Here is a 144,179-nt window from a genome sequence, read left to right as displayed (position 1 = left end):
CTATTGCTTAACCCTTTCTTTACTGAACCACACAGCAGCAAAGAAAAACAAGAATATAACCACCAATGGGCTGATAGCGCCGCCTCCCAAGTCCCCTATAAAGGACGCTCCAACCCAGCATATCTTCCTCTTTCTTTGCTGCTGCCACCCAGCTAAGTATTCCACACTTATCTGGTTCCGATTTTTGTGGCATTTTGTCTATATTTAGTCAGTTTAATATATATATATATTTTTTCCTTATATTGGGGGTTCCACCTGTCTTTTTTGTCTACTCTTATTGTTTGGTATTCAGTTTAATAGGGTTTTCAGGGTGTTTTTCACGTTACCCTTGTTTTAGGTTGGTTCATTTACCCTCCTGGTACTCTGAGGGGATTCGTTACCTTCCCTTCCCCCCTTGCGTCTCCCCCTTGCGGTTCCGGTGGTACCCCCCCCCCCTTTTTCTCTCACCTTCTCGTTTTTTCTCCCCTCTCTGGAGAGGGGGTTCTTCTCTTCAGCGTTCGTTCGGCGCGCCCGAGATCTCGCGACGCCGAGCGGGATCTCGGGCCCCATCTTAGTTTTCCTTCAGCGCCGTCTTCCCGACTGTTTCAGCGTCCGAGATTTCGGACGCCATCTTCTCTGGGCTCACCGCTCCGCTCGGTGTATTCGGCGGATGGCTCCCCTCTGCTACAGGTCGGCGGCGGCGTTTCTCTGAGGTGTGGGTGATTAACCCCACCTTCTCAGTTATAAGTAGTTAGGTAGTGAGGCAGCTCCCTCCCCAGGGCCAGAGTTAGTGTTCACTACCCTGCAGAGACTATTTAGAGAAATAAGAGAAATACAATATTCTGCAATTAGATTGTGGGTGTCACCTTCAACAGCTTTTAGCATTTCAATAAAATGTCTGCTCACAGGGCCCCTACACGAGCCCGAGGTAGCTCTGGCCAGGAGGATAACCCTCCCCCTCCTACCTTACAGGGATCCATGCCTGCAGCAGTTGGATTGGTTCCTATTTCCTCTGAGGCGCAGGCTCTGGCCCTGCAACAGTCTATTTACAATGCCATTATGACTGCTATGGGGTCCATATCGTCTGTACTGACCCATTCCATTTCCCAGGTCCTTATTGCTAATCCGTCCACTAGTCTGGCCCTTGATCCTCCTCCCGTTACAACACCAAGTGCCTCCAGAATCATTAGTAATGATGGCCCGGTACCATCCCATGACGGCGCGCCTAGGTCGCGCAAACGAGCCTGTCCGCGCCAGGCAGAACGTGCACGGCAATGGAAATCGGCCCGGTCCCATCCTGAGTCTGATACTGACTCCTGCAGATAGTCTGAGGAGGAGGCTTTACTGGAATCCCCACACGATTCCGAGGAGGAGGGTATAGACATGGCAGATGATCAAGGTGCATCAGTGGCTTTCTCGCCCCGGCCACTTCAGCCCACCTTACGGACCCTGCGGGCGATCTGTTATTTGATCCGGACTCCCTCCACCACCCTAGGTCCTCGGAGTGGCTTCCAGCCCCTCATGTAACCAGTTACTTAGAGTCTATGATCCGCAGACCTCTTAGTAAAGAGACGCAGAATAAACTTCGGGCCGAGTGCCCGCGTCCGACCATCCCTAATAAGGTTTGTGAGATGCCAGTAGTGGACTCGAAGATGGTCTCGAAGATGGTCCAATTTTTATCTAAATCAGGGTTTAACCCCGTAAAGGCTTGGATTCGGCTCTGCGAGCCTGCCAGGACAGATTGTTGGATATAATGAGGCCACTGGCTAAAATATTTGATCTGGCAGAAGCTGCCAAAGCTGAGGGACGACAAGTCCAGGACAGGACCCGAGACACCAACCCACCTTTTTCCCATCTCGCGGAGTACCAGGAAGAGGGAGAGTGTATAGAGGAAACCCTAACCTGAGGCGGCCCTTTGGTAAGTCTTCCACCATCTCCTTTTTTCGGACAGTTTTTCGCATGTATGGGCTTCCATTACCAGTGACCCTTGGGTGTTATCCACGATTCGGGGGTTTCACATAGACCTCGTGGGACCCCCTGTAGTTCCCCCTCCCCCACGGTCCATGACCCGGTCTATGGCGTTTCAGGCCCTCATAGACGCAGAACTACAAGCTCTGTTCCTAAAGGCGGCCGTAGAGCTAGCTCCTCACACTCACGGTGGAGTAATCAGCAGTATTTTCATGGTCGAAAAGAAAGGAGGCCAGCATCGCCCCGTCATCAACCTAAAGGCTCTGAATACCTTCGTCAGGTATCGACACTTCAAAATGGAGGGCATCCACCTCCTAAGGGACATGCTGTTGCCGGGCGATTGGATGGCAAAGCTGGACCTCAAGGATGCGTATTTAACGGTCCCGGTTGCTCCCTCCTCCAGGGATCTTCTCCAGTTTCGCTGGCAAGGGAACATTTGGCGCTTCACGTGCCTCCCGTTTGGTCTGTCTTCTGCCCCCTGGTGTTTCACCAAACTCATGCGACCAGTGGTGGCTTACCTCCGCAGCCGGGGGAGAGACTTATAATTTACCTGGACAACATCCTGATCATGGCCAGGGATTGTGCTACACTCCAGGTTCATCTTCGCATGGCTATGAACCTCCTCTCCAGCTTGGGGTTCATAATCAATCACGAGAGGTCATGTCTTTCTCCTTCCCAGACCATGGAGTTTCTCGGTTTTTGGGTGAGTTCTACTTCTTTGACACTCAGCCTCCCGTCAGAAAAGGTTCGGACGATTCGCAAGGAGTTGCTCCGCACTCTGGTTTTGTCTCAGATTTCTCTCAGGCATCTGGCTCGAGTCATCGGTCTCCTGTCGTCCTCGATTCAAGCCATCTTTCCTGCACCACTGCATTATCGTGCCCTCCAACGGCTCAAGATCGCACACCTACAGGCGGGTGCGGCATATGCGGATCTGATTTCCTTGGATCAAGAGACGCGAGACGAACTGAAATGGTGGATCGGCAACCTTTCCGCTTGGAACGGCAAGGCAATCTTCGGCCCTCAACCAGATATAGTGGTGGAGTCGGATGCCAGCCTCTACGGTTGGTGAGCCCACTGCGAGGGAGTATCTACCGGAGGTCCGTGGTCAGCGATCGAGTCTCACCTGCACATCAACGCGCTGGAACTCCTGGCGGGGTCCTTTGCGATCCGCAGCTTTACCAGTGGGAGAGCCGAGGCTTGCATCCGTCTCCGTATGGACAATATTTCCGCGGTTCGATACATCAACTCGATGGGAGGGACCCGCTCCTCCATCTCATCACGTTGGGGTCCTTTTTCTATCGACCTCTTTGCATCTCGATGGAATGCCCAACTGCCCAGATATTTCAGCTGGAGACCAGATCCTGCCGCGGAGGCGGTGGACGCCTTTCTTCAGCCTTGGTCGGCCGACCTGATGTACGCTTTCCCACTGTTTTCCCTGATTCCTCGGGTCTTGGCCACCGTGCATCGCCAAGCATCGGAGCTTGTTCTAGTACTTCCCCGTTGGGAGACCCAGTCTTGGTACCCAAAACTTCTGGAACTGCTTGTGGACAGTCCCCTCTTGCTTCCCAGCCAGCCGTCTCTGTTGGTAGGTCCGATAAACCAGCCACATCCTTTGCTTTTGGAAGGCTCCTTGCGTCTGCTGGCGTGCAGAGTATCGGGGAATCCTGGCGATCCCAAGAGGTTTCGGGGACAGCTAGATTCCATTTGGAAAGCGCATGGGCCCCTGGAACCAGGAAGGGAGTATCTACCGGAGGTCCGTGGTCAGCGATCGAGTCTCATCTGCACATCAACGCGCTGGAACTCCTGGCGGGGTCCTTTGCGATCCGCAGCTTTACCAGTGGGAGAGCCAAGGCTTGCATTAGTCTCCGTATGGACAATATTTCCGCGGTTCGTTACATCAACTCGATGGGAGGGACCCGCTCCGCCATCTCATCACGTTGGGGTCCTTTTTCTATCGACCTCTTTGCGTCTCAATGGAACGCCCAACTGCCCAGATATTTCAGCTGGAGACCAGATCCTGCCGCGGAGGCGGTGGACGCCGTTTTTCAGCCTTGGTCGGCCGACCTGATGTATGCTTTTCCACTGTTTTCCCTGATTCCTCGGGTCTTGGCCACCGTGCGTCGCCAAGCATCGGAGCTTGCTCTAGTACTTCCCCGTTGGGAGACCCAGTCTTGGTACCCACAACTTCTGGAACTGCTTGTGGACAGTCCCCTCTTGCTTCCCAGCCAGCCGTCTCTGTTGGTAGGTCCGATGAACCAGCCGCATCCTTTGCTTTTGGAAGGCTCCTTGCGTCTGCTGGCGTGCAGAGTATCGGGGAATCCTGACAATCCCAAGAGGTTTCGGGGACAGCTAGATTCCTTTTGGAAAGCGCATGGGCCCCTGGAACCAGGAAGGGAGTATCTACCGGAGGTCCGTGGTCAGCGATCGAGTCTCACCTGCACATCAACGCGCTGGAACTCCTGGCGGGGTCCTTTGCGATCCACAGCTTTACCAGTGGGAGAGCTGAGGCTTGCATCCGTCTCCGTATGGACAATATTTCCGCGGTTCGCTACATCAACTCGATGGGAGGGACCCGCTCCACCATGCTGACGCACTTGGCGAAGAACTTTTGGGATTATTGTCTGGCCAACAATGTATCGGTGGTGGCGGAATATCTTCCCGGTCTCCACAATACGTTGGCCGATTGGAACTCTCGCTACATTTCGGATGCCAGCGATTGGAGGTTAGATGTGGGGGTTTCGGGGACAGCTGGATTCCTTTTGGAAAGTGCATGGGCCCCTGGAACCAGGAAGGCCTATCGGGCAGCCTGGCAGTCCTGGGCTAATTGGTGCTTCCTTCGGAACCTGGATCCCACTGCTGCTTCTGTGAGGGAGATTATCCAGTTCCTCTCCTCCCTCTACGAGCAAGGCAAGGCTTAGCGCACCATTAATGTGTTCAGATCGGCTATTTCTTCCGGCCATATCGGTTTTGAGAGGTGCCCTGCGGGTCGCCATCCTTTAGTATGTCAGTTACTTAGGGGCTCCAGCCTTGCTCGGCCCCCTCGTCCTCGATTTACTAGTTTATGGGACGTGTCCACGGTGTTGGCATTCCTTTCGGGTTGGCCGGCTAATGAGGACTTATCACTTCGTCAGTTGTCTGCCAAGTTGGTCACCCTCTTTTGTCTGGTTTCATGTAAGAGGGTTTCAGATGTACGGGCTTTAGATTATGACGCCCGGTCTTTCACTCCGGTGGGGGTGACCTTTAACATCTCTAGACGTACTAAGACGGGTATCAGGTCAGTATCCTATCCTAGTTTTCCTTCGTCTTTGGCGCTTTGCCCTGTTGCATGTTTGAAGGAATACGAATCCAGAACTCTGTGACTTCGGTCCTCGTCCTCGTCAATTATTCATTTCCTTTTTCGGAGACCTTTCGCACCAGTTTCCACAGTCACTCTGGCTCGGTGGGTAAAATGGATTCTATTCCTGTCTGGGATAGACACTGCGATCTTTACAGCTCATTTGGTTCGGGGGGCCTCTGCCACATCCTTGGCCATGTCGGGTGCACGCCTGGAGGATGTCATGAGGCTGGCAGATTGGTCTCGGACATCCACATTTAGAGAATTTTATTTTAGGCCGGATCCACACGCCTCTATTGTCAACCGGCTTTAAACTAGCAATAGGAGCCTCCGTGTCTGAAATAAAATTGCATGATTTTCCTATTTTATGACGTAAAGTCATGATTTTATGAAAGACACGGAGGCGAGTATTGCCACACCCTCCTCCCTCCCTGCTATGTATTTATATTGCACTTGGTTATCTGTTCCAGTTTGTTGAAGACGCCTGATTGCGTTTGATTTTCCTACTGTTATCTATTTATTTTTTCTCCTTATAGGATGATCCTGGAGTACGTCGGATGAGAGGTTGATCATCTTAATTGACTGACAGCACTTCGCTGTCGTCTCAGCTTCGTTTGATTCAAGTTGGAGGACTGGTTCCAGTTCATTGGTTTTGTCTTCGGATGCAGTTTCGTTGTTTTCCTGGAGGGTGTCAAGTCGACAAAGAAAGAGGAAGATATGCTGGGTTGGAGCTTCCTTTATAGGGGACTTGGGAGGCGGGGCTATCTGCCCATTGGTGGTTATATTCTTGTTTTTCTTTGCTGCTGTGTGGTTCAGTAAAGAAAGGGTTAAGCAATACTCGCCTCCGTGTCTTTCATAAAATCATGACTTTACATCATAAAATAGGAAAATCATGCAATTGTAGTCTGTTTACATCTGTTGGGGCAAGAGGAGGGGGATGGTCTGAAGGGGGTATAACAGTATTGAGAAGCTCATCATCTTTATAAGATGAGCCCTACCGAGTAGGTTTATGGGCAGATGTCCCCAACGCTGGAGTTTGTGCACTATTTTAGTTATCAGAGGGGGAAAGCTTAATTTGTATATAGAGTCTGCTGATTTGCCAATTTTTGTCCTTAAATATTTGATGTGGGGATGGTTGAATTTTGATGCCGGTTGCCAATATGGCTGCCGAGGATTTGGAAACCAATTTACCCAGGCTCAATAGCTCACATTTTAGGGGGTTGACTCTGAAACCTGATAGTTTCCCAAACTCATTAATATGTTCGAGTATACCAGGCAAGTGAAGTGTGGTATGGAACATAAACAGTAATAGGTCGTCTGCAAATAGGGTCGTTTTAACTTTACAGTTTCCTATGCCTACCCCCTCAAACACACTGACGCTCTCCAGTCTTCTAGCTAATGGCTTAATCGCTAAGTTGAAGAGTAAAAGCGACAGCGGGCATCCCTATCTTGTCCCCTTTTGTAGGGGATATGGCTCTGAACAAAATCCCAGGAACTAAATGGCTGCTTGTGGGGAGGTGTATAAATTTGCTAGGAATCCTCAGAACGCTCCTGTAATGCCAAGGCATCCAGTGCGAGGTCTAGCCTTTTCCATCTTACGTCGTCAAACGCCTTTTCGGCATCAAGAGCTATCAGGGCAGCTTGGGTATTAGGGTGTGAACATCCAGCCGTGGCATCTAGCACAGTAAGAACTTTGCGTATGTTGGACACAGCCGCCCTTCCCCTAACAAAACCAACTTGGGCAGGGCCAATGAGACCAGGCAGATGAACCGCAAATCTGTCTGCCATGATTTTTGCTATTTCTTGAGGTCCTGGTTTATGAGGGAGATAGGGCGGTATGATTCAGGTTTGTGAGGATCTTTATCTGGTTTTGGGAGAACTATAATAAGTGCCAGATTTGCAGCAGTGGGTATTTGGTGGCCTTGGAGCAAGGAGTTATAGTAAGAAAGTAGTGAAGGAGCAATCAGATTTTTGAGGGAAAGTTGTATTTTTGAAGATTAAAGGGATATTCCCCCATTTGGGGAATATGCCCCCATTGTCTGATAGGTGCGGGTCCCATCTCTGGGACCCGCACCTACAACAAAAACGGAGCAGGGAGAGCTGTGGCTGGAGGACCCCGTCCACCACCAAGTGCTGCTCTTATAGAAGTGAATGGGAGTGCACCGCGCATGGGAGGCCTCTGCTCTCATTCATTTCTATGGGGCAGACGGAAATAGCCGAACCAGTGCGCCCTCTGTTCATTTCCCCACTCCGTTCTCATTGTAGGTGTGGGTCCCAGAGGTGGGACACGCACCTTTCAGACAATGGGCGCATATCCTAGCAATGGGAATACACCTTTTAATTGTATTGTTGAAAAACTACAGTGCTGTCGGTCAATCCAAAATGTTAATAAACCTCAACGTTGAATATGTAAGAAAGTAATCGTGAGGTTTTGGCTTTCTTAGGAGAATATCTATGTGTGCATAATTATTGGGCAACTAATAGTGTGCAGAATTATTTTCCCATCTCACTTGATTATTTTCATCTGTAAATTTACAAATAATAGACAAATAATTGCAAATTTACAAATAACATTTCTTACATTTAAAAAAGAGACCAATATAACCTTCCATCCATGGAGTCCATCAGTTTCTTGATCTGTTGACGATCAATTTCCTTCTAGACAGTGGACTGAGAAAGGTGTACTGTTCGCTGAAAATGTCCCACTTAAGAAGGGCCCACAAGTTCTGAAAAAGGTTTGGGTCAGGAGAGGAAGGGGACAATGTCATTATTCTTTCATCTTTAAGGCCTTTACTGGCTAGGCATGCAGTGGAGTACTTACTCATATATGCAATGGAGCATTGTCCTTCATAAAAATCATGGATTTCTTGAAAGATGCAGACTTTTTCCTGTACTCCAGCTTGAAGAAAGTGTATTTTAAAAACAGCTGATGTTGAGTCTATCTTTAACACAAAAAGGTCCAACTAGCTCATCTTTAATAATACACGCCATTGGGCCGATGGGACACATTTATCAAGCTCACCTGTTTTTAGCTGTAAAATTAGGTGTATTTTTTGTCTGTCTTTCTTTTGCATACTATTTATTAAAAGTCTCAGAGCACTTCATGAATTAGACTAGGTATATTGCTATTATGCCTTATTCACACGTCAGCTAACTGGCGCAACATTTTCAAATGCATAGTAATTCAACCAGTCTTAGTGAATATGAACCTGTTGTACTGAAAAAGAACCACCAAGACTAAAGCCTCATTCACACGTCAGTGTTTTGGTCAGTCATTTCAATCAGTAATTTTGAGCCAAAACCAGGTGCGGCTCTAAACACAGAACAGGTGCAGGTTTTTCCCTTATACCTTATGTCTGTGGAGGCTCCAATACTGGTTTTGGCTCACAATCATTGATGGAAATCACTGACCAAGAATAGGCACACGTCTCCATGAAGGTGTTTAGGCAAAATGTGGCACAACTTAACACTCAAAACAGACAAAGAAAAGTACTCCAGCCCTGGGGTGGAGTAGAAATTAGACTATTTTTTAAACTAAATCAGTTACTAAATAAGGCACACCTACATAAATAGGTTGGAAAATAGGGGGAAAAGTTAGAAAACTTCTGAATTAGTCTAAAAAAATCATAATAGGTGAACGAGGGACAAATGCCTCCAAAACAGGTACATTTTCAGTAGTAAATGCAACTAAAAAAGTAAATCTGTCTAAAACAGCATTTTTACTCCGAAAAGGCACAGACACTATAGTAAATGTCCCCAATGTTTTCCGGGTCTGTGTCTGAACATCAGGTCGTCAGGTGTCTTAATTTCCCTGCTTTTTAGATCTACAGTCTGGGCGCTGTGATTATTTGTACGTGCTTGCTGTACTCAAGAATAAAGGATCATCACAGCTTTTAAGAGCGGTGCTGGTTTTTACTTTGTGGATTACAAAAGGTCAGGAATTGGACTATACCGTGTACGTCTGGTACAAAAAAGGTACAGGTGAGCTTGAGCTTACTTTTGCAGTCTAAAACAGCATTTTTACTCCTAAGGCTGAGTGGAACACGGACGTGAGCGGTCCGTGGTATCCCGGCCTGGCATCCTGCTGACAGTTTTGAAGTGGTTTTTCACTGTAATAATCAATTACCGAAGTTATTCAACGAAGTCTCACGCAACTTCGTGAATAACGGACTTCATAGGCTCTCCGTACAGCATTTTAAGGAAGTTTGTAGCAAAGCAGCTTCAGATGTAGCATCCGAAGTTTGCTTCGCTCACCTCTAATCAGGTCGTCTGGAGTCTTAATTACCTTGCTTTTTAGATCTGTGGGCAGTGTGCCTGAGTGGTCAGTCTGTCTTCTGTCTCCAGGAAAGCCATGTGCAGGCTGCGTGCTGTCCTGACCAGAGTGTTTGTACTTCTGCCCTGACTCGTGTGGTCAGCCTGATTGTTCATCAATGTCGCAGTCATCTGCAATGTCTCATTAGTCTTTGTCATGTTTTTGGTTATGTCCTGGTCTGCCGGGAACGCCATTCTTCATGTGTGTTCTGATCTGCATGGCTTTCAGGTTATGCTTTGATCCTGATTTTGTGTCTTTGGTCTGGTCTTGTATTCCTGTTTCATGTCCGTTGAGTATGCTCAGGGTCCGGGTCTGTGAACAGATCTCTGCAGTTCCTACCGCAGGTGCTTGTACTTTGTCTTTGCACTTAGGGACTGATGACCATTGGGGGCTGCCATTTAGGACAGATCATCCAAGTAGGTAGGGGCGGTGGTTGGGTGGAGATTAGGTCTGCACTGTTCCCTGCCGGTATGTCCTGTTTGATTCTGAACATGTTTGTCTCGTAACTATTGTTGAATAAACTGGTCATTTTACACAGCTTGGAGTTGGAAAATAGGCATAAAAATAATGATATGGTCGAAATACTCACTTGCCTACTGATTGTGCACACAGTCTACTGCAGCTCAGCTCTCATTCACTTGAATGGAAGCTGGTCTACAGTACCCCAACACCGCCACTAGACAGTGTACAGAGCTTTCTGCTTTAAACTCTGTCGACTGTAAAGTTTCTGGAACTGGTGGCTGCCCGAAATATCTGATTGATGGGGGTGGCTGGTTTAAGTCCCCCACCAATGTGATATTGATGACCTGTCCTGAGGATAACCAAAATGGGTAGAAGCAGCACACAAAGGTCCCTTAGAGCAATCAAGGAATGCAACAGCTGTACCAAATACCACAGATCCAACGTGGTCATAGAACGGATGATAGAAAAAAGGTGTTACAGCAGCACCTCCAATAATCTTCTTTATTTTGGCTACTTCAAAGCATATGTACAAACAGACAATGTAACGTTTCGGCTGCCCTCAGCCTTTGTCAAGCATAATTACAAACCAAATGACCTCACATATAAATAGTAAAATACACATACCTCCCCCAAGTAGTTTACTCCAATCATCTGTGTAGGGGCAGGTACCTACTGTCCAAAAAACCAATCCAGTTGGACAGACATTTTAATGCTCACTTTGCATACCTAATGATTGCAATATGGAATACCTCAGCACACTGCATACTACCTGCTCGCGTCAATCCAGCGCTACTGCGCATGTCAACAAACAGGGCGCTCCTCTGTGTACAGGGCAACATTGCCTGTAAGTCTAGCATCGCGGGAATCAGCGAGATCTCTTTCGCGATCACATGTCCATGCTTGAAGCATCACCAAAATGCGTCATGATCACCTGACCTGTGAGCTGTGAGCCGCTCGTTCCTGCCACATGCCCGACGTCACACGGCATCTTGTTGCCCCGGATACGGCGTGAGATTCAAACTGCGTACCTCCCTCATAAAGAAAAAGAGCATAATCTAAATACATCAATATACTGTTATCGCAATTTAAATAACCCTTATAGCATTCCGTGGTGCAATCAATATATACGGTCTCAAATGTGAGCATGAAATATTAAATAGTACATATAAAACCCACAGTGTAAAATCTGAGGGACAAGTATATTGTGCAATAAAAACCCATTAAAATCAACAGGTACATGTATACAGAAAAACATGTTTGATGTATGGAGGAATAGTCTAATCGATCCCCGCAACATTGAACTCTAAATTGAGTCCATAAGGCTGCAGTGATCTTAGAGTATATATCCATTTAAGTTCTTTTTTCCTCAGGATCTTATCCTTATCACCCCCTCTTTTAAGCATGCCCACCGCATCAATTACCCAAAATCGGAGTTGGTTGATAGAGTGCCCACACTCGACAAAATGCTTCGCCACTGGTTTGTCCAGCATTCTCTTTCTAATTGTACTCTTATGTTTATTGATCCTTTCCCTGATCTCCATCATGGTCTCACCCACGTATACGAGACTACAGGGACATTGGATCATGTAGACTACATTCTTGGACCTACAAGTAAAGAAGCCATGTATCCGAAATATTTTACCACTATATGGGTGTGAAAACGTATCACCCTTCATGATGCTGCTGTAATTGCAACAAGATAAACATGGAAAGTTACCATTCTTCCTAGGGGCTAAATACCTTTGTCCACCTTCCCGTGACCCTCTAACGTCAGTTTTTCCTCAAAATTCTGGCAATATCCCCACTATCTTGCCCATATATGGACACAAACAGAATTCTTTCCCCTGTTTTGTTGCAAGAGGATCGGTCGAGTGTGGATTCCCTATCAACTAACATAACCTTCTCCCTGGTTCTCTTCAGAAGTTTATTTTGGTAACCTCTTTCTATAAATTTGTTACACATCTCATCTGTTCTCGTGGAAAAGTCTTTATCATCAGAGACAATTCTCCTCACGCGTAAAAATTGACTCCATGGTAAGGAGTCAATCATTCGCCAGGGATGATAGCTGTCATGTGTGAGAAGATTATTTCTGTCTGTGGGCTTCTGGTAGAGGTCAGTCCTGATCTCACCATTAACAACATAAACTAATACATCGAGAAACTGAAGTTCTCTCTCTGACCCTGTAATAGTGAACTGTAGACCTGGAAGGCCCATGTTCAAATGGGCATGAAAACTATCCAGTTCATCTACAGTACCATTCCAGATCATGAAAATACCGCCGATGTAGCGCCACCAGCACAGGACTCTCCCAAAAAAAACTATCTGTCCTCTACCTTGGCCATGAAGATGTTAGCGTAGGTTGGGGCCACATTGGACCCCATGGCCACACCATGCTTCTGTTGATAGAAGATGTCCCCAAAGAGGAAATAATTCCTCCTCAGGACCACCACCGGAAGGTGAAGGACTAATCGTCCCGTCCCCTTGGAAAGCCCCGTGCTTCAACGACATTTAAACCATAAGCATGATCAATAGATGTATAAAGAGAGACAACATCAAAACTCACAAGCAGAAACTGCGCAGTTAACCGTATCTGACGTAGCTTGACAAAAAAAAAGTCCCATGTCTTTGACATAAGGAGCCGCGGTCGCATGGGACTGAAGTAACCTATCAAGAAACACAGAAATGGGGTTGAACACCGATCCCTTGCCCGACACAATAGGATGGCCAGGTGGATCCTCCAACCGCTTGTGTATTTTCGGGAGTATGTACAGTTGCAAGAAAAAGTATGTGAACCCTTTGGAATGATATGGATTTCTGCACAAATTGGTCATAAAATGTGATCTGATCTTCATCTAAGTCACAACAATAGACAATCACAGTCTGCTTAAACTAATAACACACAAAGAATTAAATGTTAGCACGTTTTTATTGAACACACTATGTAAACATTCACAGTGCAGGTGGAAAAAGTATGTGAACACTTCGATTTAATAACTGGTTGAACCTCCTTTGGCAGCAATGACTTCAACCAAACGTTTCATGTAGTTGCAGATCAGACGTGCACAACGGTCAGGAGTAATTCTTGACCATTCCTCTTTACAGAACTGTTTCAGTTCAGCAATATTCTTGGGATGTCTGGTGTGAATTGCTTTCTTGAGGTCATGCCACTGCATCTCAATCGGGTTGAGGTCAGGACTCTGACTGGGCCACTCCAGAAGGTGTATTTTCTTCTGTTTAAGCCATTCTGCTGTTGATTTACTTCTATGCTTTGGATCGTTGTGCTGCTGCAACACCCATCTTCTGTTGAGCTTCAGCTGGTGGACAGATGGCCTTAAGTTCTCCTGCAAAATGTCTTGATAAACTTGGGAATTAATTTTTCCTTCGATGATAGCAATCCGTCCAGGCCCTGATGCAGCAAAGCAGCCCCAAACCATGATGCCCCCACCACCATACTTCACAGTTGGGATGAGGTTTTGATGTTGGTGTGCTGTGCCTCTGTCCTGAGGATAGTCCATCAATATCTAAGTACCGGAAAATAAATTTAACTCTGCTGTTATGTCATATGATATTCACTGTACTAGTTTTGTATGGGCTTTACAGTCTCTTGATTCAAGCAATAATGTTCTCATTTACTAACAGCAAGCCTATATCTTGAAAAGTGTGAGGAATTCTAAGTAAACTAGAAAGTTGCAGAACTTACTTGTTTACATAAAACCAGAGAACCTGTTGAAGAAGATCATGGATACAGTAGTTTTTACAGATTCAGTAGTCCTTGGAGTGATCCTTTTCTCCCCCATGGGTTATACAATACACTTGTCCCTTTGCATGTGATTATGGAACAGCATCAAAACTTTGTCCACAAGGTCTCACAGAGGAACTAGGGTTACTTCATGTGAATGTTGAGGTCACACAGATTACATCAGGCAGTGTGAAGTTACACAAGGTTGAAAAGTTCATTAGAATACAAGTCAAGTACATTCATATTAGCTTGAAATATCTTTAGAAATAAATAACATGCTAGAAATTGTAGTTCCTCATTACAGTTAAAGGGGGTTAATCACCACCTTTCTCCTAAAAAAAAACCAACATACCCCTTTAAACAACATTGGAGGGAGATTACATCTTCATAGTGGGGATTTAAGGAACCAAATTTGTGCTTCTGAAAATGAAAATTCTGCTTGAAGGAGCGCCAAGTGGAGAGGAATCTCAATCTGCTGGTCCTGTGCACAGGACCAGTAGTGAGCAGGCAGTAGCCTGGTGAAATGTGGCAGACCTAACAGCTGCTATGGGGCTGAAGAAAGAGGACTAAATCCTGGTTTGCCCCATCCCATTTGATATTGGGTGGCTTTGGCAAGAATTCCAGTCCCTAGAGGAGCTACATTGTTAGCAAGCATTGAGAAATTGGTCTAAAGGTCCCTTTACACTGGACGACAGAGCAGCAGATTGTCAGGAAGGAAACATTATTTTCCAACAATCTGCTGCACGCTGGTGGAGGACACCGGTGCATTTACATGCAGCGATCTCTTCGGGCTAGTCCAGAGTATGGGGAGGAGTGATCCCTAATCCCATCGCTCTTCCCCATACTGACTCGTTGTTTGCCGACAGCTGATCGTGTTTAAACAAAAGGATCTGCTGCTGGCAAACAATGATTTTTGTGTGCGCACAAACGTTCAGATTACCTGATGAACGCGCGTTTCACTCATTCATTGGGTAATCGGCGGTACATTTACACCGCATGATAATAATCACTAATGAGTGTTCCTATGAATGCTTATTAGCAATTATCTTTAAAATTCTCAGCCCATGTAAAGGCACTTTCATTTAACTGATGATCTATCCTCTGGATAGATCATCAGCTTCTGATCGGCGGTGGTCCGACACCTGGGACCCCCGCCGATCAGCTTTTTTAGAAGGCAGCGGCGCTCCAGCAGCGCCGCGGCCTTCTCACTGTTTACCGCCGATACTACGTCACGACTAGTATCAACTAGCGTGGGCGGGGCTAAGCTCTGTTCACTTGAATGGAGCTTAGCTCCGCCCACCAGGGCCGTCTTTACTAAGGGGCAAAAGGGGCACCTGCCCCGGGCCCAGTTGCTCCTGGGGGGCCCAAGGCAGCTGCCTCTTGAGCCCTGCTAGCTACTGCCCCGGGTGTTAGGCTGTCAGCTCTACCAGGATTCCAGTCATCATGATCGTACTGTGTTAAAGTTGTGATTTAGGACCTTAATGACATCACCATGTGACCAGTAACCTAGCAATTACTGGTCACATGGCTATGAGGTCATCACAGGTCCTGTGGAGTGTTGCAGAAGTTAACTGTGGAGCTTTTTTGTGTGAAGATTACATCAGAAAAAGGTGACAGGGGCTGTTATGTTGATATACTGTAAACTACTGTATAGTGGGGTCCGGTATACTGTGGGGGGCTGTATACTGTGTGGGCTGTATATTGTATGGGACTGTATACTGTGTGGGACTGTATACTGTGTGGGGACTGTATACTGTGGGGGCCTGTATACTGTGGGGGATGTATACTGTGTGGTGGGCTGTATACTGTGTGGTGGGCTGTATACTGTGTGGTGGGCTGTACACTGTGGGGGGCTGTATACTGTGTGGGGGGCTGTATACTGTGTGGGGGCCTGTATACTGTGGGGGCCTGTATACTGTGTGGTGGGCTGTATACTGTGGGGGGCTGTATACTGTGTGGGACGGTATACTGTGTGGGACTGTATACTGTGTGGTGGGCTGTATACTGTGGGGGGCTGTATACTGTGTGGGACTGTATACTGTGTGGGACTGTATACTGTGTGGTGGGCTGTATACTGTGGGGGGCTGTATACTGTGTGGGACTGTATACTGTGTGGGACTGTATACTGTGTGGTGGGCTGTATACTGTGTGGTGGGCTGTATACTGTGTGGAGGGCCTGTATACTGTGTGGGGGGCCTGTATACTCTGTGGGGGCCTGTATACTGTGTGGGGGCTGTATACTGTGTGGGACTGTATACTGTGGTGGGCTGTATACTGTGTGGGGGCCTGTATACTGTGTGGGACTGTATACTGTGGTGGGCTGTATACTGTGTGGTGGGCTGTATACTGTGTGGGGGGCCTGTATACTGTGTGGGGGGCCTGTATACTGTGTGGGGGCCTGTATACTGTGTGGGGGGCCTGTATACTGTGTGGGGGCCTGTATACTTTGTGGGGGCCTGTATACTATGGGGGGGGCTGTATACTGTGGGGGGGGGCTGTATACTGTGGGGGCCTGTATACTGTGGGGGGCTATACTGCTCTACTATATACTGTGGGGTACTGTATAGTGTGGGGTGCTAAACTGCATACTGTGTGGTGCTGTATACTATAGGGTGCTATACTGCATACTGTGGGGTGCTGGGGTGCACTGTAACGCTAGGGTGAGCCGAGCCCTGGTCTCCTTCCTGCAGAGCGGTGCCCACTTCCAGCCTGAGCCCAGCTGCCCAGAGCACTGATCCTGAGCCGCTGGAGTCTTCAGAACTGGAAGTATTTACAGTCATTCACTGTACTCTACCAGACGTGTGGATTTTTTGTGTGTGTGTTGTGGTGGAGGGCGTGATTGCCTGCTAAGCTGTAGGAAGACAGGATCCAGGGGGACCAAGTAAATTTTTGCCCAGGGTCCAATCAATATTAAAGACGGCCCTGCCGCCCACGCTAATTGATACTAGTCGTGACGTCAGTGGGCCGGCGGTAAACAGTGAGAAGGTTGCGGCGATGCTGGAGCGCCGCTGCCTTCTCAAACAGCTGATCGGCGGGGGTCCCGGGTGTCGGAGTCCCGCCGATCAGAAGCTGATGATCTATCCAGAGGATAGATCATCAGTTAAATGAAAGTGCAGAACCCCTTTAAGGATCATGGAGGGGGAAACAAAGACCAGGCCCTTCTGTTCTTAAAGGCATCATAATAGGGATGGGGATGCTAGTGATCTTCTTATAGCCTCGGACATCTTGATGTAAAGCAACAATTCTTTTTTCATATCCTCAGAGAGTTCTTTGCCATGAGATGCCATGGTGAACTTCCAGTGACCGGTATGATTGAGTTTGAGAGCGATGACACCAAATGTAACATACCTGCTCCCCATTCACACCTGAGACCTTGTAACACTAACGAGTCACATGACACCGGAGAGGGAAAATAACTAATTGGGCACAAGTTGGCCATTTTCACTTAGGGGTGTACTCACTTTTGTTGCCAGCGGTTTAGACATTAATGGCTGTGTGCTGAGCTATTTTGAAGGCACACGAAATATACTCTGTTATACAAGCTGTACACTGACTACTTTACATTGTCAGATCTTCAGTGTTGTCTTATGAAAAGATATACTAAAATATTTACAAAAATGTGGGGGGTGTACTCACTTTTGTGAGATACTGTAAATGTTTTTGGACTATATGCCATAGACACACACTGCACACCAGATAGATCTGTACAGCAGTGAATAAATATATATTATGCAATTATTCAGAGTTTTTCTTGCATTGCTAGTGATCATCTGATTTATGGCATTGCTGCAAACAGCTAAATGTGGCTTTTTCGAATCTGAGTCACTACTGTCCTCTACCGTCTGATCCCCCCTGAGATCTTTACCTACTTCAGCCATAAAATAAAGGGAAAATGATGCATCCTGAGCTGGGAGGTGGAGCAGGATGTGAAGAGGTCTTGTAAGTATAGTTTGTCCTTCATGTCATCGTGACGGTAAATCACAAAAAGGTATCAAAACACTGCAGATCTGAACAAAGTGACGAGTCCCCTGCCCTGAATAGACGGGTTACTACTGCAGCACGCCAGACCTGCAGGGTATAGCGAAGTGAGGTCACGGTTATGGGCAATCGAGGGTTGCTCACTGTTCATAGGAGAACCCTGGGCAGGCATGCGGCAGTGAAGGAGAGGTAGACACAGTTCCTCTGGGGCACACTCGGTATGTAGGGACCAGGCCTGATGGTGTGTGAGGTGCCCTGGATGTTACAGGTATTTTGTGTGCCTGAAGCAAGGTCCCTTTTGGATTCGTGACGCCAGTGCCTGTAACGGTGGTACACCGATTTATAGTTGGAATAAGTGAGGTACACAGGTGGTATAGTGAACCAAACGTTGCTTTACTTAACAGTCCAACTTTGTACATACAGATGGTAATGCAGTCCTTTAGATCAAGTACTTCACAAGCAGGCTTACTCCACAAGATGGCAGGTATTAATCATGCAAGATACTCAGAGGGTAAATCCACAACACACTCAGAATCAGGTTGTACCTTTCCTCAGAAATAGTGTACACTGTCCTTTTAGAACTCCTGTCTGGTTTCTTATCCCAAGGCCCGGATGCCTAAATGCTGGCTTAAATCCTTGGTAAATATATATCTTCCTCTCGTATTAATCCTTGCTTTGCTTTATAGTTCCTCTGCCTATTAGTGTACTTATGGAAATATCCTTACTTGGCTTGAGGATGACTGCAGGTTTTCTCCCAGGAGGTACTGTCCTTCTACTGGGGTGTCTCAACTGAGCTAATCCTAGCCTCAGGAGCTTCAGGTAGACGAAGTAACTCCTCTAGTCCCCTGGAATGAACTACCTTCCCCTGTCTGGGCCTACCTATATATAACCAGGGCTCTCTGGCTCCCTCTAACGCCCGGGAGGCTAAACTGCACCCTGACAGGCCTGACACTAGTTAACACAGGGAAAATGCATACATATGACATTAAATGCAATTAAGACACATTAACCCCTTTTGTGCAGTGCCCACCTTTACCTAGTGGGACACTACACTACCCCCTACAGCATCAGAACACTTCTTTTCTCAGATACTTTTCTCCTTATATGCTTTGTGCAGATGGGAGATTCTTCTTGTTCGAATGTTTAACAGTATAAGAGCCCCCCAATTGTATTGACCCCCTCCTCATGTCAAAGTTCCTTCCACCTGGCTACAGCCCTGCAAGCATCATCACATTACCGGTCACTGCTCTCCTGACATACTCTGTGTTGCTGCACCCATCATTCCCATGATCTTTTTAGGTACAGAAGGTTCTCTTCACTGTCTACTTCAAATCTGGCAACACCCAAACATGCGATGCAGGCTGTTTCCGTTCTAACTCCAGTCTCCTACATAAATGTTTAGGTTGTAAGCTCTTGGAACTATGTTTTTTTTATCCTTGCAAAACCTTTTTTTGTGTGTGTTTTTCCTAGCCACATTGGACAGCTGGGTAAGAAGTGAGCTGTATGGGAGGGATTACAGAGTAAAGTTGAATACAGTCAAATACTGACAGTTTTAGATTGCAGATTTGTCTGTGCAATGTTAATCACAATTAGAGGAACAGTGCCCCCAGTGGTAGGCGTTGGTTGTAGATTTTGGTCTCGGGTGCAGCTAAACATTTTGTAAATAATCATAACAGTCTCATCAACACTTTAAAAGTAATTATTATAGAAAAAAATTACAGAGAGGCTTTTTGGATATTTAACACCAGATATCCAGCAGGTCTTAATTACAAAAGTGATTTCAATTATCTTTACTAACTCCAACTTAACAAAAATAGTGCTCCCCACAGAACCTAAATGGTTAACATGGGTTTTGCTTGCTTCCATACAGGCAGGGGTGCACCACCAATGAGGCCAGGTGAGGCGATCGGCTCAGGCAGCACAAGGTAGGGGCAAGAGAGGGGCAGCTGAAGGACCATGGGCTGAAGGTGTACCCCTGCATACAAGTGCGCCCAGTTAGCTGCCTGTTTCTGAGATGTCCGCCTCCTGCACATTATGCTATGAGTAAGAACCAGTGCTACTAGGTTCGAAACTTGCCAGATGGCCAGGGTTCTGTGTCAAATACCTTATTTTAAAGGGTTTTTTACAATAAATGGTGATTTTATCTTAATCGTTTCCTCGAGTGCCGGAATTCTCCTTTCTATTAGACTAAGTTGTACCTGTTGCCAAAGCAGCGGTTCCTGGACACCAAGTGCCATTTTTTCTAGGCCTACTCTACTACATTACGATATCGTCAGCTGAATTTCTTTTGTTTTTTGTATCTAGACCAGGGGTAGGCAACCTTCGGCACTCTAGCTGTTGTGAAACTACAACTCCCAGTATGCATACATGATCTGCTCTTTTAAGAACTCTTATAGAAATGAATGGAGCATGCTGGGAATTGTAGTTTCACAACAGCTGGAGTGCCAAAGGTTGCTGATACCTGATCTAGACTTTGGTTGTGACAACCAAAACTTTGCGTAAATCTGTTTTAAAGGGAACCTGTCATCAACTTTAAATAGTGACCGAAATGCCGATTTCAGCGGTGTGTCACTCATGAGCTAAAAGTAAGTGGCTGTCGAGAATCAGCATCATAATCATTGAAAAGAGTCAAGTGTACCTGAGAAGAGTCCTGGTTATTATAATCTCCTGCTCTCCCGCCCATCTGCTGATGACTGGCAGTTCTCTCCTAGAGAGAAAGGGAGAAAACTAGGTAGAAGACTGTCAGTCATCAGCAGGTGGGCGAGGAGAGCAGGAATTCATGAATAGCCATGACTCTTCTCAGGTGGCCGGGACTCTTTTCCAGGCCCAGTCTGCAATGGTTGTGATGTTGGTTCTCGGCAACCACTTACTTTTAACTTTTAAATGACAGACCGCTGAAATCAACTCACCTGTCTACTTTATACTGCCGTTAGCATGGGCAGCATAAGGTTGGTATCCAAAAGTTAAAGGGGTCATCTAGCCTTTTTTAAGTAATGGCCTATCCCCTAGGATAAGCCATCACTGTCTGATCTGCAGGGGTCCGACACCCCGCACACCTGATGATCAGCTGTTCTGTGTAACTCCATCGCCAGAAGTCGGCAGCGGACCTACAGTGCATCATCAACATTGTAGTGGACGGTGCTTTAATGGGAGCAGTGCTGCAGTGACAAGCGCATTGACTGTGCAGGGTAGTTCCAGCACCGACTTCTGGCAACAGAGCTTCACAGAACAGCTGATCGATGGGGGTGCAGGGCTTCACACCCCAATAATCAGCTAATGAAGGTCTATCCTGAGGATAGGCCATCAGGTCTGAGCTCACGCCAATGGATGTGATTGGTAAATGCAACAATGTACACTCACCTATAGAATTATTAGGAACACCTGTTCTATTTCTCATTAATGCAATTATCTAGTCAACCAATCACATGGCAGTTGCTTCAATGCATTTAGGGGTGTGGTCCTGGTCAAGACAATCTCCTGAACTCCAAACTGAATGTCAGAATGGGAAAGCAAGGTGATTTAAGCAATTTTGAGCGTGGCATGGTTGTTGGTGCCAGACGGGCCGGTCTGAGTATTTCACAATCTGCTCAATTACTGGGATTTTCACGCACAACCATTTCTAGGGTTTACAAAGAATGGTGTGAAAAGGGAAAAACATCCAGTATGCGGCAGTCCTGTGGTCAAAAATGCCTTGTTGGATGCTAGAGGTCAGAGGAGAATGGGCCGACTGATTCAAGCTGATAGAAGAGCAACGTTGACTGAAATAACCACTCGTTACAACCGAGGTATGCAGCAAAGCATTTGTGAAGCCACAACACGCACAACCTTGAGGCGGATGGGCTACAACAGCAGAAGACCCCACCGGGTACCACTCATCTCCACTACAAATAGGAAAAAGAGGCTACAATTTGCACGAGCTCACTAAAATTGGACTGTTGAAGACTGGAAAAATGTTGCCTGGTCTGATGAGTCTCGATTTCTGTTGAGACATTCAAATGATAGAGTCCGAATTTGGCGTAAACAGAATGAGAACATATATCCATCCTCTGATGGCTACTTCCAGCAGGATAATGCACCATGTCACAAAGCTCGAATCATTTCAAATTGGTTTCTTGAACATGACAATGAGTTCACTGTACTAAAATAGCCCCCACAGTCACCAGATCTCAACCCAATAGAGCATCTTTGGGATGTGGTGGAACTGGAGCTTCGTGCCCTGGATGTGCATCCCTCAAATCTTCATCAACTGCAAGATGCTATCCTATCAATATGGGCCAACATTTCTAAAGAATGCTATCAGCACCTTGTTGAATCAATGCCACGTAGAATTAAGGCAGTTCTGAAGGCAAAAGGGGGTCCAACACCGTATTAGTATGGTGTTCCTAATAATTCTTTAGGTGAGTGTATATCGTTATGCAACATTAGCCATTCATTTCTATTGGAAAGCAACATAAACACATTGGCCCAGATTCAAGAAGCACTTGCGCGGGAACAAGTGTGATTTGCGCCGCGCAAGTACTGATTTGCTCCTATGCAAATTTGCGGCTGATTCTGTAAACCAGTTAAGCCTGAAATGCTGCCATTTTCCCGCGCACGCAGCCTAGCTGTTCCTGCGCAATTTTGCGCGGGGTGTAAGTTGCGCCTTCATGGAATTCCCTCAGCGAATATGCAAATTAGGTACTGCCGATGATTCAGAAACATGCGCGTGTGATGCGCATCTTGCGCTGGAAGCGTGCAAGCTTTTTTCCCTGGGCAAACTTGCTCCTGTTAAAAGCAGGGGCAAGTTAGCAAAAGATGGCCAAATGTCATCTGAAGGAGCGCGCAACTTCAGCAGCACCTAGACAGACGATCTGAACAAGCAGAGCACCCACATTTTCGGGGACTACAAATAAATATAAAAACTCATATCCTGAGCATATTAAAAAAATAGAAACTCATATCCTGAGCATATAAAAAAAAAATAATCTCATACCCTGAGCATATAGAAAAATAATAAAAAAATCATATTGTGTTGAGCAAAAAAATGTAGACATAAAATTTTTTTTTTTTTTTTTCTTTGGGCCAAGGGTGCCCCGGCTCTGGCTCCTCAATCTCCGTGGTGCGGAGGAGGCATGGGGTGGGGATGGAGGGGTGGGGGGGGGGGGGGGGGGGGGGAAAAAGCAGGATGAAATTCAGCAAAGAACCTGCGCAAGTCTGCTCCTATTTATTTGCTCTGTGCATGCAGCTGAGCAGGATTTGCCCTGAAATTATGCTAGCAAACCTCTGCTGAGCCGAAAATTCCTCATTTACATAGGGGCACACCCACTTTGACTTGCACGGCCTTGCGCCCTCAGCTTTGCCTTAAACAGGAGCAAATTAAATGAACAAACGATTCCTGAATCAGGTGGCAATTTGGCAAAATTGCTCCAGCGCAGAGAAATTCAGCTGAGCGGCTCAGGTGTAAGTAATGGGCAAATCTACCTGAATCTGGGCCATTGTTTAGTGCTCCAATGCATCTAATATTAAGAGGTTGAGCTACCTGCAAATAGTCTTGGTAAAAAAAACTCTTACCGTTTGGAGTATACAACTCCTATGCAGAGCTATCTGTCTCCCCATGTAGTCAAATCCTCTTCTCTGCTCCCTCATTTACTGGCTGTAAGGGAGAGCAGTGACAGCAGGACCTGACCACATACGTTTTATTTGCAGTCTGTAACCATGGAGAGACCTAGTTTTCTGAGATGACCAAAATTGTGGAGAAGGCCAGGAATGATATAGAATAAAAAAAAAGAAATCTTACTCACCTGCTCAATCCCATTCCAGCACTGCCACTGCAGTGATGACACGCACGATTGCATCATCTGACCGCTGCAGCCAATCACGGGTTCTTGTGATCACATGAAGTAATCAGGGACGTCATTGCGGCAGAGAGATCAACAATGCAGCAGTGACGTGACCACTACCCCAGGCAACTGTTGAGGCCAGTGACTAGTTGCAACATTTATGTGGAGTAGCTGGCATAACCAGAAGCATGGACACTGGGGACAAGTGAGTAAGGTTTATATTTTATAGCAGTCCCAGATACATAATCTTTGGGGGTCTCAGAAAACCCTAGTCTTTTTTTTATTTTGTTTTTAGATATATTAAAACAATAGAATTATTTTAAAGCCTACATACCCTTTAAGGGGAGAACTATGGATCAGGTGACCACCTCACCCATTTAAGTATGGGTGTAAACCTTGTTGAGATATTACGACAAATATAATAGACACACTGTATCAGGATGATATGGCTGACACCTTGGAGTGGGGGAAGGGGGGGAGGATCTCCCTCCGAGAGTCCACAATGCTTGGGTTGTGTTGGTAATCCAGAGTCAGGGGCTGTTATTACAGTGATTCATGTGACACAGACATGAGACCTACTTCTTAAGTGCCATAACGAGACAGAAAACCCACAGAGATAGAGCCCCACCACACACACATGTGATCTCAGGATGACCCTTGTTACATAACTGCAAAGAGAACAGTGTCGGAGAGGAACTCGAGATAAACAGAGAGGCGCCCCGGAGATGTGAAAGCTGATTGGCCAAGAACAGCCACATATATGTACATCTGTGCCCACAAATATATATTGCACGCTCAAAGACACGGCCACCAGCAGTATTGCACGATTACTGCGACAACAGTGCTACCTCATGTTTTCTCCCTGTGGGGACATGGTCTGATATTTGCTACAGTCATATAGGGAAATATTGAGTTTTAACTATGGTCACATGAGCACGGGAGCCAACAGCTACTGAATGTGTACGCCCTGCTTTAGAGTAGCACTAGTCCTATAGTTTCCCAACAGTTAGAGTCACAGAACAATCTAGGGAACCAGTTGAATGGTTATTAACGGTACACACTCAGATAGGGTGACTGTCACTAGTGGAGTACCTCAGGGGTCAGTATTGGGCCCTATTCTCTTGAATATATTTATTAATGATCTTGTAGAAGGCTTGCATAGTAAAATATAAATTTTTGCAGATGACACTAAACTGTGTAAAGTAATTTACACTGAAGAGGACAGTATACTACTACAGAGGGATCTGGATAGATTGGAGGCTTGGGCAGATAAGTGGCAGATGAGGTTTAACACTGACAAATGTAAAGTTATGCACATGGGAAGGAATAATGCAAGTCACCCGTACATACTAAATGGTAAAACACTCGGTAACACTGACATGGAAAAGGATCTAGGAATTGTAATAAACAGCAAACTAAGCTGCAAAAAACAGTGTCAGGCAGCTGCTGCCAAGGCCAATAAGATAATGGTCCAGCTACAGCATAACCCTTTTTCAAAAATTAAATAGTATAAATAATTTAATATATCAAAACAGCAACCATGTCCCTATATGTCCAGACCCATACCAGGCCACCCAGAGGATGCTGCCGGGGAGTGGGGTAGTTGACCCTAGTAATGTGTACTGAAGCTTGGCCCTAAGCCCAGGGGCGGCCCCTAATGGTGGAGCCCCCCTGTCCTCGAACCTGGCTAACAACTCCTATTGAGCCCTAGCGTGATGAAGGAGGTAGTTATAAAATAATGGTGGGCTGGTATGGGCATGGACAGAGAGGATCAGAAAGATGCTAATGAGGCACCGTATATACAACCCTGATGATAAGAACTACCATCCGGTACACGGTGCACCCGACTACAAAGTAACATAAATCACACGAATAAAATACAAAAGATGCCACAGAAAACCGTGGTGAACCCCAACGCGTTTCCCCCACGGTGTGGGATCATCAGGGGGTGATGGAAAAAATATATATACTAAATATAGATAGTCCGATCTAAGCGGAGTACATGGTTTGAGCGGAATACAAGATAAACGGACGAAAGACCAGATACAGTTGGTACATCCGTAACATAGCCGTTCAAAAAGTGTCAGTTGTGACATTCAGTAATCAACATACAAAATTATTATTTGGACCAGATAGTAATCCTGGGAGGAGCAAATAAACCTATACCAACAGTCCTGATGTATCACACACGCATGTCATATGCAAGAGAGGCAGATATCTGTAAAGAGAAAGGAGGATATCCATATATCAGTATGCGTGTGTCTATCCCGTACCACCAGATTAAGAGTGTGACGAACCACCACCGGCATAAATAGTATTGAGAGGAGTCACTCACAATGTATAGGGCCAACTCCACGCATTGATAAAGACGCGATCAGGTTCATGGATAATACAGAGACTCCTTTGTAGATAGTGGAGTCCACTGCTAACAATCGTGTTAGTGACGTTCACATGGCGTAACACACGTATCAATCAATTGAGTGAGCTAGAGACATAAAAGAATATTTATGCCAAGACACTACACTCACCCCTCATAAGATAATATAGATAAATAGGGGAATAAAGCATACCTTCAAGTATAGGCAGGATCGTATCGACCACTAAAACGAGGTCAAGCTGATAGACAGAGATCCACTATATAACAGAAAGGCAGGTGTTACAAAGACACTACTAAAGGTGGCTTATGTCTAGGGGTGAAGTTATCGGTTTACTTACTGTTGGTCAGGTGATCAAGGACATGCATCCCCTCCCAGGGTCCAACTATGAATCTCCCAGCGATGCCCCCTCTTATAGTGAACCATAAAGTTCACTGATTGTACACATCTGTGCCTGGGCGGAAGCCCACATCAGTGACCCTCATTGGTCAGATCCTGTAAACCGGGTTGGGGAGCATGTGTAAACCGTTGAAGTCAGCGTGCGTTCCACAGTGGAACGCACGCCGCGCGACTTCCGGTACACGCCCCCGGAAGTGACGCAGTTCCTATAACCAACAGCACAATCGCATGGAGACGCACAAAGATGACATCATCTCCCCAGGACCTTGCGTTCCAGCCTGGAGCGCAAACAGCCGGATCTGACACATCTATATAGATAATGTAAATCGGTGAGGGCTCAATGAATAATTGAATAGAGAAGTTGCAAAATAGACGCAACAATATCATCCAACCCCATAGAAAAAAGAGGTAGTCATATGAAGTGGATGATCAGGGGGACATATAAAAAGGACAGAGGATTATTGTCTGCATCGATAAAAAATATATACTTTTAAAGCAATATACAATGAGAACAGTGAGGCCATTAATCATCACTGTAAAAGATAATAACAATTTCGGTGCTTCACGCACCTGGTCCAGTAAGGGGACAAGAATAATCACCAAGTCCAACTGTAGCAAGGGGAAGGAGGGGGTAGGGAAAGGAGAGGGGAGGGGGGAAGGGGAGGGGGGAGGGGAAGGGGAGGGAAAAGGAAAAGGAAGGAATAGGAGATATCTAAAGCAGGCCAAAAGGCCAAAAAGTAAAACAGGTCACAAATAGCATGAAAAAGTCAATCTTTCATTTAACCCGCGGGGGGATTGGGACCGGAGTCTGTGGATCCATTCGCTTTCCTTTTGTAGGATCCTCCTATCCCAATCACCCCCACGTGGAGATGGATGTATCAATTCCAGTACAGTGAAACGGAGGCATCCTGGATCACCTCCGTGTACTTCATTAACGTGTGTAACAATCGGGGTGACTTCCTTGTTTTTAACGTCATTAACGTGTTCCAGGATTCGTCTTCTAAACTCCCTGATGGTTTTCCCGACATAGTCAAGGGGACAGGTGCATTGACAGAGGTAGACAAGACCCCTGGATTTGCAATTGATAAAATCCCGTATCTGGAAGGTCTGACCCGAGACTGATCCTGTAATTGTTCTAGCTGTATTCAGGAATGCACAAGCCTTACAATCACCACATCTATAGAGGCCTACTGGCCTACGGTCAAGCCAAGTCCCCGTCTTGGCGGGAGGCATATAGTGGCTGGCCACAAGACGATCCCTAAGACTTCTGCCCCGTCGGTACGAGACAGATGGACGATCACTCACGACCTCAGAGAGGTCGGGATCCATTCTTAAGATGGGCCAATATTTACTCAGGATTTTCTTAACATTTTGATTTGCTGTGTCAAAATTAGAGATGATTCTCGTGAGTTGGGGGCCGTCCAGACACCTTGTTTTAGGGATAAGAAGATCGTTCCGTTCTCTCCTCTGTGCATGCTTAAAGGCTTCCCTGAGTATTGGTTGGGGATACCCCCTGAATGCAAATCTGTCACGAAGGGCCCTCGCTTCTTGAAAGAAGGCCTCATCACTGGAGCAGTTCCTCCGCACCCGCAAGTATTGTCCTCTCGGGATCCCGCGTTTGAGAGGGGTAGGGTGGTGACTGCTCCAGTGAAGGAGGGAGTTCGTGGCCGTAGCTTTCCTATAGATATTCGTAGAAAGCCGATCCCCCACTATAGTAACCTTGACGTCAAGAAATGTAATGCTGGACTGATGTTGTTCAAAGGTGAAGTGGAGCCCGATCTCATTCATATTGAGCTCAGATATAAATCTTTTAAGCTCAACAGAGTCTCCTTTCCAGACGACGAACACGTCGTCTATGTAGCGAGTCCAGAACTGTATGTTTCCGGACCACCATACATCATAGTCAGGAAAGACGAGGGTATCCTCCCACCAGCCCAGGAAGAGGTTGGCGTAAGTGGGGGCACAGGGGCTCCCCATCGCCGTCCCCCTGAGCTGGTGGTAGAATTTGCCATTAAATAGAAAAAAATTATGAGTCAGGGTATACTCAAGGAGCCTGATGATAAACTTGTTATGTAGGTCATATTGAATGCCACTAGCACAAAGAAAATACTCAATGGCTTTGAGGCCATGCTGATGTCGAGGCGCTTTATAGCTCCATTCCACATCAGCATGGCCTCAAAGCCATTGAGTATTTTCTTTGTGCCAGGGGCACTCAATATAACCTACATAACGAATTTATCATCAGGCTCCTTGAGTACACCCTGACTCATAATTTTTTTCTATTTAATGGCAAATTCTACCACCAGCTCAGGGGGACGGCGATGGGGAGCCCCTGTGCCCCCACTTACGCCAACCTCTTCCTGGGCTGGTGGGAGGATACCCTCGTCTTTCCTGACTATGATGTATGGTGGTCCGGAAACATACAGTTCTGGACTCGCTACATAGACGACGTGTTCGTCGTCTGGAAAGGAGACTCTGTTGAGCTTAAAAGATTTATATCTGAGCTCAATATGAATGAGATCGGGCTCCACTTCACCTTTGAACAACATCAGTCCAGCATTACATTTCTTGACGTCAAGGTTACTATAGTGGGGGATCGGCTTTCTACGAATATCTATAGGAAAGCTACGGCCACGAACTCCCTCCTTCACTGGAGCAGTCACCACCCTACCCCTCTCAAACGCGGGATCCCGAGAGGACAATACTTGCGGGTGCGGAGGAACTGCTCCAGTGATGAGGCCTTCTTTCAAGAAGCGAGGGCCCTTCGTGACAGATTTGCATTCAGGGGGTATCCCCAACCAATACTCAGGGAAGCCTTTAAGCATGCACAGAGGAGAGAACGGAACGATCTTCTTATCCCTAAAACAAGGTGTCTGGACGGCCCCCAACTCACGAGAATCATCTCTAATTTTGACACAGCAAATCAAAATGTTAAGAAAATCCTGAGTAAATATTGGCCCATCTTAAGAATGGATCCCGACCTCTCTGAGGTCGTGAGTGATCGTCCATCTGTCTCGTACCGACGGGGCAGAAGTCTTAGGGATCGTCTTGTGGCCAGCCACTATATGCCTCCCGCCAAGACGGGGACTTGGCTTGACCGTAGGCCAGTAGGCCTCTATAGATGTGGTGATTGTAAGGCTTGTGCATTCCTGAATACAGCTAGAACAATTACAGGATCAGTCTCGGGTCAGACCTTCCAGATACAGGATTTTATCAATTGCAAATCCAGGGGTCTTGTCTACCTCTGTCAATGCACCTGTCCCCTTGACTATGTCGGGAAAACCATCAGGGAGTTTAGAAGACGAATCCTGGAACACGTTAATGACGTTAAAAACAAGGAAGTCACCCCGATTGCTACACACGTTAATGAAGTACACGGAGGTGATCCAGGATGCCTCCGTTTCACTGTACTGGAATTGATACATCCATCTCCACGTGGGGGTGATTGGGATAGGAGGATCCTACAAAAGGAAAGCGAATGGATCCACAGACTCCGGTCCCAATCCCCCCGCGGGTTAAATGAAAGATTGACTTTTTCATGCTATTTGTGACCTGTTTTACTTTTTGGCCTTTTGGCCTGCTTTAGATATCTCCTATTCCTTCCTTTTCCTTTTCCCTCCCCTTCCCCTCCCCCCTCCCCTTCCCCCCTCCCCTCTCCTTTCCCTACCCCCTCCTTCCCCTTGCTACAGTTGGACTTGGTGATTATTCTTGTCCCCTTACTGGACCAGGTGCGTGAAGCACCGAAATTGTTATTATCTTTTACAGTGATGATTAATGGCCTCACTGTTCTCATTGTATATTGCTTTAAAAGTATATATTTTTTATCGATGCAGACAATAATCCTCTGTCCTTTTTATATGTCCCCCTGATCATCCACTTCATATGACTACCTCTTTTTTCTATGGGGTTGGATGATATTGTTGCGTCTATTTTGCAACTTCTCTATTCAATTATTCATTGAGCCCTCACCGATTTACATTATCTATATAGATGTGTCAGATCCGGCTGTTTGCGCTCCAGGCTGGAACGCAAGGTCCTGGGGAGATGATGTCATCTTTGTGCGTCTCCATGCGATTGTGCTGTTGGTTATAGGAACTGCGTCACTTCCGGGGGCGTGTACCGGAAGTCGCGCGGCGTGCGTTCCACTGTGGAACGCACGCTGACTTCAACGGTTTACACATGCTCCCCAACCCGGTTTACAGGATCTGACCAATGAGGGTCACTGATGTGGGCTTCCGCCCAGGCACAGATGTGTACAATCAGTGAACTTTATGGTTCACTATAAGAGGGGGCATCGCTGGGAGATTCATAGTTGGACCCTGGGAGGGGATGCATGTCCTTGATCACCTGACCAACAGTAAGTAAACCGATAACTTCACCCCTAGACATAAGCCACCTTTAGTAGTGTCTTTGTAACACCTGCCTTTCTGTTATATAGTGGATCTCTGTCTATCAGCTTGACCTCGTTTTAGTGGTCGATACGATCCTGCCTATACTTGAAGGTATGCTTTATTCCCCTATTTATCTATATTATCTTATGAGGGGTGAGTGTAGTGTCTTGGCATAAATATTCTTTTATGTCTCTAGCTCACTCAATTGATTGATACGTGTGTTACGCCATGTGAACGTCACTAACACGATTGTTAGCAGTGGACTCCACTATCTACAAAGGAGTCTCTGTATTATCCATGAACCTGATCGCGTCTTTATCAATGCGTGGAGTTGGCCCTATACATTGTGAGTGACTCCTCTCAATACTATTTATGCCGGTGGTGGTTCGTCACACTCTTAATCTGGTGGTACGGGATAGACACACGCATACTGATATATGGATATCCTCCTTTCTCTTTACAGATATCTGCCTCTCTTGCATATGACATGCGTGTGTGATACATCAGGACTGTTGGTATAGGTTTATTTGCTCCTCCCAGGATTACTATCTGGTCCAAATAATAATTTTGTATGTTGATTACTGAATGTCACAACTGACACTTTTTGAACGGCTATGTTACGGATGTACCAACTGTATCTGGTCTTTCGTCCGTTTATCTTGTATTCCGCTCAAACCATGTACTCCGCTTAGATCGGACTATCTATATTTAGTATATATATTTTTTCCATCACCCCCTGATGATCCCACACCGTGGGGGAAACGCGTTGGGGTTCACCACGGTTTTCTGTGGCATCTTTTGTATTTTATTCGTGTGATTTATGTTACTTTGTAGTCGGGTGCACCGTGTACCGGATGGTAGTTCTTATCATCAGGGTTGTATATACGGTGCCTCATTAGCATCTTTCTGATCCTCTCTGTCCATGCCCATACCAGCCCACCATTATTTTATAACTACCTCCTTCATCACGCTAGGGCTCAATAGGAGTTGTTAGCCAGGTTCGAGGACAGGGGGGCTCCACCATTAGGGGCCGCCCCTGGGCTTAGGGCCAAGCTTCAGTACACATTACTAGGGTCAACTACCCCACTCCCCGGCAGCATCCTCTGGGTGGCCTGGTATGGGTCTGGACATATAGGGACATGGTTGCTGTTTTGATATATTAAATTATTTATACTATTTAATTTTTGAAAAAGGGTTATGCTGTAGCTGGACCTCAATTATTTGACCTCTGACCCAATAGATACCTATCTGTTTATGCTGGATGTCAATAAGATAATGGGTTTCATCAAAAGAGGCATAGATGCCCGTGATGAGAACATAGTCCTACCACTTTACAAATCGCTAGTCAGACCACACATGGAGTACTGTGTACAGTTCTGGGCTCCAGTGAACAAGGCAGACATTGCAGAGCTGGAGAGGGTCCAGAGGAGGGCAACTAAAGTAATAACTGGAATGGGGGGACTACAGTACCCTGAAAGAATATCAACATTAGGGTTATTCACTTTAGACAAATAACGACTGAGGGGAGATCTAATTACTATGTAAAAAATGTATCAGGGGTCAGTACAGAGATCTATCCCATCATCTATTTATCCCCAGGACTGTGACTGTGACGAGGGGACATCCTCTGCGTCTGGAGGAAAGAAGGTTTGTACACAAACATAGAAGAGGATTCTTTACGGTAAGAGCAGTGAGACTATGGAACTCTCTGCCTGAGGAGGTGGTGATGGTGAGTACAATAAAGGAATTCAAGAGGGGCCTGGATGTATTTCTGGAGCGTAATAATATTACAGGCTATAGCTACTAGAGAGGGGTCGTTGATCCAGGGAGTTAGTCTGATTGCCTGATTGGAGTCGGGAAGGAATGTTTTATTCCCCTAAAGTGGGGAAAATTGGCTTCTACCTCACAGTTTTTTTTTGCCTTCCTCTGGATCAACTTGCAGGATAACAGGCCGAACTGGATGAACAGATGTCTTTTTTCGGCCTTATATACTATGTTACTATGTAAGGGGTTGTGTGAGATTAAAAAAACAGAATATAGCCCGTTTGTTTTTTCCAGAAATAGTGCCACTCATGTCTGCTGGCTGTGTCTGGTATTGCAGCTAAGCCAAATTCACTACATTACATACTGCTGTCCATAGCCAACACATTGCATGGCAACCACCTGTAAGCAAAGCAGCTTGAATTCCGATAATGGCCAATGCAGTTCATATGTAATGCTTTGTGCTGAACCTGTCTGGGGGAGGCAAACAAGGTACATTTGTTGCAAATTGGATAACCGGATGCAAAATATGTGGTCGTTCATTCTAGGAAAACAGTAGAACTGACGAGGCTGAATGCATGGATGCCACTTCTAGCTAACCTGTTTACACCTTTTTACACCTTTATAGGACTCGTTAGTGACGAGTTAGTGGATGAAAACAGATAAAAACTCTGCACTGTTATCTAAAAGTGATATGATGAGCCTTAGGGTCCATTCACACGTCCGTTTTGGTGTTCCGCATCCGTTCCGATTAAAAACGGAACGTTATGCGGATCCATACATTTTCAATGGAATCCGCAAATAATCGGACAGCACTCATGGTGCTCTCCGATTTCGTGATTCCGTTCCGTTCCGTGGGTTCCGTTATTCGGATCCTGGAAAAAAAATATACCCTGTCCTACTATTTGTCCGATTTTGCATTCCGTCATCCCATTCTAGTCAATGGATCCGTCAAAAATGCGGATGACATGCTAAAAGCATCCTCATGTCATCCAGATTTTCGGATCCGCAAAAAACAGGAACGTTTATCTGGAATGGTAAAAATACTGACGTGTGAATGCACCCTAAAAGGGGGTGTCCAGTTTTTTAAAATGTTTTTTTTAAAATCTAACTCCCAGACATTGGGACCTGTGGAGAAATATATACTCACCTGTTCCCTGCAGCTCCATTCCAGCTCCTGGGTTGTCTTCACTGGACTTCCTGCCCCCGTTTGTCAACTTCCTGCACAGACGGGGTCACATGTGCGCTGCACATAATGACTGCACTCAGTGCTAATGTGTCCCCAAGTGCCATGTGACAGTTATAGCAGTTATATGCCGCTTGGGGACACGTCACCGTGCCATAGGCCAGGCATTGTCTGCAGCGGTGCATGTGACATCATATGTACAGGAAGTTGACAGACAGGGACTGAAGGTCCTGTGAAGACAGCATGGGAGCAGGAACTGACCGTCAGGGTCAGGGACCAGGTGAGTATGGACTTCGCCACAGGCTGGGGGCCAGATTTAAAAAGAAAAAACCTGGACAACCCCTTTAATGCATGATAAATGATAACTTGTAATTATGGCTGTATAGATTTATTAGGTTAAACTATGATCTCATATGTAGAGATGCAAAGAGCCATAGGCTACATGCACATGCAAACGGCGGATCTGCAAATTACGGACACCGGCCGCGTGTATCCGCATTAACCTAATAGAACTGCCTGTTCTTGTTTGCCAAACGGACAAGAATAGCAGATGAACGGCTGCATGGGTGCGGACAGCACATGGATGACATCTGTGTGCAGCCTCATAGAAAGGAACGGGTCCGCTATAGACGCTATAGTTATGCACGAACAGAGGTGAAAACTATTTTCCCAGGCACAATCTGAGGTAAAAGCACAAAGCTGGAAATGAGCATAATACCTGAGTGAATACACATACTGTATTCCCACAGGACTCTTTACACCTTGTTACAACTCATCAGTGTCGGTTATGGGAACGTGTTGTGGCTCCGCAAGGATTTTCTAAAGGTTTATTCACTGTCACTGTCTATAATTTGCCTATGGGGAGTAAATAATAAGCATTTACCATGTGAATTACATATACTGAATTATTAATGATATGTATGTTATTATATATTAGATTCACAGCGCTGTGTGTGATCCTCAGGAACAGATAGGTAGACACTCCTCAGCCGGACTGGAACTACAAGTCGCAGCAGCTACCACAGTGTGCACCGACTTTGTGTTGCTTGCCTTCTGGAGCACAAACATTGTGTTGCTGTGCCTTTAAAAACTTTTTCCAAACAGTGAAGCATTGATCATTGGTCACAGTAGCACAGAGAAGGCACAAACAAGGAAAGCCAGTTTGCGCCTCCTGTAGGATAATGACAGTGTGAGTTTCATTGTTAGCTGTCAGACTTTTAAAGACATATACCCAACTCTCTACTAGAAGGACTTGCTTGTCTTGCCCCCCAGGGGAATGAGCAGCGTGATTCCTGCATTCCTCCTCTGTCCAGCAGGTGGCCACAATGAGTCACTCTTATGACTTTTTGCAGCCATCTTTCCCTCTGCAAAGCAGAGCAAGCAGTGCAAGAGAAAGCAGGGGAGAGGGAGAGAGCTAGTGCTGGAGCTGCTTCGTCTGACTTGGAACTGTCTAAGTCTGGATGTCCCCCACTTTAAAGAGAACCCCACAAGACTCCAACCCTGCAGATTAGAAGCCCCAGCAGCTACCATGGATGAAGCTATCCACAGTTTGCAGGAGAGACAGTTACTGGAGCACAGAGATTTCCTGGGGTAAGGCTATTTTCTTAGACTTGGAGCTCTTGGTGCGGACTGAGAAGTGAAGTCTAACCCCAGCTCTTACTAACCTGACACTTCTTTGTAGAATGGACTACCCCTCCTTATACCTGTGCAAGCCCAAGAGGGGAATCAAGAGAGATGACAGCAAGGTAGGAAGTTTTTTTTATTTCTTATAACAGGGGAAGGGGGAGGGGGTCGTTGTGATCCCAGACAGTAGATCTGACTTGCACGGAATCCTAAGTGTCTGTCTCGATGGATACAGTGTGACACTGGAACCTTATTCTCTTGTACCTTTTTCTCCTTAGGAGACCTATAAACTGCCTCACCGACTCATTGAGAAAAAGAGGAGAGACCGAATAAATGAATGTATCGCGCAGCTGAAAGACCTTCTGCCTGAACATCTCAAACTCACGGTAAGATCCCCACTTGGCGTCTTGTAGTCATATATAATTAATAGCCATGAATATTTTACAAAGTCCATTGATCTGCTGAGGGGGTCAATTGTGCGTGTGCCACGTTGAGCGGTGGGGATCCTTACCCTGCACATGTCTGTTGTCTTATCAGTGGTGTGAGCTCCTGGTATTCCTGGTCTGCTGGCTTGACTGTGGAAAGCTGGCGTTGGTACTGACATTTTTTTTTTTCCTCTGATGTTTTTGTATTACAGACATTGGGGCACTTGGAGAAAGCAGTGGTGCTGGAGTTAACTTTGAAGCACTTGAAAGGTTTAACGTCCCTGACGGAGCAGCAGCATCAGAAGATCATCTCATTACAGAACGGTGAGTGCAGGTTACGCTTGCTCTGAGTCGTCGCTGGTTTGTTAGTCCTTTTTTGGAGGCATTACAGTTGCACTACTTCTTTAAGATATCCCAGACAATAAAGTCTGGCCAGTGCAGTGTTCATGTTTTATAGGTGGTGGGGGAAGGGGGTGTCTTATAAGGCATGTACGTAAATGTATTTAACAAATTGTGATAATTTTCAAAGGTTGTCCCAACAATCCTGAAAATAACTGGGATTGTCATAGGGAAAAAATAGTCACCTTGTCATCATGAGGGCTCACTGTAAAGTTATTGTGTCCACTGTAAAAGTTCTCAAGAAGTAGTTGACGGTGCTTTGATTCGAGTGGCGGGTCTGGAAAGAGAGAGCTAAGACAGTGGGTGACGTTGTCTGGAAATCTTTTGTAATTGCCATACCTGGACACTGAGTCACTGATTCGAGACGTTTGTACAAGAGGTGGTGTTACTGGGGAAGCTGAGAGCTGAGTCCTAAGGTGGAAGTTGGGTTTATTCTTAATCTTAGGTAAATTCTGGGTTGGAGATTTCATGCAGGATGCTGATAAGCAGATGTTGGTTGTTGAGTTTACTCTTTGTCTGTGTTTGCCATGAACAGGAGAACATTCAATGAAAAATCCCATCCAGTCAGATCTGGACGCTTTCCATTCCGGTTTTCAGACTTGTGCCAAAGAAGTTCTGCAGTACCTCTACCGGTTTGAGAGCTGGTCAGCCCGGGACCAGAGGTGTAACCAGCTCATCAACCATCTCCATACTGTGTCCAGCCAGATCCTGCCCAGCTCTCAGCTTCTGTTACAGCAGATTCCTGGTGGGAAAGCACCTTCGCCATCTCCGTCTCGAGGGGTTCAAAAAGTAGAGAACCAAGCAAACTGTGTTCCGGTCATTCAAAGGACACAAAACCTGGAATTGAGTGAAAATGACACTGATACCGACAGTGGGTATGGGGGTGAGGGGGAGAAGATGGAGACTAAAAATGAGGGACAAAGTGGTGGCAAGGGCCAAGAAGCCAACAGTGTGAATGTCAAACAGGAGCCACTGGATGAACCGTCACCTAAAAGGTTTAAGGCAGAATGCTCAGGATTGGGAGGGCCAGCCATTGGCTCTGACCCTATTCTCAGACCTGATGCCAATCTTCTCAACACTTTGATGGGATTTGGAAGTGGTTCTTTTGGTCAACAAGCACCTTTCTGTTTACCCTTTTACTTAATCTCGCCCTCGGCAGCAGCTGCAGCAGCGGCATATATGCCATTTTTAGACAAAGGTGGTTTGGAAAAATACTTGTACCCAGCGGCTGCCCCAATCCCTTTCATCTATCCAGGAATCTCAGCCCAGGCAGGAAGCACTTTCCCATGCCTCTCCTCTGTTTTGTCCCCCGAAAAGATGCCAGGCTGTTTCTCAGCCCTATTGTCAGAGCTCCCGGCATCACCTTTCCAAGCTGGTGGTCCTACCTCACTGGCCACTGAGGACCTTCGGGAGCCTTTACAAGACCTCTTGCAGCCTCCTAAGGAGAACTGATTATAAGACACTGGGAATTTAAGCAAAAAATCTATATACTTATAAATATGTATGTATAGGGAGCCTCTCATTTTTGTAGCAAGTATTGAAGTATCTTACTGGATCAACATTAGGGTTGTATATTGATGGGACGGATAATGGCTGTTTTAATTTAACTCACAAAGTGCTAGTTTAGTCAAGTGGAGGTTATAAGTGGAAGGCATGTAAGTCTGAATATACTTTTTGTTTGACGCCCAATCCCCCCTCCCAGCGCCTGGTTAAAAAAACATAAAGATGTAGGGCAAAATTAAGAAAATTACACAAAGTGTACAAAAAAAGCTGGTGACTTTTATCAGGTGAACTATTTTTTGTCAGGCAGGCATAAACAGTCATCTTATATAGACTATAGATGACTCCCTTTAGGCTAGACAAGTGGGACGTCCAAAAATAGCAGATTCTCAGCAGAATACAGAATGAAAAAAATATATAAATAATATATATATATATATATATATATATATATATTATAATGTGTATGTAGATGGTCCACCAACTTTTCTAAAGTATAGGTGGAGAAATTGGAATAAAGAAATTCCATTTTTATCGCAATTGTTATTAAAGCTAAAAAGTGAGTCTAATAGTCACAATTTAAAAAAAAATTATAAAATTTTTATACGCTACATATTTTTCGGCTATCAAACTCTCTCATAAAGTTTTTAAAAAATCCCAAAATTTTGTGAAAAATCTTCACCTTTTTTTGTTAATACAATTTATTGTAATAATCAACTTAATTCATGAGCTGAGATTTCATTTTCAAAAAGACAAAAATTCAAAGCAACAGTCCCAGCTAATAGAATTCTACAGTAGACAATCATAGTAGATGTGGTAGTCGGGTCTTTCCTCTGCCATGTACAAAAGACACCTGCCAAGCAGCGTGAGAATAATGGGTAATTATTCCAGTAGATTTTATGCCGTAACCTGTTATATAAGAGAGGTGTAATTATACCTTGTTTGGCAGATAAAGAATATTGTGTTCTCAGCTCTTTCACCGAAATGGGCTCAGCCAATACATTATGTAATCAACCTCTTACGTAGATTATTTAATTGGGCAAAAGCATGCCTCGGCCCATGTGACTTGCTAGTATGTTTATAGACTGTAGGTTTGTTGTACTACGTCTCCTCCCTGTGACCACACAATATGATCCTGTGTCCCAGCCAGAGCCATCTCCATTTAGTGTTAATGTTGGTCTTGTATCCATGGGTTTGGGGGCAATGAAGTTTTGCATTTTTTTTTATTTGTTTTGCTGTAAAAACAAAGCCTGAATTGTGTTTAAAAAAAAATAATCTAAATTCAGAATCCTTCCATTTAGGGGGGAAAAAATAGAAGAAAAATCAGTAAAACTTTATTTTTATTTTTTTGCTGGAGCAAGTTAAAAAAAACTTTTAAAAAAATCACAAAAATTCTTTGTGATATTTCAGTATTTTTTTAAAAAATATGTTGGGCTTTGAAGTGGTTATAACTGTAGATTCTGAACTCTCGTTTCTAGTTGCACTTTAATTTTACCAGTTTCTTAAGTTCCACTTGATAAACTTGCACTTGACGTCTTGACGAGATTCTTCTTCTTCTTTCTTCTTGATACTTGAAAGTGGAGTTTAGTGAGAAAAAATATCCATGTAAATTGTCAAAAACAGCGGTAGCACTTTATCGGTTGACTGGCTGTGAATGGGGTGATGTTCGTCTGATGTCTCTTTGAATGGTAGTAAAAGTGTGAATCCCCAGTTCAAATTTTTTTATTATATATTTGCTCAAAAGAAAAAAAAAGTGCACTGAAATAAAAAAAATTATATATTTATTTGTAGCTTAAAAAAGTTATTACTGAACTGATAAACTGGAAGATGGACTCCACCAGTTGTAGATGTTAGAACTACAAGTCCCAGCATACTTTGCAAACCAGCCAACTGGGGTTTGTGGCAATGTTATGACTTCTTGTCTGTTAACCTCTTGTGCACTGGAGACAATTGTGTTTACTGTTCTGACAGCAGAAGGATAGAAACCATTCCACCAAGTAGTGATTTGTTTTATATATTGCAGGGAAGGGTCTAATCCTGTTCAAATTAATACCCTTTAAGGGGCACGTTGAATGTCTGTGTGGTGCTGAGCACCTGTTTACTGGACTTTGTCTCTTTAACAAAAGTTTTGGTTTTTATATTAAATGTATATACATATTTTTGATGTCTTGGGCTACAAGCCCATCACCCAGTATGTGGCTACAACCATTGCAGCTGAGGTGACTTGGCGCCGTCCCTTGGTGTGAGTCCTTTGATGGTGAGGAGGTGTTTAACCAATCAGACCCTGACCTTGTCTCTCTACCTGTCAGTGTTACCATGTTTTGGACTAATTTATAATGACTCCTTTTATGCTTACTCTAGATCAGGGATGGCCAACCTGAGGCTCTCCAGCTGTTGCAAAACTACAACTCCCAGCATGCCCAGACTGCCTACAGGTATCAGCCTACAGCAAAGCATCGTGGGAGTTGTAGTTTTACAACAGCTGGAGAGCCACAGGTTGGCCAGCCCTGCTCTAGATGAATAACATGATGGTCTCCAGCTGTTGTACTAATACTACAACCTACAACCTGCCATGCCAACCGCCGGAGACCAAAAGGTTACTTATCTCAGATCTAGATGAAAGGGCAGTTCCAGTCATGGTGGAAAATTATCCTACCTACCCAGTTCCACCATCTTGCTCATAGAGGGCAGTATGATAGTAGTTTTTGCACATAGGGACAGTATTATGGTAGTCATATATATGTCCAAAGGGGGCAGTATTACATTATAGTTTTGTCCATAGGAGCAAAAACTGCTTTACTCAGCAGGGGGCGACGATGAGCACTGGAGAAAGCTCCTTCCAGTGTAGACTGTGAAATCTGTGCTATCTACTAAAACAATGGGATTGAAATTTTGAATTAAAAGAAAAAGGGTATCTAGCAAACCTTTTCAAGATGTCTTTGAGAATACTTACTGTTCCACGGATAGTAATATCAGCAGTGATTGGAGTTGCTCTTTAGTCTTTGGGCCCTTGATATCCTTTTTGTGACCCACCACCCCTTTTACATGAAACCTCTTAATGTTTAACTTGGACTGTGCATTTCTTTGGATACTATATGGAGGTGCTAAGGTACTGATTGCCTTAAAAATTCTATCGCATGCCAAACTTTTTGTAATTTTGTCAGCCTGTAGCTCTTTTGGGACCAGAGATCCCAGCAGACTTTGTAGTTCAAGCTACAACTTAACCCCCATCTTCCCCCACACACATATGAGCTGATAGATGGACTACTCCATAGACAGACCTTTCACTCTACTCCTTTTGAATGTTTTTTTTTTCTTCAAAAAACATTTTTTATTATTTTTAGGGACTTTAGAGAATCTGCTGTAATTCAGAATTTGACAAGTCTAAAGTTGTAAAATCCTGTCCTGGAGGCCACCAGACAGCGGAGATAATGATGGAGGAAGCGTCCTTCTTTTTTTAATAGGACTTTAATAAGACCTTGTCTAGATATTTATAGGTTGTTGCTAAGGTAGCACTGTGAGATATCGCACTTCATTGTTATGTAAGAGGTGAGATGCGACAGAGAGTGACTAAGGGTGAATAATCCCTGTTTTTTTTATTTTATTTTTTGTAATTTTTCGCTGCTGTTTGCCTCAAACGCTGTGTTTAAACAACGTTCTACAAACTTTACGAGCCAACGCTGTGGCCGGTTTTGTATATAGATGTGAAATACATCTGAAACGAATGATGTCTGATGAGCTATTTTTGTAAAGGGGTCAATTTTTTTTGCGATTTAATATATGTTATTTGGAAGGATTTGCTGTAACAGAAGTTGTACTTTTGTTGCAATGCTTTTTGCTTGGTATATACTGTGTGCTACCATAAATTATTGAAATAAAATACAAAAAAGTGAGGAAAAAAATGTGGGTTTGTGTATCCTTTCTTGATTTGTCTTTATTGTTACTGTAGGTAAAAGGAGCAATCTAGAATACTTTGGGAATTCTGGTGTTCTGTAATGATAATGCCCTCTTACAGGGATCCTTCAGTTATTGCTGTGATATGTCAGTAAAGCAGCGCAGGAACTACTACCGTAGTAGTGGTTACTATGGGATCTGCAGTGGGCCTGGGGCTGTTAGACCCAATTACTGTGTGTCTGTGCCCAGGCCAGAATTGATGACAGACACAGCAACTTGACTTGAGCCCTAATGTCTGCTGTGTCTGTCATTCATAACAGGCCTCATTCCCTGGCCTGTGCTGACCCCAGCACCCACCACAATGCAGTGATGTCATTCCACCTGCTGAGCTGAGTGGTACAGAGCACAAGCAGGGGAATCCTCCGGCTTGTGTGTTGTCCCGCTCAGCTCAGCAGACACATTGGCGCCACTGCAACTGCTGCTGGAGAGGGCATGATGTACTCTATTCATCTGGGAACAGGGCTAGGTGAGTATTGCTTTTTTATTTCATTAATACTACAGAGGCTCAACCACTGTAAGGGGGTACTAATCAGGCAGCACTACTGTAAGGGGTTGCTAAGGGGCCAGCACTACTGTAAAGGGGACATAACTACTGTGTGGGGGCATTCTTTGAAGGGGGCACTAAGGTGACATCACTACTATGTGGGGCACTAAGGGAGATTTCTACTGTGGATGGGCATGAAAGGGGGAATACATAATTTGTGGGGCACTTAGAGAGCATACAGGGCAAAGACGCATACTATAAGCTTTTGAATCCTCCTGTTCAGCACTAGTAAGCATTTTATTTTCATATTTTTACCTGACTGAGTGGGTGGGGGTTGATATGGCGAGAATGCCCAGTCTTGACTTGCTGCAGGAGTGGGGGTTGCTCCAGGACGGAGGCCCAGCTTTTCATTGTTACGCCCCTGAGCCAAGGACATCAGAGTTTATATGATTGCCTGGGTATTCCAGTCTCTGATTCCATCTGGATGCCTGCAACTATAAAAGCTGTGTTGCCCTAGTTTGTATCTTAATAGCCAAGGCAGAATTGATTTTGGCCATCTGAGGCACATACCCTGCCAGCCTACACCCTAATCGAAACAGAGCTTGTACTGTTAAAGGGGCTCTCCATTTTTCTGTAAATGAAGCTTAAAAGGGAACCTGTTACCATCAAAATGCAGTGTTAGGCTACTTTCACACTTATACTTTCCCTTTCCGCTATTGAGATCCGTCATAGGATCTCAATAACGGGGGAAACGCTTCCGTTTTGTCCTCATTCATTGTCAGTGGGGACAAAAACTGAACTGAATGAAACGGAGTGCACCAGAATGCATACACAATGTAAGTCAATGGGAAGGATCAGTTTTCTCTGACACAATATCTTTCAATGGTGTTCATAACGGATCCATCTTGGCTATTTAAAAGATAATACAACCGGATCCGCTCATAACGGAAGCATTTTTGATGATCCATGACAGATCCAGCAAAAACACTGGTGTGAAAGTAGCCTAATCTGCATGCTGCATGTTGTAGAGCAGAAGGGTTTGAGGAGTTTCATATATACAGGCAGCTAGCTGTGCAGCGTGGGACCACAGTTTGAGTAGTCGAGCGCATCTACCGCCATGTGCTTTTTACATATCCTGCTAATCTAGTGGACTGCCCTATTGTGGATATACTTCTTAGGCTGGGTTCACAACACTGCTATTTTTTTCTGTCGTTCTGCTTTGTTAGAGGAACAGAACAAGGGAAAAAATGGAAATTATAGGGCACATAACTGTCCCGAACTACAATTCAGTTTCCATTCAGTATACTGATTTTTTTCTTACCGGACAAAAAAGTTGTGCATGCAAGACTTTTTGTCCAGTCTTTTTAATGGAATCTAAGATGGAGGCCCCAAATGGAGTCTGCAACGCAGATGTGAACTTGCCCTTACTTGTAATTGCGGCAATAACCATCTAACCATGGGAATTTGAACATATGTGTTGAAAACCATAATTACTCTATTTAAATATATATATAAAGTGGTTTAATTAAAGGCCGTTTGTAGCTGGTACCAAGGTACCACTTGGAACTGAACCCGAGTTCGGGAAATGGTTTTTTACAGTATAAATCAATTTCTGAGTTATTATGCGAAGTCTCGCTCCGTACAGTATTGAAACAAAGTTTTATGCGAATCGACTTAGGATGTTTCATCCAAAGTCGACTCACTCAACCCTAGATATAAATGTGTAAATTACAAGTTTTAATGAATCTTTTTTTCAGTTTTACTGAATCATTTCTCGATCTGCTCAGCTCCTCCTGCTCTATAATATGGTTCAAAATGTTTAATGTGACAGGTTCCCTTTAATGGCTCTGCAATAAAAAGTTCAGCCAGTGTCTCATATGATTCATGTTTCAATTCCTCGATATTTTCAAGATCTGTGTGTGCTGCCAATAAATGAGAAGATTCTTGTTTGTGTCCAGAATCTGAAGACCTGTACAAACCTAATAAACTGAGAGTTTATTACAAATGTTACAAGTGTGAATAATCCACTGATATATTTACCTGTGCTCAGATGAGTAGCTAAAGGCTCATGGGTCCTGGTGCAAGATTTCAGCTTGGGCTGCCCTTCCCTCAGTCCTTTGTGCCAAGGGCCATGGGTGCACCTAGCCTGAGGCAAAAATTTAAATCCCCCCTCCCCCTCCTCCATGGTCAAATTCTCACCCTAATCCCTTCCCTCCAGCCCTTCTGTTAAAGACATACTTGGAAAACATTACATACAGAGCTACAAAAGATACAGGGTAATACAGTGCCACATAACTATTACATTCAGTCTCTAATGTAGATATTTTCTTTCCTCATCTTCTCCTTTCAGACCAGACCGCCATGATAATTTCTTTCGGCCATCTCTTGTCTCTGCAGAGTTTGACAGACATTTTAGTTTACTACTTTTCCATCCTCCTCTACTCCTTCTCAACAGCCCATCCTTCCATCCCCAATACTGTACCCACGGTGCTTCCCAATACTATTTTGCAGAAAAAGTCCGCCTGAAATTACTAGTACCACGCAGATAGATGCCCCCATAGTGCTCCCCCCATCCCCCCATAGTGGCCCAACAGCATGGTGCCAAATAAAAAACAATAAACTCAAATACTTACCTCCATCTAGCCTGTTTCCTGAGATGTACGCTACCTTGATCAGGCAGCACAATGATGAATACGTCACCATGCCGCCTGTGGCGGCCTGAAGGCACTAGGCCTGAAGCCTACCAGAGAGAAAGTCAGAGCAGGGAGACACCGTGCCCATGCACCGCTGCAGCATCTAAGTGTATCGTAGTCCTGAGGACAGTGATACATCATTGGCGGTGCGTCACAGGCTGTGGGTCCCCTGGCTTAGGAGCCTGGTCCCACCACTGCGATAATTTGTAATATACTTAACACCATTTCTACATTATCCTCATAACTTTCCCAAAAAGGGGGTATTGTGAGCGCAAGGAGGAGCTCAGTGAATTTATCTTGCCACATTATAATTTTCACCTTTCTGGAATGTAATATAATTTTTTTTATGTTACGTTTTGCGGTATACATTTTTATTTGCTTTACGCTGAAAAGAACGTTAGAAAAGTCTGTGACCTGTGACAAAGCGGAAGTCGTCTGCGGCTGGTAACCTCTGTGTTCTAATTGTGGACTTTAAATGTTTTTATTGTTACAAGGATATCCTCAATCACGTCCTCAGCTCCAAGACAGATCTGACTAAATACAGCTCCTTAACCAGGCAGCAGCTACAGCACAACACTGTAATATCTGCTGCCTGAACACAAACGCCATGTCAATCAGATCAGCAGGAGCTGCCATGTATATTTCCAAGAATACTACAATGCACATTATACTGTTATACCTTTATATAGAGGACAGTATTCTGGTATTCATATTCTGGCACATAGGGGGCAGTATTATAGTAGTTGTATTCATGTACATAGGAGGCAGTGTTATAGTAGTTATATTCTTGTACATAGGAGGCAGTATTATAGTTATATTCATGTACATAGTTATATTCTTATACATAGGAGGCAGTATAACAGTATATTCTTGTACATAGGAGCAGTATTATAGTAGTTATATTCTTGTACATAGGATGCAGTATTATAGTAGTTATATTATATACATAAGAGGCAGTACTATAGTAGTTATATTTATGTATATAGGGGACAGTATTATAGTAGTTATATTCATGTACATAGGGGCAGTATTATATTAGTTATATTCTTATACATAGGAGGCAGTATTATAGTAGTTATATTCTTGTACATAGGATGCAGCATTATAGTAGTTATATTCTATACATAAGAGGCAGTACTATAGTAGTTATATGTATGTATATAGGGGACAGTATTATAGTAGTTATATTCTATACATAAGAGGCAGTACTATAGTAGTTATATTTATGTATATAGGGGACAGTATTATAGTAGTTATATTCTATACATAGGAGGCAGTACTATAGTACGTAGTTATATTCTTGTAGTATTACAGAAAGTGCATACTGGTCAAGTTACACCTCTGCCTAGAGGGAAGGGATTAGGTCAAGAATTTGGAGGGGTGCTGTTTCATTTTTTTTTGCCTCAGGCAGCACGAAGGCAACGTGCTTTCCTTCCCCTGGCCGCAAAACATTGAGGGAAGATGGGCCCAAGCTACACTTTTGCACCAGGGCCCATGAGCCTTTAGTTATGCCCGTGTTGCCATCACCATGATTCACAATAGGGATGGTTTTGGACAGGTGATGAGCAATGCTTAGTTTCCTCCAGACATTACTCTTAAGATCCCTTTACGTGGGACAACAGAACAGCAGATTGTTAGGAAAGAAGCGTTCCTTCCCGACAATCTTCTGCTCGGTGGAGGAGACCACTGCTATTACATGTAGTGATCTCCTCCAGAGTATAGGGAGGAGTGGTCGCTTATGTCATCGCTCTTCCCCATACAGACTTGTTGTTTGCCGTCAGCAGAGGCTGTTTACACAGAACAATCTGCTGCCGGCCAACCACGATTTTTATGTGATCGGATTACCCAATAAACAAGCGTTTCTGACTTTCCAAATGCATTTTATAGTGACAGTAACTCGAAAAATTAGAATATCGGGCAAAGTTCATTTATTTCAGTAATGCAACTTAAAAGGTGAAACTAACATATGAGATAGACTCATTACATGCAAAGCGAGATATTTCAAGCCTTTATTTGTTATAATTTGGATGATTATGGCTTACAGTTTATGAAAACCCCATAATTTTGAGGTCCCCTTTGCTCAGGGGGTATGGATTAATTTGCTGACTAGAGTGTGACACTTTGAGCCTAGAATATTGAACCTTTTCACAAAATTCTAATTTTAAGCTGCATTAATACAATTCCTTTTAATTTGCATTACTGAAATAAATGGACTTTTGAACGATATTCAAATTTTTCGAGTTTCACCTGTAGTAGATTAATGGTGATGAATGTTGGAAAGTAGGAACGATCCAAATCCTTTTCTAGATGGGCAAGAGCGAGCAAGACAAATGTACCATGAAAGATGCTGAACTGATCATTAAGTTGCAGACAGGGTCACACAATAATCTTGTGTAGGAGGTCAGTAATGTTTCTGTGGCGTTACTGCCCATGTGAATGCTTATCACGAGATCCTGGAATATACTCCTCTCCAAAAATAATCACGTATAACATACTGCCTGCTCCCCACTCCCCAGAGTGAAGCAATTAACGCCGGATTTCACACAGATCCCAGCAGATTAGACATGCTTTGATCTGAGACTTTGCTGTACAAGAGTCATGTGCAAATTACTAGAGTCATAATGGTCCTGGAAATTATAGGGTCACACCATGAATAAGTGGGGGATGGTGGTACATAAGGGAATATATAGGACATAGAGAAAAGGTAGACCAGCTCATGGGGTGACATGATGGACATCTTGCCAGACAGCGGGACAATTGACAGGTGAGTACACCTCTCAGGACAGATAGATGTGACACATTTCAGGAGAAGATTGTTACAATGAATGTACAAGTAGACACGACCGTGATGTGAAACGCAGCAGGATGTGCCAGAGATGGATAATATAAAATAAGAAACGCTGAGATTAATCAGAGGTCCTGGTGCTGCAGGCAAGTCATTATAATACGTTATATATATCTGATCCAGACAGATAGCTCTATAGATAAACATCTTGAGTCAGATGATCAGTGATAGATGTCTGAGTCCAGGACGAAATCTACAGATGGTTGAGGCTTGTCCTCCACTTGGACATACGGCATTATGCGCCCCCTAAGTAAGAGAAAATAACTGCTGTAATATTGCCTCCCATGTACAAGAGTATACCTGATATAAAACTGTCCCAATATACCATCATTAATGTTGAGAGAATCAAAGTTAACAAAGTGGAATTTGATCCGAATTTCTGAAAAAAAATCAATTTGCCACAAATTCCTGGCTATTCCTGGTATCGAATCAATTTATTTCTAAAATAGCTGCTGCACATGTTACAAAGTGAAAGTAAGAAGCCTGGGAACAAGGGATCACCCACAATGCGATGCAGCCAGCCCCTGTGATGTCACAGCCCTATAAAAAGCCTCATCCTGCCCGGTCTCCGCCATTTTCAGTGAACTTAGTGCAGAGAGAGACGTGACAGGCACTAGGGACAGTGTTTAGGTAGCAAACACCAAAAATTATTATATAGCAGTTCAGTTAAAGATCATTCAAAGTGTAAGGAAAGGATAGGAATGCATTATCCACACTATAGGGAGAGAGCAGGAACCAATAGGGGAGTGTAAAGCCTGGGTAATAGGAGCTATACTATTACACCTTGCTGCACTAATTGCGGTTAAAAAGTAAATCCCTTACTCCTTCATTCTGTAATTGGGGTGAAGTTTCTGCCTGATACTACAGATTGTGGGGTGTTCATGTTCTTTTATACATAAGTAAATCCCTTACTCCTTCATTCTGTAATTGGGGTGAAATTGCGGCCTGATACTACAGATTGTGGGGTGTTCATGTTCTTTTATACATAAGTAAATCCATTAATTCTTCATTCTGTAATTAGGGTGAAATTGCGTTCTAATACTACTGCTATTTTACCCTTACAGTTACTGTTACAGTACAGTATGTCTGACAGACAGGTGTCGGGGCCTTCCAAGGGAACGGGCAGTGGCAAAACTGTTTCTAGAGCTAACAGAAGTAGCAACAGAAGAAGGGGGGTTGGTAGCAACAATCGCGGTGACAGGCCAGAGCTGACAGTGTTATCCAAGGGTTCATGCACATGAACGTATTTTTTTCCGTGTCCGTCGCCTTTTTTTTGCGGCCCCTATGTGGAACCATTCACTTTAATGTGTCCACAAAAAAAATGAAATGACTCCGTGTGCATTCCATTTCCGTATGTCCACATGGCCTTTCCACAAAGAACACACCGTTTTGCGGACAACGAAAGGAATTATTACAATGGATTTTCAAAAAAAAAAAAGATACAATACGGAAGTCACATGGATGTCATCCGTATTTTTGCGGATACGTGTTTTGCAGGCTGCAAAATACATATGGTCATGTTTATGAGCCCTAACTTACCAGGAAAGATTAAAGGACCTTAACATGTATAGCTTGGAAGAAAGACGAGACAGAGGGGATATGATAGAAACTTTTAAATACATATAGGGAATCAACAAGGTGAAAGAGGAGAGAATATTTAAAAGAAGAAAAACTGCTACAAGAGGACATAGTTTTAAATTAGAGGGGCAAAGGTTTAAAAGTAATATCAGGAAGTATTACTTTACTGAGAGAGTAGTGGATGCATGGAATAGCCTTCCTGCAGAAGTGGTAGCTGCAAATACAGTGAAGGAGTTTAAGCATGAATGGGATAGGCATAAGGACATCCTTCATATAAGATAGGGCCAGGGGCTATCCATAGTACTCAGTATATTGGGCAGACTAGATGGGCCAAATGGTTCTTATCTGCCGACATATTCTATGTTTCTATGTTCTATGTTTCTAAGAGTCACCTGCCTGTCATACTGACGCACAGTAACTGTTTCATTATCGAACTATCTAATTCATATAGAACTATCGGGTGTGTATACAGCATATACAGCAAATCAGATAATTACATTTAAAGGGAACCTGTCATCAACTTTATGCAGACCGTACTGAGGGCAGCATAAAATAGTGACAGAAATGCTGACCTCAGCGATGTGTCACTCATGAGCTAAAAGTAAGTGGTTGCCGAGAACCAACATCATAATCATTGCAGCCCAGGCCTGGAAAAGAGTCAAATCTACCTGAGAAGAGTCCTGGTTATTATAATCTCCTGCTCTCCTCGTCCATCTGCTGATGACTGGCAGTTCTCTCCTAGAGACAAAGGGAGAAAACTAGGTAGAGGACTGTCAGTCATCAGAAGGTGGGCGAGAAGAGCAGGAATTCATGAATAATCAGGACTCTTCTCAGGTGGCCGGGACTCTTTTCCAGGCCCAGTCTGCAATGATTGTGATGTTGGTTCTCGGCAACCACTTACTTTTAACTTATAAATGACAGAACTACTACATTACTGCCCAATTTGTGTATGCCTCTTGGTGGATCAGGGCAGATGCCAATATTCCTGCAGTGGTATTAGAGGCGGCTCTTGTGGGCTCTTATGAGGCATTGGCCAACTTGGTATATCGGGGAGGAGTGACTTCAGTCTTGCATTACACTGAAGCGATGGCTGCGGTGGTGATGGCCTGGAAGCAGTTTGTGGTGACGCACATTGAGAGTGAGGGGCGTGATACTTGGTCCCCGTATATACCATTGTGGCGCAACAAGCAGCTGCAAGAACTGTTTCACTTACCTGACTATGAATTTTGGCCTCAAAGGGGTGTGAAGTACCTTACTCAATTGTATGTGGATGGGGTCTTCTGTTCATTTGAGAGCCTTCGCAGGGAATACCAATTGTCCATACATGTTTCTATCGGTACCTCCAGCTGAGGCACGCCTGTGAGGCCCAATTTAAATCCTTATCCTTGTGTTTGAAATGTGGCCCCATTGAATCTGTGGCTCAATTGAAACAACCATATAAACCCATTTCACTGTTCTATGTTGAAATTATGAAAATGCAGGATTCTCCGCTCTGTCGTTCCTTTGAGCGTTGGAGGGCTGATATCCCGGATCTGGAGGCGTCTCACCTGGAGGAACTGAGCTCTGTCTGGAAGAACACGGTAATAAGCTTCCGTGACCAGCCCATTCAACTTAAGTGGGTACACAGGGTTTATATCGCTCCAGTGCGTCTGCATCATATGCGTAGGCTCCCAGACCCCTCTTGTACCAGGTGTGGAGAGCCGAGAGGTTCTTTATATCAAATGTTCTGGTCTTGTCCTGTTATGCGGCGGTACTGGAGTGAGATTTGTCATTTTATCTCCTCAAAGCTGGGGCTCCCGGGGATACTCTCTCCTATAGTCTGTCTGTTGGGATTGGTGACAGAAATAGTTCCTACTAAATATGGTAGGAAGTTGCTCCGATTACTTATGTTCTATGGGAGGACAACAATCCTTTTGCATTGGAAACCACCAAAGAACCCCACCCTTGGTTCCTGGATCCAACTGATAAACGCTGACCTGCAGATGTACAAACTCACTTTCGCAGTGAGGGGGACTCCTGATCGGTTCCATCAGATTTGGGGCCTGTGGTTATGTGCGCAGGGTACTATCTGATTTTATGTGCAGGGCTCTGGGACTCCAGGATGAATGAGTGTGTGTGTGAATGGTTGTCTGGTCCTGTACTCGTAAATATGCCGTGATGTAATATGGGACCGCTTATTTGTTTAGTAACATAATGCCATTGATTTATTCTGATGTAGTTCCCGATTAGGGATCCTTGTATGAGGACTGGATTACGGACTTGTTGTTCGGCTGTCTTTGTTTTCTGTATCCCTTTGGGATTTGGAGAAGTTTGCAAATTTAAAATGCTTTCTATAAATAAACACTATTAAAAAAAAATAATGACAGAACACTGAAATCAACTCCCCTGTCTCTACTTTATGCTGCCGTTAGTATGGGCAGTATAAAGGTGATGACAGTTTCCCTTTAACCAAATAATATAACAACACCTCCTTATAGCAAGTACCTTGTTCTGGGAGTTAACGAATGCCCACCTTAATGGGACAAGGTTCCCCTGACTTATTAATGGGTTATTCCGGTTGTTAGAAGTTATCCACATCCTCAACATAGGGTAAAACTATTAGATCGGTGGGGGTCCCAGCAGTAGGATCACGAGAACGGGGGCATTGTATCCCCTGTAGCCCCCTGAAATGAACGGAGCAGCCGGTCACACATGTGCGTGTCCACTTCATTCATTTCAATGGGAGTTCTGGAGATAGCCGAGTACAGCGTTTGACTATCTCCGAATTCCCATAGAAATGAATGAAGAGGCCGTACTCATGGCCGGGAGGCTGGAGTGGGTACAGGGCCCCTGTTCTTGTGATCAGTAGGGGTCACAGCAGTTGGACCCCCACTGATCTAATTGTTATCCCCTATCCTGTGGATGAGGGATAACTTCCAACAACTGGAATACCCCTTTAAGCATGTCGTGCAGTCATGTGTGACATACAGGAAATTCAAATGTGCTAGATTTTTCTGGCATGAAGAGGGTGGACTATCCAATTTCTGGTGGTGATAGCCATAATCAGAGGCAGAATGGAAAGTTTTAGACTCAATGGCTTTAAGCGACCGCAACGCTAAATACTTTTAAAATATAGTGTGCTCTTAGGTTTTACTTGTATCACAAAGATGTATGATGTCGGTGGGTTGTGTTTAGATTTAAGACGTGGGTTCTTCACTATGTATGGCCACTGCTCATATTATCGATACGATTTTAAGTGAAAAACACTCAAGGATCTTTCTACACTGGTGAGTGCGCATTGCTTCTACTTGTGCAATTTTTTTGTACCTGAACTGCGCAAAGCACCACCAATACAGATCCAAAGGTGCACTCCGAATTACGTGCAGAGACTAGTAATTGCAGTGCCAATACAATTTCTACCTTCTACACAGTACATGGAGGAAAAGCCTTCAATATCTAAACACTGGCATACCCCTTTAACCCCTTAAGGACTCAGCTTAAAGAGGACCTTTCACCCATTATGACAATGTGATCTAAGTATACATACATGGAGAGCGGCGCCCGGGGATCTCACTGCACTTACTATTATCCCCGGGCGCCGCTCCATTCTCCCGCTATGCCCTCCGGTATCTCCGTTCACTAAGTTATGGTAGGCGGAGTCTGCCCTTGTTCTGCTGTAGCGCTGGCCAATCGCATTGCAGAGCTCACAGCCTGGGAGAAAATAACCTCCCAGGCTGTGAGCTCTGCGCTGTGATTGGCCAGCGCCAGAGCAGAACAAGGGCAGACTCCGCCTACTATAACTTAGTGACTGGAATCTCCGCCTACTATAACTTAGTGAGCGGAGATACTGGAGGGCATAACGGGAGAACGGAGCGGCGCCCGGGGATAATAGTAAGTGCAGTGAGATCCCCGGGCGCCGCTCTCCATGCCTGTATAGTTAGTTCATAGTGTAATAATCAGTGAAAGGTCCTCTTTAAGGACCAGGCCATTTTTTGCAAAAGTGCTGATAACTTTAAAACGCTTTGACTTATCCAGGCCATTCTGAGATTGTTTTTTCGTCACATATTGTACTTCATGACACTGGTAAAATGAAGTAAAAAAAAATCATTTTTATTTATAAAAAAATACCAAATTTACCCAAAATTTGTAATTTCTCTACTTCTATAATACATAGTAATACCTCCAAAAATAGTTATTACTTTACATTCCCCATATGTCTACTTCATGTTTGGATCATTTTGGGAATGATATTTTATTTTTTGGGGATGTTACAAGGCTTAGAAGTTTAGAAGCAAAGCTTGAAATTTTTCAGAAATTTTCAAAAACCCAATTTTTAGGGACCAGTTCAGGTCTGAAGTCACTTTTTGCGAGGCTTACATAATAGAAACCACCCAATGACCCCATTCTATAAACTACACCCCTCAAGGTATTCAAAACTGATTTTAAAAACTTTGTTAACCCTTTAGGTGTTCCACAAGAATTAATGGAAAATAGAGATACAATTTTCAAAATTTCACTTTTTTGGCAGATTTTCCATTTTAATAATTTTTTTCCAGTTACAAAGCAAGGGTTAACCGCCAAACCAAACTCAATATTTATGGCCCTGATTCTGTAGTTTACAGAAACACCCCATATGTGGTCGTAAACCGCTGTACGGACACACGGCAGGGCGCAGAAGGAAAGGAATGCCATACAGTTTTTGGCAGGCAGGTTTTGCTGGACAGTTTTTTTTTACACCATGTCCCATTTGAAGCCCCCTGATGCACCCCTAGAGTAGAAACTCCATAAAAGTGACCCTATCTAAGAAACTACACCCCTCAAGGTATTCAAAACTAATTTTACAAACGTCGTTAATCCTTTCAGTGTTCCACAAGAATTAATGAAAAATAGAGATACAATTTCAAAATTTCACTTTTTTGGCAGATTTTCCATTTTATTAATTTTTTTCCAGTTACAAAGCAAGGGTTAACAGTTAAACCAAACTCAATATTTATGGCCCTGATTCTGTAGTTTACAGAAACACCCCATATGTGGTCGTAAACCGCTGTACGGGCAAACGGCAGGGCGCAGAAGGAAAGGAATGCCATACAGTTTTTGGAAGGCAGGTTTTGCTGGACAGTTTTTTTTTGCACCATGTCCCATTTGAAGGCCCCTGATGCACCCCTAGAGTAGAAACTCCATAAAAGTGACCCTATCTAAGAAACTACACCCCTCAAGGTATTCAAAACTAATTTTACAAACGTCGTTAACCCTTTCGGTGTTCCACAAGAATTAATGAAAAATAGAGATACAATTTCAAAATTTCACTTTTTTGGCAGATTTTCCATTTTATAAATTTTTTTCCAGTTACAAAGCAAGGGTTAACAGTCAAACCAAACTCAATATTCATGGCCCTGATTCTGTAGTTTACAGAAACACTCCATATGTGGTCTTAAACCGATGTACGGGCACACGGCAGGGCGCAGAAGGAAAGGAATGCCATACGGTTTTTGGAAGGCAGGTTTTTGCTGGACTGGTTTTTTTGACACCCATGTCCCATTTGAAGCCCCCTGGTGCACCCCTAGAGTAGAAACTCCATAAAAGTGACCCCATCTAAGAAACTACACCCCTCAAGGTATTCAAAACAGATTTTACAAACGTTGTTAACCTTTTAGGTGTTCCACAAGAGTTATTGGCAAATGGAGATGAAATTTCAGAATTTAAATTTTTTTGAAAATTTTCCATTTTAATCAATTTTTCCCAGTAACAAAGCAAGGGTTAACAGTCAAACCAAACTCAATATTTATGGCCCTGATTCTGTAGTTTACAGAAACACCCCATATGTGGTCGTAAACAGCTTAACGGGCGCACGGCAGGGCGCAGAAGGAAAGGAATGCCATATGGTTTTTGGAAGGCAGATTTTGCTGGACTGTTTTTTTTGACACCATGTCTCATTTGAAGCCCCCTGTTGCACCCCTAGAGTAGAAACTCCAAAAAAGTGGCCCCATTTTAGAAACTACGGTATAGGGTGGCAGTAATGTTGGTACTAGTTTAGGGTACATATGATTTTTGGTTGCTCTATATTACACTTTTTGTGAGGCAAGATAACAAGAAATAGCTGTTTTGGCACAGTTTTTATTTTTTGTTATTTACATCATTCATCTGACAGGTTAGATCATGTGATATTTTTATAGACCAGGTTGTCACGGATGCGGCGATACCTAATATGTATACTTTTTTTTTTATTTATGTAAGTTTTACACAATGATTTCATTTTTGAAGCAAAAAAATCATGTTTTAGTGTTTCCATAGTCTGAGAGACATAATTTTTTCAGTTTTTGGGCGATTACCTTGGGTAGGGTATGATTTTTCTGGGATAAGATGACTGTTTTATTGGCACTATTTTGGGGTGCGTGTGACTTTTTGATCGCTTGCTATTACACTTTTTCTGATGTAAGGTGACAAAAAATGGTTTATTTAGCACAGTTTTTATTTTTTATTTTTTACGGTGTTCATCTGAGAGGTTAGGTCATGTGATATTTTTATAGAGCCGGTCGATACGGACGCAGCGATACCTAATATGTATACTTTTTTTTATTTATGTAAGTTTTACACAATAATATAGTTTAAAAAAAAAAAAAATCATGTTTTAGTGTCTCCATATTCTGAGAGCCATAGTTTTTTCAGTTTTTGGGCGATTATCTTAGGTAGAGTCTCATTTTTTGCGGGATGAGATGACGGTTTGATTGGCACTATTTTGGGGTGCATATGACTTTTTTATCGCTTGCTATTACACTTTTTGTGATGTAAGGTGACAAAAGATTGTTTATTTAGCACAGTTTTTATTTTTTACGGTGTTTATCTGAGAGGTTAGGTCATGTGATATTTTTATAGAGCCGGTCGATACGAACGCGGTGATACTAAATATGTATACTTTTTTTTATTTATGTAAGTTTTACACAATAACAGCTTCTTACAAACAAAAAAAAAATTATGTTTTAGTGTCTCCATATTCTGAGCCATAGTTTTTTTCTTTTTTGGGCGATTGTCTCAGGTAGGGGCTCATTTTTTGCGGGATGAGGTGACGGTTAGATTGGTACTATTTTGGTGGGCAAACGCCTTTTTGATCGTTTGCTGTTGTACTTTTTGTGATGTAAGGTGACAAAAAAATGGTTTATTTAGCACAGTTTTTATTTTTATTTTTTACGGTGTTCATCTGAGGGGTTAGGTCATGTGATATGTTTAGAGAGCCGGTCGATACGGATGCGGAGATACCTAATATGTATACTCCCTCCCCCCCTCCTATTTTTTACCTTTTTTTTTACTTTATTTGGGGAAAATGACGTTTTTGTTTATTTTTACTTGAAACGTTTAATTTTTTTGGGGGGAAACTTTTTTTTTTCAACTTTTTTTTTCACTTTCTTTTTTGTCCCACTTTGGGACTTGAACTTTGGGGGGTATATTCCTTTACAATGCATTCCAATATTGGAATGCATTGGCTGTGTGAGTAATACTGTGTGTATTACTCATACAGCTTCCAGCCTGTGAGATCCAGGGGGATCTCACAGGCTCTTCACCGCCGCATGGGGACCCAATGGCACCGCCGCACAGGCACCGCAACCGCAGGTAAAGCCGCAAACCGCAGGTCTGAATTGACCTGCGGTTTGCGGCGATCGCCGATACGGGGGGGGGTCACATGACCCCCCGGCGTTGTGACTGGATGCCCGCTGAATGATTTCAGCGGGCATCCTGTTCCGATTAACCCCCGCCACGCTGCAATCGCGGTTTAAACCCATGACGTACCGGTACGTCATGGGTCGTTAAGGACTCGGGAAACATCCCGTACCGGTACATCATGCGTCCCTAAGGGGTTAAGTATAGCAGGTGCCTTGACTAAGTTGCATCAGACATACAGAGGTCCATCAAGTTACAATGGTCTGAGTGACGCCCCATCGCTTAGCGCAGGCGTCTTAGACTGCAGAGACTCTGTGGTGAGGTAGGGTTTAACTTTAATGTCTTCCTGCAAGGATTTTGTTTAAAGGGAGTCTTTCACCTAAAATCACCATTAAAGAACACTAACATCAGGATCTCCATTACATTACCCATATTAGTATGCTACCTTCCATATTGCTGTCCATCGCAGATTTTCTCAGTAAAACACTTGTATTCATTATGTTAATTAGCTTCTGAAGGTGCCCAGGCGCAGTGTTCATGCGGCCGTTGCCCAGGCCCCTCGGTGCTTTTCATACGAAACCCCTCCCCTTTCACCTCTCTGGCTTGCCCTTGGTTCTTCTGATTACGTCCTCCTCTTAGTGAGATATCCAGCGCCAGTGCCGTTCAACAGATTTGCCGTGCCTGCGCACTTCATTCCCCATTATGGGCAGAGGCACAAGGCCGGCTAGATCGGGATGTACGGGCCGGCACATGCACATTAAACGCTCTTGTGCCTCTGCCCATAATGGGCCGCATGAACGCCGTCCCTGGGCACCTTCATAAGCTAATTAACATATTGAATAAAAGTGATTTTCTGAGAAAATCGGCGATGGACAGCAATATGGAAGGTAGCATTCTAATATGGGGAATTAGTGTTAGTGTTCTATAATGGTGATTTTAGGTGAAAGACTCCCTTTAATGGTTCAGCCCGCAGGGGTGTTTTTTATCTAGTTCATTGCTGTGCTTACATGGTCTGCTGGCCCCTCCTTTCCCTCCCCTGCAGCCACTTATGAAGTTTGCTTCTGCCTCTCCCTTAGAAGTAATAAATATGAGGGCTCACCCCCCCTTCTGCCTCTTTCACCGGCACCTTCACCAGGAAGCTCTCCCTGTAGGTATAGCAGACGAAAGTGTTGTCCTGGCAGCCTTTACTGCCAGGATACAAGTTGAAGGACCGGGGTTCCTGACCCGGCTGATGGCTGGTTTGCAGGGACATCTCCTGCTCCACCAGCATCTACTGAGTTTGGTGGCCGGCGGACCGCACGGCGTACCCACCCACCCTGCCTCCTAAGCCCTAGTCTCTCCTCCTCCCTATCTCTGTTACCTTGGTCCAAGAAGTGGGGGGTGAGTGGGGGGGCGCTGTATCCAGCACGCCTGCCAGGAGCTCTTCTGCCCTTCAGGCTGCGCGTTCTTCAGATCCTCATGGTGGTGGTTGCCTTCCTCTTCCTTCTGACTTCAGTTCCTGCAGCGCCAGCTCTGGCAGGTCTCCATCATGTCAGAGGCGGAAGCCTACACACTCGGCCAGAAGGTCATCCCCCGGGGCCAGTCGGGTCAGCGCTGTCCAGGGGCCAGCGCTGTTCCACTGGAGCCTCCATTTCACAGGGGCCTGGGGTTTCGGCACCATAGGTCAGCAGTTAATCCCAGCCCTTAAAGCTTTGTTCTCTCAATTAGAGACGGGGATCGAACCCCTCCCCCGCGTCCATTACCCAGGGCAATGAGTCGCCTAGGGCCAGCGATCACAAAGATGACGAGACTAGGGCTAAGATTTGGAACAACCAATACGTAGATATATGGTCTTTAACTACCGTTGACTTGCACAAAGTCGACAAAGAAAGCAGGCCCAACTCTGATAGATTTATTGATTGGTTGCTCATTCCATGGGTAATTGGCTTCAAGCCTTCTCAGTTTTAGGTTATGTCATGGGGCAGTGTTATCCTGACCGTTGCTCGGAATTATTTGTTTATTTGGACTCGATATACAGTGCCTACAAGGCTCATGGGGGATCGGCCTGGTGGTGGTATGATGAAGAATTTCGCAGACGATTGGCGCTTAACCCGGACATTGTTTGGGGGGTAAAGGCCACGGATCTTTGGCTTCGTCTGATGATGACCCAAAGAACCCACCCCTTTCCTGCAGCGGCCACTGCCTCCTCATCCAGTGGACAGGGGCCGGGAGTCTGCTGGCTCTATAACGAGGGATAGTGCAAATCCTTTGCCCTCTGTAAGTACAAGCATGAGTGCTCTATATGTGGACCTCATGCTGCCATCCACTGTTCCTGAGCCCCCCTTGCGCCCCCAAAACCCACAGGGCCTGTTGGTGGGAAAGACTCCAGTGAGTGTAGTCGTGATGTCCCCGTGGCTCGTCGTTTACCTCAATAAGGTTGCCGCTGCACAGCTCCGCGTCGGTTTTTCGTTCGATTTTTTTTATCCCCTTATATTTTTCAAGTTCCCTCATTTATGCCGATAAACTGTCCTCAGCAAAGCGCAATCCTGATGTTTTGAGGAAAAAAATTCTAAAAGAGGTGCAGTAAGGGAGAATAGCCCATGGCCCATTTACATCTCCCCCCTTTTCTAAAATCTGGGTTTCCCCTTTGGGCCTTGTCCTTAAGCGGGAAACCGGGAAGCTTCACCTTATTCACCATCTGTCCTTCCCCAAGGGAGACTCAGTAAACGAAGGGATTTCAAAAATCGACGCCTCTGTTTCTTACATTTCCTTTGACAGGGTGGTTTCCTTAGTCAGGGATGTGGGCAAAGGGGCTTTGATGGCTAAATCTGACATAGAAGCCGCCTTCTGGTTGCTTCCTGTGCACCTGGATTGCTACCATCTGCTGAGTTGCATGGTGGATGGACATTATTACTACGACACCTGTCTTCCTATGGGTTGCTCCATTTCCTGTCATATTTTTGAGTTATTTAGTTCCTGGAATGGGTTATCCGTTAAGAGACAGGTTCCTGTTCCATTATTCATTACCTCAACGATTTTCTTTTTGCTTCCCAGGCGAGTCTTCCGAGTGCCAGTTTCTTTTAAACTTTGTTTTTTCGTGTCCCGTTTTGGGGTACCCCTTTCCGCAGATAAGACCTTTGGCCCGTCTACCTCCATTACCTTTCTAGGTATTGAGATTGACTTCTCTTTAATGCTTTTTCGACTTCCCCAGGATAAGTTGTCTAAACTCCTTGCCTTTATAGAAGGTTTTTGCTCTGTAAAATCTGCCACCCTCAGGCAGCTCCAGTCCCTCCTGAGGCTCCAGGTCTTTGCGTGCAGGGTTATGCCTATGGGCAGGGTTTTTTCTAGGCCACACGAGGAGTCTCAAAATCTGAACACCACGTTCGTTTGATCCTGAGATTGAAGAGCGATCTCTACGTTTTGGGTGATTTTCTTAACTCTCAGCCAGCACCCCTGAGTCTTCAGAACTGTAAGTGTGTGTGTGTGTGTGGGGGGGGGGGGTGGGTTTCACACACACACACACACACACACACACACTTAAAATTTAACGATATAAACAACTCGCAGTTTACTGAATAAGAATATACCCGGCGAGCAAAAATGCTGTCCCCCCCAGATTTTTTGGGGTTCCTACACCCATGGCCCATTTGTATATGTTTTGACCAGCAGCGTACTAGTACTGCACCATCTGGGTCTTTAAAGATGGCGCCCACTCCGCTCAAGCACAAGGGGGGCATTTTACTACAGGAGAACTATAAGGGGGGAAAGCATTATATATACTACCACTATAGGGGGCATTATACTAAAAGAAGATTACGGGGGAAGGAGAGCATTATAAATATATTACCACCACAGGTGGGAATTATACTACAGGGGGAGAGCATTATATATAATACTACTAATACTACTACTACTACTACTACTACTACTACTACTACAGGTGGACTACAGTGGCGAGAGCATTATGCAGTGCCTCTCTATAGTACTGTATAGTATACTAATAGTGCTTTTCCATAGCACTGTATACTATACTATTAGCGCTTCTCTATTGTATAGTATACTAATAGTGCTTCTTTATAGTACTGCATAGTATACTATTAGTGCTTCTCTATAGTACTGTATAGTATACTAGTTGTGCTTCTCTATAGTACTGTATAGTATACCATTAGCACTTCTCTATTGTATTGTATAGTATACTAGTAGTGCTTTTCTATTGTACCATATAGTGTAATATACTATTAGTGCTTCTCTATTGTACTGTATAGTACTACATTGCGCTGTGCTTTCGGTATTAGTGAAGTATGGAACATCATTACTTGTGTAGTTGGCCCACGTTAAAGGGCCTTTAGAGAGCTGTTGCTTAATTCTGGAGAATAAATACAGGCAAAGTGACTATGCATGAACTTTGCCCTGGCAATCAAGAAGGAGAGGGGGCTGACTGAGGAAACAGTAGGAGAAGGGTGCACAGAGAGGCTTTAGCCCACCCTTAAAGGGGTCATCCAACACTATAAAAATGCCCCTGATATGCCCGGGCCCCTCACAATTAATATACTTACCTGGCTCCCTGCGTCGCTCCTGGTCTCCGCACCGCCGCTGCTGCTTCTCCCCGTGCGTGTCGGAGGGAGCAGCCAATGGCAGATGGGGACGAGGACGAGCCTCCCTAGCATTGCGGGTGATGCTCGTCCCAGTCACCGCCTACCATTGGCTGCTCCCCCCGACATCAGATGTTTTCATCCGCGGACGGGGAGAAGCAGCAGCGGCGGTGCGGGGACTAGGAGTGGCACGGGGAGCCAGATAAGTATATTGAGTGTGAGGGGCCCGGCATATGGGGGACATTTTTAGTGTTGGATAACCCCTTTAATGCAGTTATCTGCTCATTTGGTTATGAATTTAAAGTTTTTTTTTCCCCCAGAATGAAGCATCAGATCACTAAGTTAAATGTATAAACTCCCTATCCTTATATCTAATGCATAACAACTATAATACTGCTCCCTATGTACAAGAATAGAACTACTATATTACTGCTCCTCATGCACAAGACTATAACTACCATAATACTGTCTCCTACGTGCAACACCATAGAGCAGAATGTGAAGGATAGTTTTCATATGTACGGGTACGAATGTTAGATGGATTTCTGTAGTATCGTACAGTACTGTATATTACAGTAGACTACAAGGATCAGACGTTGTTCAGGTTTTCTCTGACATCTGCAATGGAGATGAAAGGGTTAAAAGAATTCTAGAGGCTGATGCAGATGCTTGCACTGATCTGGTTATTTTTGGGAGGGTGAAATCAGGTTGCACACACCAGAGCCGTGACCCAGTCTGATTTTACGTGTCTCCTAAATGTCACCTCACATGGTGGAAAGACTGCGCGGACATAAATCAAGCATACCTTTCATTGCACCTAAACATAGACTATCCTGGCCGCACATGATGGGGGGTGGCATATACTCAATATTAGGATGTTTTCAGACTCACAATGTACATAGTTTATAATAGTAATGTGCATCATTATATAAAGGGCACCAGGAAGACACAAACGGTGAACCTAAGAAAAAATCTAGGAGTGCCCACCATATTGTTGCTTGACCGCCAGTAGTGCACAGCTTTCCCAGTCTAGCACTATAGGTGGTCACAGATATGACAGATATCTGATTCACAGTGCTGCTCCTCTGCAATTTACTGTTATAACGGCTATATAGCGGGCACTCTTAGATTAACTCTTTATGGGTATGTTATGTCATATTATTTCTTTATTTGAGATATCGCTAAATTCAGCACCGGTTTTAAGTTGTGACAAGAAACATATTCAAAATTTTTCAAACTAGCACCTGGATCTGAATACTTTTGTATTTGCATGTAATTCAAAATTTAATATAGTCTATGAGCTATTTAATAAAATGTATCTGTATAGCGCCACCTGCTGTTTGTTCTTTTCCTTATATTTTTGTCCGTGTCCGTGAACATGTCAGTTTAAATCTTCAAGCCATATATTCTGTTAGAAGCTGGGGTAATTGGACAGGGAGAGAGAACTGCATCAGAAAGGGCACGCCCCCTGAGCTACCAGGCTGAAGATAATCTAGTGGTCCAGGGCTGGTTCTAGCTTTGCTAGAAAGGTATTAAGTACTATATGATGTCCGATTTTCATTTTTTACATCAATCATGGTATAACATCTTTAAGGGATGGCAAAGTTGGGCTTGATTTCACAGGAGGCCCCAGCAGGAACCTGACTTTACAATTTACTCCTTCACTGCTCTCTAGACTACCAGGGAATATAAAATGTACTCCTTTACTGCCACAGACCACCAGGTCTACCACAGGACATTTACAATTAACCCTTTTACTACCCTGCACTCTCTAAAAAGAGAGAAATTGGGACCCCAATTTGTTTGTTGGCCAGAGCCTCATTTTCTACAAAACTGGCCAGGTTTATTGCTTGGACCAGTATTTTCGGCTCCCTATATGCATCAATGAAATGAAAGTATATTAAAAATGTTGAACCAGAACCCCATCAGTAACTCATGTGATGGTCATGTATCATCCAAAGTAATCTTATGTCTAACTTTCACATGTCCGTGGAGTAATTTACATGATTATTAGAGATGCGCGAATTTCATGTTATGAAATTCATTCATGCTTCGTTTGAGGTTGAAAGCAGAATTTCGTTATGGATTCCGTTACCACGGACCATAACGCAATTCTATGACGGAATGCCTTTAGAGGCATTCCTTTATTCATTTCATCATAATAGAATTCTATGGCCTGCATAACGGATTCGTCCAGTTTCTGTTATGCAGGAGAGGACTTCCCTGCATAATGGAAACGGGACGGATCCGTTATGCAGGCCATAGAATTCTATTATGCATTCCGTCATAGAATTGCGTTATGATCCCTGGTAACGGAATCCATAACGCAATTCTGCTTTTACCACCAAACGAAGTATGAATGAATTTCTAAATATGAAATTCGCTCATTTCTAATGACTATAACTAAAAGTGGTGAGAATATTAAAAAAGTCGCATGTAATCTCAACCCAAAGACATGAACACAGTTATACAATCACCAAGGAGATCGGTGCCAAAGTTTTCCCGTCAGTCCCTGGACAGCATTTATGATCACCAAGACATGAATTTCCCTCAGAATCATACAATCTGCGTGGTTCTTGTGCCCCCTGTTGTTTTACTGGTGATATAACACTGGTATATCAAGTTATATGCGCCACCTTCAGGCAGTACAGTAAAATGCAGGACACTGCAATAATTGTGTTTAGCTTTTCTAATGCTCTATTAAGGTTAATTTATAACATTATATTAATATATTATATTATTAAGTTAGAGTAACATTTGATCCTTGAGTCTTTCAAGTAACTAAAAATTGTACATTTCTCAGTTATTTCCAGGTTACAATCAATATGGCTTGCCACTGTAAATACCACAGGCCTTTTCCTAGTTTGTTCAATGGAAAATATGCCTACTTATACCCTGACACAACTCTTACTCCACTAGTATTACATAGAAAAACTTGCCATTTAGAACTGTTCTTAGACCCCTTGTATGTCGGCCATATTGGTTGCCACCCAGGTTTCTCAAAGAACTATGTAATGGCTACATACTTAAAGGGGTTGGCCATAAGCTCCCCTTCACTCATTTACCATGTCTGAGTGGAGCATTGGAGCATTCTGGCAAGGGCTTCTTCTTTACTACCGGTGACGTACCAGGCTTCACATTGGTATGCTAGGAGGAGACTTCCGCCTAGCAGTGAACCTGTGACGTCACCGGCACAAACGGGCAGTCTTTAGACCCAGGCCCTAGGCTGTTTTACAGGCTAGGGCAGCGCTAAAGACCACCCATCAGTGCCAGTGACATCACCAGGCTCACTGCTAGCGGGAAGTCTTCTCCTAGCATACCAATGTGAAGCCTGGTATGTCACCGGCAGTAAACAAACAGCCCTTTTCCTGCGCTATGCAAGGCAAGGGGAGCATGAAGCAATAAATGCTCTGATGCTTCACTCATACATGGTAAATGAGTGAAGGGGAGCTTATGTCCGGGTTCAGCTGTGAATCCGGACAACCCCTTTAAAGAGATTGCCTCATAAAGAGAAATGGAGAAGCAGCTAAGTATGTACTTAAATATGACAATAGTGGGGTCCCATTTGCAGGATTCCCCCTTCCTCTGATTTAAGGCTAAACTCTTTAAAGTGGAGTGCCCCTTCAAATGGATATTACCACTTAAAATCTCTGCATACTGTCCATGAATTTCAGCTGTCCAGAACCATTACGATCTGAGTAGTCATCTAATGATTGTGTAATCCTCTAATGGCCTCATGATTTAGTCTTCATCTCCAGACAAGCGGTACAGTACAACGTAGGGTATTATGTAATAGTTGTGTTTTTGTTTTTGTTTTTTTTGTGTGTGGTCCAAATGCCCGTCCATAGCGTTAAAGAAGAGTGATGGTGACAACTAGGGATGAGCGAATTTCATATTTTGAAATTCGAGTTCGTGTTCTGGTATAATCTGAATTGCGTTATGGATTCCGTTACCATGGACCATAATGCCTTTAGAGGCATTCTGTTATTCATTCCATCATAATAGAAGTCTATGGCCTGCATAACGGATCCGTCCTGTTTCCGTTATGCTGGAATCCTCTCCTGCATAACGTAAACCGGACGGATTCGTTATGCAGGCAATATTAGGTATCACCGCGTCTGAATCGACCGGCTCTATGAAAATATCACATGACCTAACCCCTCAGGTGAACACTGTCAAAATTTTTTAATAAAAACTGTCATTAAAAGTGCAACACCAAGCAATCAAAATGGCGTATACCCCCCAAAATAGTACCAATCTAACCGTCACCTCATCCCACTAAAAATAAGCCCCTACCTAAGACAATCGCCTAAAAACACTAAAACATGATTTTTTTGTTTTAAAAATGCTGTTATTGTGTAAAATTTAAATAAATAAATAAAAAGTATACATATTAGGTATCGCCAAGTCCGTAACAACCTCCTCTATAAAAATACCACATGACCTAACCCGTCAGGTGAACACGGTAAAAAAAAAATAGAAAATAAAGACGGTGTCAATAAGCCATTTTTTTTGTCACCTTACAGCACAAAAAGTGTAATAGCAAACGATCAAAAAGTCATACACGCTCCAAAATCATACCAATCAAACCGTCATCTCATCCCGCAAAAAATGAAATCCTACCTAAGACAATCGCCAAAAAAAAATAAAAAAATATATGGCTCTCAGACTATGGAGACACTAAAATGTGATTTTTTTTTGTTTCAAAAATATTATTATGTAAAACTTAAATAAATTTTAAAAAGTATCACCGCGTCCGTAAGAACCTGCTGTATAAAAATATCACGTGACCTAACCCCTCAGGTGAACGCCGTAAAAAAAAAATATATATAGAAACTGTGTCAAAAAAGCCATTTTTACATCACAAAAAGTGTAATACCAAGCGATCAAAAAGTCATATACGCCCTAAAATAGTACCAATCAAACCGTCAACTCATTCAGAAAAAAATTTGCCCCTACAAAATTTAAAAAAACTATGGCTTTCAGAATATGGAGACACAATAAAGCATTTATTTTTATTTATTTTTTTAATGCAAAACTGAAACAAACAACCAAAAAAACTAGTCATATTTGGTATTGTTGCATCCGTTACAACCTGCTTTATAAAAATACCACATGATCTAACATGTCAGATGAATACTGTAAATAACAAATAAAAACGGTGCCAAAACAGCAATTTTTTTTGTTACCTTGCCTCACAAAAAGTGTAATATAGAGCAACCAAATATTATATGCACCCTAAAATAGTACCAACAAAACTGCCACCTTATCCCGTAGTTTCCAAAATGGTCTTTTTTTTGAGTTTCTACTATAGGGGTGCACCAGGGGGTCTTCAAATGTGACATGGCAGCTTAAAATTATCCCAGTGAAATCTGCCTTCCAAAAACCATATGGCGTTCCTTTCCTTCTGCGCCCTGCTGCGTGCCCGTACAGTAGTTTATGACCACATATGGGGTGTTTCTGTAAAACTACAGAATCAGGGCAATAAATATTTTGTTTGGCTGTTAACCCTTGCTTTGTTAGCGGGGAAAAAAATTGATTAAAATGGAAAATCTGCCATTAATTCTTGTGGAACATCTAAAGGGTTAACAAAGTTTGTAAAATCATTTTTGAATGCCTTGAGGGGTGTAGTTTCTAAAATGGGGTCATTTTTTGTGATTTATATTATGTAAGCCTCACAAAGTGACTTCAGACCTGAACTGGTCCTTAAAAAGTGGGTTTTGGAAATTTTCTGAAAAATTTAAAGATTTGCTTGTAAACTTCTAAGCCTTCTAACGTCCCCAAAAAATAAAATGGCATTCACAAAATAATCCAAACATGAAGTAGACATATGGGGAATGTAAAGTGATAACTATTTTTGGAGGTTACTATCTATTATAAAAGTGTTCCTGTTTAGGGCTCATTCAGACGGCTGTATGTTATCCGCAAAAATGCGGATCCGTTTTTTTGCGGATTAGATGCTGACCCATTCACTTCTATGGGGCCCTTTTCTATTCCACGGTTCAGCAAAACAAATGAAACATGTCCTATACTTGTCTGTGAAAATCAGGACATGGCCCCATTGAAGTCTACGGGTCAGCAAAAATACTGAATGCTATCCGTTTTTTTGCAGATCCGCAAAAAAACGGAAAGCATTCAGTATTTTTGCGGACAGCATACGGCTGTCTGAATGAGCCCTTACACGTATGAAATAGTTAGCGTCCAATGAGGATTTTTGTGCCCACACAAACTATCGAACCAACGAGAAATCTACTGATTGACGGTTGTCGCTCTATCATACGTACATTGCTTTTACACTGCTTGATAATTGTGCAGTTTCACTCGATTTAATGATAATTTACGCGATAATCGGCTCGTGTAAAGGTACCATGTGTGGATCAAAAACAGAGAACAAGTGCAAATTTTTCCATTATACCTTATCTCTGTGTAGGATCCATTCCTGGTTCAGGCTCACAATCTCTGATGAAAATCACTGATCAAACACTGACTTAGGCCTCATGCACACGACCGTTGTTGGGTTCCGTGTCCGTTGTTCCGTTTTCCGTGATTTTCTGCGGACCCATTGACTTTCAATGGATCAGTTGAAAACTCGGAAAATGCACCATTTGTCATCCGCGTCCGTGATCTGTGTTTCCAGTCCGTCAAAAAAAAATGACCTGTCCTATTTTTTTCACGGACAACGGTTCGCCGACCCATTCAAGTCAATGGGTCCGTGAAAAAACACGGAGGCACACAAGATTGTAATCCGCGTCCGTGTCCGTTTTTTTCCTATCATTTTCAAGGCAAACTTGACTTAGATTTTTTTTTCACTTTTCTTGTCTTGTGATCCTCCAAAAATCAAGGAAGACACACGGAAAAAGAAACGGAAACGGATCACGGAACAACGGAACCCCGTTTTACGGACCGTGAAAAAATACTGTCGTGTGCATGAGGCCTTAGTGAAAGCAGTCTGCAGTGCCCCAGTGGATCACTGCTAAGAGCTAATTTGGTGCTAAGAGTTAATGCTGGCACAGTATGTAACCCCTAGAGCTGCATTAGTTACTTACTTACTGTGCCCTACTCAGTAGATAAGAAGATGGACTGGGTTTCCACCGGACAAATGCTGTTGTATGTAATGTTTTTTTGTCCGGCTGACAGCCAGCATTTGCGCCGGGTCTGGCAGCTGGATCTCCATAACAGAGATGTGAACATAGCCTTACTGCCAGGTTGTCCCACAGATTACGCATTTCAAAAATCACGGCACTCGAGATTTCAATAAAATGATAATGTTTATTCCATCCTTAAGATGCACATATTTAAATCACAGTCAACTGTTTTGCTATATAATTTTTCTAAGTTTTTATTAACTAACCCACATAATTCAGGGGCTTACACGTTTACTATTATGTAATATATTCCCCCCCAGGTCTGATCTCTTATTTTATTCTATAACTCTATATGTTTGGTTAGTGGTTTACTAATTGTTCTCATTTACCCGTATTTTTTGCTTGATAAGACGCACCCCAGGTTTAAGAGGAGAAAAATAAGAATTTTTTTTTTCATCAGGACATCACATCAGCCCACATTGTCAGACCCCCATCAGACCTCAGATCAACCCTCAATGTTAGACCCCGTCAGACCTCAGATCAGATCAAAATAAAAACCTCCTCTTACCTGACCTGCAACGCGGCTCCACTCCACCTTCGGCAGAAGTCGCGCTCCCCTGTCTTCCCGGCCTGCGCTGCTCTGTCACCTGACTGCCTGCAGCGTCTGGTCATAGTGCGCGCACTACGTCCTGACGCTGTATGCGGTCAGGACAGCGAAGCGCCGGCCCCAAGAAGGGTGAATACCACAAGTACTTGCGGCGCTTCACTCCCCGCTTCCGGCACCTAATGCATACTAGTGAGCTCTTCCATAATGGAAGCGCTCACTAGTATTAGTTTTATAAGACGCACGGTCATGTCATGGAAGATGACATGTTTTTAATAACTTGTGATGTTGAATCACTATATACATGCATCCTACATGACAAAGGCCTGGAGTCCTCATCCTTCTTCTTACGGACTAGGGATTTGCCCTCTGATCTGGTTGATCTCTTGATGAGATTACTGGATTACGTATTGAGGCACAACTATTTTCTATTTAAAGATCAACACTATGTACAAAAGCGAGGGGCGGCGATGGGTGCAACATGCGCACCCTCGTATGCAAACTTATTTCTGGGTAATTGGGAACGACAGGCTGTGCAGACATCTATGGATGAGGTTGATGGGGAGGTGATTTCGTGGATGCGTTTCATAGACGATGTCTTGTTTATATGGCAGGGGTCACGAGAGTCTTTGAATCTGTTTTTGGAAAAACTGAACAAGAATGAATGGAACATCATCCTAACTAATACGGTGAGTCAAAAGGAGATCGAATTTTTGGACATAAGTATCAAAATAACAACAAATGGTGATTTGGGAACTTCAGTCCATAGGAAATCCACCGCGGTTAACTCCTTACTCCATGCCACCTCATTTCACCCCAAGCATCAGAAAAGCTCAATACCTATTGGTCAATTTTTGAGGGCAAAACGTATCTGCACAACAAAAGAAGATTTTGAAAGGGAGTCGGATACCTTAAAGAACCGATTCACACAACGTGGTTATAATCAAAGTGACATACAACATGGATATACACGTGCTACTAATACATCGAGAGAGTCTCTATTAACCTCAAAGTCCCGCAATGATTTATCAACACCGTCCACAGTACGTATGATAACCAACTATAATACACAGTGGCACAACATGAAAGGTATCTTTGAAAAATTCTGGCCAATTTTAAAATCAGATGTTGATTTGGGGAGAATATTAACATCTACCCCCATGTTTGTGGCGAAACGCAGCAGGAATCTGAAGGATATCCTGGTGAGGAGCCACTATATACCACCAAAATCTGGATTCATATTTGAATCCAAGGGCCCCAAATGGGGATCAATACCATGTGGACACTGCACAACATGCAAGGCCATTGTAAAGACCAGAACATTTGAGGACTCATCTGGTAAAGTGAGCTATAATATTGTTCACTTTATCAACTGTAGTGTGACAGGTGTTATATATCATGCCACATGTCCATGTGGCTTGATATATATTGGTATGACGACCCGTGAATTACGGGTTCGCATACAGGAACATCAAAAAGATATTCGGGCAGCGGCCAAGATAGGTGATGAGGACAGGGACAAACTCATAAAGCTCAAACCAATTGCAAAACATTTCCGCCATAGACACAACAATTGTTGGCAAGATCTAAAATTTAGGGGGATAGACAAGGTCTGCCTAGGTGCGCGGGGTGGAAATCTGTTTAAACGACTGGAGCAGGTAGAAAGCAAATGGATTGTGAAATTGAATACACAAACACCGTATGGTCTAAATGATAAGATCCTATTTGCATCATTCTTGTAGGGTGTGGCATCGTCCTTAGATTGTGGTGTTTTAAGTAGTATAAGAATAATAAAGATTTATTTTTAATATTCTCCTAGCCGGGACTGTATGGTCATGGGTGTTGAAGAGTACTAATTTGTTTTTTTCCCCTATCTTTATATGTAGATGTATATGTGACATGACCGTGAAAAAGAACATTGGAAATCCATCCTCTCTATGATGATCTTGTCATCAGTACTTGCCCAATTGGGCTTATGTCAGATATATACAAGTTTTAAATGTATGGTGTCTTATATTTGGGTATGTTCTAATCATATGTTTATAGGGTGATGGATGTGGGGGCTGGGCTTCGGTGTTGTGCGTTCCGCCTTAATCGGGACGCACACCCCCGGACCCCATGAATCCCCTATTTCCATGAATATGATTATTCATGGATTATTTATTATTATTTTTCTGATTTTTAATTATGTGGAGTGTGACTTTTGAATACATGTAGTTTATGTTGTGCAAGAATTATCACATTGAGAATAGTAATATAAATATATACACTGTTCACTTAGGAATAGAATGAAATGTGAGAATAGCATATGCACAGTCACTTTAAGAGTATTAGGGTAGATATATAGACACCCCAAGTACATTTGGGTAGATGTAATGAAATATGACTGTATATTTAACACAATTGTTTTTTATGCAAAAGAGTAGAAATATATATATTTTTGTATAAATGTATGTATGCACTGTCACTTTAAAAGTAAATGGAATATTACGGGTGATATAGATTGTAATATGATGTAGGAATACAATAGATTACCCTGAGGTGATTTGTTAGGAGGATACATTGTATATGTTGGGATAGATTTAAAGAAATTGGTTGAGGTAAATGGCACAAATAATTATTATGTAAAGAATTAACCCAAAAAGGGCATTGATACACTGGCATTGGAATAGATTTATATATAGGGTATGGATACATTGGTATTAAAATGAATTTATATATGGAAATTTAAAATCTGCTTGTATATTCTATTGTAATATCTTGAACGTATCTATATATGCATGGGGGAGAGGATCTTGGGTTTGTGACAGTCACTATGACACGGTTATGTACCCCAAATACATCCCTTTGCAATGTGAAGGAATAAATAATGGTGAAGTATGATGTAAGAGTGATGTTCGGGCACATTGTAGGTTCGGATGAGGTCTATTCCCTTACTCAAGATGGAGTCCGTAGTGCGCGCATCCTTCTGCGCAGCCGCGGGCGTGCTGACGCTGTCGGGGCTCTGACGTGGGACGTTCCATGCTCCTAGGAGCGTGGCCGTCCTACGTCATCGCTGCGACGGTGGGTACAGGCGCCGGCGGTGTGCGGAGGTTTGCGTGCCACATCAAACGAGACTGAGACCTTAATAGCTATACAGGTGAGGACTTATATCATCCGTGCCGCCACTTTATCTGAACGTCATCCATTGGTTGAGTGCATGGAACTCCGCCCACCCTTGTGGCCATATATACCTGGCTAGGTATGCAATGTCATTACCCCTTGAAAAAGCTGACGGCGAAACGCGCGTCGGGGCACAGTCTGACGGGTCGTGGTTAAACTTTGGGTCAGTATGCAATATTTTCTGCTAAGATATATGTAATTCATTATAGCAGTAGGTAGGTTAATGTCCCATGGATCCAGGATCGGAATTCTGATTCTGTGACCATATTATGTGGACAGAATAACAAATCCTGTATGCACTGACTACATTTCTCCATGTGTATTGTTGCACTTGCACTTTATATATTTGTACTAGTGTTTGCCATATACCCGCAGTCTGAATGTAATTTTAGATGTTCTTAAATTTTCTGTGTGGCCAGAAATGGTTATGACTCTGTGAATACTAATAAAATTGAGTATTATTTGAACTACAACTGACTATGGAGTTATAATTTGTTATTTAGGATTTGATCTATGTATCTTTATTGGTTCCGCTAAAGGTGATACTGGATTGCTTACGCAGTGAGTATAGGGAAACAGTTTTTGGTTTTGCACGGTCATTTCCCCCCCACTTTTGGGGAGGAAAAAGTGTGTCTTATAAAGCTAAAAATACGGTATATTTCTATATCTTATGTTTTCTCCATTAGCAATGACACATACAGGCTTGGACCCTTATAGCCTCATTACATTTTGGATTCCAACCTAAACCCTTATTACACCGTGCAAAAAATGAGAGAAAAACATATGATTACTAAAATGAGCACGCTGATTCCAAATATGAACTCGGAATTTGCCTGACACGTCTAGATTTTAACCCCTTAAGGACCCTGGGATTTTCCATTTTTGCGTTTTCGTTTTTCACTCCCCGCCTTCCCATAGTCCTAACTTTTTAATTTTTCCATTCACATAGCCTTATGAGGGCTTATTTTTGCAGGACAAGTTGTACTTTCTAACGGCACCGTTTACGGTTGCATACCATGTAGTAGGAAGCGGGGAAAAAGTTCCAAATGGGATAGAACTGGGAAAAAACGCCAATCTGATAAAAGGTTTTTATTTATTTTTACACTGTACATTATGTGGTAAAATTGACCTGTTATCTTCATTGTCCAGGTCAGTTTGGTTACAACGATACCACACGTGTGTAATTTTTCTTGCGTTATAAAAAAATAAAGTTTTTTCCAGTATTAAAACCATATTCTGACCCCTATAACTTTTTTGTAGTTGTGTACGGGGCTGTGTGAGGGCTCATTTTTTGCGGGACAATCCGTTCTTTCAATTTGAAGTGTGTGCAACTTTTTGATCACTTTTTATAAAAAAATTATTGGGTAGTTGAAGTGCCAAAAAATGGCAAATTGTCAGTTTTTATTTTTTTTTCCCATTACACAATTTGTCGTATGCCATCAATATTGTTATATTTTAATAGTATGGGCATTTTCGCACGCGGCGATGCACATGATGTTTATTTTTTTTATTGTTTAAGTATCTTTATTTTAAGGAAAGGAGGGTGATTTGAACTTTTTTTTTTTTTTTTTTTATATACCGGTATTTGCAAAAACTTTTTTTTAATGTCACCTTGGGTGACAATAACTGGCAATCATTAGATTGCCTATTGTGTTCATTGATGTCTATATAAACACCATTGAAAACTTCATTTGCACTATACCAATACAATGCTGCCACCTAGTGGCCTGTATTGGTATAGTCAACTAATAGGCACCGAAGCCTGCTTGAGGCTTCAGCCTATTAGATCAATGTAACAGGTTCCCCGATCTCAGCCGGGAACGCTGTTACCGGAGCGGAAGTTTGACCACGGCATCTGAAAGGGATCGCATACATGTGCTGCGGGTCTCTGCTATTTAAAATAGCAGAAACCCAGGGGCTATGGCACCTGCCGCACGTGTGAGCGTGCACCATGTTTGGGGAACATGTACGGCGGAGGTCCTTAAAGGGTTAAGTACATGCAAAGCCTATTCAGTTATAATATTAATGCATTATATTGGAGATATTCCAATGGATATGTCCAGACCTGTCCGGACGCACTCAGGCTGATGTCAGCAGTAAGTATATAAGGCAGGCTGGACAGATTTTGATAAAGTGATCTGTTATAGTGCTATCAGTTTTGAATCTTAAGATGGATAAACGCAAATGTGTTAACGATCCAGACAATTTCTGCTACATATGTGGCAAACACTACTTATGATCAGCGCAAGAATCTGACAAAGCAAGTGCGTCTTGCAGCTTGGGATGCATTTGTACTAGTAGTGCAGAACTTCCTTGGGAACAGACGAGCTGCTAACTATGCTGAATTAGTAGACCACATGCTTACAGCATATGAACAACTTGGCTGCCGAATGTCACTGAAACTGCATTTCTTACATTCCCATCTTGACTTTTTCCTACCCAATTTGGGACACGTAAGTGACGAACATGGAGAGCGGTTCCATAAAGATATTTCTACAATGGAGAACAGGTATCAAGGCTGCTGGAATCCCAACATGATGGGGGAAAACTGCTGGTGTTTGCAACGGAAAATTTGACCGTTCACAAAACGCAAAAACAGATGCCTGAAGCACTTTTAACAGTACTGGGCCTTGCTCAAGTAAGACTTTTAAACTGAAAAACGAGACTTTGAAATTTTGTTATTCCATAAAATTTTCATACACTGTTTACTACGCAAACTCTGATGTAGATCAGGTAATTGTTGGAGTAAAACTCGTTCTGTTCAAAATTATTCAATGTTTTCCAAGTGCTCATTTAGGCATACTTATGCATAGCAAAATTTCGTGACGCGTTACAACAATTCTGACTTCGGATTTGTAATCCGCACACTCGATTTAGTATAGGACAAATGGTTTTTGCCCAGTAGCAGACGAAAATTATTTTTTTTTGTTGCGTGGCGTAATGTCTCTGTCTTATTAAATCCACTATATTTATCAAGTGATGACAATGTCTTTCAATATAATAACTTGATCTGCACAAGATTAGAATCATGATACATTACTGATATATTATTTTGTGATACATTCATTCTTCACGCAATTTAAACTTGTATTTTTTGTAATTTTGTTAGTTTTGTTCCATATAGTCCTGTGTGACTTTCCATTATATGATTTATTATATATATATATATATATATATATATATATATATATATTTTTTTTTATATCCAGGCTGTGAACCACTAACCAAACATATAGAGTTATAGAATAAAATAAGAGATCAGACCTGGAGGGAATATATTACATAATAGTAAACGTGTAAGCCCCTGAATTATGTGGGTTAGTTAATAAAAACTTAGAAAAATTATATAGCAAAACAGTTGACTGTGATTTCTATATGTGCATCTTAAGGCTGGAATAAACATCATTTTATTGAAATCTCGAGTGCCGTGATTCTTCAAATGCTGATTCTACTGGGTTTTTACCCCATCACTGAGCACAGGGTCTTAAAGTGGAGTGCCAACCACCCCTATTTTGTCCCACAGATTACAACTGATTGATGGGGGTCATTCTGTCATCAGGTCACTGTCAAGGAACGCTTCTAATAAGTCGACAACAGGGATTGTCCAACCCCTTTAAAAAGCAGTACATTGTTTATAGTACTCGGTGGGTGGTTGGGCCTGTGTTTTGCCATTGTGTCCTAGGTTTTTCTTTGTAGCACCTTATTTAGGGATGTGTCCCAAGATACACATTTATTGGACCGCAGGAGATGGCAATCCCATAGAGACAGCGTGGACTGTCACTCCATTAATTTGGGGAGCTCACTTCATCCATTCTTGTGACTGGTGGGGCTCCCAGTGGTCACACCCTGGTAGATCAGATCTTGGGACAAATCCTTTAAAAGAGTTATCCCACAAAAATGATTTATCATCTATCCACAGATCCCTCTCTGAATGGGGCAGCAGTTTTCAGGTCAGTCCACCACTTCCAGTCACTACTATGAGGCTGACAGAGTGCTGTCTATGTCAGCCCCATAGAAGTAAACGGAGTGGTGGGCCGACATGCACACTGCTGCTCCGTTCAGAGAGGGGACCCCTCATTCTCAGGATTGTGGGGGTCCCAGTGGCCAGAGCCCCCCACAAGCCCGTGGATAGGTGATCATTTTTGTTGGATAACTCCTTTAAGCAAGCATTGGCGTAATCCTGATGAAGTACATTCCAGGGAATTAATAAAAAAAAGACAGGAGACGGGTTTCTCAAAATGTGCAGGAATATATTGTATGCAACAAATCCATATTTTTGCTGCATTTCTTAGCAAGTAACAATGTGTGGGTAAAATCAGAAAATAGATATCGTTAACAGAAAATAGATAATTACATATAATACAGGGCTTGCATTGAAGCAAAGCAGAGTTTAAAGGGAACCTGTCATCACCTTTATGCTGCCCATACTAACGGCAGTATAAAGTAGAGACAGGGGAGTTGATGTCAGCGGTCTGTCATTTAAAAGTTAAAAGTAAGTGGTTGCCGAGAACCAACATCACAACCATTGCAGACTGGGCCTGGAAAAGAGTCCCGGCCACCTGAGAAGAGTCCTGGCTATTCATGAATTCCTGCTCTCCTCGCCCACCTGCCGATGACTGACAGTCTTCTACCTGGTTTTCTCCCTTTGTCTCTAGGAGAGAACTGCCAATCATCAGCAGGTGGGCGAGGAGCGCAGGAGATTATAATAACCAGGACTCTTCTCAGGTAGACTTGACTCTTTTACAGGCCCGGGCTGCAATGATTATGATGCTGGTTCTCAGCAACCACTAACGTTTAGCTCATGAGTGACACATCGCTGATATCAGCATTTCTGTCACTACTTTATACTGCCCTCAGTGAGGTCAGCATAAAGTTGATGACAGGTCCCCTTTAAGTTTCTTCACAGTTTCTGAGCATGTCCATAGTTGCAGTCACCTAATTCTATGTATACTGCATATAGCGTCATCCAATTACAATGCACGAAAGTCCATTCACAATTCATATAACAAGTACATTTCCTTCCATAAGTGCAGACACTTACATACATACAGATGAAACTCGAAAAATTAGAATATCGTGCAAAAGTCCATTTATTTTAGTAATGCAAATTAAAAGGAGTTGCATTAATGCATCTTAAAATTTGAATTTAGTCAAAAGGTTCAATATTCTAGGCTCAAAGTGTCACACTCTAGTCAGCTAATTAATCCATATCCCCTGAGCAAAGGGGACCTCAAAATTGAGACTTTGGGGTTTCATAAGCTATAAGCCATAATCATCCAAATTATAACAAAAAAAGCTTGAAATATCTCGCTTTAAATGTAATGATTCTATCTTCTATATTAGTTTCACCTTTTAGGTTGCATTACTGAAATAGATGAACTTTGCCCGATATTCAAATTTTTCGAGTTTCACCTGTACAGTAGCAGGAGCCATTTTGTTGACTGGCCGATTCATAGACTAGGGAGTAACTAGTAATGTCAACGATGCAGTGTCTCTTTAGGCTTTGTTCACATTTGTGCCATCCACTTTCCAACTGGAGATCCAGTATGTTTGATGGCACCTTTGTCCACAATTCTTGCCAAACTGTTTCCATACTGGAATCCTGTCAAGACCCCATTATAAGTCAATTAGAACCATCACATCTCAAAATGGCTGCCACCAATTTATCTATGTGCCACCTTTTAGACTGCATTCACTTATATTGTTTTTACCAGAGATTTTTTTTTCAATTAAACACAAAATTAAAAATCATTCTCATGTGAGTGCGGCCTGACACAGCTAACTATTATTATTGCCATAAGACTCACACATACATTTACACTCAATGCATCGGGGAGATTTATCAAAGCTGGTGTAAAGTAGAACTGGCTTAGCTGCCCATAGCAACCAATCAGATTCCACCTTCCATTTTCAGAGCTACTTTGGATAATGAAAGGATCAATCTGATTGGTTGCTAGGGGCAACTAAGCCAGTTTTCCTTAGCACTAGTTTTGAAAAACCTGTATGTCACTAGCATTGGTCACATCTTCTCAGACTGGCTTACACCGTTTCATGTGCGGAGGTGGGCTCACAAAGCTTTTTTTGGCTTATACTGGAACAGTTTTTTGAGCCAATGCAGGAAGTGGATCCAGCAGGACAAAGTAGAAGTCTTTCCTTTAGATTTTTCATTCCCTTGCTCAAAAAACTGCCACAAAGTGAACCGACCCTTATGTCTCATTCACACGACCGTATGCATTTTGCGGTTCACAAAACTTGGATCCGCCAAAAATACGTGTGATGTTTGCGCTGCAGCCGTTTTTTTTTATTGCGGACCCATTGTAACAATGTCTATTCATGTTAGTAAAACGGACAAGACTAGGACATGTTCTATCTTTTTTTTGTGGGACTGTGGAACGGACATACGGTTGCGGACAGCACACAGTGTACGCATTTTTTGTGTCCCCGTAATGAACGGGTCCTCCTCTGATCCTTGCAAAAAATGCGGAGCAAATGAGGATGATCAAAAATATGGTCATGTGAATGGAGCCATAATTGCGGTTATTGACACATTTTTTTCTGCAAATTGCAACATGTGGTCATACACCTTAAAACTTTTCTCATCAGGAGTAGTGAGAATATTCTGCCCCGGCAGAGCTTCATTTTTCACAGCCCCTCCAAATAAGCCACTGAGCAGAGGGGAGGGGCTGTGATAAGCTCAATACAAAGAGCACATCACAGTGAAGCCCTGCCCTGGGCAGAATATTCTCACTACTCCTGATGAGAAAAGTTCTGCAAAAAAAGTAGGGCTTAGGTAAGCCCCACCACAAAGTGGGTGTTTTGTGAGTGCTCCTAGATGGTTTAAGGGGTGGGCCTTAAATGCCCCTATATTCCCCTTTTATATGTTGGCAAGTATGTGACATTAAATATAAAGTCCTGGAAAATCACTTTAAATGGGTTTTCCAGACTTATGGCCATTTTAAGTAGCCCCAGCAGAGAGTTCTGGTCCCTGGTCTGTAAACGTCTGGATGAGGTCCGGCTGGCTAACGCTGTAGCCAACAATTGGACTCAATGACCTGTCACTACACAGCATGTGAACCAGCAGTGAGGTGCCGCTTGGAGAAGTGTCACCACTGAAGCCACTCATTGGCTGCAGTGGCACAAGTGACCCTGTATGGACGTTTACAGGCCAGGGATCAGAAGGTTGGGGAATGGAGCCACGGTGCCAGAAGGGCAGGAAGCTGGTAAGTATTTGTCACTAGGTACAATATGCTGCTGGGGCTACTTCAAAATGGCCATAAAGCTGGACAAGCCCTTTAAGTTTTCTCACTAAACAGACTGGACCTTTTAATTGGGCTAGCAGGGAAAATAAATAAAAGAAAAAGTGTGCATAACCATACATACAAGTAACCTGCAGGTCCCATATATTAGTCCTGCACTGTAACATACTATCCCCATAAAGGAAGCCATTTTGAATTGATCAGCACAAAATGGATGCCTGGTAATATATAAACAAAAACCAGGTGCTAGCGCAAAGCTCTAGGAATGTAGAATACAATACACCCTTCATTTCATTAGAAATGTGAAAAACGTGGTAAAAATACATATACAAAACGTGTCCACATTCTGACCTCATAAAGCTATTGTGCCTTTCTAGTGGATCACACTGTGCGTGAATACTTCTTCCATGCACTCGGACTCCTCCCCGGATACGACCACCTAGTCATCATTAGCTACATGATACGCTTCAAACCTTTGCGGGGTCTCTCCGAGCTCCGGGAAGGAGCAAGCAGATTGTCCGCTGTTTGGCAACAATACATATGAATGTATAGAACTACATTCTAGAGTGGATAGAAATAATGAGCTGGAGTGTTCATTTCATCCCATAATCCAGCATTCGATTCTCCAGACATTCTGATAACTTGGAATCTTAAAGATCCAAAGCAGACAGAAGGGGTTCCATGGCTTCACTTATCATATACCAACATAAAGACTTACTTCTATTTTGGGTTGATAATCCAGAATAATTTATGATCAGTGCCAAAGGAAAAGAATCATACTATAAATTGTTAGCGTTAATGGTTCTGTGTGGTATAATATTACTATAAAAAAAATCCCTTGGGAATAAGGCAGACACATTTTGGGAAGGACTCTCATGGGCCTGTCTGGGTCACATTCCCCATTGGAAAATTGGGATATTTCCAGAACCAATAGCAAGATGCCTCAAGACCTGCCTTGGTTCCCTTGGGCCACCCCTTTTTTGATCAGCCCCATCAGGGGCGGAGAAACATTGCAAAGGGCTCCAGAATTTTGTATGCCTCTCCCCATCCCCATGACATTTCTGACAAATGTAAAGGTTTTTTTCCCTTATAAAGTGGAGAAAAAAATCAAATAAAATCGTACTCCGCCTCACCAACTTTTCCTGACTTCTATGTATGAAAAACACTTTCTCAATGTATTTACACCAGTCAACTGCCATAAATACAAGGATAAGTCTCCCCTATACAGCTCTGTTTCCAGCTACCCTTCAGCACATGAATATCCTGGCTGCCTGCAGCCACCACTAGGGGGAGCCTAGTGCATATTAATTTATACAGTTGCCACTGGAATTAATGGAAGCTTTAAAAATCACTTTGTACTGAGCTTCAGCTAGTGTTGGCTACTGGTCCTATAGCAGGTACATTAGTAGGTACATTACTCTTGCCCACCTTATTGAAGGGGCCAATAATGAAAAATGGTCCTTACAATATGGAACAGCTTGGAAGTGTTAGCTACCCTCATAATTCCAAATAAAGAAAAATCCATTTGGAGCCAAATACACTAAAAGTCCAATAATCTGGCACCCAGACGTACAGTACCAGACTGGAGTCCTGAAAGTTGGGCAATTATACTGGGGCAGAGTTTTTATTACTTTCCAACATTTAGATAATATAAATCTAGATGAGGCAGGCAGAAACGGCTCAAAATTTATCAATATGGCACATTTTGCTAGGTAAGTTAGAAACTTTTCCTTACGCCACGCTTGTGTCCAAATAATGGGGCGCGCGTTATAACTCTGCTTAGCCATGCCCCTTTCCTACGCCAGCTTTTTTGGAGCAATTTTACTTAGTAAATTTTCCCAAGGGTCTTCATTTTTTGGACCAGAACGCTTGACAGCCCAACAAAAAAAAAAAAATATATATATATCTGACCAGCAAGTCCCCTAGGTACTAGACTGGAATATACTACCATCATTGTGCCCATCAGGATTTAATACTGTCATCCCTACTTTAAATGAAGCTTACACTGAACAAACGCATGAAAAAGTTTCTATGTGCTTCATAGTAACACTGTTCCGGTGGATGATTGCGCAGAAAATAAAAGTACAATGAAATACTGGACATAAGATATATAACAAATACAGTATTGTCTTATCATTGGTATGAGATACCAAATTCATGAGCTGATGGAAAAAATATATTTATATATTTATATGACTTTTAACCCTTTTGTAGACGTTTCCAGTCAGTCTTTCATTCCATATCAAATAATACTTCAAAAATTGTATTCAAAAAGGAAATAGAATAAAAGCGTCAACCTCAGGTTAACACCTCAGCAATGTCATATTGCTTGATATCGGCTTCCATCTGTGGTTTCCTCACAAAGAGTCGCACAAATAATGGCTCCAGGAGCAGAGGGGGGCAGGACATGTTTCAACACTTCTAAAGCCTGAAGTGAATGATGACGAAGAGAACGCTCTACTCTTCAAGGTAGGTTTTATAGAAATGTAAGAAATGTCCACAGCCGGCCTTTTGTAAAGTCCATCTGAAAGCAACGTGTAGTTATACGTAGATGCCCTCTGGGTTGAAGCCTGATGACAAGGCGTTCTGGAGGATCCTTAGGTTACTTGGAAGTTGTCTTGAGGTCACGGGCCGTTTTAGAGACCCTGACTGGAATGCTGGCTCTGAGGAAACAAATAAAAAATTTTAAATAAAACAATTCTAATATTGCAAAAAATAATGACACCTACTGTCCACAAGAGGCACTGCATTCATTTTACACTACCGGAAATTGAAAAAATAAGAAACACCTGAAAAACTTGATACAATTGAACTGAGATCGACAAAGTATAAACTGCTAGTGGTGCTCTCCTGTAAACGCCGATGAGACACTAATACCATGGCAGAACCTCCTTTCAACACTGAACATTATAGTTTTTCATTGTTGGCCACATCAGAAGTTCGCAGGAGAGCTGAAAAACACCTACTACCACCATGCATAGTTCAAAGACACACAGAACCATCACCAGGTGCCATGGTGTGAGGCGCTATTCGCTACCATGGCCGTTTCAATCTGATATTCGTGGAGGGAACATGCACCAGCCTTCAGTATGTCCAGGACATTGTGGAACCAGTCCTACTGCCTTTTGTGACTCAGGAGACGTGGTGTTCCAAGAAGATAATATCCGCCCACACACTGCGTGCTCTGCAGAATACCCAGCAGCTCCCGTGTCCAGCTCAATCACCAGATCTCTCACCCATCAGGAATGTCTGGGACTGGATGGGGTGATGGATCTCCCATGTACAGCAGTCAACAACCATCTTGGCTGAACTACAGGTCCAAGTTCAAAGAGCTTGGAGTGACACAGGACGATCTTCAGATCGCAAAATAAGTGGTTCACCTCCTTGGTTGTCTGCTCATTGACCATGCACCACTAGCAGTTTATACTTTGCACAGCCCCAGTAATGTGATTGAACAAACGGTGACAAAGTTTTTAAGTTATGCCCTATCCAATCGCTGTACTTTGCTAACTCTGGCGCTCCCATAGAGAATGAATGGAGTGGCGGTGCACATGCAAGACCTGCCGCTCCATCAGAACTGGGGAATGGAACTACCGTTCTTGTGACTATTGGGGGTTCCAGCAGCTGGACTCCTCAGCGATCAGCTAGTTATCCCCTATTCTGTGGATAGGGGATAACTTAAAAACTTGGCACAACCCCCATTTATTAATGGGGCCGTACCCTAAAGCTCAGTTCAGTAGAACCACTGGGGATGGGACTGACGGCAAAATATGGCCATACTATGTCTGCCTGAAAGCAGCCTTAGGCCTTATTCACACGTCTGTGTCGAAATCCATGATAAGATGGTCAGCAATTGATTTAAATTTCAGAGCATCTCCTATAAAAACAGTCCATGAAATACGGATGAAAGACTGATGGCGTCTGTGTTGGGTCTGTGTTTCTCACAGATCTATAGACTATAATGGGTGTGAAGGCAGTTTAGTGGTAGGACCCCATGCGTGCTGAGACACCGTGACGTGGTGCATGAGGGGCTCCGATATGTTCCTGACTGGAACATATTGGCAAAGTTTTCAGCTTTTAACATCGGCCTGAGGAATTAGCTAGTATTGTCAATTGCGTATCATTTTGGTGCATTTTTTTCAGTGAATTGTATCTGTAAAAACGAACCAAAAAAAAATAATAATAAAAAAAATAGAGCATGCTTCTGTGTTAAAACCATAGGCCGTGCCAAAACATGGATGTGTGAAAACACATTAAAATTAATAAATACGTGTGCTGGAGAACATGGACACTGAGGTGTGAATAATGCCTTACTCTGTGTGATCTGGTCCCATGGTCTCCACTAAGACATTGTGCTGCTCACACTGGGCGATATGTCTGCACTACAAAAAGCTGAGAAGGATCAGGATGACCTGAAGCAGCTGTACCTTTTTCTGGCTGTGTAAATTCAGTTTCGCTGGGCTCAGCGGGCAGTACCGTAACCTTGGTTCCAGTCTGCTGGATAAACTGCTGGAGATTCACTTGTCGGAGTTCTTTGGTCAACTGTTCAAGTTCCTGCTCCCGCTCCTGCAGCAAGGCAGAAATGAGAAAAGTAAAATACATAGATTTGAAGAGTGACAACCAAATGCCCAGCATTGAACACCATTTTCTTTATTAATAGCTCCATAATTCTGTGCTGATTATTTTTTTATTTAACTTTATAGTGACCAGAGTTTCGTTTTTCATATACAAAGCCCCAAATCACCCGTCCCGACACAGTTAAACAATAAAATGCCTGAAACCCCAGTAGGTGGAGTGTACTACATATGGTCCATACACTGAACTCCTCCATGTAGTGTTACTCCATCCCCTCTGCCCCCCTACTTCCCAATTCCAAAGTACTGTGGAGGAATGGGAGTTACTGGGGAACTCTTATCAGCATCTTTGCTCCACTATTGTGGTGTAAAACAGTTGGAGATTTTGGTGCAGGCCAAAATTGCAATTCTTTTTGGCCAGGTTTAACTGGTAGGGGACTGGGCCACCTTCAGTCCAACAGGTTTATTATAAATTACCTCAGAAACTGGAGCAAATATGGTAAATCCAGGCCGGTACTTATAGCAGGCATAGATTTCAATTTTTGAAATGAGGAAAACCCAAATTTATTAAGAGGCATGTGACTTTCAATGACTTTGGTGCATTAACTACAATAAACATCAATTTAATTCCTCATTGACACGTCAGGGATTTCCACCAGTGATTGAGGGCCAAAACCAGGTGCGGCTCTAAATACAGAACAGGAGCAGATCTTTCCCTTATACCTGAGGTCTGTGGAGGCTCCAATCCTGGTTTTGGATCACAGTCACTGATGTAAATCACTGACCAAACACTGATGTGTGAATGAGGCATATGGCTGGGGGATGAAACCCCAAACTTAAGAAATCTGTCCTGTGGAGTAGGAGAATCAGACTACATTAGGGTTGGTTTGTAGTCTGTAACATGGAGACACACAGGTCTGCATAGGAGCTGTATACACAAGATCCTGTTCCTTCCCCTGCGCTCATGTGTTTCTCTTATCTACTACCTGTAGGCTGGAGGCATATCACTCTGCATAGGAGCTGTAAAAAGAAAAATCATCCGTAGTTTTTTTGTTTTGTTCACCAAGGTGAAAATGGCCTGTAACAGGCACCATTACCACCCAGCTTTCCTGGACTACTGAATCAATCTACATATCTACTTACCAACAACCTTTTTGCAGACTGTCCCAGCGACCGATCTACAGCCTTGGCGCCGTTGTCCAGCCGTATACTTTCCTGCCCCTGGATCTCCAGCTCCCCTCTGATCTTCTCAATCTTGCCCCTGACAATTTCCTCATTAATTTGGGCCTCTTGTACAACCATCTGCAACCGCTCGGCCTCAATCCCACTTTCGATATTCTGGATTTGGCTCTGGTAGTCCTTCAGCTGGTTCTCACATTGAAGCATGCGCTGGGTCATCTCCTGGAGTTGTTCCTTGAGTTGTTTTTCATTTTCCACCTCAATCTGGAACTCGTTCTCCCAGAACTCCTCTTCCCCGATCTCCACATCGTTCCTTTTGATCTTTTGCTCCCACTTGTCGATTTCCTCCTCCAAGCCGGACTTGTACTTCTGCTCCCAATATAGCACCTCATCGTTGCTGGAGTCCAGTTGCTTTTCGAGGGTCAAGAGCTTTTCAGACTGTAAGTGGATGAGTTTCTTTAAGTCCTCGCCTGTCGTCTTATAGTTATTAAGCAGCTTTTGCTTAAATTCAGACTCTTTGCCTTTACCGAAAATGTCTATAAGTCCTTTGGCTCCACCGGTAAAAGTTAAAGATTTCCTCTTTGGTTCACGCCTCTTTATGGATTTATCATTTTGTGGCCTCAGTTTGGCCAGAGGGGGCAGACTTTGCCTATACAAGTTCCTTTCAGGCACATGGGCAATGCTGTCTGACGTAGGACGTTCACCAAGAGACGGCCCGGTACGCCTCAGAATAAGCTGCACATCACTTGCGTATTGTCCCCACTTATTTAGAGAGATCACTGGGTTCTCATGAGGAGCCAGGTGCCTCTCCGAGTCTCTCCATTTTTCTATCAAAGTGTATCTTCCTGTGCGACCTGCAAAATAAAAAGGGTTCATTGATGAACAAAATAAATGTATTTGGATTAATAAGTGACCAAGGGGCCTATGGGAAGGCTTAGAATGGAGCTCCTAGTCCACAACCACGCTTCCCTCAGTGATCTCCATTAAAGGGGTTCTCCGGGAATTAAGAAAATGAAAATACGTAAATATTACTTTATTATAAATATATTCATAAATACCTTTCATTAGTTATAATGGATCGTTTTGTCTAGGGAGCAATCATTAGGAGAAACAAAATGGCCGCTGTCCTATTAGTACTCACAAAACCTGTCCTAATCAAACAGGTGGACAAGTTACTTCAGTACACTGAGGTAAAGAGCTGCCTCATCCTTCTCTCCTACTTGTCAGGGATTAAGATCCTGAATACAGATGAGAAGATCTTCAACTGAATCTCTGTAGGAATGGAGTTGATGAGGAGACATGAAGTACAGAGAGGACGGACAGGACACACTGTGGTAATGTGGGGCTATAGTAATGGAGACTGCATACAAGACCTGCTGCTCATTACCACATCCCCCACCTCCTCTCTGTACATCTGCTCATGAACTCCATTCCCACATAGATTCGGTTCAATATCTTATCAGCTGTATTCCGGATCATAATCCCTGACAAGCAGAGCTCTTTACCACAGTGTTGTGTAGTAACTTGTCCTCCTGTGTGATTAGGACAGGTTTTGTGTGTACTAACAGGACGGCGGCCATTTTTTTTCTCCTAATGATTGCTCCCCAGTCAAAATGAGCCATTATAACTAATGTAAGGTATTTGGGAATATATTTATAATGACGTAATATTTATGTATTTTCATTTTCTTAATTCTCGGAGAACCCCTTTAAATTCTCAGCTGTCCCCTTCTATCATCCACAGCCTTGAGCCACCCCCCACGCTCCGGATACACCCGAAACCTATTCCAACATTATTTTGGTTGTCCTTGGAAACAGACAGCTGTAAAGCACCACCCTGTTGTCAGACATGGGACCAAACAGCTTGGTACTAATGGCATGTTGGGCTTCAGTCAAGATTCTTGTTGCCTTTGACGCCCCAGGTACAATAGGAATCTTGACAAATCCCCAGTGGAGCCCAATATAAGTGAATGGTATCAGTCAGCCACTGTATGGATTAGTCTTACAACCATTTTGGCACAGTATCATTGCTCCTGTTCTAAACTGCTTTATAGATGTGAATAGAAACTAATTGTAACAGGCGTCTGAGTACCCACCACACACCGTTCCCTGGTGATCTGAAATAAACACAATTCTGAACGGCGATAGAAACATAATTTAACTCAAAATCAGTACAAGAGAAAGCAAAATAACACATTATATATATATATATATATATATATATATATATATATATATATATATATATATATATATATATATATATATATATATATGTTATTACTCTTACTATGTAGAGCAGTGTCATTCCCAACCTGTGGCTGTAGCAAAACTACAACTTCCAGGGATCACTGTGTCCCAGTTCTTCCCATCTACTCCAGGCCTAGTGTGATAGAGAAAAATAAAAGCAAACACTGCCAGCAGATGGCGCTGTTTGATCACTGGTTCACACCGTACAGTCTATTAACTGGGAGTCTATGCAAATCATAACGCTTTATAGTTTTGTAGGTCATATGACTGCTCTATCCTTTACAACATATTATTTTCCAAAGCAACTATGAGATGGCACCAATATGGTATTGTAATGGCATAGCCAGGACATTCCCGGAAAATTAAAAATTAATTAGAAAGAAGTTATACAAGAGTCATTTCTCTCCAGCACAATAAAGGCACAGCTCCAATAACTGCCTTTCATTAAAAACAAATACTCTTCACAGCCAAAACACTGAGGCTCCGGCATCACATAAATTTGTGAAAACATGGCAGGCGGATGTCAGATCTCACAGACGGAGCATACTGCACGTGGGAAGTATTGGCATCTCATATAGAAGGGTGGAGAAAGACTGTCAGGATCTGTCCATGTAATAGTGTGGAATTAAAGGGGATGTTCACCTCTGGCTGAATGCAATTATTTGTTTCCTGGCAGCCACTTGTCTCTTCCCCCCAAAATGCATTATATAGGACAGGATAAAAATCAACCTTAAACTTCTGGATAAAGATATAATAAGGATTAAGGGAAGTATTGGGTACAATATAGTAGGGTACCTTGGAGTAACCTTTGATTATGTTTTGTCCTTCAAACTGCACATCCAAACTCTTTCCACCTCCAACTCAAAAATCTCTCTTGGATTCGCACATTCCTCCCATCTATGACCCTCGCACCCCTCCAAACTATCTGCAACAATGTTGCCCGACTAATCCACCTCCCAATTACTCCTCTGCCAATCCCTTCATTGGCACCCTTTTGCCTAGTAAATTCAGTTTCAAATACTAACAAATACATACAAGGCCGTCCATAACCTGTCCGCTCCCTACATCTCTGAGCTACTTTCCCGATACATCCCCACAAGTAATCTCCAATCCGCACAAGACCTCCTTCTCTACTCTCCTCTTATCTCTTCCCACAATCGCCTACAAGATTTCTCCCGTGCATCCCCCATGCTCTGGAACTCTCTACCCAACATATCAGACTCACCTTCAGTGAAAACCTTCAAAAGAAACCTGAAACCCCACCTCTTCAGACAAGCCTACAACCTAGAGAGAGACCTGCTGCTGCTTTACCTCTATGACCAGCTTCACCCTCACCTACTGTGTCCTTCCTCCATACCTTGTAGATTGGAAGCCCTGGCGGGCTGGGCCCTCTCTCCTTCTGTACCAGTTTGCAACTTGTCCTATTCATGCTTATTGCAATCGTTTTGTATTAGGTATACCCCTCATATGTACAGCACCATGGAATGAATGGCGATTTAATAATAAATCATACTACTCTGGTTTTCATCCTGTATGTAGCACTTCCTGTTCCTGTATCCAACCAAACCCATGATGCACTTCTCCTTCCTTTGCCACTGCCCCAGCACCGCCCCTAACAACCCCCAGCTGGTTTATAGCTCCTCCCTCCCAACTAGTTACATAGACACTCCCCTATCACTGCCCATGGACATCCCAGAAAATAAGAAGGAGCTGCATGGACATGGTCATGTGACCACAGCCCAGAACCGAAAATAGGAGCAATAAAAAGGTAAAAAGAAATAAAGTAAAGTAAAAGAAAACAAAATTACAGCTACCTTAATAAATGATTATTTTAAAGGATGTTGCTGCAAACTGGAAAACCCCTTTAAGGCCACCTACAGAATTTCATCATAAAAAATATTTGTTTTATCAGTACAACTTTTGTTTTTTGCAATTTACATGATTTCCAGGCAGGTTCTGGGAAGAGTCCCAAGAAATTGAAATGTCCGATTCTTTTAACTCCACAAGGATATTTATAACATGGGTTGTAGAAATAAAGTGCATATATGTTCTCAGCATTCTAGAAAAGTAGTCATGGTATGGTGTCAGATTAAAGGGGTTATCCAATCCTATAAAAAGCCCCCCAATATGCCGGGCCCCCCCACCACCGCTGCTGCTTCTCCCCGTGTGCGAATTAAAACATCCGATGGCGGGGGAACAGCCAATGGCAGGCGGTGATGGGGACGAGCCTCCCTAGCATCACGGGTGATTCTAGGGAGGCTCATCCCCTTCTGCTATTGGCTGCTCACCCTCGACACCGGATGCAGCAGCGGCGGTGCGGGGACCAGGAGCGGTGCAGGGAGTTGGGGACCCAGGTAAGGCTACTTTCACACTTGCGTTAGGAGCGGATCCGTCTGGTGTCTGCACAGACGGATCCGCTCCTATAATGTAAACGCTTGCATCCGTTCAGAACGGATCCGTCTGCATAACTGTTTATTTCAGATCTGATTTTTCACTTCGGAAAACTCAGATCCGACAGTATATTCTAAACACAGAAGCGTTCCCATGGTGATGAATATAGAATATACTAGAATATAGAATATACTGAGAACTGTGTACATGACTGCCCCCTGCTGCCTGGCAGATGCTGCCAGGCAGCAGACCCCCTCCCCCCTTTTCCTCCTGTATTTAACTTATTGGTGGCCAGTGCGGCCCCCCCTCCCTCCCCAGTATTAATTGTAACCAGTGCGGGCCCCCTCCCTCTATATTCATCGGTGGCCAGTGCGGATTCCCAGTATTAAATATGACCAGTGCGGCCCCCCCTCCCTCCCCAGTATTAATTGTAACCAGTGCGGCCCCCCTCCCTCTATATTCATCGGTGGCCAGTGCGGATTCCCAGTATTAAATATGACCAGTGCGGCCTCCCCCTCCCTCCCTAGTATTAAATATGACCAGTGCGGCCTCCCCCTCCCTCTATATTCATTGGTGGCCAGTGCGGATTCCAAGTATTGTAACCAGTGCGGCCTCCCCTCTCCCCCCCCCCCCCCTAATTAAAATCCCCCCCCCCCCCCATCATTGGTGGCAGCGGAGAGTACCGATCGGAGTCCCAGTTTCGCTGGGGCTCCGATCGGTTACCATGGCAGCCAAGACGCTATTGCAGTCTTGGCTACCATGGTTACTTAGCAATAAATAGAAGCATTATACTTACCTGAAGAGCTGCGATGTCTGTGACCGGCCGGGAGCTCCTCCTACTGGTAAGTGAAAGGTCTGTGCGGCGCATTGCCTATAGCACAGACCTGTCACTTACCAGTAGGAGGAGCTCCCAGCCGGACACAGACATCGCAGCTCTTCAGGTAAGTATAATGCTTCTATTTATTGCTAAGTAACCATGGCAGCCAAGACTGCAATAGCGTCTTGGCTGCCATGGTAACCGATCGGAGCCCCAGCGAAACTGGGACTCCGATCGGTACTCTCCGCTGCCACCAATGATGGGGGGGGGGGGGGGAAGAGGGGAGGCTGCACTGGTCACAATACTTGGAATCCGCACTGGCCACCAATGAATATAGAGGGAGGGGGAGGCCGCACTGGTCATATTTAATACTGGGGAGGGAGGGAGGGGGAGGCCGCACTGGTCATATTTAATACTGGTGAGGGAGGGAGGGGGAGGCCGCACTGGTCATATTTAATACTGGGAATCCGCACTGGCCACCAATGAATATAGAGGGAGGGGGAGGCCGCACTGGTCATATTTAATACTGGGGAGGGAGGGAGGGGGAGGCCGCACTGGTCATATTTAATACTGGGAATCCGCACTGGCCACCGATGAATATAGAGGGAGGGGGGCCGCACTGGCCACCAATAACTTAAATACAGGAGGGGGGGTGGGGGGGGGGGGGTGTCTGCCCCCTGCTGCCTAGCAGTCATGTACACAGTTCTCAGTATATTATAACTTGAAGCGTCCCCATCACCATGGGAACGCCTCTGTGTTTAGAATATACTGTCGGATCTGAGTTTCACGATGTAACTCAAATCCGATGGTATATTCTAACATATAGGCGTTCCCATGGTGATGGGGACGCTTCAAGTTAAAATATACCATCGGATTGGAGAAAACACCGATCTGATGGTATATTAATAGGGACTCCTGACTTTACATTGAAAGTCAATGGGGGACGGATCCGTTTGAAATTGCACCATATTGTGTCAACGTCAAACAGATCCGTCCCCATTGACTTGCATTGTAAGTCTGGACGGATCCGTTTGGCTCCGCACGGCCAGGCGGAAACGCTGCAAGCTGCGTTCGGGTGTCCGCCTTCTGAGCGGAGCGGAGGCCAAACGGTGCTAAACTGATGCATTCTGAGCGGATCCACATCCACTCAGAATGCATTGGGGCAGTACGGATCCGTTCGGGGCCGCTTGTGAGAGCCTTCAAACGGAACTCACAAGCGGAGCCCCGAACGCTAGTGTGAAAGTAGCCTAAGTATATTCAGTGGCTTTTTCTAGGATTGGATAACCCCTTTCAAAGACACAAGGCTCTATATGTAGCACCTATTGTCTTCTATAGAAAAGAACGGGGCTAGATGATTAGCTTCTCTGACTGACAAACTTGAGAGCGACTTTGGGGCTGTCCTTAGATAGTTTTTTGGGAAATTCCCCTTTAAGAGGAAAACAACTGCATACATCTTAGAATCTGCACAATCCTGTCTGAAGAATTTTATTTCCCAGGTGTCATTTTACTCAAGCCTAAAAAACGGGATTATGATCAGGATTGGGGGGAGGGGGGCAAATTACCAGAAGGTCACAGGTAGCTTTTTAAAAGTTCAGTTTGTGCCCCTCCCCCCCCCCCCCCCAGACCAAGTAGTTATTTTACAAAACCAATTACAGTCCTCCACACGGCCCCCTGAGCCGCAAATAATCCTCTGAAGCCAGGACCGTTAAATTAAGGAAAACATGCATCACAGGGAGGGAGGGCAAAGGTCACCCTGCCCTGATTATAGCCGAAAATCTTCAAGCCCACTCCCAGTATTTTTGCACTGTGTTTGGGAGGAAAAGTTTCTGAAATTATTGGGGGGAGGTTGGAGTTATAATTGGGAGTAACTCGTCCAGTCAATTGGAGCCTTTTCATGCAGCGGTCCCCCACCTGTGGTTCTCCAACTCTTGCAAAACTACAAATCCCAGTCTCCGGCTATGAAGGCATGCTGGGGGTTGTAGTTTTGCAACAACCACAGACTGAGGAATACACATCTAAAGAGACAAGCCAAAATGAGGACACCTCTCTCTATGACATCCTTGAGAAAAATCATTTAAGTTTAACTGTCTGGTAATGTATCTCTGTTTCAGGGAATATGTCCACCTTGACAGCCACTCCATGGGTTGTCACTAAACTTCCTCCGGCTTTTTCACCCAGCCGCCATCCTATGCATTTCATGCGGCTGTATGGAGAGAAAACCTCAGGGCCTCCATGTGGCACCAAGTGTCCATGATGTTCTCAGTAATGAAGGCACAGTAGAGTCGTCCCCCCCCCCCCATTTGCTTTACAGCTTGTGCAAGGGTCCAAGAAATTATCTCCCACCACAGGACTGTGGCCCCCAAACTGAGCTGCTCAGCACTGTAAACATTAGGCGCACAGTGATCAGAACAGAACATTGCTAGTTTACTGGAGAAGCCATTGAAGTAGCATCTTGTATCTGGAAAAGGGTGATTCATCACTGAAGAGATGAAGTCAGAGTCTTTAAAAGGAACAGAGTATAATTAATAGTACTTTCATATCCAGAAAACGCTCTGCTTCTAAATGGAGGCAGCTGTGTGACAGGGGATGAACCGGGACGCTTCTATCTAAAGGACGGCCATGCTTTTTTTTTTTCTTTTTTATGATTAGTAACAGGAAATTGTGGTGAGGCCGCCCGGGATAATAAAGTCCTCTGTAGACGGACTCAAAAAAAAGGGAATTTCCTGCATTTAAAAAGGGATGCAAACAAAATCTAGGTGACTGGTCATAGAATTATTCCCATTTAAAAATGTTCCTCTTCAAGGAACACTTCCATCAAAATTTTATCAAATTTTTGTTGATAAAAAAAAATGGGTGGCTGGTTTTCTGGATATAACTTTATGAAGTCATTCTGCATACACTAGTTAACGTCGAGAGTCTTAGCAGAGAGTCTCACTTAACACGGGGTGTGACTCTGAGCTCCCCACTTCCTCCAGGCCTATCCTAGTTGTGGCAGGTGAGGGCTTTTCACACTATACTTGTCAGTGCAATGTTCCTCTGTTTGCAACTGCATCTAGGCCTAGCAAGAGAACGAGAGCTGTCCGTCATTCCAATCCTCCACCTACTATTCTAATAAGTATTACCTTGCAGATAAACCGTTACCTGTGCAGCAAAGGAAAAGTGGTGCAGTTGTGCACAGCGACAACGCAAATGACCCTGCCTAGAAAGTCAGAATAAGAGCTCATGCACACGACCGTATGTATTTTGCGGTCTGCAAAAAACTGATCTGCAAAAAATACGGATGACATCAGTGTGCATTCCATATTTTTCGGAACGAAACAGCAGGTCCCTAATAGAACAGTCCTATCCTTGTCCGTAATGCGGGCAATAATAGGACAGGTTCTATTTTTTTGAGGAACGGAAATACTAACATATGGAAATGGAATGCACACAGAGAAACTTACGTTTTTTTTTTTTTTGCGGACCCATTGAAATTAATGGTTCCGCATACGGTCCGCAAAAAAACAACAAAAAACGGAACAGACACAGAAAGAAAATACGTTTGTGAGCATGAGCCCTAAGGGTGCTGTCACATGACCGTATGTATTTTGTGGTCCACAAAAAATATGTATAACGTCGATGTTGCATCCGTGGGTTTTTTGTGGACCCATTGTAACAATGCCTTTTCTTGTCCGCAAAACGGCCCAAAATAGGACATGTTCTAACTTTTTTTTGCAGTGCTGTGGAACCAACATATGAATGGGGACAGCTAACTGTATGCTGTCCTTTTCTTTTGCTGCCGCATCCGAACTGAAGAAAAATGCAGAGCAAAAAAGAAGATTGTGTGAGCAGAGCCTAAATATCTTCCTAGTTGTTAAAATAGGCTCACCTTTCTGCAGTGCAATTCTCCCTAGTAGTCACAGCAGGCCTCCTGAAAACTTCTCCAGTCATTGCAGGCTGCCTCCAAACCTTCCTAGTAGTCACAGCAGGCCTCCTGAAAACTTCTCCAGTCATTGCAGGCTGCCTCCAGACCTTCCTAGTAGTCACAGCAGGCCTCCTGAAAACTTCTCCAGTCATTGCAGGCTGCCTCCAAACCTTCCTAGTAGTCACAGCAGGCCTCCTGAAAACTTCTCCAGTCATTGCAGGCTGCCTCCAAACCTTCCTAGTAGTCACATTAAGACCCTCTCCCCCACTTCCCTAGTAGTCACAACTGGCTTAACCAAGCCCCCTCATAGCGTGTATCCTAAACCGCCAGTATTCAAAATAGGCTGGCTCCAATCCTAGCAGTCAAAAAAGGCCTTACCATCCACGTCCCCAGAAGTCACAGCATCCCCCTCTTCCAGTGGTCATAGCAAGAGACTGGTCTCAGCAAGTCTTCTCAGTTGTCAGAGCAAGCCCCCCCCCCCCTCCATGTATTCCCTCAAGGTCTCATACAATCCGCAAACATCAAAAATACCCCTAGCAGGTAAGTATGTGTTCAGACTGCATTTGCAGTGTATGCCAGAGATGGGGTATCTTTTCTGTATGCTCATGTAAATATTAGTGCAACAGACACACTATTCCACAAGGTTGACGTATACCAGTCTGATGGAGACCAAGACGCACTCTTGTCATTTGTTCTACGGACTTTGCAAAAGCAGTGTTAATACAAACTAAGAAATAGTCCTTTCTCCACTGAAGTTACTATAGTGACTGGAACAGCCCTTTAAGGGATCTGCTGGATGAGACTACACTAGAAATGAGAGGTTTTAGGCCTTTTTCATCACTTATGGACATGTTACCCTCCTGCTACCCACCATGGGAGGAAACTCATCTGTCCCTGCAGTTCTCTCCCCGACCAAACACCGCGCAGGAAGATCCGTGTATTTGTTTAAATTGTGGTTGTAAAGCGGACGCTGAAAAAGCCATCTGTGAAGCATTTGACTGAGTGTAATACGAGATATGACCTATCAGATGACGCAATCGTGGCACATCCCCCGCACCCTTCTTTGGGCTTGATGTCTACATCATGCTGGTTAAATAATGCAACTAAAAATCATTATACACAGGGGGGAAAAAAATTATAATAAAAAGAAAAAAATTATGTGACTTCAGATTAGAATCACTTTAAAGGCACACTCCAAAACACACATTATATATATATATATATATATATATATATATATATATATATATATATATATAACAAAAATCGGACTGCACTCCAAGCGTTTCTTCAGAGAAGTTTGTTTTTATTCACCCATATGGTGGCAAAAGCGACGTTTCGGCTGAGCCGAAACGTCGCTTTTGCCACCATATGGGTGAATAAAAACAAACTTCTCTGAAGAAACGCTTGGAGTGCAGTCCGATTTTTGTTTTCTATAAGTGGGTAAGCACCTTTTGCCGTACTTGGACATTGCACCCGTCTATTTTTCCACACTCCTTTAGGGTGGTGCTGCCAGTGGTTATATATATATATATATATATATATATATATATATATACACACAGTACAGACCAAAAGTTTGGACACACCTTCTCATTCAAAGAGTTTTCTTTATTTTCATGACTATGAAGGCAACAAAACTATGAATTAACACATGTGGAATTATATACATAACAAACAAGTGTGAAACAACTGAAAATATGTCATATTCTAGGTTCTTCAAAGTAGCCACCTTTTGCTTTGATTACTGCTTTGCACACTCTTGGCATTCTCTTGATGAGCTTCAAGAGGTAGTCCCCTGAAATGGTTTTCACTTCACAGGTGTGCCCTGTCAGGTTTAATAAGTGGGATTTCTTGCCTTATAAATGGGGTTGGGACCATCAGTGGCGTTGAGGAGAAGTCAGGTGGATACACAGCTGATAGTCCTACTGAATAGACTGTTAGAATTTGTATTATGGCAAGAAAAAAGCAGCTAAGTAAAGAAAAACTAGTGGCCATCATTACTTTAAGAATTGAAGGTCAGTTAGTCAGCCGAAAAATTGGGAAAACTTTGAAAGTAAGGGCTATTTGACCATGAAGGAGAGTGATGGGGTGCTGCGCCAGATGACCTGGCCTCCACAGTCACCGGACCTGAACCCAATCGAGATGGTTTGGGGTGAGCTGGACCGCAGAGTGAAGGCAAAAGGGCCAACAAGTGCTAAGCATCTCTGGGAACTCCTTCAAGACTGTTGGAAGACCATTTCAGGGGACTACCTCTTGAAGCTCATCAAGAAAATGCCAAGAGTGTGCAAAGCAGTAATCAAAGCAAAAGGGGGCTACTTTGAAGAACCTAGAATATGACATATTTTCAGTTGTTTCACACTTGTTTGTTATGTATATAATTCCACATGTGGTAATTCATAGTTTTGATGCCTTCATAGTCATGAAAATAAAGAAAACTCTTTGAATGAGAAGGTGTGTCCAAACTTTTGGTCTGTACTGTACTGTACTATTATTATTATTTTTTTTTTATTATGTGACAGATTACAGGGGGTGGAGCATAATACAGTTTCAGGTTCAGGTTCCTGAATCTGTGTCATGCTCCGCCCCCTCCAGCCTTGCATTAAGCATAACAGAGGGAATGAGTCAAGACAGTATAACACTGCCTCAATTCTGCCTGAAGAATTCCTTTAATCATAGTTTCCCACAGGGACGAAAATGGGTGGGGCTTGTGTAAGCCCTGCCCAAAAGTGAGCGTTTCTAGGTGGGTCTGGATGTTCCTGGGGTGGGGCCTAAATGCCAAGTATGTTTAACTGCTGTAGACTGATAGATGGGACTTGTAGTTCACCACTGTAGACCGCTGCCATGCCCAGTACTTTTCCAGATGTTAGTCATGTGTGTTTGTAGGCAAGCCTAGTGACAATATGGCTGCCATTACAAAGGATGTCATCCATCTCTTCAGGGGTCCTGAGCGGAAACTGGCTAGCTATGGGCAGTATTGTAGCGGGCGGGTCACTGTATAAATGGGTGGAGAAGCCCTTTAAATAACCTGGGTGACGCTGTCTGTAGAAGGTGCAGTGAAGGAATGGAGTTTCTATCTATTTCAGAGAGGACACTAGTTATGACCCAGCTCTCCACGACTCCTGAAGGGCAAATCTACTATGATAGACATTTACAATTTAATGTTCACATTACAGCTCACTTCACCCATCAAAATCGGCCTAGTTTGGCGGTGTAATGACAGTAGTATTGGGTGACACTCTCCCAGAAACAATTACTACTAAATAGCATTTTACGATTTTAGAAATACTGTGGACTTTTTATTTATTTTTAGTTAAAAGGGGTGAGATGAGGGGGGTGGGGTGCTCATTATAAATGACTTGTCACCTCTCATGACACGTCTATTTTAGTAACTACTTGCATTCCCCATGTAATAACTATTCCAGAGCATCATTTCATATAAATATTCAGTGCCGTTCCTCTGTTATTCCTACTAGAGATTTATTAATGAATTGCCAGTAGACTGCAATAAAGGTCCAACTGGGTGTTACTAGTTGGGGTGTGCCCCTGCACAGTCTGACGTTATCCAATCAGAACTCTTCGTGTCAGACTGTGCAGGGAACAGAGGACGTACAATTTTTTTTCCAGAAGGGTAAAAATACTCCTCATAGCATTTTTGAGGAGTATTTCAGCCATGGAGGAGTACACAGTAAATTACTTTCTTATTATTGTGTCGATGTAGCGGTATGAGGGCTTTTTTGTGGGGTGAATTGTATTTTTAGTATCACCATTTTGGGCTACATATAACTTATTAACTTTTATAATTTTTTTTGGGGCCGGTGACTGAAAAAAAAAAAAAAAAAAGCTGTTCCACCATTGTTTTTTTTTGCAGTTTATTAAGTTCACTGTGTAATACTGCTATTCTGTGGATACCAAACGTATACTTTTATGCGTTTTTCACTACTTTTCCACAATGATGGCATGTCTCGTTAGGTCTCAGCATTCCAAAACCCAGAACTCGTTCGTTTTTGCACTTTTGTAGCCATATGAGGGCTTGTTTTTTTTGTGGGGCGAGACGTAGTTTCCATTGATACAATTTTTTGGGGTACATGAGAATTAACAATTAACATTTATAAATTTTTAGGGCAGGGTGAATAGGAACGATGCATTTTTTGTTAAGTAACATGGTATCTTTATTATATGGGTTTCGGCAAATGCGGCGTGACCCCATATACATGTGCAGGTTTTTTTTACCACTTAGAAAAAAAATAAAACAATTTTTTTATGAAACGAAAAGTTGTATTTTTTTTTATAAACTTAATTAGCCTTTATTTTATATTTTTACTCACTAGGAAACATGGCTTTTATAATGCATTGCTATACCCTACCAATGCATTACAGTGTATTAGGCTGTGTGTGCTGCACAGTCTAATAGACATACAGTCATGGCAGGCCTGGGGGTCTTTGTCAGGCCTCTGGTAGCCATGGCTGATTCTGGCAGAAGAAGCCCTCTTCCTCTGACTGCCTAAATACCACATTTGCTATTGACTGCAGCATCTAGGGAGTAAAGCAGCCAGCATCAGAGCTCTCTCTGATGCTGGCCGTTACAGCTTCAGTCAGTGCCGTGCTCCAGCGCAAATAAAGTCTCATAAAAACCATTTGGACCTTTATTAAAAACTGCTAGTAATTCATTCATAATCTTTATGTAGGAATAATAGGGGAATGGCACAACACAAAGTCATAAGAATAGATGCGACAGAATAGTTATTACATGGGGGATGCAAGTAGTTACTAAAAAAGACAGGAGTGGTGTCAGGTCCTCTTCAATGACATGCACAACACTGCTCTCCCAGTGTGACCTGGAGTCACGAGCTTATGGAGAAGTCTCTTTTGTTGAGGTCATTCGGAAAGCTCTGCAGGTAACGTGCCCTAAGAAGGCAAAGAAACGTCCTAATAGGGATTACTGCCAAGTCTAATGTACGCAGCACCGCTCCAAACAACAAGCCTCTTACATTTAAAGCAACAGCCTGAATTATGATGCCGAGAATCGTGAGCGGCGATTCGCCAGCCATTGGGGCTAATTAGGAAAATCATCCCATTCACATTAGCAGCGACTGAGATTCCGCGGATTCTGTCCACATGTAACATGCTAAATAGCAGAGATGTAGCAGAGCTCAATTCAGCATTTCTCACTGCACAGCTGCTTCATTTGTAGATTGCGATAAGTCTGGAGGTAAACAGAAATGTCACCAGTCACTGCCTGCAGAGCTCTGTGTGTACTGTATGGTGGTCACTGATAGGAAATGAAGTGGTTGCTAGGGAACCTAGAGTATACACAACATTTGGACAGTCTTCAGACCCTTTCACTTTTTTCACATTTTCTTATGTTGCGGCCTTGTGCTAAAATAAAAACAAAACAAGTTTCCCCCTATCAATCTGCACTCAATACCCTGTAATGTCAAAGTGAACACAAAATCTTCACATAAATGTCCAAATTTATAAAAAAAAGGAAAAAACTAAAATTTTGCCTGGACATAAGTATTCAGACCCGTTGCTATGACACTTGAAATTTCTCTTGATCATGTTTGAGATGTTTCTACACCTTGGTTGGCCTCCATCTGTGGTAAATTCAGTCAATTGGACATGAGTCTATATAGTCTCTCGCAGCAAAAACTAAGCCTTGCGGAAGAAAGAACTGCCTGGAGAGCTCAGAGACAGTATTGCTTGAGTGGTCCAGCCAAAGCCCTGACCTAAACCCAATATCTGGAAAGGCCTGAGCTGTCCACCGATGCTCCCCATCCAATCTGACAGAGCTTGAGAGGATCTACAGAGAAGAGTGACATACAGTAAAATCCCAAAATCCAGGTATCAAACCTTGTGGCATCATACCCAAGAAGTCTGGAGGCTGTAATTACTGCCAAAGGGGCTTCAAGTACTGAGTAAAGGGTCTGAACACTTACGTCAGTGCAAGATTTTAGTTTTTCCTTTTCAATAAATTTGCCAAGATTTCTAACATTCTGTCTTCACTTTGTCATTATGACGTACTGAGTGTAGAATAATGGGGAAAATCTTGATTTACTATTTTAGCACAAATGTGAAAAAAGTGAAAGGGTCTGAAGATTTTCCTAATGCACTGTACTTTACCAACAAGGAGCTGCAGGAAGAAAACAGAGGCAGATTTATTAACACTGTTTATAAGACAGTTGTAGAAATACTACAGTCTACCCGCACAAGCCTCTTAAAGGGGTTCTGCAGTTTGTTTAAACTGATGATCTATCCTCTGGATACACAATCAGCATCTGATCGGCGGGGGTCCAACACCCAGGACCCTCACTGATCAGCTGTTTGAGAAGGCAGCGGCGCTCTAGCAGCACAGCGGCCTTCCCACTGTTTACTGCCGGCCCAGTGACGTCACGACTAGTATCAACTGGCCTGGGCGTGGCTAAGCTCCATTCAAGTGAACAGAGCTTAGCTGCGCCCAGGCCCGTTGATACTAGTCGTGACGTCACTGGGCCAGCGGTAAACAGTGAGAAGGCCGCGGCGCTGCTAGAGCGCCGCTGCCTTCTCAAACAGCTGATCAGTGAGGGTCCCGGGTGTTGGACCCCCGCCGATCAGATGCACTGCCCCGCCGATCCAGAGGATAGATCATCAGTTTAAACAAACTGCAGAACCCCTTTAATACATTTGGTGCATTTCCAGGCAGGCAGTGCACAAGAAGTTCTAATCTGCACTAGCTTTGAAGCCAGTTTCTGCCATAAAAGAATAGTAAACCTGCAGGAGGCCACACCCCCTCCCGCTAAGCCCTGCGCACACAAAATAAATAAATAAATAAATAAAATAAAAAAAGTATGGTGCGTCAGAATTTGCAACTTTTTTTTTTACACCACAATAGTGGCATAAAACATTTGATGAACACCCCTATAGTTTTTAAGTCCCATAGCAACCCGAGCGCCAGCTGTGTAATGTAGTAACATGATGTGCAGGCAGTCACGGCCAGAGAGGTCGCCTTTGATGAGCAGTCCCAGAATCCCACAGCTTTAGAGAAAACAACAACAAAGCGCTGGGCCCACAGACCATGTGACCTTCAAAACAAACATGGCCGACATTCTGATGTTCGCCTCGTTAGAAATGTTTATTTAGATGGATTTAGCTGTTGATCTTTGAAGAATTAATGCTGAGACAGAAAAGAGACTTATGACTGGAATCCAACGGGGAAGGTGGGGGTTTCAAGTTTCAGAACATAAAGTGCACCAGAAAAAAAAAAAAAAAAAAAAAAAGATTCACCATGGAATTCGCTGTGAGATCCGCAGCAAAGTTTTTTTGCAGGTTGGCAATATGGAAAATTTTGAAAAACCGCAGAGAAGGTTTATTTACATTTAAAATCCGCACTGCCTGGTAATTTTCTTTCCGCAGCATGTGAATTCAATTTTTGTGCAGCTGGTACTGTAACACACTGCACATTCTCTGCTCATGAAATCCAGACAATGTGAATATATCCCTCAAGCCTGGAGGCCATTGCTGGGACTATCTGAAGTGTGGAAGCCCGCACACCTTCAGCAGATGTCACAGCTCCTTACTCAGCTGTGTGTTCTCGCTGGGGAGAGGAGAAAGCTACACCGGACTGCTGTTATCTCCCAGGAGAATAAAAGGATTGGACGCTGAAATTCAGCACCAATCAGCAGCTCTCCATACGTTAGCGTGTCGATTCCAACGTAAATAGCGGCTTCATCCAATGTGTTTGGGGACCTTGAAGGGCTTTTCTGGTAATGATTTTTTTAGCAAGTGCCTGCAGCCTGCGCCCCCTTAAACAGAAGATTCAGACTTAGCTGCTCTATGTCGCTCCAGTCCTCCACGCTGCCTCTGCTGTGTCCATCTTCTGTTAAGTTCTGGCGGTGCATGGGCATAGTCACATACAGCGCTCCAGCGGTGACGTGCCGCTTGTGGCCGCACACATCACCACTGACGCCAGTGGACACAGCAGAGGCAGCGCGGAGGGCTGGAGCGTCATGGAGTAGCCAAGTATGAATCTTCTATTTCAGGGGCAGGCTGCAGACACTTGCTAAAAAATTATTATGACCAGAAAACCACTTTAAGAATGGAAGACCAGATGATAGTGGGAGACTGACTGCCCTGGGGCCAGCAGAGGGAGTATTCTGGTGTGGACAGGAGGGACACTGAAGCCCAGGGGGTCCCCTCAAGGAAAAGCCAAATGACAGAGGGCAATTTTCTCCTTCTGCATAAAAATGTGAAAGTTTAAGTGTTGTACTGTAAATGGCAAGTTAAGGTCCTGAGTAATATTACAATTGTACTGCTGTAGTTGCTTTTTAGAAGCTAAAGTGAGTCTGTCAGCAGTTTTGCATCAGTGCTAGGTAGCAGTACAAATATAACTCCTGTGGAGAATTTATCAGGAATAGTTTGAATATGAACTTTTATTCTGTCAGGTTCTACTCCTGTAAGTGTACTGAAGGCGGAGCTCCTCTGCCCTGAGCTGCCTCACAGCCCCTCCCCTCTGCTCTACTGGGTAGATGCTATAGCGGTCACTCAGCAGAGGGAAGGGGCTATGAAGAAGCCCAATGCCTACCTCCTAGGCACTTCAAAACACGGCAGAATAAAAGTTCATATTCTCACTCCTGATGATAAAAGCTCCACTAAAGGTATGTTTATACTGCTGTCTCCAGCCCGTACTAGTACGGTCAGCAGTTTAGTTTAGTAAAAACTGCTGACAGACTCTAAGTTCAGTCATCCATAAAGAGAGATTGTAGACCTTTCTAAAGATGGCTTGGAAACAGACTGTGTTGGTCACACTGTGGCCTGGTGCACACAGTATTGGACAACATACTTCACAGACATGGGACCCACAAAGCAGCATCCAACACAGGTGGTGGAAGAGAGAAGCCTCCCAGGGACCCACAGCACCCTGGTAAGTGGACCACTCAGAATTAGTCATGCCACCGGTCCAAAAAATACTGTTCTACTGAAGAGTCATTCCAGAGGGGAGCCCCCATTACAGAAGGGTGACATCCAGAGATAAAGGGGCAACTTATTGACTTCATGGACTCAATGGGGGGATGTATCAAAACTAGCGCTAAGGAAAAGTGGAGTGGATTAGTAATAACACAAGGGAATGAGCACATCTGGTGCTCCACAGCCGCGCTCTACAAAAGTGGACACAATCTGGTTTTCCTGCCATTGGGAGCATTCCACCAATAACATTTTACCAGACAAAACACAGAAATACAGGGGAATACTGAATCAAAGGTTTCGTCTATCATCCTGACGTGCTGGCATTAGAGTTAACCCCCAATATTCCAAAATTAGGATTATACATGTAAACTGATTGCTGTAGTGTGGGCCACAATCTGTAACCTTCCACCGGGTTTGGCAGTCAGCTTTCCTAATGCGTCAGATATATACAAGCAGATATGTCATTCTGGGAAATCTCGTAAACTGCTGCCATGTTGAGTGCGGTGGCAGCCGATCAGGGGTCAGTTCTGCAACAATGATTTTGGTCTTTGCCTTTTACAATATCATTAACCTGTGGACTTGTGCCAGGCCGATGACTCACCTATGGCTTGTGCCAGGGCGATGACAACTTCTTGGCATGTGGTTGCCTCCGTCACCCCGCACACGATCCTCTGGACCCCATCTACCCATACTTTGAGCTCCATGGTGAGGAACAGAGTTTTGCGCTCCTTCAGACGTCACGTCATGTTCAACGGGGACGGCAAATCTGCAGAGATAAACAAGTCAGAAAATAATCTTTTTTTTCCCTTTTCTTAGAAAAAAATATAAAAATCTCAGAGACGGGTATGAAGGCAGCTTTGCCCAGTAATAACAATTTTTTTATTTTTTTTTTGGGGGGGGGGGGGGGGGGGGGGTGTTTACCCTAACCAGACAGGCAAGAGCGCAGTTGCAAACTCTTCCCTATCTACTGCTCATCCTGCTCAACCTGATTCATGACTAGCTCTGATACAATGTAACGCAGGCTGCTGCTGAACGCCGTATATTTCTGTCTGTGCAAATTTAACAAGTCCAGCGCCAATTGAAACCATCTGTAAGAAATTAAAGAGCCATGTACCTGCCAAGAGCAGCACAGCCTCGGCCGGGGTGAGGCAGTTTTCATGTGCAGGCACCCCGAGTTCACCCCCCACCCCCTAATTCACTTTGCTGACATCTTGCAATTCAATCCAGTGCTCCAGGATCCTAAACAAACAGCCCCTGAGATCAGCGGCACAAGAAGGAACCGTTCCAGGGAGGCGGTGGGGGGAGGGGATCACACGTGAGAATAGTTTATATCTAAACCGTGTTTATCCCTTCAGAGAATCCATGTTATCCAAAGAGTGCACATAAAATATTCATCCTGCACCAGGCGCCTGAGGGAGGACTACAGCCCTCATCATCACTTGTCAGAAAAAAGGGAGCAAAACAACAAGCACACCGCATTTCCCTCATAGAGCCATTATCATTACAGTCTCTGCTCCCCACATACACGGCATTTCCGGGTGTCCCCCAGATTACCCTGGCATGTGAAGGATGCTAGCAGCAGCGCAGAGTATTTCAGGGAGCAGTGACCTGACCATGCATGTGATTATGTCAGTGAGCACGGGCTACATGTGACGAAGGCCAGTGTCATGGGAGAAGGGGAAGAGGGAGACAGCAGCACAGAGCATGTCAGGAGACAAGGGTGCCAATACTGTTCAAGTCAAGTAGCCATGGGAGGACTAGACAAACATTATGATGTGAGGATTGGAGAAAGGACCAAAGCAGCACAGAGTATTTAATGATGGTGGTGTATTGATCCTGTAGGGGGCAGTGCCCTATTGACACGTAGGAGGATAAGGCAGGAGCAGTGCACAGATACTGAGATATTGGGAGAGATCACCAACTGAGACACGCAGTGAAAGCAGCAAGGTCCTTGGCAGCACAGAGTATTTAAGGATCACGGGAGGAAAGTGATCTGTCCACTTGATAGTGAGGACTGGGCTGCATGTGACAGGCGTGATGTGAGGAGGTGGTAATGGGGGGCCCAGCTAGTTACCCACTGGGTGGGTGCACAGAGGATTTCAGCATGTCCAACCGTATATCCTAAGCAGCCATGGAGGCACACATGAAAACCTCTGTGTATGACATTCTCCCCGACACCATCTCCCCGAAATGTTTATTCCTTAGATTAGAAGAGATCGGACGATTAGCGCTGGAATTAGGAGTTGTCAGATAAAACGCTACATTCCTCAGCTTCCAGAGACAGGGGGCCCTGCGAAAATATGCCGCAGGATACGCTGCAAGTTTACTTTAACAGCGCAAAACACTCGTCCAGGGACATACATCCCACATATCCAGGGGTGCGGCCCCCACCATGCCACACCTGTCCATGGCATGGAGCGAGTCTGGTACTGCAGCACAGCTCTATGGAAATGGACTGGGCTGCAATACCACAGACAACCTGCAGGTAGGTGTGGAGCTATTTTTAACACCTGCCTATAAAGCTGGGTAAAAAACAATTATGACAGCCACCTAGCTTTCCTAGTACACTGAATGGTACATCTTTACCCCTGTATGACTAGCCCGTATACAACACAGGGGGAGATTTCTCAAAAGCGGTGTATAGGAAAAATGGCTTAGGTGCCCATAGCAACCAATCAGATTCCACGTTTTATTTTCCAATGGAGCTCTGAAAAATGAAAGGTGCAATCTGATTGGTTGAATGAACACCTAAGCCAGTTTTCCTTTACACCAGTCTGTATCAGCAACTACATGAGCGGCCGGCTCCTCTCCCACGGTAGAGGGTCAGAGAAGATTTGGCGATGGCCCCTTTCTCTTCCTCTCCTTGTCATTCAATTACCGCTCGCTCCGTTTTCAGCTGGTTGTCATAGAAACCAGAGTTCTGCCTATTTTCTCGCTTTCTCAGAATGATCCAAATACAGGGTTGATGCGGAATCTCTCCAAAATCCCATTCACTATAATGTAGTATCACGATAAAACATCCCTTTCCTGAAATATTCTGTGCTGCTGTGACTTACTGCTTTCATGTCTGTCTGGTCTCAATTTCCCTCTATGTAGTTTTGAGGACAATTTTTTTGCGAGAACAGGTCACTGGCCCCCAATGAGATCTGCACGTCCCCTCCATAAATACTCTGTGCTGCCTGGTACCCTACCTTCTGTGACCTGGGGCCCCTGCTCCTGCCCGCTTCAGTCTGACCTTTCACTTGCCTTCATATCTCACTTCAAGTGGACATGTCACAAGATCCTAGCCTTCTCTAAAAACACTCTGTGCTGCTGGAGATACTGTTCAGCGCTAATTGTCTACTCCAGGTCGTCCATGTTGTAATCTAAGGAATAAACATTTCAGGGTGAGAGTCAATATTGTACTAAGCAGATTTTTATGTGTACTGTACAAATCTGATAGGCAATAAGGTTTACAATGCACAGTTTTTTGATATGCTAAAATCCTCTGTGCTGCTTAATTCAATGGGTAAGATGGTGTGACCCCCCATTACAACCATGTCACATCATGCCACTGTCTGTCACATGCAGCCCTGTCCCTATCATGGTCGCACAAGTGGACAGGTCACTGCCTCCACAAGATCAGCACCTCCTTTTTCTGAAATACTCTGTGCTGCTGGGCAACCTACTCCTTCCTCTCAGCCTAATCTCTCATTTGTCTCCATTCCTCCATACACCACATGCAGCCCAGTCTTCACTGAGAATCACATACAGAAATTGGACAAAGTCACTATGCCCCCCGGGATATGCTCCTTAAATACTCTGTACTGCGATGGACCCTGCTCCTTCCACTAAGTAACGCTGTTGGTGATCCCACACTTCACTATATTCCGCTCCCAACATCAGTACAGTGTTATGGCCTTTTCCTCCTAATATGAATGGATCAGCACACTACACTCCTGAAATACTCTGTACTGCAGGAGAGCCTGTTCCTTCAGCTCTCAGCCCAATTACTCATTTTTCTCCATTCCACAGGCTTGTTCTCATGAGTGAACATGTTACTACTCCCCTTAACCCAAGGGCCTGAAATCCTCTGTGCTGCTGTGATCATTCCCCTGAACTGGCTGCAATCCAAGATGAATATATAACTGTTATTTAAACTGAGTCCATCAAACAATACCCTGAAGCAGTCCAGAGCACAGAACTTGGCCCCGTGCTCAGATATTCTCATCAATATTCTCTTCAGTGAATTATAGTTTTGCTTGCCAACGAGAGCTCTGTGTCGAAATGGGAGAAAACACGGCTTGTGCCCGCACAGCGATGCCAAGGGTGGTCCTCAAATGTTCTGCGTACAAGTTTCCACAACCAGGAGCTGGGATGAAAGCACCTGAACAGCAGGAACAGACTCTGATCATAATTCCAGAGAATCCTTCTGGTTGGGAGTGCCACGTAGTGGCGCCCAAGTGTGCCCTGCCTGCCATATCAATTACAGACCTTTTTTCATTTTAATACATCAAGTATCTGAGGTTGGCTCATGAATCCAGAGGATAGCACAACTCGGGGCACGCAGAGACCTTGCCATCCGTGTAAAAAAACTGCACCGCATTATCTGAACCAGTCCTGGCATTCCTAAAAAAAAAAAGCTACTTTTAACAAGGTAAAACTTTTGAAAACTTTCAGATATACAATATATTGCTTTATTATACTCCACAGCTGCATTCATAATTCTGCTAGCTGGCCTTTGAAACAAACAAACAATAGGCTCCACCTTAATGTTGGACACGTGATCTAGTGGACATGGTTTACCTTGCCCTTCAGGGGTCTGGGAAAGCTGGGTGACAACCACTGTGGAAGCTGTACCCATGGGAGGCACACCAGCTCAATGATCCCTCTGCCACATGGATGGGGAAGGGAGACGGTGGAAACTTTGCATTAGGGCGCAGGAGCCTGAAGCTGCACCTCTCTATACTGTTCTGCTACGTTTCTCATACACCCAAATCCCAGCAGGGTGGAAAGAGCAAAGGAATCTGACAAGGGCAGAGGCTAGTCTGGTCATACCCTGCCGCCCCTACTGTGACAATGTTTCAGGACTCACACGAGAGATGGACACTGGTTAGGACTGTGAATGTTGCCATTAGACACAGCATTCCTTGTGTCGGGAAAGAAAAAACGGCTTAGTTATGAAACTAAACATCTCAAGGTCCCATAAGGCTGTACGGCAAGTAGTCATCGCCATTCTTAGGTCTAAGAAATCTGGAGAAAGACGTCAAAACTGTAATCAGTGCTTTCTGGAAAAGCTGGGTGACCATTAAAGCTGAAACTTCAGCTCCCACTATGGTCGCTTTCCCTGGACTGATTAAGCAAGCGATTGTCAGGGAGGAAGCGTTCCTTCCCGATAATTGCCTGCTCGTCAGTGGAGGAGACAGTTGCTATTACATGCACAGTATGGGGAGGAGTGATCAGTAATGTCATTGCTCGTCCCCATACAGAATCATTGTGTGCCGGCAGCAGACTCGACTGTATAATCTGCTGCCGGCGAACAATGATTTAAGTGACTGCACCAACGATCATATTACCTGATCAGGTAATCGGCGGCATCTTCTCGCTGATGAGCGTTTGTAAGTGATTACCTGACCGAAAATCAAGCAATGTGAAGGGCCCTTTACAAGGACCAATTTACAGCTTGGCGGATCTACGCCTGTAGTTCCTATCCGGTCTTCCCTGTGTCACCCGTCTTCCACCACAAATGACCATAGACACCCAGCCTGGGCTACAAAGATGCTGCCGCAGCACTTCTGGTGGTGTCCAGTGTACGGGGGATGGAAGGGAAGTGGGCAGTTTGTGAACTGTTCCGGAGCTGCTGTGGGGCCCCTGCTCCCTGACTGGCTGATCAACCCCACTCTCAGTCCTAACTAGCCACAAGGGCAAAAAGGAAGAATTTCAGTGGCTGTGCCCGATAATAGTCATAGCCTGACATGGCTGATAACAGAGAGCAATGCTTCATATGATCTAAGGGTAGGAGGCACGCTGTAGGTTGTGTCCCTTCCTTTGTCAGCGAGTCTCATCATCCTCACAACCCCAATAATTTATATGGTTTACGATCAAAGCAAATGTGGGGGTGATCACAAGTGTGCGTAGATAGTGGAGCCCCGAAATAGAAGCCTGGAGTGAGGAGGGCGTCGTATTCTCACTCTGACTTTCTCCTCATCTCCTCTGTTCTTAGACAAGTTTATAAGAAAGTTCCACTGATATCTTCTCCAGATGGAGCTTCCTGCCGAAATCTGCACGCCCGGTGAGTCACCCATTGTGTGCTGGAGCTTAAATTTAGTTCCTGCTACCAGTTATGTCAGCTTAATACGCAGCCCACTGTAAAGGCGGATATATATGGGAACGAACATTCCTGCAAACGCTCGTTCCCGACAATCTGCCCGTATAAAGGTGCCGCTGATCACCCGATTGAAACAAGGCACCTAAATGATCATTTCTGGGCATCAGATCGTGCTGTCTGAATGGCGATCTGCGGCCCAGAAACAATGCAGCTGTACGAGGACGAATGATCACAATAGCAACCGCAGCTCTTCACCTCCACCGAGCGAGCAGTCGACCGTCCAGATAATCTGCTGCTGCTCGGCGCGTGTACATGCGCTTTAAAGACAGCAAATGGCACCTACAGGTCTAAAAAACACACTGGTCGCATTGTTCCTTACCCGATGTGACACAGGGGTTGGAAAACTGGAAGAGAACCAATATGGCTGTCATTACAGCTGTCTCATGGGTTGTCACCCAGTTTCCGAGACTCCTGAATGCAATCGTAGTCTGGTAAACTAAGCCCCCACCAATATAACTCCATTGGCCAAAGATCTTGAATCTGCCTAGTTAAAGGGGTTGTCCCACAAAAAATATTCTACAGTTTTCAAACCAGCACCTGATTCTGAATACTTTTGTAATTGCATGTAATAAAAAATTTTGTATAGCCACTGAGTTATTCAATAAAATGTATCTGTATAGCGCCACCTGCTGTTTGTTTTTTTCTTATTTCTTTGTCCTGCTCACTGAGATGGCCGCACATGCTCCGTTTCATCCTTCAACTGCCTCTTGAGCTGTGATAGGGAGAGCTGAGACACACCCCCTGAGCGGTGATAGGGAGAGCATGGACACGCCTCCTTAGCTGCAGTAGAAAAGACACTCCCCTTGAGCTGACAGCTGGATATAAATCTAGCAGAGCAATGAATGGGGAGATCTCTGGATCCATGTGAGGTACAGGGCTGGTTCTAGCTTTGTTAGAAAGAGATTGTCATGTCCTATATGATGCCCAGTTTTTATTTTTTACATTAGTCACAGGATAACCCCTTTAAGCAATGATAACCTCCTCGACTTAATGATCTGCCACTCAGGATGATGGGACAGCATGCCATAGGGAGCTACATGGTGGCCATTATGGTAGTGACCCAGCTTTCTTAAAACAACAAAAAACACCGGCATTGGAAAAGTCACGCCAAAAACTGTGACATGACTGATGTGTGAACATACCATTAGTTAATAGCTGCATGACTTTGTAGTCTCACCTTTTAGGGCCCCTGTTAATGGCTCCAGATCCCAGGGCCGATTCCTAGAACACATCACATGTCACTTGTGGAGGTCAGTCAGCTGATGACCCCTAGGACATTTTTTTTTTTTTGGTCACCTTGAATGGTTACATGACATCAACACAATTTAAAGGGCCAGCATCTTATAATGGTGCAGCGGTGTTATACAAGTTCCACCTATAGATAAGCGTTGTAGGGAAAGAAGGGAATACGACAGCCCCCCCAGCCTGAAATGGTTGACAGCAGGGCACAATAGACCGCGCGCGTGCCTTCTTTCTAAAGAGGCAAAGCTGCACGCCATTGATTTTAAAGGACCCAATGTACCGCCATAAGACAGTGCACTCCTCTCTGAATATCTGGTGCAATCAGATCTATTTATTTTTAAGTCCTAATTTTATCATGGATTGTTAATAACTCTTCGCCGCCGGTAAAGAATGAACCTGGTTGCTGTCAGGACAGGTGATATGTCATGACTGTGAGAGGCGGATAATTGCTCTGCACCCTCCCTGCGCTGGGTGGAACATGTGTTTTGGGTCTTTCTGGTAAAACCTCATTCAGAGGGTTTTAATCCTAAAAATAGAGAGCTGCGGCGTGCGGGAAGTGGAAATGTCTGACAGATGTTGCTGTATAGGACGTGGAGAACAAAAAAGACCGCCACGCCGATGGAAAAATCTCCCCGCTGCAGCCTGGCTTCAATAATTTTCCCCCATATTATCCTGGGGTACGGGAACAACCAAGCAGATGGCAGTTTCCAATCTTTTTATGCGAGATGGGCACCTCTATAGAAACCCATCTCCAGACATTCATGATCTACATCTGTAAATAAAGCTTTTTAATGTCTCTGCTTGCTGTCAGTGAATGGGAACATTTTCCTTTACATTCTGAGGCTGATCAATGTCCAGATCTAATACTTCTCACTGCTGAGGGTTCGTTACAATTGGATCTGGTATGGGCACTTATTTGACATTGTAATTACTGTGAGATAAATTACTGAAGCCTCAAAGGGCTATTTCCATGCACTGGTGGGGGTCTAACCTCCGGGACCCCTATCTGTGCTGCAGTTCCTTCCAGGCAGCTCAGTGTGTGGGACTGGGTTTTACTACCACTGCTGCTCCTTCATTCTCAAGATCAGGGGGTCCCCAGCAGTCGTTCCCTTCTACAATTTAGAAGGCCACTGTAAAGCCCGCTACATTGAGCACCGCTACAATCCAGTCAGTATCGGTGAAGGTATATGCCGCATGTAGCCATTTTCTTTCATTTATACAATTCTCTAGCATGCTGCTCTCCTATGTTACCATTCACTGACAGCAAGCAAAGGTACTGAAAAAAAAGTTTATTTAAAAGTTATGGCACTTCCAATTCGACATACAGTTCAAGATTAATTTACACAAACCCCTTTAAGAGGTCTTCACCTTGAATATTAGTGTATATCATATACAGCAAAAAATAAATAAAAATAGGTTCCTGGTTATAAGCCTCCTATTGTAGCCAGGGCAGAGCGCCGCCACATAGACAATCTCTATTGCATAATCCAACGCTGTGGGTGGTGTTTTTTATTTTATTGTTTATCTTGTACAATTAACAAACAGCGCCACATCCATCCACTGGTTGTGTATGGTATCGCTGATCCTCCCCATTCACAGTTTTTTACAACTATGGACACCTTTGAGGACCTATATATATATATATATATATATATATTTGCACTCTACTTAGCTTAGGGGTCATTCAGACGAACGTAAGGGCTCCATGAGGCAGACCGCAAATAGCCATTGACTTGAATGGGTCCGCAATACGCAAGATGTCCTATCTTTTGCGGTGCGGGGGCACGGACCAGAAAGCCCAATGAAGTTCTTCATAGGGCCTCCGTCCCGCAAAAGATACATGTCCTATCTTTGTCCGTATCTTGTGGGTAGCGGACCCATTCAAGTCAATGGGTCTGCATCTGCACCAGGAGTGCACACAGCCAGTGCCCGTATATTGTGGACCTGTTTTGTGGCACGAAGCCCTTATGGTCGTGTGAATGGGCTAAAAATGATTTGGTTCGATTGCTCTTTATTCAAAATGTAACAGCTTTTCCTCTACAGTTTTCAGTGTCCGTGCGTCTGACTGTTACTTTTCCTACAGGAATCCGTCAGGGAGCTGCTCCGTGAGCATCATCTGTAGCTCTCATCTTTACCCACAGCTCATAAAGGCTGTATTACACTGGACGATATTCGCATGAACGATCGTTAGCAATCATCTTGCAGTGTAATACTGTCGCCAGTTGCCCTATGACTGTTCGTTCATCGGGCAATTGTGATTTTTGAAGAGTAACTAAACCTTTATCTAAACTTTTAATACGTTGCAGTTCTTTCAGCGGAGCAGGCAGAAGCAGGAGCCCGCTCCGCTCAGCTAATTCTGGCATAGTACATGGGTACCCATGTGCTATGCCAAGAGTTAGTAATAGTCCAGTGAGCACGGGCAGGAGCAGCAATGTGCGCTCCTGCCCGTACTGCTGCCCATTGAGAAAGTGTACTCCGTACACCGCTGACAGCTCAGCAGTGTACAGAGAACAGAGTTTTAAGAGCACCAAGGAATGGTACGCTTTAGGTAGAAAAAAAAAGTAAAAATAAATAAAAAATCATTAAAGTATATTAGAGATTGTATTATTAGGGCATTAGGGAGAACATATTAAAAGTTTAGATAAAGGTTTAGTTACTCGTTAAGCATGTCGGCAGCAGATCGTAATTAGACAGCACAATCTGCCGCCGGCAAATCACTAGAAAGTATGGGGAAGAGCGATGGTATTAGCGATCGCTCCTCCCCATGCTGCGGAGGAAATCGCTGTATGTCATAGCAGCGGTCTCCTCCACTACGCTTCCCTCTCGACAATCGCTTGCTGATCTGCCTAATACAGACCTAAGAATTTACCTTAAATGAGCATTTATGAGCCGTCAGGAAACTGGAGTTAAGGACTACAGATCAAGCCACGCAGCGCCGATGGATTCACGGAGAAGAATCTATACTTTGCAGATGCTGTAAAACTGAAAGCTGTAGAGGAAAAACCATTGAAAATTCTTAAGACCACCTGAAAAACTGATTGTTAGCCCAAAATAAGTAGAATGGAATAATAACAAAAAAGTCCCCAAATCTGATGAACTGTGAGTAAACTCCACCCCAGCGATTACACGACGTGTAGCACCTTGTTTACACTGCAGATACGCATGTGAATGGATTTCCTGATCTCTCGGCTCCAGATTTCCGCCTTTACCTCTGAGCCGCTGTGTGGAGCTGACATGATGCTGACTCAGTCTTTCCTGCCCTATGTTATCTGCAGTGCCCTCCATGCAGCTCGTATCTTACACTGCAGATGCTGGGCGCTTCCAGTCAAAAAGACCCCCCCCCCTTAAATTGTGCACATTGTGGTCAAACTCAACATCCAAGCGACAAAGCCGCACACCATTAGATCATTTCCACAGACAGCTGACACCAAGCTCTCCCAGAATCCTGAATGGCTACCGTCTAGTCAATAGCATAAAGTCAGTGGGGCAGATGGCAGAAAGCTTAATAGGAAGGGATTCTGTTCTAGCCCAGTTACTACCGGAAGATGAGAAACAAGCAAAGAGCGGTCAATGAAGACACCAGTCATTCCTGAGCCGTGAGCTCACTCATGGGATTGGATCCCGTGTCTCAGCACAGGGCAATGTGGCTCCAAATATGAGGACAAACATAAAACTGATCATTTATGAATGCAACTTATGGAGAAGTATGAGGCGGCACTGCTGGTGTACAACACTATCAGGTGCGGGACCTAGAACTGTGTGACCCAGTCAAATATTGCAATGAATGGTGGTGCTCTGCTATCTAACAAGTCCACAATATATCATGAGACGATCAAAGTGAAGAAAGAATAATGATAGCGGCACTCACCAAATTGCAGCAAGATTCTTCTTTATTACAAAATCGGAATAGAAGTTACAGCGGGCTGGGGCGGACCAATGCGTGCAGATACTGAGTGATCAGCTGGCGATGGCCGTTTCGCGCACCTGCGCTTCTTCTGGCCTCTGACCTAGTCGCGCTACCCACGCGCTCTGCACGGTGCAGACAACACCGCTCCAGCCCAACACTCACTTCCCCATAGAACACCCACTATATACAGTCTTTACAATGTACTAACCTTCCTGATCCGGTTGCACCCTACCTACACACAGCAAAACACTGAACACTTACAAAAACCCCACACACCAACACCCCAATTAAACACACACATTTATTTATTTTTGGCCCCGAGTTGGTCCCGCATCCCATGCCCCCAGTACATGATAACAGATGTCCATGAACCAGCCCAGAACTTCTCATATACCCCAAAAGTCCCCAATGTCCCATGGAACCCTAGAACCTTCCCCTATTTACCCACCACCCAACCTAACACTACAACCAGCAACTCAAATTATAAAATATATACATCACTATACAAACAGACAACATATATACACACACACACACACACACACCAATATATACATACAGACATATAAACTAAAATACATGGCAGACCACCCATAGTGAGGCTTTTCAGCCACACACAACCATTAAAGCCCAAGTTCACGCCTGCAAGCCCTATGTCCTCATACAGCCACCAAAAAAAAAACTCTACACTGTCAGCATCAGCCCACCACCAGGAAGGCTAGGGTACCCTAAAGGCAAAACCCCTCCAGAGGAACGCGGCTCTACCCGCCCCCAACCTCTCATAGTCCAGAGAGTCTCCAAGAATGTTCCTAACCACCTAATCCACGGGGAGGATTTTGAGCTGCGTCGAGACTAAACCATGCGTGTCATGTGTAGTACCTGACCACTGAGCTGACTAGGAATAAAGTGCAGCGGTCCCTACCACCCAGGTGTCTAAATGCTCCATAGGCCCATTCGCATAGGAAAGAGTGACCAGCCTAGGCCAGCCGATGGAGGTCCCCACCCTGGTGTAAACCTCTGTTTTAAAGGGACAATGAAGCAGGAAGTGGTCCATGCTCTCCAGCACACCAACGCACTCCTCTCGGGGACACCCCTGTCCTCAGAGCTCCTACACTTCAGATTGTCCCTCACAGTTTCCCATGGAAGCAGCGCCAAGTAAAGTAAAAAAAAACTTTAAAGGGATCCTGATGGAATTCAAAAGCCGTAACCCGAACCCCAGATCCCGACTTGGGCAGTCCCTGAGGGCCAGAGGTTTCTGGAAATGGGTCAACAGAACCCTCTGGTCAAGGAGAGTCCCGATTTCCCACATCCCCAGACCCCACCGACGTAATACCTTCAGAACCAGGGCACCATAAGCCGGGAGATGCCCATGTGGTGTGCGGAGATCCTTCACTTGCCCCCGTCTCCCATTCCTGGAAGAAAGGCCGAAACCATCCCAGACAGGAGACTACTCACAGAGGAGCCCTCTCTTTCCAGAGGCTTGCGAGATTAATCTTAATAAAAGGTGTTCACCAGGAACACCACAGGGTTGTCCATACCCAACCCTCCTAGTCTCCTCGTACGATAAGCAACCTCAATCTTGACAAGGTTCAGTCTATTTCCCCATAACATCTGGAAGAACAGACTGTAGACCCGAGTACAGAAAGGTTCTGGCAAGACTCACACACTGCCCAGATGTAACAGCAAAGGGATCAGGTAGGTTTTAACAATGTTCAACCTTCCACTGATCCACCCTCTGAGCGGCAATCTTAAGCCTGCTATCCCAATTTTGATGGGGGCAATCCCCCTGGCCATTCAATCCCATTCTGTATTACACTCCAGAGCTGTATTCCTTATTCTGATGGTGGAGTCATTGTGTACATACATTACTTATCCCGAGTCACATCCTGTATTATACTCCAGAGCTGCACTCACTATTCTGCTGGTGGAGCATTGTGTACATATATTACTTAGGCTACGTTCACTCAAGCGTTAATATTTTCCGGTATTGAGATCAGTCATAGGGTCTCAATATCAGAAAAAAGCACTTCTGTTTTGTCCCCATTCATTGTCAATGGGGACAAAACGTAACTGAAGAGAACTGAATGCTCCAAAATACATTCCGTTCTCATACCGGAGAGTAAACTGCAGCATGCTGCGGTTTGCTTTCCATCCTGCGATGCAGAGCAAGACTGATCAGTCATGACCCCCAATGCAAGTCAATGGGGATGGATCCGTTTTCTCTGCCACAATAGAAAACTGATCCGTCTCCCATTGACTTTCAATGGAGTTCATGACGGATCCGTCTTGGGTATGTTAAAGATAATACAACCGGATCTGTTCATAACGGATGCAGATGGTTGTATTATCAGTAACGGATCTAGCAAAAACGCAAGTGTGAAAGTTGTCTTATCCTGTACTGATCCTGAGTTACATACTGTATTATACTCCAGAGCTGCACTCACTGTTCTGCTGGTGGAGTCACTGTGTACATACATTACTTACCCTGAGTTAAGCCTCATTCACACATTAGTGCTCGGTCAATGATTTCCATCAGTAATTTTGAGCCAAAACCAGGTGTGGCTTTAAAACACAGAACAGGAGCAGATCTCTCCATTATACCTGATGTCTGTGGAGGCTCCAATCCTGGTTTTGGCTCACAGTCACTGATGGAAAAACACTGACGTGTGAATGAGGCTTTATATCCAGTATTATACACCAGAGCTGCACTCACTATTCTGCTGGTGGGGTCACTTTGTACAGTATTATAACAGGATGTAGTAGTGCAGCCGCTGAAATGAATGAGGTGCAGTGCTGGATTATATCCGATTCTGGAGTTGTGTGGTGACCCCATTCAGTTAATGGCTGCACTACTACACTGTGATCTTTGGTTGTGAGATTGTCATCTGTGTGACTTGTCTGTAACCTGCTGCACAGCCAAATCTGAGAAAAGTCACAGCTGCTTGGAACTTGCACTGTGATCTAGCTGTGCACCACGACCCCACTGACAATGAGATGCAATGGGTGTACACAGCGGTGTTGGCCGTGACCAGAACACCTGCCGTAGGGGTGACTTAGTTCTTCAGCCTCGGCTCGCGGATGTAGAAGGTCTATCTCTTGTCTCTTAGAGGAAAATGTCTGATGGATCGCTCCGACACGAAGCCAGCAGAGGCGCAGTGCACCCGGTCATGGGGAACATGCTGTACCATCAGCCATTTCATTCATAATTAAAGATCTGACAAGGAGACGGAGCGTCTCCAGACACGTGCGGCTGCTGAGGAAGGAATACCGCTTGTAGTCTTACAATCATGTCTCTGTGGTTACTGCACCACATCAGGTCATTGCTCATTATTCCAGCCTGGGGCACTGCAGGTTCCAGCATGACCACCCAGTCACGCTCTCTCCATATACTTTGGACAATTATTTTACTGAACAGGACGACAGGCGCAGACTGCCCAAGATACTGCCGTCTTGGGCACAAGAACAGGCTAGAAAATGAAAGACACAATCTGATTGGTGGAGCATTTAGAACCCATGTCTCATGTCTCCACAGAAAGCTGGTCACTTATTGGTTAGTATGGAAAGAGAGGTCGCCTTTTCTGTACCAATCAGATTGTATCTTTCACCTCAGTGGTTTCTATGGGCAACATGATCAAGCAGCTTCTCGTGCTCTGTTCACAAAACTTTATTTAACCCTGGAGGACAACAATGTATTCTTAGAGGATGATGAGGGGGTGACTGACTTCTTACTGACCTTGGACAACCCCTTTAACTGTGTGTGGGATGCTAGGTCATCAGACTACGCCCCGGAACCCAAGGCACACAATGAGGGGGTAGGCTGCAGCATGTAAAGGGGCATGGTCCCATTCTACAGGGGGTGTGGTTTGCAAAAAGGGGAGCAGCAATCCTTCTCGTGAGGCAAATACTTCTAGGGGTTACCTGTGCTGTCCAAACCACAGGCCACATAATGTAGCCTCCCGAGGCTACCCACCGAGAAGACATGGACCAGATTTAATCAAAAAGCTTCAAAAGAAAAGCTCTTTGTTGCCCATAGCAACTAATCACAGCTTTAATTTTTCAAGAGCAGTATATGACAAAAAATAAAAAAAATAATACCGCACCCAGATAGAAATGTCGGATTGCTTCAAAACTCAGCATGCCGTTATGTAAATGATTAACGTGTGGTCTGATTAGACACTGGGTCCTGCTATAAGAGGGAATAAATGTGCTTCCCCCGGTGCCCTATAAAAAGGCTCTCAGAGGCTACTTTTGGATAATATACCTCTTGGTGACAGACATGCCTCTATGACACAGTTAGGGTTGTCACGATACCAAAATTTTGATTCCAGTCCTATCCTATTTTTGGGGGGGGACAAGGTGACAAAAAAAAATGGCGAATCGCGCTGTTTTTATTTACATTTTTTTCTGTTACGGCATTCTCCACATAGGAGATTTTTTTTAAATATATTTTAATAGTTTGGACTTTTCGGACATAGCACCTGAGGGGTTAGGCTACTTTCATACTCGCGTTTGGTGCGGATCATTCATGGATCTGCACAGACGGATCTGTTCAGATAATACAACTGTCTGCATCTGTTCAGAACGGATCCGTTTGTATTATCTTTAACATAGCCAAGACGGATCCGTCATGAACACCATTGGAGGACGGATGCATTTTCTATTGTGTCATATTGTATCATAGAAAACTGATCCGTCTCCATTGACTTACATTGTGTTTCAGAAAGGATCCGTTTGGCTCAGTTTCGTCAGATGGACACCAAAACGCTGCAAGCAGCGTTTTGGTGTCAGCCTTCAAAGCGGAATAGAGACAGAACTGAGGCAAACTGATGCATTCTGAGCGGATCCTTTTCCATTCAGAATGCATTCGGGCAAAACTGATCCGTATTGGACCGCTTGTGAGATCCCTGAACGGATCTCACAAACTGAAAGCCAAAACGCCAGTGTGAAAGTAGCCTTAACTGTCGCTGATCGCAGTTCCCTGTCATAGAGGCCGGTTGCTGGCTATGTGATTCTGCTGCCGGCACCAGCCTCCTGTATTTGTATTAAATGGTAGTTACCATCATTGGCGGCGCAGTGGTCACAGCCCCTCCCCTCCTCTGCCCCTCCCTCTCCTCTCATTGGTGGCAGCAGCAGCACAGGGGGCGGGAGGAGGGAGAGACTGCTTCCTTCTCCCCTGTGCTTCTGAGGGAACATGGCGCACGCTGAGAGCAGCACGTGCCATGTTCTGTGATACTAGGCTGCGCAGTAGTGCAGCCTAGTATCGGTATTGAATCAATACCAGTACAAAAGTATCGATTGGGTATAGATAATTCGATACCCGGTGCAACCCTAGACAGAGTCAAAGACATTTTGCCCAGTTGACTAGGTCACCTCTAGGAGTGATACGAGGGACTCTAACGGGTCAGTGATATGTGAAGGACATCCTTCGGCAACATGTGCTGCCTCTCATGGCAGGGCTTCCAAATGGGATTTTTCAGTAGGATAATCCTTACCCACATACAGAAGGGGTTTCCCAGGAAAGTCTCCTTAAGATTGCCATACTTCCTTGACCTGCCCAGTCACCAGATTTATCACCAATTCAGCATTTATGGGACCAGCTGGGGGACCAGTTTCGGCAACCAACGAGTGTACAGGGTCTCCAGGTCCAGCTCCAACATCTGTGGGCAAATGTGCCGCAGGATACCACACAGAACCTGTATGCCTCCATGTCCAACTGGTTCTCATCCTGTATCCAGGCTAGAGGCGTATCAGAGACGTATTCTTTCACTCTAATATTGTAATCTCATGTATCATCATTACAATCAGACACACAAAGTGTCATTCCAGTCTGACAACTCCTTGGTGCGGCATTATATTTGTCAACGAGTGTATTAAGCGGAGCGCCGATTACTCGCTATAGGCAATAAAGACACTTCATAAATCTGCCCAATAGTTTACAAGCCAAGAATAGGGAGAAGAGACATGGGAAGTATCTCAGTTGGCTTCTACCCACCCGGCTGTTAGACTGACAGGTCTCAAAGAGAGAGGTAGGACAATCACGTGGGTTGTCAGCATCTTTCGTAGACTCATGAATAATAAAAACCTACCTAGCTATGTAGAGATACAGCAGCGTGGCATCTACCTCCATATAACCCGGCAGATGAGCAGTTCATGAACCTAGGAACGTGCCGTATGGATTACCACAGAGGTTGTCACCCAGCTTTCTCATCTCCCGAATGGCCTTTAATCAATATATCATTAAATGTATCCCACAATATAAAAAAAAGAAAAATGAATGACTCCATAGTGGTAGATAGGGCAATTTTGCAGGTACAGGCGTAGGTCAATAGATGGGAACTTTCCCTGATTCTGACCCTCGACCCTGCCTACAAAACGGAATAGCCACCACAATAGGGGCGATCCCGTATTCAGGAACCTCCTATATGCCCTCGAATGGCCCTAGAGGGGAGAAAATGGCCCACTATTATAAGGTGGCCTGAAACGGGTCCCATCAATGACCTACCGTGACTGCCAAAAATAATAAATAATGTATACAAGGGAGTATTGATTTCCCAAACTATCGAATCCCATCGATATAAACTGTACAAAATACACTTAGTCGCCATTTAATGACCAATCATCACACAGTCATTTCATAAAATGTCCCAGTCGCAAAGCCTTTCGCCCAGTGTAGTCTAAGGGCTCTTCAGGGAACAATTCACTATAAATAGTGCTGCCATTCGGCATTACTGGTACACATTTGATAGTTCACAAGAGTAATCCGACAAGATGCTAATGTGAAAACAGCTAATGCTGGTTAAGTCTAGAATTTAGTGATTACTGTGGCCGATGGATTAGTGGGCCACCTGGCCCCCTCACATAAGATATAAACACAATAGGTTGTGCTGCCGTAAGGAAACCCAATGACACTTGCGTCTCCCATGTGAAGGTAAAAGGTCCGATGGACGTTGAAGACCGAAGGAGGTCAGTCGGACTAGATGCCGTGTAGCGCCTGCGGCAGCGTGTGGTGGAGAGACAGTAAGGTAACCGGCGTGCAGATTTAAATAAGCCGCCTGAAGGAAGAGGGCGTTGCAAATAGCAGCTGTCACTTACATCTCTCTTCCGTGCGCCACAGTCACATGATCAGGACCGCGCCCCCTAAGTTCACGTGACATACAGACCATGTGATCATCCAAAACATCACATGATCGGCGCTGCGGAAATCCAAGTGCGTCCTGATAGTCACGTGAGCGGACCGAGGGATTACAGGGGAATCAAATACACGCCAGCATAATCGTAGTAGCTAATTTACATACTTCAAAGGAAGAGGGAGGGGGAAATAAACAAGGTGAGACCCTCATTAAAACATCAAGAATAGTCAAGGAGTTACTTTATCAAAACAAGAGGGGCAAAAATACTCCGTAACCTGGGAGAAGGCTACACACTCCCATATATAAATTATTATTGACCAAGACTAATACAGTTCAAACGATATTTGCCCATTATTGTGTATGATATTTGGTTGGCCATTTATAAAAAACACGTGCAATCAATACTTTCATTAACGGGGTTGTCCGGGTTCGGTGATTATTAGTAAATGGGCTGCTTTTTACTAACAGCCTACATACACTCACCTAAAGAATTATTAGGAACACCTGTTCTATTTCTCATTAATGCAATTATCTAGTCAACCAATCACATGGCAGTTGCTTCAATGCATTTAGGGGGGTGGTCCTGGTCAAGACAATCTCCTGAACTCCAAACTGAATGTCAGAATGGGAAAGAAAGGTGATTTAAGCAATTTTGAGCGTGGCATGGTTGTTGGTGCCAGACGGGCCGGTCTGAGTATTTCACAATCTGCTCAGTTACTGGGATTTTCACGCACAACCATTTCTAGGGTTTACAAAGAATGGTGTGAAAAGGGAAAAACATCCAGTATGCGGCAGTCCTGTGGGCGAAAACGCCTTGTGGATGCTAGAGGTCAGAGGAGAATGGGCCGACTGATTCAAGCTGATAGAAGAGCAACGTTGACTGAAATAACCACTCGTTACAACCGAGGTATGCAGCAAAGCATTTGTGAAGCCACAACACGCACAACCTTGAGGCGGATGGGCTACAACAGCAGAAGACCCCACCGGGTACCACTCATCTCCACTACAAATAGGAAAGAGAGGCTACAATTTGCACGAGCTCACCAAAATTGGACTGTTGAAGACTGGAAAAATGTTGCCTGGTCTGATGAGTCCCGATTTCTGTTGAGACATTCAAATGGTAGAGTCCGAATTTGGCGTAAACAGAATGAGAACATGTATCCATCCTCAGATGGCTACTTCCAGCAGGATAATGCACCATGTCACAAAGCTCGAATCATTTCAAATTGGTTTCTTGAACATGACAATGAGTTCACTGTACTAAAATGGCCCCCACAGTCACCAGATCTCAACCCAATAGAGCATCTTTGGGATGTGGTGGAACGGGAGCTTCGTGCCCTGGATGTGCATCCCTCAAATCTCCATCAACTGCAAGATGCGATCCTATCAATATGGGCCAACATTTCTAAAGAATGCTATCAGCACCTTGTTGAATCAATGCCACGTAGAATTAAGGCAGTTCTGAAGGCAAAAGGGGGTCCAACACCGTATTAGTATGGTGTTCCTAATAATTCTTTAGGTGAGTGTATATGTGGGTTCTACCTTGAGGCCTCATGCACACGGCCGTTATTTGGGTCCGCATCCGAGCCGTCGTTTTGGCAACTCGAATGCGGACCCGTTCATTTCAATGGGGCCGCAAAAGATGCGGACAGCACTCCGTGTGCTGTCCGCATCTGTGGCTCCGTTCCGCGGCCCCGCTAAAAAAATATAACATGTCCTATTCTTGTCCGTGCTTTGCGGACAAGAATAGGCATTTATATTGCCGGCGCCTGTTCCGTTCCGCAAATTGCAGAAGGCAACATGGGCGCCTTCTGTTTTTTGCGGATCCGTGGTTTGCAGACCGCAAAAAACGGCACGGTCGTGTGCATGAGGCCTTATTCTGATGCCCCCATTCTTTAGACTGGATTTGCGGACCAAAAGTGTTATTTTTTGTTCAGCTGGTGACATACCGGGCTCCTTACTGGTGTGCTAAGCCTCGTCTTCTGCTTAGCAAAGAGCCCTGTGAGGTCACCGGCAGAGAGGCGTTCTGGAGTGCTGTTTTGTAGGAGGGAACTGGTATCGCTAGAGAACACCCCTCTGTGCCGGTTATGTCACCGGGCACAGAGGGGCGTTATTTTGGGCTGAAGGAGGTTGATTTGGAGGCAGGGAACGCTGCTGTTTAGCATAGTGCACGCCTCTCATCTGAATTTACGCTCAATGGGGCCGCGTGGATTATGCATATTCAAGAGCTGTAGTTACGCCTTTCATGTCCTTACAGATGAGGGGGAGGAATGTCAATGTGGGACCCATAAGGCAGTGCGGCAGGAAATGACAGAGGGAGCGCTGCAATGTAAACATTACCGAGCGCAGTTTCGGGGGACCCATAGGAGCCCCGGAGGAGTGAAAAAAATAAATAAACTTGGAACCTTCAGGGGGACCTTACAGATACATTTAACGGTGAATACTAATGTTAGTTAAAAAGACTGTGATCCCGGACAACCCCTTTAAGACCAGAAGGTATAACTGTTCAGAGCATAAATCGATTTTGATTCTTTTTGTCTCAAGAGTCTATTGAAATCTCCACCCTTAATGGATTGTTTAATTGTCTCAATCATGGAGAACCGTAGTCTTTTTATATTACCTCCATGACGGAGCAAAACCTGTCTAGAGAGCGGTTTGTCACGTTTATTGCGAGCATTCTCTTCTTGAACATTCTGCAGGTCTTACCCACATATTTACATCCACAGTCACATTGGGCCAGATACACAACCCCCACAGTATTACAGTTCGCAAACGAGCGAGTTCTAAAGGTCCGTCCTTGGGCACCATCAGTAAAGGTGTCCCCAACCGCAATGAAGGGGCATGGTTTACACTTGCCGCATCTGAAGGTTCCGGTTTCCTATTGGCCAACCAGGTGCTTCTTAAATGGGACTTCAAAGTGGCTATGCACCAATGAGTCCTCTATACTGCGTCCCCGTCTAAACGTTATTGCTGGATAGTCTGGAAGGACTTTTCCAGGTCCGGGTCCGTTTTAAGAACTGACCAGTAACGTCCAAGGATCTCCCGGACTTGTTGGGATGCGGTATCGCATGAGCCAACAATCCTGATCACTTCTTTTGGATCTTTTTTCTTTTTGGACTGAAGTAAGGTGGACCTATCCATAGAGTCAGCATTACTCCAGGCCTCAGAGGCAGGAATCTGTTTAAAACGGTGTCAGAATCAGGGAAAGTTACCACGCCTGTACCAAAATCGCCCTATCGACCACTGTGGAGTCATTTCTTTTTCTTATATTGTGGGTTACTTATAATGATATATTGATTAAAGGCTATGTTTTAAATAGGGTGGTATTCTGTGAGTTGCTAATTTGATGCATGCTACCTTTAGTAACTCTGCCCTCTGATGGGTTTATTGTCTTAGCTGTGATACTTCATCTCCTGAATGGTTAATCAGCCTAGCTAGGACTTCATTAGGACTTTAGGGCGAAAGGTTTCTTTGTCCATTTATTCCCCCACTTGAGCTGGGCGAGTCACACTCTGTGCCGGGTGCACAGTCGAGGTGTGTCAGAATATTTTATCATACATAATTCCATGTCATTTGCACAACTGGCACTGTGTGGCTTCGTATTTTGACAGCTGGAGACGGGAAGACACGTGACAGCTCTGCAGAACATGCACGGCGGGGGAGACCTCCAAGACAACAGAAGAGCAGACAAGTCGCCATCAAGAAAGGGGCTCAAATGGCTGCATTGTTTTTTGGGGCGCTCTCTCGTATTCTCTTGCAATGCTGAGAGTTGTAGTCGCATAACAGCTGCAGGGTCAGAGGTGGTGTCCTCAGCTGAATGATTTCCAGGCATTGTCAATGTTCTTCAGTACTGGACATCAAGCTCCTCGTTCTTCACAGATCAGGTCTAATACCTCTAGGAGAACCATCTGCCACCATACTGAGCCATCATGAGATCTGCCACGAGTACCCACAGACTGCAGCCCCGATGCTGCTTACTGACCAGAGAAAAAAATTTAATAAAAAGTTCAGGGTTCAGCATGGTCCTCACACAAGATCCTGTAGTATTGAATATCATGCCAAATACCAGTGAAGACTGACACTATCCCAAGAAAAGTGGTATTAAGGAGAAGGGACTGTATAGCTACATATTAATGGAGTTTTCTGGTCCTTTTATACTGATGGCCTCAGGGTATCCAATGAAAATCTGATTATCTGGGGCCCGACACCTCGCACCTCCCGTGCTAGAACTATAGCCATGTCCATTTTGTGTAGTGGACGGAGCTGGTTACTGCAGCACGGCAATATCCAGCACCATGGCTGGTGCCAAGACTACTACAGTAGGTGAGGGTGCAGACACCTATCGATCAGATAATGATGCCCAATCCTGAGCATCGGCCATCTAGATGGCAAAGCGGGTGATCATGGGCACATCAGCTGGCCAATAGCTATTCTCACCCAACTCAGCTAAGTGGAGATGGAAATAAGCTGCTGTCTGATCCATGTGGAATAAAGAACTGGGCATCTTGAAATCCAACATGTCCGACCCCTCTGCTGTCACTTATGGACTAACATTTCTGAAGTGCTTGGTTAGTTTTAAAGAATTGACTGCGCTATCCTCCTATGTTGTTTGACAGTCACAGTGTGCGTTATACTCCAGTCACACCCAGAGCTGCAGTCACAAATTGGCTGGTTGCCCTTAGATACAGAAGGTTACATCCACACTGTTGTCAAACACGTCCGCTGACAGCTATGAGGGTCTCATCTGAGCTCCCGCGAGGCTCCGCAAACTAGCTGGAGAAGAACAGAGTCATGAACTGAAACTAAAATGCATTGAAAATGTCAAAGTGGTCTTGTCCTTTAAGTGAGCACCGTTGTGACAAAAGCTTTTTATTCCCCATAGTAGGCTGGACGGGGGCGGTTTACTGTGAAAACACTGCAAGGGGAAGAATCTGGGCTTTTATGATCAGTCCAGGCTCGGCTTGAGGGGGTCTGCTTAGGAAAACAAACCAGAAGAATGGAGATAAAATGGAGATAGTCTGCAGGACATTGCGGAGTGGTCACCTGGCTACAGCACAAACAATGGCCGATAGTGGAAGCAGCGGCTCTAGACACACCGTCCTAATCTGACTACAATTCAGCTACCTGTCATGGGAGAGAAGAAACAGCAGGAAACACTTAAGACTCCTTCAGTAGATTATTCCCTGGCCCCCCTGGTACCAGATCTTTAACCCCCCCGGACTGGGCACTTACTCTGCACCATCCAACACAGTGCACCTAACAGCCTGGAGGGTCCAAACACCAGGCACTGGAAAATGTCTGGGAAAGTCTGTAGAAAAGGACACTTGGGATGGGTCTCGTGTATCCAAACAATTCAGGGGCAAAGCAGCTTCATTTCATATGTACAGCAACTGACTCCGCCACCATTTCACAAGTACAACTATAACATAGCCCGGCGCCATTCCATATATACTACCAGCGAGACTGGCGCCATTCCATATATACTACCAGCGAGACTGGCGCCATTCCATATATACTACCAGCGAGACTGGCGCCATTCCATATATACTACCATCGAGACTGGCGCCATTCCATATATACTACCAGCGAGACTGGCGCCATTCCATATATACTACCAGCGAGACTGGCGCCATTCCATATATACTACCAGCGAGACTGGCGCCATTCCATATATACTACCAGCGAGACTGGCGCCATTCCATATATACTACCAGCGAGACTGGCGCCATTCCATATATACTACCAGCGAGACTGGCGCCATTCCATATATACTACCAGCGAGACTGGCGCCATTCCATATATACTACCAGCGAGACTGGCGCCATTCCATATATACTACCAGCGAGACTGGCGCCATTCCATATATACTACCAGCGAGACTGGCGCCATTCCATATATACTACCAGCGAGACTTGCGCCATTCCATATATACTACCAGCGAGACTTGCGCCATTCCATATATACTACCAGTGAGACTGGAGCTATTCCATATATACTACCAGTGAGACTGGCGCTATTCCATATATACTACCAGTGAGACTGGCGCTATTCCATATATACTACCAGTGAGACTGGCGCTATTCCATATATACTACCAGTGAGACTGGCGCTATTCCATATATACTACCAGTGAGACCGGAGCTATTACATATATACTACCAGTGAGACCGGCGCTATTACATATATACTACCAGTGAGACTGGAGCTATTACATATATACTACCAGTGAGACCGGAGCTATTACATATATACAAGTGAGATCACCAGTAAGAAATATGCACTACAGCTGAATCTGTCACTACTGAATCAGCACTATTTTATATGCACTTCAGTTTAAAGGGGTTCTTTGGTAAATTAAGAAAATAAAATTACTGAAAATACTTACATATTATTTTATTATAAATATATTATTTATAATGGCTCGCTTTGTCTGGGGAGCAATCATCAGGAGAAATAAAATGGCACACAGAACCTGCCCTAATCACACAGGAGGAGAAATTACTTCAGAACACGGAGCTAAACAGCTGCCTCATCCTTCTCTCTGCTCTGCTTGTCAGGGACTATGTTCTAGGACAGGTTCTATAAGGCTACTTTCACACTGGCGTTTCTGGGTCTGCTTGTGAGACCCGTTTCAGGGCTCTCACAAGCGGCCCAAAACGGATCAGTTCAGCCCCAATGCATTCTGAATGGATAAGGATCCGGTCAGAATGCATCAATTTGGCCGTGTTGGGTCTCCGTTGCGTTTTTTTAGACGGTCACTAAAACGCAGCTTGACCGCCTGACTACGCGAAGCGAAACGGACCCGTCCTGACTTACAATGTAGGTCAATGGGGACGGATCCGTTTTTCACTGACACAATATGGTGCAATTAAAAACTAATCCGTCTCCCATTGACTTTCAATGTAAGTCAAGACGGATCCGTTTTGACTTAGACTTTTTTTTTTATATGAATAATGCAAACAGATCTGTTATTAACGGATACAAGCGTTTGCATTATCGGTGCGGATACGTGTGTGCAGATACAAGACGGATCCGCGCCAAACGCGAGTGTGAAATTAGCCCAATTTGTGGAGCGGCAACACAGACCCGCAAGAAATATGGATGTATGCATGGCCCTATAGAAATGAATGGGTGAAAGTACTAGCCGTAAAAAATGCAGATAGCACACAGATAAAAAATAGGGCAAATAGGAGGAGGCTCCTGCGGTATAAAGATTTCTAGACTAGGGATGACAGAACTTGTGTTTCAAGTTCGGTGTACAAGGTTCGGGTTATCTACGAATTCCGTTATGGATTCTGCTAAGTTATGGTCCGTGATAACGACCCAAACCTTGTATGCCGAACTTGAAACACAAGTTTGCTCAACACTATTATTGTGAATAAGCCCCGACCACATACTGGTTAATATATGATGATTACTACATCATCCACTGCCTATAGATAACAGTCAATGGAAACTCATCCCAGGTTCCCAATTATGCGAGCATTCAGCCTGGCGCTCCCCCTCTTCTGCCTGAAGATTGCATGGGAGGGTGGGAGAGGCCGCGTATGGAATTTACAGCAACAGACACTTGCAGCTAAGTGGAAACTATTCACTTCAGACAAGGAGAGACCTGGCACCGACCCGGGCGCTCGTATTATACAACCCCGTGTAATAAAAACATCTGCACGCTAGCCCAAGAGGGCTCCCTATCTGCTCAGATATGAAGGAACATTCCTTTAATCAACTAGCTTATTTATGGCAAACATTCTAATCCTAAAAGAGACATACCAAAATGATTTAAAAAAGCCCCTATAATGCAAATTTTAAATGTGAAAACCATTTTCTAATATCCTATGTCTAGGCTGAGAAATGACAATATGAAGTTACAGGCCCAAAGCCTGAGGCTGCACCACTGCGAGAGTCTATTAACAGGTGTGATTTCCCGACAGGTGCACTGTCGCCATGGAAACCTTCAAACGACACCAGCAACCTGCGGCTGTCCTGAAACTACGACTCCTAGAATCATTTCCCTTTTATGGGCGTTACAAAAGTAGCCGAGTAAGTTTCCATGCTGGGAGTTGTAGTTCTACGTCAGCTGGAGTGCAATAGGTTGCTGATCCCTGATCTACATCAATGTTCCCACGTAACTACCACCAGACAAGCCAGGCAGGGTGTATACATGGTGACTGGGATCTACGCAGATCCACCTCTCCCCTCAATCTCTGAGTTTCGTGTTGAACTTTAAACAGAGCCAGAAAACAGCAAAGAATTACAAAGTATTCAGCAGGAGCCAAAGAGCGAAGACAAGAAGATCTGGTCCGACCTGATCTTGAGGATGAACCGGGTGCACATGGGGTGTACCTCTGAGGCCACCCTCTCTTAAAGAGTACCTAAACTTTAACTTTGTTAAAACCTAAAAGTACATGCGATAGAAAGCATATTTGTAATCTACTTTATTATTTTTTTTCACTTTTCCTGGCGTAATAGGCACCAGATTTCAGGTGCCTAAAGTACAGGGGTACGGATTGCAAAGCACACCCCATTGTGTATAGGAGTATGGATTCCCCGAGCGCTAACAGGCCGGAGCATCGCTACTCCTGTACAGGCGCTGCTCTCCTAAAGCCCGGCACAGATTGGCTATGTCGGAGCGAGCACAGCCTGCCTACCACATCAGCACAGGCCATCATACGTTATGATAAAGTATACTACAAATAGGTTTTGTATCACTTGTACTTTAGGTTTTAATAAAGTGAAAGTAAAAGTTTACGACACTGGGACCTTCTGACGTCATATGGGTTCAAGCAGCGGCGGGATGTACCAGAAGGGTAATCTACATCCCATGCGCTGTGGTTATAAAAATTAGTAACATAATACTAAAATAACAATACATAACCCTAAGGGCTCATGCCCACGAACATAAGGGCTCCGTGCCCGCGCTCATAAGGGCAAATTTCAGTCCGCAATGCATGGGCACCCACCGTGGGGCAGCCTCATGCGGATCGTGGACCCATTCACTTGAATGGGGTCAGCGATCCGCATCTACAGTCCGCACCGCAAAAAAGTAGTGCATGCGCTACTTTTTTGCGGTGCAGAGGCACAGCCAGAAACACCACGGAAGCACTCCGTAGTGCTTCCGTGGGGTTCCAATCCGTGCTTCTGCACCGCATCTCCGGATTTGCAGACCCATTCAAGTGAATGGGTCCGCATCCGTGATGCGAAATGCACACAGCTGGTGTCCGCAGCATGGGCACTGAGCCCTTACGTTCGTGGTCATGAGCCCTAATAATGGTGTTTAGGGTGCAGCGCATGGTCAATTTGAAATTGAGGGTTTGAATGTATCGTGACACTGACATCAGAAGGTCATGGAGTTTAGACACCATGTCAAAAAATAGGTCTCCTTTCAGAAACCACTCCTCTCCATAGGTTGTGTGTGGTATTGCAGATCAGCTCCATTGAAGTAAATGGGGGCCAAGTTGTGATACCACACATGTGGACACAGCTGGCGTTTTTTTTTGGAACAAGCCCAAAAGGGGGTGACGCCTGGGTGCTTTTGCACGTGGTGGCCCTCACTCCTATACATTTAGGGGTGGCATTGTTCAAATTCTAAACAATGCCCACGAAAAAGCCATGACGGCAACAGAAGAGTAATCCGGGATTGTACTGAACCAAGAACTGTTCTGCTGGCGTCAGCACTGGACGAGGTAAACAAACGGCACAGCCCTGCCACCACAGCATTACCTAGCAGATGCACAAGGACTGGCACTCACTGCTACAGCACTACCACTTCCACTATGCTCAGTCTGTACATACAAAACTGGATGCATGATGACATGGTGGATGACATGGTGTAAAAAAAAAAAAAAAAAAAAAAAAAAAAAAGGCAAGAGTACCCTGTGGGGCCAAGGTGGAACTACAACTTGAATTTCAGCCTCTCTTGGTAGTAGCATTGTGCCTGCATCCAACTGGAAAGGACTTGAAGGAGGTGCCTTATAAGGAAGCCCTGTCACTCAGCTGACCTCGGCCAGTTAGCATCACTGGGAAGATAAATGAACACTCCCAGTGATGCTGATTGGATGTGAGCAGCTCTCCTCACAGTGCTCCCTCTCATGTCCTTTTCAGTTGGAGGCATGCACAGTATAAGGTTTCTCCATACAGTGGTATTACAAACCACGGTCATTCCCCTCTCCCCATTGAAAACGCACACTCAGCTGAGCCCAGTGTGCATGTGTATTGGTGGTATGAGAAATAGCTGGATGCCAAAACACAATCTGCGGGCTCATGCACACAACAGTTTTTGTGTCGGCATCCGTTCTGCATTTTTTGCAAATCGGATGCAGACCCATTCACTTCAAGGGGGCCGCAAAAGATGAGGACAGCACACCGTGTGCTCTCCGCATCCGTTTGTCCATTCTGTGGCCCCGCAGGAAAAATAAAAAATAGAACATATCCTATTCTAGGCCATTTTATGGACAAGGATAGGACTGTTCTACAGAGGACAGGACATTCCATTCCGCAAAATGCTAAACGCACACGGGCGGTATCCGCGTTTGGTGGATCCGCAATTTGCAGACCGCATAAATAGCTATGTCCGTGTGTATGAGGCCTGAAACTGCATTAAAGGGCAACATCACTAAATATATATATAACTCCCAAGTCAGTGGTGCTCCTGAAATTACCCGATGTAAACAGCTGTTGGAGGCGACTGCCATAATAGGGCCCAAAAGAGCCATCCCCTACCTTCTCAAACATCATGAATGACAAAAAATTTATAAAAATATACTATGTAAATCTTCCTGCTCCTACTCAGTGTGTCAGTGTTCACTGCAATTACAGCTTTATATTCATGAACCATGAAGATCAGGGTGACCAGAGCTATAATTTATGCCTAGATGAAGCAGGATAAGTTATTTTTTTATTATTATATAAAATATGGGATTACCAACATTAAGCAATGCTGCACCTGTGTGCGCAATCGGCGGGGTTTCCTGGGGGTCAATTTCTAGCGGGAGCTTTGTGCGCGGTCTATGCTGCTCTTTTGTAGCCATGATTAATTTGTTTTCGTGTTCTGCCCAGTGTTTGCAGTCGTCTCCACGGTGCGGCTCGGCAGGAAAACGGTCAGGATGAAATTATAAAGTAATCTCAGCCTCTGGAGAAGACGTCTAGACAATATGTGTGCAGCTGCCATGTCAGCAGGACACACGGCTCCAACCCAACATCACTTTCCCAGACTGCTCCTCTGGTTTAGGATCCCGAAATGGGTCAGGTGACACCTTACAGTACGGACTGTGCAAGCTATTGTTCCCCGTTATCAGCAGCTTCAGGTCTATAAGAAAAGGGACAGCGAGTACAGAAATCTCTCTGCCTCAATGATCACCACTATATGCCATATATCCAGACCCAAAAACCACAGACATATGTGTGACTGATAGGAGCTCACGCTCTTATATAATCCCTTATTCTGGTTAGTGGCCCTTTAAAATCAGAGATCGGGTCTGAAAGGCAGTGGACAATGTCCAGCTAACTTCAAGTGAGCAGGCCTTCTGTGACTCCAGAGACAGTGCAAGTGGGAAGTTTAGGGTAGGTTCACATATGGGGTCATTTATCAAACTGGTGTAAAGTAGAACTGGCTTAGTTGCCCATAGCAACCAATCAGATTCCACCTTTCATTTTTCACAGCTGCTTTGGAAAATTAAAGGTGGAATCTTATTGGTTGCTACTCTGCTGTACTGCCCTCTGTCTGTGCCAAATTGAACTGCTTATTCGGCTGTCAGCGGCTCCATTTTAGTTTTCTAGTACAATGTGTGCTATACAGGACCCTGAGGAAACTCTCATAGAAAGGCATTCACAGCTTCTAGTATCTACTACTGACTGTTAGATGTAAGGACTTGGTTGAACTTGATGTCTTTTTTTTCAACCGTATTAACTACGTAACTATGACTAGCTTTATCTGTCTTCATTATGTGCTTATTGTTCTTAAATCTTCATTTTCTCTTCTCTTGGCATAACATAATGAGTTTCCCATAGGGTTACGGACTCAAAAATACTGTATATTGAGGGATCACTTGTGGTTATATTCTTGTACATAGGGAGCAATATCCCCGTATGGCTCTTATGATCTGCAGGACACCTCCACACACACAAACACTTTCCACCTGTCTGAAAGTTCAAGCCAAACAATGGCAGAAGTCTGTGGAGGATAACCCCCTGTGGTCTCTCGCTTCCCGTAGATCACATGGCACTTTGACGTTTGACTAATGGTAATCTCAGAATTCCTTTTCCGGCCAAGAACAATGGGACTTGGAATTAGCGCATAGCTGGCAACAGGACACCAATCACCTTGTGAAACAGATTACACTTTACCAAGTACACAGAACGCTGGGCTGCCATGGAAACAAAAAGTACAAAAACAAAATGGCCGCTTGTCAGATATATACACTGTATATTGTCCTCTTTCAAATTACCAGCACGAGAAACCGGCATTGAATGGGCAGAGCGTTAATGGATCCATCACCATTGACTTACATTGTTTTCGGTGCCGGATCAGTTTCTATGACCGGACACAAAACCGCAGCTTGCAGCGATGTTGTGTCCGGTCAGAAAATGGAATGCTGCCGAAACGGAAAACATCCTGAATGGATCTCTTTCGATTCAGAATGCATGAAGACCAAACGTTTTTTTTCCCCCCGGTATTGAGATCCTCTGCCGGATCTCAATACTGGAAAACAACAAAGAAGTGTGAAAGTAGCCGAACGCTCAACTGGGGGCATAAATGGCCTCCCCTAACTCCACCCAGTCACATAAGCACACACACGCATTTACTCCCATAAATTTAAGCTGGCCATAGAATATATGCACCAATAGTGGACACGAAAAGGAGAGTGATTAAGTCACTCCGGGTACGGCTACACAGCGATTTCGGGCGCAACACCTGACGCGTTCCCAAGTATCGCAGTGTAGCTGGGCAGCCATAGAAACAAATAGAGTTGTAGCGCAACAACTCTCACGATAGCTGCGAATGCAAACCCAGGATTGTAAAATAAATTCAGCAGTGTTGGATTTTTTGCGATTCTGGGGACGAGGACCCCATTCATCTCTATGGCTGCCCTGCTACACTGTGATACTTGAGCATGTGACAGGTGTCATGCACAAAATTGCCGTGTAGCTGTACCCTTATTGGCGTCCATACAGTGATCATTTTATCCTATGTATAGCCTACCTCAATGGTAGAACCGGACATTCTTCCGAAATTATTAGCATAGTCACGCTTGAATTCATACGGTGGAACTATGGGCGACTACTCCGTGGTGCATGGTCTTTACTGCTATCATAAGTGGTCAATCAACGTGAACACAGAATATGACAAGTCAGGGATCTGATAAAGGAATGTTCTGGAATAATCCTAATCCCAGCTTCTGCCAAGACTATTATGCAGGTGACAGACATTAATGCCTATCTGACCCTCTAAGGCCACGGCTGGTGTGTACATGGAGCTCCTAGGAAAGCTGGATGACAAGCACCATGGCTGCCATTACAGATCTCACTAGGGTTGTCTCCGAACTTCCAAAGAGCCTTGATAGGTATATGTAGGAGGAGTAACTAGGTACTCCAGGAAAGATGGGTGAAGCCCTTTACCACACATATGCTTGGGAATAAACTGACAGATTTCCTTACAGTCATCCTATTGATATAACTGCACAAGTATGTGGCTATGGTCAGGAATCTGGAAAAGGAGGCAGAATAGCATCCAGAATTCTCAGCCATTGCTCACACATTTGGTTATATAGTGGTAAATCTCCTGATCCAATTTTGTCATTCAGGATTCTAGAAAAGATGTTGGACTTTTTTTTAGATTACTGCAAAGTTTTCACTCACAAGCTTCTTAAAGCTAAAAGAACATTCACAAACTTGATAAATCTCAGGCTGTCATCCATCTTTTATGAGACCATCTAGTCCCACCCGAATTATTGAGGTCACAAGCTTGTACTCAACATGTAGGCCTCACATGACGTATGAGGAAACAGAAAGGAACGTTATATATCAAGTAATCAAGAAACTTATTAAAGGGGTTTTCTGCTCCTCCTTAATTGATCGGCATGGATCCAACACCCCATACCCCTGCCGATCAGCTGTTCTGCAGTACATCCGGCGTCCCCTCAAGTGAAGGGGACAGTGCTGCGGCAACCAGCTCCATGCAGTACACACAATGGGTGAAATACTGCAGAACAGCTGTCACACCCTGCCCGAGATATTGATGGCCTACCCTCAATATAAAAGGACCCGAAAACCAGAAAGTAAAGGGAAACTCCAGAAAAAAAAAAAAGTCTACCCATTGTAATTATTCATCTTTAAGACCTTCAGACACCTTGATGAATCGTCTCTACAAGTCCTGGGGTGAACATAAGATCAGGCTGGCTGCCTAGCAATAGTACCACCAAGCACAGGTAACCACTCAGGAATTTCACACGGGCCCAGTGTAGTCACCTTGATACATGTGACACAGCTTCCTTTAAAAGGGGTCGTCAGGTTACCCATATTTATGACCTATGCTCAGGATAGGTCCTTTATATCACATTGGCGGGGGTCTGACTCTCGACACTCCAGCCGATCAGCAGTGCTCTTCACTGTTTATCTGCACGTCGTTGCCATTGCAGTGGGTGTGCAGTGTAATTACAGCTCCTCTGGAAGATCGCTACCACCTAGGCTGAGAAGAACCAGACAGATCATTGTGATTCAAGTCTGGTTCAGAAGAACCATCGTGGGAGGTTTGGGTGCTGCAGCTGTAGAATGGGCGTTCTAACACATCTGTATTACGGTCATGTGAATGTGGCCCTAGTCTGCGCAGTATTGCAGTGGTTTGAGTTCCAGAAGAGCTATTCCTAATGTAACTCCAGAACCGTTTCGGAGTCTCTGGTCACCCAGTCATGCCTGCTTACAGGTATCCTTGTTTTCAATAGCTGATTTTATACTATATACATACACGTACACTCTCAACATTAGGATTGCAACACCAAGAAGAAAAAGGTCATGGAGTTTTGGAAATCAAAGGATCAGAGGACAAATTAATGATATGCAAATGATGAAAAAATGGAAACAAAATATAAAAGAATCTCTCAATTTATTCAGAATAGAGTAGGAGCGCCACACGCAGAAATACACACTCTTAGACGCTCTAGCATGCTACCAATGAGGTTATTGATGGTTGTCTGTGGAATGTTCTGCTATGCTGAAGGCACTTGGGCACACAAATCATCAAGATCCACTGCCCATGACTTCCCAGATTTGCTTAAAAGGACGCAAGTCTGGAGATGCTGGCACAACCAACATGCAGCCTGGGACACTTTGGAGAAATGGCCGTACCACTGGTTCCACAACCAAATCAATGTAATGTCAAGCCTTTAGTGTACCTCAAATAAAGACCAGAGGGGTCTGGCTACTGTACATTATGCTAACCCACACCATAATCTCAGGAGTAGGACAAGTGTGACCTTTCTTTTTGAAGGCCTCTTCATGGTGTTCCACATGTTGTCTCCAGACCTTCTCCAAGTATCATTGCATCTGAGACAAAAGTGGGAGTTAAAGGCCTTGTCTCACTTCAGCAAGTGGCATTTATTATATAGAGAAAGTTAATACAAGGCACTTACTAATGTATTGTGATTGTCCATATTGCTTCCTTTGCTGGCTGGATTAATTTTTCTATCACATTATACACTGCTCGTTTCCATGGTTACGACCACCCTGCAATCCATCAGCAGTGGCCGAACTATCACACTATAGGAAAAAGCACCAGCCTATGTGAGCTCCCATGGTCCCACCAACCAGAGAGGTCGGGACTTCTTCCTATAGTGTGCAAGCACGACCACCGCTGATGGATTGCAGGGTGGTCGCAACTATGGAAATGAGCAGTGTATAATGTGAAGGAAAAATGAATCCAGCCAGCAAAGGAAGCAAAATGGATAATAAAAAATACATTAGTAAGTGTCCTGTATTAACTTTCTCTACATGATGAATGCCACTTGCTGAAGTGAGACAAACCCTTTAATGCTAAAGAGGACAGACCTCCATTCCAGCCTCCATTGTTGTCTTGCAGTGCACCACAGTAGCCTTTAAGAGTGGTAGCTGGGCGTCTGGCTAGTAGCCCACTGGCATGCAGAAGCCTTCTAATCGTTTGTGTAGAGACTGTTTGCCGCCCTAGGCTTGGGATGTAACTTCCACTATCACTTGCAATACAGAATGGATGACTACGTAAGAGTCTTCTAATTAGACGATCCGTCCACGCAGAGGTTCTCCTCTATGCACCTCCTGCTGTCATTCCAGGTCATTGCTGTTCTCCCAACCACTGGGACACACAACCTTGAACAGTGCTAACATCTCGGCCTAGACACGTAGCGATCTGCTGGAGTGATAAACCAAGGTCTCTCAGTTCAAGGTTTCTGTCCTTCCCAGTTTGTGACAAGTGGCCATCAATGACACGTCAATAATAGGGATGAGCGGACTTGGGTTTTCAAGTTCGGCGCACAAGGTTCGGGTTATCTAAGGATCCCGCTACCACGGACCATAACGGAATTCTATGACGGTATGCACCATGGAAGCCTATAAGAGGCATTCCATCATAATAGAAGAAGTCTATGGGCAGATTGGAGCTAGGTGCTTGAAAATGTTATCATTTGCAGATCAAAGCCAAACCTGCTACTTCCTCAATTTCTATAACCTTATGGCTTGTCCTTCTTGGTAATATATATATATATATATTTTTTTTTTTTTTTATGTGCATTACTCAGCCCACCAGCATCCTGGAATTTAGATGTGCAAAAATCCAGTTATGATTTCCCTTAAAACCTAGCATCGAAGATCAGAGAGAAGGGGTACAGGAAGGCGCATATACCCCTGGCACCAGCAAGTTACACTGCTCTGACCAGGGCACAGGGCTAGGAGCAAAATGAATCTTTGCCCCAGGTGAAGAAAAGAGCCATCTTCCATAGCAACCAACCAGACTCTAGCTTTCATTTGCTCCAAATAGGTTAGAAAATAAAAGGTGTGATCCGATTGGTTGCTATGGGCAAAGGCTATTAACATATGTCTGCTTTGGGCTTCAGCATGCTATGGGTTTTGCTGCCTACAGCAACCAGAGGCTGTGTTTCATTTTCCCAGTGCAGCTTCCAGAATGAGAGCTGAGCTCTGATTGGTTGCTGTGGACAGCCATTTAAAATATGAGGCACGTTCTACCCATTAGTCACTGTTACAAGAGTTCACCAAAAACGGAGTATAGCGAAACTCCTTATTAAAAGTGGTCTTCTGTTTGAAGTCTTCAGAGCAGACAGAGTTCTAGGAAATCACACCACCACCACCACCGAAAACATGCCACGGAAAATAGGAAATGCAGTATAACCCGCGACTAATTGCCGAGGGATCATCAATATTCTGGATTATGGGACAGCCCAAGGTTAATATGGCCTCCAGAAAGGCAACTGTCTCACGCAGATTAGCAGAGCTGAATTGGCCAGATTTTTGTTTGCCGAACATAGTAGAGCTGTGCGTGTCATGCAAACATTCAGCTCTGCTACATCTGAAGACTTGTGGTTCTCTCTGCTCACGGTCTAGTGAGATTACAGATCAGTTTGTAGATCTGGATCAGACGTCAAATGAAAGAAAGTGTTCCGCAACTTTCTAATATACTTGTGTCTTAACTCTTCACCTTTTTCAAGATCACTGCTTGCTATCGGTGAATTAGAACATTCTTGTTTACTTCCAGAGGACAAAAACTTCACAGCTGAAGGTCTGTTACAATAGTAGGCAGACCAAGCAATCCTAGGCTATGCATCATATGCCCCCATAAGTAACAGTCACAAGAGGCGGCTACACCCCCCCCCCCCCCCCTAACCCCAGTCATGTTCTGCATCAAAGTGAAGGCCGCAGTCCCCAGCACTGACCACCCGGCATGGGAAAGCAGATCCGTGTTGTTGTGAAGATTACAGGCAATAGTCTGCTGCCCCTGTGATTAGAGTGTGGCCTGGCAGAAACTGCAGTGCCCTCTACCATGCAGCACAACATGTTATGTGCCAGGACGGCAGCGCGCACTCCTCAGTCACTTCTGTACAACTCACAAACCCCTGACAGATTATGGGGGCACTATAAAGAGTACGGGAGCTCAACACACTAAGGGAGTACATACTAAGGAACCGCATTAAGGGAGAACACATGCACAAATAGGTACATATACACAAAGAAGCGGGCATAAAAACAAGCAGGGTTACATATGCACATAAAAACAGGGGGCACAGACACAGGTACATGCTACTGGAGGCACATACGTACATACACACATGGATACGCCATCGGAGGTACATACAAACACATGGCGTCAGGAGGCACATGCACACATTTTGAAAACACAGAGCATACTAAGGGAGGTGCACCCAGGGGAACATACATACATGGCAGCACATGCACACATGGCCACACACAGGTGAGCTGCGGTAACAGGTCAGAGGAGCACTGCGGTCGGCCACGCTCTTGGCACAGTGCTGGCACTGAAGGGGTGCTACAGCAGCTGATCTCTCATCCAGGATTATGCGCCCGTCTGGCCTCCAGATTAGTCGTGAAGGATGTTGTGCGGTGGAGTCCTCCGGCCTGCGCTCCACACAACACAACAATTGTTTTCTGGCCGTTGTGTAACAAAGTTGCAGTGCGGGCAGGATGACAATCAGGGGGCTGAGACCCCAATGTGGAGACCCCTCCACATCATACGAGGGAATTACCGGACACCCACTAACAGCTCCGAATATATATGCTGTGAGCACATCCACAGGGAACACTGGATCAGAACGCCCCCGACCCACAGAGGGGGCACAACAAGAACACTGCATCGGGGAACTGCTCAAAAGGCAATTCCATAAATCAGAGCGTCACTGCCTAACGTAGCAGACCAGAACACATCAAAATGTAGGGGTGAATTTCTACTGATGGTCGCTGGTAGACTTTGGCCAACCTCAAAGGGCGAGTGAGTGGCATGCAACGCCGCAGATATGGCGAGCGCACCGACGGCGGGCAAAGGAACGTCAGCTGCAGATGGCGAATGGGGTTTGGGGTGCAAATACAGGTCAGGTATAAGATCTAGACAGTGTGGGGGAGGGGTGACTTGTAAAAAGGTAATAACGCCACAAAGGGGTGCACACAAATGTGGGGAGCAACCTAATGAAATTGCCTCATATAAAGGGGGGCTATGGCCCCCACTATCTAATGCTGGAAACCTATTTCAATGGTCCGATATAACAGTGGCAAATTTTTTTTTTTGGGGGGGGGGGCACAATTTACCCCATACATTTGACAGCCCAGCAAGGTGTGACGGTCAGGTCAAAAGAGGGTACACTTAGGTCCATAGGGGGCACTAAAAGGTCAAGGTTCATGAAGTGTGGGCACAAGGGGTGCAGCAGGTACGGGGCACTGGGGGTACACTCAGGGAAAGCAGATACAGGCAAGGGTTGGACAGCTTCATATTGGGGTGCAGTAATGCCAGTGGGTGCACTGATGAATTGATGGCTTCTACAGTGTCCTGTCTGCGAAAGCGGGGGCACCTCTCAGGGAGTACGATTTTAGGTTAAAAGTTGGCACAAGGGGCGGGTATGTGCCGAGCTCGTCACCTCAGTACTCACCCTCTCCGCGGTAATCCCGGGCCCCAGGGGCCACAGCTCCGGATAAAGTTGGTGGCGGCGCAGGAAAGTTGGGAGGCGGCAGCCGCGGTGCGCCAGGCGGGGGGCAGGAGCTCTTCTGCTGGCCGGGCTGTGCGAGTGTCAATGCGGTGCAGCAGCGCTCCTCCTCCCCTGTCACTGCTCGGAGCCTCCTCCTCCTCATCCTCCCCCATCATGGGACGGAGCTGCATTGTGGGAAGGGGCCTCAGCCTGGCACTGCCTGGGCACCTCTTCACAGCCAGGACTTCCATCCTCTTCCATCTCAAGCTGGTAAAAAGTCTATTCAGTTCTATCTGTTTCAGGGAAAGCTGGGTGATGACACCTATACATATACCCTGAACTGCACCCTATGCCCAGGAGTCTAGGAAAGCTTGGTGGTGAGATGCCCCCTAAATGACTCAGCTTTCCCAGAAACAGATATATACAGGCCAACTGGTGTGTCAGTTCCTCACCATTTTCATGTCAGTCAATGAAACCGCCTTCTTTCATCCAGAGACTGAAGACAAGCCTAAAACTTCTCACATCTGAGGGTTTGTTGCTCTGTTATAGCAGTCTGGACAACACATTGGACTATACGTTTTAGGCTTGGTTCACACTTGCATTGTCACAGGCCCGGACCCATCACACATACTTGGGCCTCGGTCACATGGACAGCATGCCCCGATAATCATGGAGGCGCACTACCTTGGTCTGTGAGGTGGACCAAACATGCCCATTGAAGTCTATGGGTCCGTGAAAAACCACTAATACAACACGGGTGGCATCCATGTACCTCAGTGTGTCATACACCACTGATAGGAGACGCTCAGGATATTAAAGGGGTTATCCAATGACCCCCCTAATGCCCAGGTTATACTTACCCCGGGGACGTGCCTCCCTAGCGTCACCCGTGATGCTTGTCCCCATCGTGGCCGACCTGAGCATAGGACATTACTATTGTACGTTTTTTTTGGAGGATCCGTTTTTTTCCACAGATCCCTTGTAATAAATGCCTATCCTTGCCTGCAAATGTGAAAAAAGTAGGACATGCACTATTTTTGCTGAAGGGAAACACGGACAACGGACGCGGAACACAAATGGATGAACTATCAGCATTTTCAAAAACGGAACGGAGGCCGAGAAAAACTACTGTCGATGGCTTCTACTGTTGATGGCTTCTACAAGAACATATTTTCTTTCCGTGTCCGTTATGTTTTTTTTTGCGAACCGTATGCGGAACCATTCATTTCAATGGTTCCGCAAAAAAAACGGAAGTTACTCCATGTGCATTCCATTTCCGTATGTCCGTTCTGCCAAAGAATAGAACAAGTCCTATTATTGTCCGCATTACGGGCAAGGATAGGACTGTTCTATTAGGGGCCAGCTGTTCTATCCCCCAAAATATGGAATGCACACGGACGTCATCCGTATTTTTGCAGAATACATACGGTCATGTGCATGAGGCCTAAGGCCGAATGCACATGGCCGTGTTTCACGGCCGTGAGCGGTCCGTAGTAACACGGCCTGGATTCCTGCTGAGAGCAGGAGCGCATGGCGTCATTGGTTGCTATGACGGCGTGCGCTTCATGCCGCCGCTGCACTACAGTAATACACTCGTACGATCTATACGAGTGTATTACTGTAGTGCAGTGGCGGAATGAAGCGCACGGCGTCATAGCAAACAATGATCGCTCACGGCCGTGTGCATTCGGCCTAAGGCCTCAGTCACACGACCATATTTTGTTTCCGTTGTGTTTTTTTTGCGGATATGATGCGGACCCATTCATTTCAATGGGTCCGCAAAAAATGCGGACAGCACATCATGTGCTGTCCGCATCAGTATGTCCGTTCCGTTGCTCCGCAAAAAAAATAATGCATGTCCTATTTTTTTCTAGTTTGCGGACAAGGATAGGCATTATTACATTATTACACAAAAAAAACAGATGCCATACGGAACGTCATCCTTTTTTTTGCGGATCCGCAATTTGCGGACCGCAAAACAGATACGGTCGTGTGCATGTAGCCTAAGGCTGTGTTACACGGGCAGATTTTCTGCTAGCTGATCACTAGCAAGTGTTCATAATAACTCTCATTAGCGAAGATCTGGTGGTTTAAGGCCTCATTCACACATACGTGGACCACGGTCCGTGAAAACCCGTCCTGCTGAGTGCAGTGACGCCGTGCGCTTCGTGCCGCTGTACAGTAATACACTCGTGTGATCTATACGAGTGTGATACTGTACAGCGGTGGCAGCACGAAGCGCATGGCGTCATAGCAACCAATGACGCCATGCACTCAGCAGGACGGGTTTTCACG

The 144,179-nt window shown here is 44.5% G+C and overlaps 2 protein-coding genes across 3 annotated transcripts; one reads left to right on the top strand and one right to left on the bottom strand.

Moving 5' to 3' along the window:
* The first annotated feature begins 35,065 nt into the window (after positions 1-35,065).
* On the top strand, positions 35,066-38,967 carry BHLHE41 (basic helix-loop-helix family member e41). Its single transcript, XM_040435597.1, has 5 exons — positions 35,066-35,293; positions 35,385-35,448; positions 35,605-35,712; positions 35,964-36,075; positions 36,686-38,967. Exons 1-5 carry the CDS (start codon positions 35,232-35,234, stop codon positions 37,600-37,602), a joined length of 1,263 nt encoding a protein of 420 aa, XP_040291531.1. The 5' UTR covers positions 35,066-35,231; the 3' UTR covers positions 37,603-38,967.
* A 41,706-nt stretch (positions 38,968-80,673) lies between these two features.
* Positions 80,674-141,980, bottom strand: RASSF8 (Ras association domain family member 8). 2 transcript variants are annotated; one of them, XM_040435580.1, is made up of 5 exons: positions 141,849-141,980; positions 104,173-104,337; positions 85,232-86,121; positions 83,942-84,080; positions 80,674-82,177 (listed from the first exon to the last, which is right to left on the bottom strand). In XM_040435580.1, the coding sequence occupies exons 2-5, from the start codon at positions 104,273-104,275 to the stop codon at positions 82,056-82,058; spliced, it is 1,254 nt and encodes a 417-aa protein (XP_040291514.1). In that variant the 5' UTR covers positions 104,276-104,337; positions 141,849-141,980; the 3' UTR covers positions 80,674-82,055. The 2 variants fall into 2 exon arrangements, with proteins under 2 accessions (XP_040291514.1, XP_040291521.1); XM_040435587.1 differs by lacking the exon at positions 80,674-82,177 and having other exon boundaries at positions 83,948-85,108.
* Positions 141,981-144,179: the final 2,199 nt, after the last annotated feature.

Source organism: Bufo bufo, chromosome 1 (genome assembly GCF_905171765.1).
Source record: "Bufo bufo chromosome 1, aBufBuf1.1, whole genome shotgun sequence".
Classification (NCBI taxonomy): domain Eukaryota; kingdom Metazoa; phylum Chordata; class Amphibia; order Anura; family Bufonidae; genus Bufo; species Bufo bufo.
The sequence above is the reverse complement of the archived record's forward strand: the minus strand, read 5'-3'. Positions and strand labels throughout refer to the sequence as shown.

Coding starts and splice junctions, on each gene's coding strand:
- BHLHE41 (XM_040435597.1), top strand. CDS start 35,232: ATGGATGAAGCTATCCACAGTTTGCAGGAGAGACAGTTACTGGAGCAC. Junction 35,449..35,604: donor TCAAGAGAGATGACAGCAAG/GTAGGAAGTTTT, acceptor TTTTCTCCTTAG/GAGACCTATAAACTGCCTCA. Junction 35,713..35,963: donor CTGAACATCTCAAACTCACG/GTAAGATCCCCA, acceptor TTTGTATTACAG/ACATTGGGGCACTTGGAGAA.
- RASSF8 (XM_040435580.1), bottom strand. CDS start 104,275: ATGGAGCTCAAAGTATGGGTAGATGGGGTCCAGAGGATCGTGTGCGGG. Junction 84,081..85,231: donor AGTCTGCAAAAAGGTTGTTG/GTAAGTAGATAT, acceptor GCCTTGCTGCAG/GAGCGGGAGCAGGAACTTGA. Junction 82,178..83,941: donor ATTTACACAGCCAGAAAAAG/GTACAGCTGCTT, acceptor TTGTTTCCTCAG/AGCCAGCATTCCAGTCAGGG.